Genomic DNA, 120,656 nt, shown 5'->3' with positions numbered 1-120,656 from the left:
GATCACAGAACTCAACTGTGTACACTTTTATTATCTCTCTTCTTTTTAGGGAGCTGTGTTGAACAATTTTAATCTTGACTGTTGCATCCTGAGGAAAAGAGGGTCTTTTTCCTGTCCCTGCTGGCTTCTCAGCTTTCCTTCTCCCTGGCTCTGATGTTTGAGCACTTCTCCCAAGTCAGCCCTGGGAATACTGACAGCCCTGTGCATTGGATTTCAACAACTTTCTGCTTTCAGTTAGTTGCTATGATGGTTAATTTTATATCAACTTGGCTGGGCCACAGGGTGCCCAGATATTTGGTCAAATATTATTTTTTTTAAATGTTTTTATTTATTTTTGAGACAGAGAGAGACAGAGCATGAGCAGGGGAGGGGCAGAGAGAGAGGGAGACACAGGATCTGAAGCAGGCTCCAGGCTCTGAGCTGTCAGCACAGAGCCTGATGTGGGGCTCAAACTCACGGACCACGAGATCACGACCTGAGCTGAAGTCGGATGCTTAACCAACTGAGCCACCCAGGCACCCCTGGTTAAATATTATTTTGAGTGTTTCTGTGAGGGTGTTTTTGGGTGAGGTTGACAGTTAAATTGGCAGACTCTGAGTAAAGCAGATTGCCCTTCATAATGTGGTGGGCCTCGTCTAATCCGCTGAAGGCCTGGACACAATAAAAGTCTGACTCTCCCCATTCCCAGCAAGAAAACTTCTGCAACAGATGGCCTTCAGATTCAAACTGGAACATCTGCTCTTTTTAGTTCTCCAAATTGATGGCCATGATGGCCTTTGGACTTGTACTGTACCTTTAGTTCTCCTGAGTCTCCAGCCTGCCTGCCCTTACTGTAGATTTTGGACATGCCAGCGTCCATAACCATATGCATTAATTCTTTATTCCATCTCTTTCTCTGGAGAACTCTGACTAATACAGATGCCCTGTTCTCATTCTTGGATGAACTACCAGGCAGGTACTCTGGCCTACTCCATTCTTATCTCTTAACATGTCTGAGACACATGACATTTCTCCTTGCTCCAGCCTAGAAAGAGAAAACCCTTGTACAGGTGTCTATCCCAGCAGCTGTCATGTGTCAGGCACATTTGTTTACTGTGAAGTGTATGCCCCTCAAGGGTGGGGTAGAATGCATACCTTGTTTTCATGTCCATACTACCCAGCATTTTGATCATTGCAAAATCCAGGAGAAACTGCACAATTCCACACCAGACTAGGACACTTAGCTTACATGATGCCACTTTTAATAGGAGAAAAGGCAAAAAGATATAAATAATCTAACGGTAAAAAATCAGGAAATGACAGTAAATGGTTACAGGTAATGATGGCATATTACCATGTTTAAAATGTCAAATAGGAGTGCCTGGGTGGCTCAGTCATTTGAGCATCCAACTCTTGATTTTGGCTCGGGTCATGATCCCAGGATTGCTCCACACTCAGTGTGGATTCTTTCTCTCTCCCTCTGCCCCTCTCCCTTGCTTGCATGCTCTTTCTCTCTAAAATGAAAATAAAAAATAAAATGTCAATGTTTAGTGCTTTGGGATACAGTCATGATATAAAATGAAAAGTATGAAAAGACAGAAGAAAAGAGTCATAGACCAGAACATACACAGAATTTTAGAACATGATATCGGTGGTGACTTAATTCAGTGGAGAAAAGATGGTTTCTGTATGTTGGAAAGAGTCTTACCTTTCTTATAAAAACTCTGCTACAGATCAGTGACTCCATGATTAGGAGAAATGCAGAGCCATGGGAAAAGAGAGGGAGTCTTTCCTCCACCCCTCGGTCACATGGGCTGGCATGCAGCTTTGGGACTTGAAGGACAGACCAGGGTAAGGCAAGTAAGTGCCCTCACATGCATGGCCTGACTTCACTCTCCTTGCTGTAGTCCTGGACTGTTGATTTTGCCTTTAAAATTAATATTTTGCTTATCATAGATTTTTTTGAATTCATCTTGTTAAAAAAAAACACATTGCTTTACTACACCCAAATAAAAAGCTTTTGGACAGCAAAGGATAGCATCAACAACACAAAAAAGCAACCTACTGAATGGGAGAAGTTATTTGCAAATGATACATCTGATAAGGGGTTAATATCCAAAATATATAAAGACCTTATACAACTGAACCCCCTCAAAAACAAATAAGCCAACTAAAATGGGCAGGGGACCCAAATAGACATTTTTCCAAAGAAGATATACAGATGGCCAACACACACATGAAAAGACATTCAACATCACTAACCATTGGGAAAATGCAAACTAAAACCACAATGAGATGTCACCTTACACCTTTCAGAATGGCTACATTCAAAATGACAAGAAATAACATGGTGAGGATGTGGAGAAAAAGGAACCCTCATGCACTTTGGTGGGAGTGCAAATTCATGCAGCCACTGTGGAAAACAGTATGGAGGTTCATCAAAAAACTAAAAATAGAACTACCTTATGACCCAGTAACTCCACCACTGGGTATTTACCCAAAGAAAGTGAAAACGCTAATTCAAAAAGATATCTGCATCTCTATGTCTATTGCAGTATTGATTATAATAGCCAAGGTATGGAGGCAGCCCAACTGTCCATCGATAGACCAATGGATAAAGAGGTGGTATATATATACAAGGAGTATTACTCAGCCATAAAAAGGATGAGATCTTACCATTTGTGGCAACATGGATGGATATAGAAGGCATGACGCTAAGTGACATAAGTCAGACAGAGAAAGACAAATACCACATGGTTTCACCCATATGTGGAATCTAGAAAACAAAATAAGTGAATACACAAAAAGCAGAAAGAGGCCCATAAATACAGAGAACAAGTTGATGGTTGCCAGAGGGGAAGGGGATGGGAGGAAGGGCAAAATGGGTGAGGGGATGGAATGAATAGGTCATGGGGATACCACGTACAGCATGGGGAATATAGTTAATTAAGAAAAAAGAATTAAAAAAAAAAACACCAAACATTTCTTTAACATATCATTTTTCTCGATTACTGAATTTTTTTGGCACCTCCTCAAGTTTTGCACCTGTGAGGAGTGTCTCCCTCCCCTCGCCCGAGTGCCAGGCCTACCCAGCTTGGGAGAAATCGGCGGCTTCTCTTGCCAGCAGCACTGGAAAGGAGTTGAACAGTGCCTGACACATAGCGGGTATTTAATGAGTAGTTTTTCAATAGTGGTTTAATGAGTGAGTAGGTTGAAGTCAGAGAAGCCTGTCTTTAAATAGCTCCAAAGAGATGTTCTCAACTTCCTGACCTACTTGCCTATGGTTCCCTGGGAAAAACCACCTGTCAGTCCTTGCCATGTGAGATCCCAGTAGGGTGCCTTGCATAGGCACCGGGAGATCTCACAGATATAGAAAAGCAAAAGTGATCATAAGACGCTTAAGGAAACAGCAGCTTTAAGAAGGAACAAGATGAATTAGAATAGGAGGCTACTGTGGAGTGTGAATTCAGGGATGTCATAGGAGAAAATGTTATTAAAAATGCGGTGAGAATTCTGTGTAGATATAATCAGAACATTCTAGTGTTTCTGGAACTAAAAAATATTTGAGAACTTCAAAAAGTCCCAATTAAAAAATTCAACAGAAGAATTGGAAAAATGAGTGGTCACTGTTAACACAAATTTAGCCCCAAAATATATAGAAATGAACATGATAGGGTGAAAGGTAGGGGTCATGGGAAACAGCTACGATGGACCTAAAACACACAAGTAATCAAAGGTCCTAAAGGGGCAAAAAAGAACACATAGACCAGAAGTAATAATCAAAGAAATAACAGAGGAACACTTTCCTGAAGGGGACAGAAACTTGAGCCTTCAAATTTAAAAGGACCATCATCTCACAGGCAGGACAATGGAGAAGGATACAGGCCCACAATCTCTGACCTGGTGAAATTTCTGGACCTCAGGGGTAATGAGAAACTCTTAAACAGGTTCCAGATAGAACGGATCACTTACAGAGAACGAAGTAATCTAGTACCGGGCTTGCTTATACTTCGTTGCCTCTTTCAAGCCATGGTGTGGCAAAACCACATGCCAAATCAAATCCACGTCTTTCCTACTCTCCCATTAGGTTTTGCCCCTGAATGGGGCTGGAGTAGTGCTCCTCTGGCTTCACTCTGCGTGTTAGCAAACTTCGAGCAGGCCAGGCAATCATAGTATCCTTAGGTATGCGCTCATACCTCCTCACGCCTCTCCCCCCTCTTCCAGTCTTGCTTCCTCCTCCGAGAAAATCAGTCCAGGGAATTTTTGCAGACTCCCACCGCAAAATCTCCCCGCCTCACATACCCTGCTCTCCTCTGATGATAGAAACGTCTCTGACCCTCTCTTGTGCCTTCTCATCTTCTCAAGGACATCACCCAAGCACATCCCCCTCTCTCACCGCCTACCAGTGCTTTGCCTTCAATCACTGCTCTCAGCATTCAGACATACGATTATTTTTTTCTACCTGGAAAACAAATTAACAAACAATCCAAACTTCTCAGCCTCACTCCGCCTTCCTGTTACCAACCCATTTCTTTGCTCTCCTTTGCAGCAAAGTCCTCAAAGGAGTGGTCTCTATTCCCTATCTACAATTCCTCTCCTCTTTTTCTCATTTAAGACCGCTCCATTAGGACTTGTTCTTCCGCCCCTCCATTGCACTCACTCTTGTCAAGGCCACCAATAACTCCACCAATAAGTCAAAGCAGTGAGGAATCCTCACTCCCATGGTCTTGACCCATGAGCAGATTTTTACACAGGCTCTTTCCTTCTCCTTAACAGTCTGTCTTTATTTGGCTTCCAGGACACCACGCTCTCCTGGTTGAATTCCTACCTCACCAGCAGCTCCTTCTCCATCTGCTTTTCTGTGCCTCTTCTTCTCCTGGCCAGTTTAATTTGGTCTAAATTAATAATCCTATCCTCTTAAGTGGAGGCTGTCCAACTTCATATGGTGTTAGCCATTCTTCAGGACAAGGATTTTCTTTCGATTAAAAGGCATTGAGAAATAGCCTCATCAGTAATGAAAAATAAGAGAATAAAATCACTATCAAGTAGCAAACATAACAAAAGTGATAACATCTAATATAGACAGAGCTACTTAGCCTGGGAAAAAGACCAATTTGCTGGTGGCACTGCATCCTGGTTAAATAAGTACCCAATATGTAGCAAGCTAAAATTTGTGCAAACTCTTTAAAGCAATAATTCTATTTTGGAAAGACACGCTAAGAAAATAATCCTAAAAGCCCAAAAATATATCAATTGTAGCACTACAAATAATGCAAAGTGTATAAATAAAAGGAAAGGGGTAGCAACAGAAGCCCTGCAGGTGGGAGCTGCCAGGGTTTGTGGGTACCAACGCACAGATAAATTATGGAAGATGTACACATTAAAATATCGTCTAGAGTAAACTCATGATACTGAAAATGTTTAAATGAAAATGATTTTTTTTTAAAGCAGGCTCCACTCCAGTGTGGGACTTGAACTCACCACCCTGAGATCAAGAGTCACATGCTCTACCAACGGAGTTAGCCAGGCACCCCTAAATGAAAATGGTTTTAATGGGGAAAAAGGAGGGGGGCGGGGACCAAGGTAGTACTTCCATACTGATTGCAGCTGTGTAGAGAACAGTTCAGGCCATAAATCTTCATTTGGAAAGAAAAGTTCCAGTATTATTTACAGCCTTTTACGAACGTGACAACATGCTGGGCAGTGACAAGAAAACGGCACAAATACAAGGGATAATGCACAATAAGGAAGTCCAAGCTGCGTCCTGGCCTCCCTTGAAGTCCCTTGCAAGCTCCGGGTTTGTGCCCGAACTGGACAAAGGATGGGGTGGACGACCCCGCCGGGCCACCGGCCGACTGACCGCCAGGGGGCGCTCTCTGCACGACCCCAGGTTTCCCGGGCACGCTCCCTCCCTGCCCGCCTCCGCCCCGCCCGCCGCCAGGGGGCGCCGCAGGCTATTCAGCGCTGGGCTCGCGTCCCCGGAGCGCCGGCGCGGGCGAGCGGCGGAGGCCGGCCTGCCGGCGGCCATGGACCGCTTCGTGTGGACCAGCGGCCTCCTGGAGATCAACGAGACGCTGGTGATCCAGCAGCGCGGCGTGCGCATCTACGACGGCGAGGAGAAGGTAGAGGCGGCCTCGGGGACGGGTGCGCGGTCTGGCCAGCCTGAGGGGCCTCCGCCCGGGTGCCGGGTCCGCACGCCACGGCGCTTGGGCGGCCGCGCTCAGGGAGCGGCGGGGACGGCAGACGGCTTGGCCGGGTGCCTGCTCCTCGGGCCCGGATCCGGCGCGGTGACGGCGGGCCGCGCCGGGCCGGTGCCTCCTTTGTCCGGCTCGCTGGCCGGGGTGCCTCGCCGAGCCGGGTGCGGCCGGTGGGCGTGCGGTCTGCCCCAGCGAGCGGCGGACAGTGCCCCGCAGGGGTTTCTGAGAAGCGTGTCCGGGTCTCACTGATCGCCTTTCCGCCCCCCCCCCTTTTTTTTTTCCTGGAATGACTTAAGGAAGGAGTCTTGAGCGTTTGTTTAGTGAAGTGATGTGGTAGGCCATGCCTTGTCACCCGGGCGCAAACCTTGGGAGAGGCGCTTGCGAATGGAGACAAGTGTTACTAGCCCGGCGTGAGCGTCTGGTGGAGACTTCCGTCCGACTGTTACCTCCCGGGGAACCGGCTCGGCCCGGGCGGCGCCCCGCGGGAAGATCCGTACTCCAGACACGAGCGCTGGGGGACAGGCTGCTTTACTCAGGAGGCAGGCGGCCTGGGAAGACGGTAGACTCACATCCCGAAGCCTATCCTCCCCGTCCCGGCGAAACCAGAAGGATTTAAAGGGGCGGGGGTGGGGGGCAAGTAGGGGGAGAGGGAGGGGTGCTCCGTGCAGGAGAAGCAGGTGCCCTGGCTTTGTCCCAGGTGGACGTGACCCTGAACAGATTTGCTGGCCTCAGCCGCAGCTGTTTGCCAATGCAGTCAGGCCGTATCTTCTGGGGAAGTTTGGTCCTGATCAGAAAAATGTTCGAAACCCGCTTATTCTAACCAGGATTTTTAGTTTCCAGAAGTTTTCACCTGCTCTCTGATCTTCTTTGTGGTGTTATTGATGAAACTTCCTTCCGTACTTTTGCATTTGTTCCTTGACCCATAGCTTTTCCTGGTCGGTGCTTGCAGAAGCTCGAGGCTTCCTTCCTCCTAGGTCATGGAGGGCAGGGGTTACCCAGCTGTCTACAGGCGCAGCTGACGTTGACACCGGACCCAGGTGCTCTGCCTCCCTGAGGGCATTTTCCACGTACTGTTTCCTCTCTTATCAAGGCAGGGTCTTTTTCTTAAATAACTTGCTTGGTTTTACTCCATTTCCTGCCTCAGCACTTTGGTTAACTTGATCGCAATTGGGTTTGCATCTCTTGGTCCGAGTGACAAGCTAAATGGTTTTTGAATGAAGGTTACACCCTTGGAACTGTTTTAAATAGGAAGCATGATCAACTTCAGCATTCAGAACTGAATGCTGACAATGATAGATTGGTCTTCAGAAACTCCCCTAAAGACAGTCCATGCTGGAAGTCACACTTTTGCAGAACACCACCCTCTGTTGTTGTATGTAACTCCAGTATGCAAATTAGGAGCATCTTGGCTGGCACATAATACAACTACGTCCGTTTAAGACCATAACAAGTCAAAACCATTAGGACCTGTATATGCAAAACCATTGCTCACTCAGTGAATTCTAGTGTTTCCTTTAAGGTTTTTTTTTTTGTTTTTTTGTTTTTGGTTTTGGTTTTGGTTTTGTTTTTTTTGCCTATTTTAATGGACAAGTAGATATAGTTATCAGAGGATTAACAAAAAAAGTACTGGGAAGAATTTAGTTAAGATCCTTTGATCTCGTCGAGAATTCTTAACTGTTCTAAAGGCTGAGGGTAGTGAGGGAGGAATGTAGGTGTCCTGAAATGGAAGCAGAGCTCTAAGACAAGCTTGCTCACTGCTGTGGTCCCTGAGCTGCATCTAATGAGTCACTTGCTGAGCTGTCCCCGGTGTGACTGAGGGCTAGACTGATTCCTAGGGGGAAGTCCCATGTCCTGGCTTCCTCCATCTGCTGGAAAGCTTCCAGACCTCATGCAGTCTGAAGACTCTAGGAAGCTCCTTATCAGCCTCCAGATCTGGTCAAGTTCCCTTTCAGTGTCTTTCCCTGGCTCCCTTGGTCTAGGACACTCCAGTCCAGACTGCTTAGCCTTCATAGCTTTGCGTCCCAACACGTTCCTCAGGCAGGCATGCACGTGGCTGTCTCATAGGCCAGGTGGACGCTCCTGGAGGGCAGAAAGTGTGCCTTACTCATCCTTGTATCTTTTGGCTCATCGTGGGTGTGAAATACGTGAAAAAAAAGAGACCTAAATAATAGGAGTACCTACTATGTGCCAGGAGCTTTACGTACAATCTCATTTAATCCTATTACTGGGCATATGAGGTGAGTATTTTATGGATGAGAAAATAACTCTTAGAAAGTGACTTGCCCACAAAGTTGGTTATCAGGAGAGACAGGAGTTAAATCTCTGTTGATCAGACTCCCAAAGGCTCTGCTTAATTGACTGTGCTACAATACTTTCACAAATGTAGCAGTCACCAGTGCCAGACTCTTTATGTAATGCTTAATATAGTGAATCCTCCCAAAGATGAGGACACTCAGTTGACAGTTGAGAAAACTGTGACCCATCTGAGGTGACACATTTAGAGTAGACTGGGCTCTTCCCACCGCCCAAGCGTCTCTTGTGAATAAATGAGCACCTGCTTGTTTCTACAGGCACAGTTTTCATGGACCCGTTATGACCACACAGTATGTTTTCTTAAGTAGCGTAGACAGGTCATTTGTTTAAATTCACAAAAGCTTCTATAGCCTCAGCTAATTTAAATAATAATGAAAGCAGGTTAGTAGTGTATAAAGTGGCAAGTTGGCAGCATGTACCGGGAGACTTAGAAAATGTTTATTTTCTTCCAGCTAGCTGTTTGACTTTTAGGGATTTACCCTTGGGAAGTAATCAGAGATGCATAAACATTTAATGAATGAGGATGCTCATCTCAGCACTATTATATATATTATATATTATTACATATAGGGAAAATTGGAAGCAATCTCAGTGACCACCGTAGGGTTTTGTTAATTAAATGGGATATGCCTTAATCAGCATGAGGAATTACTAATGAGAGGCTGCTAACTGAAAAAAGCTACTTATAAAACTACAAATATAATGGCTTCATTTTATTTAAAGATTATTTACACATGCACACACATATACACACACACATACACTCTGGCTGGTATGATTATGAGTGATTTCATTTTCTTTTTTAGACTTCCATTTTTTTTTTCAAATTTTCTACACTGTATTACTTTTATAAAAGAAAAATGTTAACTAAAAACAAAACAAAACAGGGTAAGAGCTTGTCCAGCAAAAGCCTAAGTTACATCAACTTTGAAGTAGTTAAAATTGTTCTAGCTCTGAGTGGCTGGAGCAAACCAGCCTAAACTTGTCTATCAGGTTTAGCTCATAATCCCTTGGAATCCCTGAAGGGAAGGAACTATTACACAATATCTTCACTTGGAGCATCAGCATTACATGCGCACATTGTTAATTGACACAGTAATGGAATATACTCTGCCTTCAGCTTTAACTTACATCCTTATGCTTGAATTTCAGTGCGAGAAAGTGCATCTGCTTAATCAGAACTGTTGTGCTGTAACGTAGCACCAGGTACTCAAGTTGATAAAGTACTTGCTTTTGGAAAAGGGAAATCTTACTCATTGACAAAAAAGAAGTTTTAAAAATCTCTTTTTTATGTGTATTTATTTTTGAGTGAGCGAGCGAGAGAGAGAGGAGAGGCAGAGGGTCCGAAGTGGGCTCTGCCCTGACAGCAGCAAGCCCGACTCGGGGCTCGAACTCAGTAATAGCTCATGCATGACCTGAGCCAAAATCATGAGTCAGATGCTTAACTGACTGAGCCACCCAGGTGCCCCTGTATTACAGTTTTTAAAAACATTTTTTACATTTATATTTTCGGTAGGTGATACAATCCCATGACAAAAATTCAAAAACCACAAAAAGTATAAAGTTAAAAGTCTCCCTTTCACCTTTGTCTCTTTGTGACTCAGTTCCCCCTCAGAGGCTAACCAGTGCATCATTCTGGAGAGCTGTGCATATGTATCATGCATAGGTATTTGTATAAATTGTGTTTCCTTTTTTAAGATGTAAATTTGTAATATGCTATGCATACAGAGTGTTGCATCTCGCTTTTTTCACTTCATCTGTGTGGAGAATTTACCATATTTCATCAATTCTAAATGTCCATTTCCCCGCCCCCCCCACACACACATTTTAACAACCAGAATCAGGATGCATTTCATAATCAGTGGCATCTTAGATTTTATCAAATACTTTACTATGATAGAGCCTCCTGATTTCTTTGTAATCACTGAGTAGTAGTTCATTGTGTGGATGTATATTTCTCTGTTGATGGGCATTTAACTTATTTCCTATATTTTGCTTTTCACAAACAGCAATGAATAACATAGTAGTGTATGATTATGCACATGTGTGGATTCATCTGTAGATAAATTGGATCAAAGGATATGTGTATTTGTATTTTTGATAGATTAATCTATTGTCCTCAGTGGAGGTTGTCCCTCCCAACAAGGTGTGCAAGTGCTTATTTCGCTAACATTTCACTTGCACGGTGTTACCAAGCTTTTGGACCTCTGCCAATCTCCTGGATGGACTGCCCTCATGTTCTCTTAATTGGCTTTTTTCTTGTTATCTGCAAGGTTGGGCATCTATTAATGTGCTTAAGAGTCATTGTAGTTCCTTTTATGTGAACTTTCTGTTAATAGTCTTTGCCCATTTCTCTGATGGATTACAGGCTATTTTTTAAAAGTGATTTGTAAGAGTACTTTATACGTTACAGAAATTAGCCCTTTGTCTCTGATGTGAGTTTCAGTTATTTTCCCCAGTCTGCCATCTTCGCCTTGGTGTTTTTTTGGTACAAGGAATTTGTGTGCATGTGTGTGTGGAGTTCACTTTATAAATCTTTGCCTCTAATGCTAATGGGCTTAGTGTTTTTCTTAGAAAAACCTTCTCTTACATTATGTAAAAAATTCTCGGGGCGCCTGGGTGGCTCAGTCGGTTGAGCACCTGACTTCGGCTTAGGTCATGATATTGCAGTTCGTGAGTTTGAGCCCTGTGTCGGGCTCTGTGCTGACAGCTCAGAGCCTGGAGCCTGTTTTGGATTCTGTGTCTCCCTTTCTCTCTGCCCCTTCCCCGCTCATTCTCTGTCTCTCAAAAGTGAATAAACGTTAAAAAAAATTTTTTTTTAATTCTCTCATTTTTTCTAGTGCTTTTATAATTTTTTTTAATTCTAATATTTGATCTAGAATTTAATTTGGTAAAGTATATTAGGTATAAATCCAACATTGTCATTATTATTATTATTATTTTTCTCTACTGGAGAACCCAGTTGTCCCAGTGTCATTGATTGAATCTCTAGCCACACTTATTTTTGTAGGTTTATGTCTATTTTCTTATTATTTAAAAATTATTTTAAAAAATTATATGAGTATTATATAACAAATTCAATCTCATGATAAAAAATTCAATCAGTAGTGAAATGGATAGTTTAAAAAAGGGGGCCTTTGCTTCTCTTCTTCCCATTTCCTCACACTTTTTTGAGATAATCATTGTTAACAGATCACTGAGTATTCCATTTATATCTTTTTATACTACGTGTGTGTGTGGGGGGGCGGTGTGTATGTGTGTGTAGACACATGCATATATCTCACATGAAGTTTGAGATACGGAGATTATCTCTATTTCTGTCTGATTACATTATGTGTAATAGGCTGTAAATTGCTTTCTTTCCCCACTAACTCTGTTGTATAGTTCTGTGACAGTCCATAGAGCTATATCTCATTCTTCCTAACCTCTGCTTGGATTCCACAGTATGAGTGTATTGTACTTGATTTAACTACTACCCTATTGTTACTCATTTGGTTGTTTGCAATTTTTTCCTAATTTTATCAGGGCTGTGTATATACAAAAATATACATATATGTATATATACATACTGTATATATATACATACTGTATATATACATATATGTATATATACATATATGTATATATATATACATACTGTATATATATATGTATATATACAGCTTATGAAGCATATAGCATTGCTTCTCTTTAATTTGTGGTAAGCCTAATTCTCAAATGTGTATTTATATGATTAACTTTTTTTGTGTGTAATTTATGAGGAAGAAAATCTGGACTGCATTAAGTGATACATCATTAATATTTTGTGATGATCTTGTCTTTCTAGATAAAATTTGATGCTGGGACCCTCCTTCTTAGTACACACCGACTAATTTGGAGAGATCAGAAAAATCATGTAAGATAAAGGTTTTTTGGGTTTTTTTAATCTGTTGTAGGTTTTAAATCCCTGAAGTCTCTTTCTGTCTGTCTGTCTGTATGTCTGTCAGAATTAAACAGATGCAATAAATTTCCATTTTCACGGGGTGCCTGGGTGGCTCAGTTGGTTAAGTGTCCGACTTTGGCTCAGGTCATGATCTCACGGCTCATGAGTTGCAGCCCTGCATCAGGCTCTCTGCTGACATCTCAGAGCCTGGAGTCTGCTTCGGATTCTGTGTCTCCCACTCTCTCTGCCCCTCCCCTGCTTGCTCTCTCTCTCTTTTTCTCTAAAATAAATAATAAAACATTAAAATTTTTTTTTAAATTTCTATTTTCACGATGTCAAGAAGTGTATCATATGATCTCTGAATGGAGTGCAGATAGAGGAGTTAGAGGCTGTCCTTCATTCAGCTCAGAAAAGTCTATAGTTGCTAAACAGAGAGAGACTCATGGTCACTCCATTTTTAAACACCAGTCAGCCTACTGCATACCTGAATGTTCCGTGTGTAACGGCAGTATTTCTCCCACCTGTTGTCAGAGGTCCTCCAAACAAACTTCCTGACTGAGAATCTGGAGTATGGGTCTGCTGGGAAGTAGATACTTTAACCTAGATACTGGGAAGAATGGCCTCAAAGTCATTCAGCAAGAGGAGAAACCTCCCTGTTTTTTCATTTCTAGGAAGAGAAAACAAGTTCCATGTATAAAGCTATTTTTATTCCAAAGAGCTTTAACTTGAAAGTGTGTGTGTGTGTGTATGTGCAAATTTCAGTGTTGCCAGTAAATAAGCAATCTGTGTTATTTTCATAATTGCTGCCCCCCCACCATGACATTTTTATTTTATACGCAAAGTATATACTGTACTGAGGCTCTTTAAAGGCCACTAACTATTGTAAAATCTGACTCTTTTTAGCCCCAAGAATCAATCTCCTTTCATGGGGATATTGACCTTTTTGGTAAGGCACAACCTAGAACTGTTAATGTTGTCTAATTCTTTTACTTTTTATTCATTTATTAAAAAAAATTTTTTTTAATGTTTATTTTTGAGAGAGAGACAGAGCATGAGTGGGGAGGGAGAGAGAGAGGGAGACACAGAACAGGTGTCTCACCCATATAGAATCACCCATATAGAACCACAGAATCACCCATATAGAACACTCCAGGTTTTGATTTACCTGTTCTGGGTTTTTTTTGTCTTCCCTATAAGAATATATATAAAAAGTTTTCATATAAGTAGTGCTTTTAAAAAGATGTACCTACTGTAAAAACAAAGGTAGATATAGTTTCTTTAAAAAAAAAACTTTTTTATGTTTATTTATTTTTGACACAGAGACAGACAGAGTGTGAGTAGGGGAAGGGCAGAGAGAGAGGGAGACACAGGATCTGAAGCAGGCTCCAGGCTCTGAGCCCTCAGCACAGAGCCCGATGCGGGGCTCAAACCCACAAGCTGTGAGATCATGACCTGAGCCGAAGTTGGATGTTTAACCAACTGAGCCACCCAGGCGCCCCATTTAAAAAAAATTTTTTTTAATGTTTATTTATTTTTGAGACAGAGAGAGACAGAGCGTGAGTCAGGGAAGGGCAGAGAGAGAGGGAAAACAGTTTCTCTTCAACCTCTTGTGTTCTTCTATGCAGCAAAATGCCACCACAGTACTGTTTCATTCAGTTTTTCTTCAGTTTACTTAAGGACTAAATTCATACTATAATTTTTAAAATTGTTTTTATTATTAAGTACCTTAAAGGTATATGATGCTGTATTAAATGCTATAAAACAAGGATTTCTGATGAGTCTTTTTTTTTGTAATGTTTATTCTTGAGAGAAAGAGAGAGAGAGAGAGAGAGAGTGCAAGTGAAGGAGGGACAGGGAGAGAGAGGGAGACACAGAATCCGAAGCAGGCTCTAGGCTCTGAACTGTCAGCAGAGAGCCTGACCCGGTGCTCAAACTCACAAATGTGAGATCATGACCTGAGCCAAAGTTGGACGCTTAACCGACTGAGCCATCCAGGTACCCCCTCTGATGAGTCTGAAGAGTCATATTTTCTGATGATTTCCTCCTAGGAGTGCTGCATGGCCATTCCTCTTTCCCAGATTGTGTTCATTGAAGAACAGGCAGCTGGAATTGGGAAAAGGTGAGGTGTTATATACTGCAGTCTTTTTCACAAAAAACATTCCAGTCAAGCTATTATTATTAGCCTGGTAGATATATTGCTGTGCCATGACTTCATATGTGGGAGTGAACCTAATGATTGTGGTTTGGGGCTTTGTAAATAGTGGTCATTGGTCAGGAGCTCCCCTAAGAAGGTGTTTTCCTACATTAAACTCATGGGTAAATGGAAGTCATTCTTAAAGCACAAATCAAGTACCAAGGTTTGCTATATAATATCCTTGGATCAAAATAAATCAATGTCAGCCAGCTGTCACTGCATGTATTTCCACAAACATTTGCTTTTGCACCTCTGTGTATGTAGTACTTAAAATCAGAAAGGACTCATCTGAGAAAAATGACTTCACTTTCTTTTAAAAAAATTTTTTTTAATGTTTATTGATTTTTGAGAGAGACAGAGAGCCAGAGTGGGGGAGGGGCAGAGAGAGAAAGAGAGGGAGACATAGAATCCAAAACAGGCTCCAGGCTCTGAGCTGTCAGTACAGAGCCCCATGCGGGGCTCAAACTCGGGAGCAGCGAGATCATGACCTAGGCCAGAGTTGGACACTTAACCAACTGAGCCACCCAAGCGCCCCTTACTCCCATTGCTAGTTGATCATTAAGTTTCTCCACTTTGACTTTTTCACATATAGAAAGTATCATAGAAGTATCATAATAGTATCACAGAATAGAAGTATCATAATAGTTATTGTCAAAAATGGGACATTTAAAAGTAATAAGGGGTGCTGTTTATAATTGGACCAAGGAAGCATAAAATGGGTACTGTTTTAGGCAAACCAGGACATGTGATCACCCTGGTTTAAAGTCACACGTTCAAATGTTTCTGTTTAATCAAGTACATAAAAAATTCTGGGTTTATTTTTTCAGTACATGTAATTGAGGGCAGTTATGAACAAATATTGCTGATAACTTTTTTTTTCCATGTGGGCCCATCTTGAGCATTAGTATAGTTAACTTCAGTAGAGGTTAAATGGATGTTGAACTCCACTAGAAATGCAATGTGTCCCTTAATTATAATGTAGCTAGCATGAAAGATTGCTTATTTGACATAAAAGAAATTGACCAACATTTCAAAAAGATTAATAAAGGCATAGATTTTTAGAGTAGGCTATTTCTCTAATTTCTGTTTTTCCCCTCGTCATTTGTCTCCATCTCTTTAAGTTCTTTTTTTTTCAAATGGAGGTATAATTACATATAGCATTGTATGACTTTTAGGTGTACAACATAATGATTCAATATTTGTATGTATTACTTTTCTTAAGTTCTACAAAGTAAAACTTTAAGGTGTTCCAGATCATTTGAATTTTCCTCTGCTGTCTTCCAAGGGAATCTAAACTGTAACAAAAATATTTAAAATATTTACTTTCCCATTAGTGTCTTATTTTTAACCATGTCCAGTGAGTAAGAATTTAATAATATGCCAGGTTAACTTTTCTCAAACATTCTCTTTAGTTCTCATCTCTTCCCTCCCAAGCAATTACCATATTTCATTGATTCAAAGATAAACACACACACACACACACACACACACACACATATTTATCGTTTCACCTTTTTAAAAAAAAAAATTTTTTTTTTCAACGTTTATTTATTTTTGGGACAGAGAGAGAGCATGAACGGGGGAGGGGCAGAGAGAGAGGGAGACACAGAATCGGAAACAGGCTCCAGGCTCTGAGCCATCAGCCCAGAGCCTGACGCGGGGCTCGAACTCACGGACCGCGAGATCGTGACCTGGCTGAAGTCGGACGCTTAACCGACTGCGCCACCCAGGCGCCCCTCGTTTCACCTTTTAACATCTCATAACCTGGGGCATGTAGGTGGCTTAGTCAGTTGAGCGTCCGATTCTTGATTTCAGCTCAGGTCATGATCCCACGGTAGTGGGATTGAGCCTTGTGTCAGGCTCCGTGCTAAGCATGGAGTCTGCTTAAGATTCATTCTCCTCTGTCTCTGTCTCTTCTCTCTCCCTCTGACCCTCCCACACACATGGTGCTATCTCTTAAAAAAAAAAAAACACACCAAAACACCAAACATCTCATAACCCAAGATGCTTCTTTGATTTGGTGACTTGAAATATGGCAACTGAATGACCTGTGAAATGAATATACTTAAAAACTGGCCTAATATTTTATGCTGACTTTGGGATTTTTAACCTTCATTTGACAAAAGGCTCTAAGCTAGGTATCCAAGATACTTTGACTGAGTGCTTTGGTTTTGTTAATTTTCGGAAGAAGATTGTTTATTGAGCGGGCTGGGGGAAAAAGAGGAAAAAAGGCTTATAAAATTGAACAAATATAGTGATATTTTTATTAGCATAGAACATAATGGTAGTCATAAAGATTATGGTAGTTTGTGTTTCTAGAGCAGCAACATTTTGAGAATTGTTTTTGCTCTTGGATTATCTTCTAGATCATGCTGTTGATTGAGTGGCATTTTCCAAAAATTATACTGTAGAATGTTAGTTTTGGACAGAGTTTTAACAAAATGTCAGCTGGCCGGTTTTATACAGATAAGTTTTCACATTTTGTTTTCAAGTGAGTAAGGTAGTATGCTTTGGCAGAAATTAGAGGCCCCCCTGGTAACCTCTGGGGATGATTCTGTCCATGGAAAACCCTAATCATAAGCCAACGTAATGAACTATCCCAAATTTACAAACTTATTTTGAACTTATTTTTGAAACCACCTTCTGAATTAATCTATAGAACTAGTAACTTGAATGTCTTGGTTCGTAGCTTATAAATTATAAGTAGAGGTATTTTTGAAAGGTTCATTAATACTGATGTAATAAAAAATATAGAAGAATTCCTTTCAAGATGTCCCTTGTTTCTACATGAATTTTAAAAGTGAACTGAAATATATTAAAAGTTATGAAAATAGAATTAGTGATGCTTAAAGGTGATTAAATTCATTACATTTATTCCTTAGTGCCAAAATAGTGGTTCATCTTCACCCTGCTCCACCTAACAAAGAACCTGGTCCTTTCCAGAGTAGTAAGAACTCCTACATCAAACTCTCCTTCAAGGAACATGGCCAGATTGAGGTGAGCTTTTTTATGCATAAAATTGGACTAGAAATGTGTACTTGTGTGTATTTTTATTGTTTGTTAATACGATGGAAATCCGTATTGTACAACATACCAGGTTTCACCATATTTTTACAACAAAATTTTTCTAATAGATTAAGCCTTATCAGTAGAAAAATGAAGTTTAGGTTCCAGTGAGAACAGGAAGCAGGAGGGTGTGGTCACAAGGAAAACCCAGAAGCTGGCAATATGCTAAGTCATGCTATTAGGCCACTAGTAAACTTTTCAGTGGTTTGGTTAAGGAGGCAGAGTATAATGCAGTGAAATGTTAAACTATCTTGGTATCTGATAGCTCATCAGCCTTAAATCAGGCAGTCTTTTTTTACTGACTCCATATAGATCTAATCACTTACCTACTTACTCCATGATATGATAGTTTACAGGTTCTGATTAGTAAGTGACTATATAAGTATTCCTCAGACATTTACAAGGGTATGTTTATCTCCCCCATTGATATCCTAAATTATTTATGTTTTTTTTTTTCTATAACCCCTCACCGAGTGCTCCTCACACAGTAGGCACTAAGCAAATATAAGTGACTAATTGCAGTCATGCTCACTGTCGGTAAAAAATATAGTTGATTTTCTGTGAGTGTAGTGATGTTTTGGCTCTCATTTCTGGCTTCACATTTTAACTAGACAAATTATTCTCCGCTTCCTTCATGGATAATGGTTGTATATTTTTCTTGGCACTCTGTCTGTTTCACTATAGATTGAAAACAATCCACATAGGCAGGATTGTTTAAAGTAAGTCTATTTATTCACTGTCACTCATCTCTTTGTTGAGAATAGCTCACTTAAATAGAAGGTCAGTTTCTTTCTTTTTTTTTTTTTTTCCTTTGTGCTTTCTGAAGCTGATCCAAGAAGAGAACTTCCTTTGGTTTCTTTTGATGTCTCTGAGAATTCTAGGCTTTTTGCAATGACTGAACAGACCTTTCAACTAAAGAAATGTTAGGTAATAATTTGTATAAGGATACTATAACCTGACTGACTCATTTAAAGTGTATGTATGTGCGCAACAGTTTTATAGGCGTTTGTCTGAGGAAATGACACAGAGAAGATGGGAGAATATGCCAGTTTCCCAAGCTTTACCGACAAATAGAGGACCCCAGGTATTGTTGAAACTATTTCTTAACCCAATGTTTTCAATTCTGTACTTGCATCTTCATTAAGGGAAAATATTTCTATGATTATAGAACTTGTGAGAAACAAAATGGTACTCTGATAAAACCTTTTTTTCAGAGAACCTAGTTTAGTGCTCTGCATACGGTAGATACTTAGCAAAAACAAATGACTACTTACCAGAATAACTCTTGGGGTGGTCACAGTTAGATTCCATTCACTACATTCTGTTCTTCGTAATCAGTCTGGCATCAGAGAACAGACAGTGCCTCTAGGTGATGTTTTTCAGACCAGTCTAAATTAACCACCAACTGTGGACAGACACTCAAATGTGTGAAAGTACTTTGTGTAATAACTGTCAAATACCATAATTTTTAACCATAATTTCTTGCATGTTTGAGACCCTATTAAATATGATACGTATATAATAGTTTACCAAAGAACAAAAATGAATTTAATTTCTATCTAAAATACAGAGTAAAATATGCCAGTTATTGTATATACAGTTTTTTTTTAATATTGATTTGAAGATCACTATGTATGACAAGAAACTGACAAATATTTTGAAAGGAAACTAGATGTAATTGTATGCTGTTTTTCTTTGGTTCTTTGTGGGTCCTTTTCCACCATTGAAAACACATTGTGGTGGGTTGCAAAAGATTGTGTCCTTCCTATTTTGTATGTTTTATTTTCTACTTTTGTTTCTCAGCCAGGAAGAATAAGGGCTGTGGGAATTGTAGGCATTGAAAGGAAGTTGGAAGAAAAAAGGAAAGAAACTGACAAAAACATTTCTGAGGTAACTCTTAACATAAGTTCCGGTCAGCTGTCTTTTTCAGCCATTTGTGTTTATTCTTTTGGATGTAGCTGGTGACTAATTCCGTTCTGTATATTGGAATATATTTAGTTTGCCTGAAGCCACAGTCTCTTATTCCAGGTCTTCTTCTGGTTGGCATAATTTAGCCAAACCATGTTTTAAAAAGCCTTTTCCAAAAAGAAATAAAAACAGTGCAAATTTGTTTTCTCTGATGTTAGAAAACATGGTGTGTTGTTGTGTAAGTTTTAAAGTATAGATGGAATTGATTGGATAATACTGCTAATGAATTCAGGGTCCTCTGTATAATTATTTTGGCTGTTTGGTTAACTTAGTTGAGGGAAAAATGCTGTTCTGTGGCTGTTAGCCTGGTTAGATACCACACAGCTTTATGCTGATGACCACTCGGGGACCAGACACAGAGATAGTAAGAATGGCTGAAACCAGTCCGTTATTTCCACTAGGAGAACAACGCTGAGCATGTGCCTAACAGTGTTTTTGAACCTTCATCATATATGAGGAAGTTCAAGTGAAAGGGGAAGAATTCTAATTAAGGAAACCAGTTATGCATATTAGACTCTGTGGTTAGTTAATACATCTGAACATACCATTTGTTTTCCTGTGTTTATATAAAGATGGCCTTGGATTTTTATGAAATTACTCTATGAAGTAATTCTTTAGTTTTTAATAATAGTTTATAAGTTAAATCCCATTGACTAGTGCTGTTCATAGAATTTCAAGGATGTGTATCAGTCACATAAAGTCTAAACTGCAAATAGTTATTGAATACCTGTATTAATCAAGATTCTCCAGAGAGAGAGGATCTCTTTTGCACTGCTGGTGGGAATGCAAACTGGTGCAGCCACTCTGGAAAACAGTATGGAGGTTCCTCAAAAAATTAAAAATAGAACTACCCTGTGACCCAGCAATGGCACTACTAGGTATTTATCCAAGGGATACAGGTGTGCTGTTTCGAAGGGGCACATGCACCCCCATGTTTATAGCAGCACTATCAACAATAGCCAAAGTATGGAAAGAGCCCAAATGTCCATCGATGGATGAATGGCTAAAGAAGATGTGTGTGTGTGTGTGTGTGTGTATACACACACACACAATGGAGTATTAGTCAGCAATCAAAAAGAATGAAATCTTGCTATTTGCAACTATGTGGATGGAACTAGAGGGTATTATGCTAAGCGAAATTAGAGAAAGACAGGAATCATATGACTTCACTCATATGAGGACTTCAAGACACAGAACAGATGAACACAAGGGAAGGGAAGCAAAAATAATATAAAAACAGGGAGGGGGACAAAACATAAGAGACTCTTAAATACGGAGAACAAACAGAGGGTTATGGGAAGGGTTGTGGGAGGGGGGGATGGGCTAAATGGGTAAGGAGCATTAAGGAATCTACTGAAATCATTGTTGCACTATTCGCTAACTAACTTGGATGTAAATTAAAAAAATAAAAAAAATAAAAGATTCTCCAGAGGGAAAAAAACAATAGGAGATATATAGATGTAGATATCAATATATAGCTTTATATACATCTATCTTTCCATACACAGACACACAGACGTTTAAATTTTCTTTTAATGTTTATTTACTTTTGAGAGGGAGGGTAGGAGCAGAGAGAGAAGGAGACATAGAATCGGAAGCAGGCTGCAGGCTCTGAGCTGTCAGCACAGAGCTGGAACTCATGGACTGTGAGATCATGACGTGAGCTGAAGTTGGACATTTAACTGACTGAGCTACCCAGGTGCCCCCAAAGACATTTTTTTTTTTTCAACGTTTATTTATTTTTGGGACAGAGAGAGACAGAGCATGAACGGGGGAGGGGCAGAGAGAGAGGGAGACACAGAATTGGAAGCAGGCTCCAGGCTCTGAGCCATCAGCCCAGAGCCCGACGCGGGGCTCGAACTCACGGACCGCGAGATCGTGACCTGGCTGAAGTCCGACGCTTAACTGACTACGCCACCCAGGCGCCCCAAAGACATTTAATATAAGGAATTGGCTTGTTTGATTGTGGGATTGAGAAATCCCACAATCTGCCAACTGCAAGCTGGTGACCCAGGAAAGTTGGTGATATAAATTCTAATCTGAATCCAAAGGCCTGCGAACCAGGAGCACTGACGGTTTAGGTCTAGTCCAAGGGCAGGGTAAGACTGCTGTCTTGGCTTAAGCAGTCAGGCAGAGAAAGAAAACGTGAGTTCTCCTTTCGACCTTTTGTTCCTTCAGACTCTCAGTGGATTGGGTGATGCCCGCCCACAGTGAGGAGGGCAGTTGTGCTTAAGTCTACCATATCAAATGCTGACCTCATCTAGAAACATCCTCACAGACACATCAATAACATCAAAACCTGGGAACCTCATCATCTGATCAAGTCGGCATGTAAAATTAATCATCATAGTACCAATTCTTGGCCCACTAAATTGAAAATATAGATTATCATTGAGAAACCAAGGTCATTTGGCCTAGTAAGTGCCCGTGGTCTAGGTTTTGCTGATCTCACATTTATGGTAAAGTTGTACGTGTTCCTCCGCTCTATGTATTTCCTGCAAATTGGCAGCTGGATCCAGAGGCTTCATCCGACTTCTCCTTGATCCCTTTGATAAGATTAGTGGTGATACTGTATTCTTTCCTCAGGAGGCACATCATGTCTTTGTTGATGTTGTCAGCAGCTGTTCATGTTCGGTGCATAGATCTTTTGGTTCTTTGGTGGTTACAAATGGCAATATTTTAGGATTTATTTTTTATTTATTAGTTGAAATCCTTTTTGAAGAGCTGCTTCCCTTCATCTATTTGACTACTCATACGGGGCAAGATAAATGACTTTTTCTTTATCATCAGCATAATGAATTGGTTCCTTATCCTCCAATGGCAACTCATTGGAGTTTTTTACATATTATTGTGAACTCATAAATTGTAACATATTTGGTGGGTTTCAATCAATTACAATTATTATCCTGTTTAAAGCCCACGTTGTCCCATCTTTGGTCAGTGGGAGCCTCTTCAGGTTGGCCCCTTAGTATTTTTGATGTGACCTGGTGGACTTTGATAGCTTCCTTACTATTTGGTGTGACAAAAGTTCCAGAACCATCTTGTATGTTTCTTGCCCCAGATCTGGAATCAATCATTACCTAAGAATCTGTTTGTTTTGTTTTGTTTAGTGGTAAATTATATTTTAAAACACAATCTGCCTGCTAGGACTCTATCTCTGCTGGGCTGATCTTTATTTATTTCTAGTCCTTTTTAATGGAAAGAGCTAGGTGTTTGTTTATTTGTTTGAGTACAAGTGCCTCATAAGGTCATAGTGATACTTCCTGTTCAAAGTCAGGATACCACTACCAAATAATTACTAAAACAGTTAAAAAGATTGTGTGTGTGTGTGTGTGTGTGTGTGTGTGTGTGTGTGTGTGTGAACTCCCCATTATTCCCAATTTTAAACATAGATGTGCAGTATCTGAAGATTCAGCCACTGGGTGCACTCTCTCCGCTCTGGCTCTCAGTGAGTCCTAGTTGTACAGGTAACTATGTGTGACACCACCAGTCCTGATGTGGACCTCCCTCCAGTAGATTTTTCAGAAGTGCTCACGGGAACAGTATTCCCTGAGTTCTGGCATGTTTGTATCCCTTGTACATGAAGTCATTTGGTGGATTTAAAATCCTTGGCTCACGTGTTCTTTCCTTGAGTGCCTTTAATCGGTTGCTTTCAGTTTTGTCTCTGGCATGAAGTGTTGCTGTCGAAGAGGGAGGCTAATCTAATTCTTCCCCACCTTAAAAGTCAGTATTTTTCCTAGATGCCCAAAGGCTTTTTTCCCCCTTTTTTTAGAAAGCCCAGTAATTTTAGCAGAATGTGTCAATGTGTTAGTCATTCTGGGTTGTTATTTTCAGGTACACGGGACGCTTTCAGAATTCGGTTCCAGAAACTGTTTCTTTTAATTTCAGGGAGTTTTGGGGCGCCTGGGTGGCGCAGTCGGTTAAGCGTCCGACTTCAGCCAGGTCACGATCTCGCGGTCCGTGAGTTCGAGCCCCGCGTCGGGCTCTGGGCTGATGGCTCAGAGCCTGGAGCCTGTTTCCGATTCTGTGTCTCCCTCTCTCTCTGCCCCTCCCCCGTTCATGCTTTGTCTCTCTGTGTCCCAAAAATAAATAAAAATGTTGAAAAAAAAAATTTTAATTTCAGGGAGTTTTTTTTCAATTTTATAGTTTTTAACAATTGCTTTTAATTTTTCTTTGGTGGCTCCTGTTAGCTGTATGCTGGAGCTCTACTGCCTAGCTTTACTGCTCGCAACTTTCTTTCAGACCCTTTTTATCTCTTTCATTTGTTTCATTTAGAAGATTTCCCTCTTTCTAAACTTTTGTTTCTCTTAATATACTATGTTGTGTTTATTCACTTTTGTGTTCTGTCTAATATAGTCATTATTTCTGAATTGATTTTTTAAAAATTCTTTCATGAATCCTGTCACCTCATTTCTGACTTATTTTGTCTACTCATGGCTTGTGTCATTTTATTAACGTCTTTTAGCTCATGTTGAAATAAAAGGTTATTTGATCCGATCTATGAGCATGTCAGTCTGGCTTGCTTTTATTGTCTGTAATGTTACTCTCCTTATTTTCTTTTTTCTCATAATAACTTTGTGTGGCATTTGACCTTGATGCTTGGCTGTTGCTATTTTTCTTTTCTTTTCTTTTTTTTGAAACGGCTCTTTTTATTTTTAAAGCTTATTACTCATTTAGAGAGAGTGTGAGCAGGGAAGGGGCAGAGAGAGAGGGAGAGAGAATCCCAAGCAGGCTCCGCACTGTCAGCGCAGAGCCTGATACGGGGCTTGATTCAGAAACCATGAGATCACAACCTGAGCCGAAGTCAGATGCTTAACTGACTGAGCCATCCAGGCGCCCCTGCTGTACTATTTTTTACGTTAAATTAGTTTTGCTGCCCTTTCAGAGGAAGGCCTAGTGTAGGGTAGCTGGTCTTATTCCACAGGGCCCACTTTTCTTCTGTGTTGATGCATTATTAAAAACGGTGGTGGCCTACTTTCTGGTTTCCTGGCCCTATTCCCTTCCTCTGTTTTTTATCTGGACCTTTCTCCCCCCTTCCTCTCTCTCTTTTTTTTTTTTTTTAAGTTTATTTATTTATTTTGAGAAAGAGAGCATGCAAGAGCAAGGGTGGGGCAGAGAGAAAGGGAGAGAGAGAATCCTAAGTAGGCTCTGTGCCGACAGCACAGAGCCCCACTTGGGGCTCCATCCCACACACTGTGAGACCATGACCTGAGCTGAAATCGAGTCAGTCCCTTAACCGACTAAGCCACCCAGGCACCCCTACCTTGAGGTTATTATAGCTATTTTGTCATTTAGTTTTATAGTATATGCTGCCTATGGGTTTTTGGTTTTGAGATCTAGTTGCGCTGTCTTGTTTCATGTTAAGATTTAGAGAGATTAAAAAACTATGCTGCCATAGCCACCATCTTTCCAGAATCTTTAAATTCATAAAATTCCAGCATTTTGGCATTAAAGGGGTTTTTTCTATCCAGAGAAGTAATCATCTCAGAGCTAGTGACTAGATTCAGAACCAGGGTTATGAGAACTCAGTCTTCTGATTTGCAGACAAGTGTAGTCGACTGCATCATAGCTACTCTATCGTTCAGAAGGTACTATCACTGCCCTCTTTCAGTGACATTTACTGTCATCCTTTTGTGTGACACTTTTGGAGATGGCACGGAGCAGTGAACTAATTTTGAATTAGTATTTTTCTGAATTGTGCCATACTAATTTGGTATTCAAAATAATGTTTTTCTTGGGGCGCCTGGGTGGCTTAGTCGGTTAAGCATCGAATTTCCGCTCAGGTCATGATCTCACGGTTTTGTGAGTTCGAGCCCCATGTCGGGCTCTGCGCGGATGGTGCAGAGCCTGCTTGGGATTCTCTGTCTCTGTCCCTGCCCCACTCATTCTGTCTCTCTCTAAATAAATAAACTTAAAAAATTTTTTTAAATTAAAAAAACCCAAAATAATGTTTTTCTTAATTTATGAAATGCTGCTGTGTTTCAATCTAATTTCCGTGGAGTTGCATAGCTCAAAGGATTCAATACAGTCATCGTGCTCGTTCATGCAGGTCAGTGATTTATTCAGCAGGTGGTCCTTGCTCTCCACTTTGTGCAAGCCCTGCATCAGGTTGATGTTTTAGATATTGTGATGATGCACCAGACAGGCAAGCAAACAGGCATTCTCTACAGCAGGAGAAATGCTGCGTTAGAGAAAATGGCGGCTGCAGCAGGAACACATTATATGGCCTCTGACTTCCTTGGGGTTCAGGGAAGTCTTGTTAGCAAAAGTAATGGAAGTCAAGGCCTGAAAGTTTAGCAGGCACTAACAGAAGACTAGTAGAGATAAGAGGATCCAGGTAGAGGGAACAGAATATGTAAAGGTACAAAATCAAGAAAACCAAAACAGAATATTCAAGAATATATTAATAGTTACTAAAGCTGATAACCAAATTAATGACTGGAAACAAGAAATAATGCTATAAATCAGCATACGAGGGTACTTTTAAAGCAGATGTCATTGTTTTCTTTAATTGGAGTAGAAATTTGACTGTGGACTTGGTAGAGGGTTAGAAAGTTCTATAAACTGGCAGATAAAATAGCAGAATGGGCAAATGCATCTGTTTTGCATTTGCACATGTGTTGCTTTTATTGTAGGTAGTTTCTCTACCTCTTTTTTTGGATAATTGGCTAATTCCTTATTTTAGAATAATAATATGGATAGATGTGAGGAAGCTTTCATTTGTGTTTTATGATTACTTAAAATATAGATAATTCTTCTAAGACACTAAAATATTTGTATTTGTCTTTTACAGACTGTAAGCAAGAGGGCTAATTGATGTATTCTGTGTGGACTCACTATTACTTTTAGCATATTTTTTCTATGGAAATGTAACCTAGTAAATAAAGTGATTTACCATATAAAATTTTTAAAGTGTTGTCTTACTAGTGTTCCCTACCCCGGTAAAAGAAATCTGTAAATATTTTGTATATTCAAAGTAAAAATCTAAGTGTGTAAAGTGTTTGTGTCTTTTATTTTTGAAAACTAGGTTGGTTTGTGATTTGCCCTCCATTTAAATGTTAGAGTTGACTTAGTTTCAGAGCTGGTGCCCCGAGTTTCCCACAAAAGGTTTCCTGCATCTGCTGGCTGTTGCTGATAAGAATCCAGTGTTTAAGCCTTTTGTTTATCTGAGGAAATTCCTGTTAGGTGTGTGCACATTCCCCTTTGTTCTCAGTATTAGCCTTAGTAAGTCTGGCCATAAGAATCTTACACAACACTCTATTCTTTTAGCAAAATCCTTTTGCAGATGGGGGATACTTTTCTGTATGTGATTAAGATGGGCATGGGCTTATCAGAATCTGCTGACCATTATTCTGTATCGACCAAAACGTTCTTCAGTTAATGCGAAGTTGCTTAATTGGCTTAAAAAATAACATTTGTGCACATCATTTGGCAGATGTTCTTCATTGGAAGTATGTTTTTGGCGATATGAAATAAATTTACTATAAATATGTCTGATTAAAGTTTGAAGAGGCCTTTGAAGTGGATACTCATTGTAGTAAATCAAACAATTAATGGGTTTTATTTAGGTATATTTTGGTGGTATTTGAATGTTTTTCTTTTGTGATATCCACTACATCCCAAGCCACAAGTATAAACTCTTCAATATTTAGAGGCTGAGGTTTACAGTTTCAGTTAAGTCACACCTGCTATTAAAGCCAAAATTGTTGTGCCCAAAGAAGTATTCTGGCAGCTGCACATTGCCATTTTCAACCAGGAAAGCTTTACAATGCCTTTGATTCTTGACCTCCCATCGGGAAATGGTTTTGGCAAGAACCAGTGACAAATTCTCTTACTTATGTGAAAGAACAGTAAACAATATTTTCTGAACGATTTATTACTTATGTCACCTTTTGTTTGTTTAATCAATCATAACCTTTTTCTTTGAAAACTTGAAAAGTTGTTTTTTGCAGTTTGTGTTGGAAAATTTATGGTTTCTTAGCTAAACTGAATCCTTAGAATAAGATAGGCTTATTACTTATGTAAATATTTATATAAATAGATATTTGTAAGAAGTTTTCATAAATTTTTGTCAAAGGGAAGAAAATAGAGTGCTTCATTACTTAAAAACATCTTCAATCTTTAGATTCCAACAAAAACTCATTTCTCATTTCAGGCCTTTGAAGACCTCAGCAAGCTAATGGTCAAGGTATATGTAATTTATACCTATTAAATTCTTACCAATTATGATGTAAGTTTTGAACTTGTGTTTTGTTAGCAAGGCACTTTGGGGACTTTTTTTTTTTCAGTCTTTTGCTGTTCTCTTCACAGGCTAAGGAAATGGTGGAGTTATCAAAATCAATTGCTAATAAGATTAAAGACAAGCAAGGTGACATCACAGAAGATGAGGTAAATAGATTGCTTTTTTAAGGCATTAGAAACCAGGTTACACAAATAACAGTGATGTTTCAGTGGTTTAGCAGTTTCTTTCTTAATGTAGTGTTTTCTTTTAGGACTTGCGAGTATATGAAAGTGCTAACGAAAAAGTCAACCATAAAAACTTTGCTGGTTCTAGTAGGATTAAAGGATACTTCTGTACATTCTCTTAGAATGTGGAAAAGAGAGATATTGAAATGTGGAAGGAGTGGTTGTTTTATACATATCCATAAATTTGATACTTGTTTCAGTAAATTTCAGTACAATCTGGTCACAGCCATTTTCCTTTCTAAGTTTTTGGCTCTATCATTTGGTTGGCATTAAATACGGCATAGTTGCTCCCTAGCCGCTTCTCACACCAAACTCATGAGTTCAGTGGAGTATGAGATATCAAGATAGAAAAAAGAAGAATTAGCTTCACACAGGGAACTACTGGAAATCCACTTTCTTAGAATTCACACTATCAAAACACAGTAGAAGAAATGGGTAGATACAGATATAATTGAGTAGAATTGAATTTATGATAGAAAGATTTTCAATGTTGGGGTGGAAAGACTAATTCTGCTTTTTAGTCTTTTTGTGCATTTTCTCCTCTTATTATAGACCATCAGGTTTAAATCCTATTTGCTGAGCATGGGAATAGCTAACCCAGTTACCAGGGAGACCTGCGGCTCGGGCACACAGTACCACATGCAGCTGGCCAAACAGCTGGCTGGGATACTGCAGGCGCCGCTGGAGGTAAAAACAAAACCTGAGTGGTCTCTTTCGATTGTGTTAAATTATCTCCGTGTCATCAGAAATCTTAACAAGAGTTTAACTCCTTTCACAGTATGGTTACTATTTAACCAACACGTTATTTTTTGTTCAGGAATATTAAATTAGTGGGTTTTTTTTTTTTTGTCAAAATCTAAGTTGTTTTCAATTCCCATTTCAGATATCTGTAACTTCCTAAATCTATTTGATATAAAGTTTTTCTTCTCTCCTGTTTTCAAAAGGAAACATATGATCTCTAGATGTTTACATATATTTCTATATATCTAGTCTGAATATATAGTGTACTGTTATAATTTGATAACAGATATATCTTCTAACATGACTCAGGCAATCAAAACTTTACTTATTAAAGCACTCATATTAAGAAGTATTTCCAACATGACAAAATAAGAAAAATATAATGAATCCCTGCATGCCCATCATCCAGGTTTATCTGTAAACATTGTCCACTCGAAATTATTTTAAAGCAGGGGCACCTAGGTGGTTTAGTTGGTAAGTGTCCTGACTCTTGATTTCAGTTCAGGTGATGATCTCACAGTTGGTGTGTTTGAGCCCCGTGTAGGGCTCTACACTGACAGTGCAGAGCCTGCTTGGATTGTCTCTCTTCCTCTCTGCCCCTCCCCGACTCGCAGGCCCACACTCACGCACTCTCTCAAAGCGAATAAATAAACATTTAAAAAATATTTTAAAGCAAATCTAAGACATCACATTACTTTATCTGTAAATTTTTCAGTATGTAATTACAATGATAAAGATGCCTATAATGTAATTGTAATCCCATTTCACAAATTAAAAATTACTTTCAATATAATCAAATACCTACTTAGTGTTCACATTTTTTCTTATAGTTAGTTTGTTCAAATCAGGATACTTTGCAATTGGTTGATTTGCCACCCAGGTGTTTTTTTGTTTTTGTTTTTGTTTTTTAATTCTGTGGGTTTCCCTCTCCTCTTTTTTTCTCTCCTATAAAATTTATTTATTGAAGAAACTAGTGGTTTTTCTTATAGAGTGTCTCAGAGTCTGGATTTTGCTGACTTGTATGTTAACATACTTCCCTGCCTTATGTATTCCCTGTAGACTGGTAGTTATATCTAGAAGTTCTTTTTTTTTTTTTTTTTTTTTCCTGCTGGATATTTCATAGAGGGTGCTGTGCATTTCCGTCAGCAGGTACAGAATGTCTTTTTTTTGTGTGATGTTAGCAGCTACTAACACTCAAGGTCTAGATCTGTTACTTCATTAAAGATTACAATGGTGATATTGCCATTTAATTCTATAATTTTTTCATTTATTAGTTGTAATAACTCAAAACATTTAAATACACTTGTTGAAACTTGGTGTAGAGGCCCTCTTTTCATTTATGGAAATGTTGAAACAGTAATAATGATGTTAAAGTCCAAATATTGAATTTGAAATGCTTCACGTATCTGGCTAGGTTTTCCTGTGTGCAAATTTAGTTTTTAAAAGGCTTCTTAGGAAATTTTATGAATCCTGATTTCACTCTGCTTATGATTTCTGTTAAGGAATGCTAACTTATGTGAACTATAACATAATACTTTTTCAATTTCGTATTTTAACAGGAACGAGGGGGAATAATGTCACTTACGGAGGTATACTGTTTAGTAAACCGAGCTCGAGGAATGGAGGTAAGAATAGAACATTTAGATATTCTTTTAACTAAATATAGACTTTCTTAACATAATACAAGTTCCCCTACAGTGAATACAATTTGAGGAAGGGTTGAGAATATCAAAACCATCTGAGAAGCAGTGTGGTGCAGTGACAAGAATGCTGTCCTGCCCTGGGGATCTAGGAGGTAGACGCTCTTCCTGGTTTTACCAGTGACATGCTGATTGACCTTGAGTAGCTTACTTAACTTCACTGAGACTTGGTTGTCCTACGTCTAAAACAAGGATTTGGACTGATTGATACCTTCTGGCTTTAATATTCTGTGTGTGTATTGTGATTAGTAAGGTTGTGTATGAGGCCTTTTCCCTGTGACAGTTCAGTGTTTGGACTAACTGGGTTGGACACAGATGGCCTGGAGAGAAACAGAGGGAAAGCTGCCCTCTGCCTTTGGCCGTGAATCAGCAGTGGCTGCTCTTCAGCTCTCATTGCCCCTTCACACCCACATGTGTATGGTCCGTGCACTCTTTGTGCCCTTCAGTCAAACAGTTTTGCGGTGTCAGCAGTCACCTCTGTGCAGAGAACTCCTACATCTTTCAAGCGCCCACCCCAGGTTCACGAGCAAAGCCTCTGCTCTGTTTTCATTTGAATAGTCCTCAAGACTGCCGTCAGTGAGTACCTCCTACTGACCAGGCCTCCCAGCACCTCAGTGAGGCAGCTACTTTTACTGTCCCCGTCTTGGGGATAATATGAGGATGAGGAACTCGAGGCTTCCAGAGATTAAATTATTTGACCAAAGCTGCACCTGGAAATAGAGGTTTGACAGGCATTTGGACCCAGGCTGGGCCTATGACTCAAAGCTGTATTTGTCAAATGCCACAGTGGGCTGATTCTTTAAGGTTGCATGGGTCTGGAAGGGTGGCCACTAGCTAGCTACATGTGACAACTGTGAACTTGAAATACACCTAATCCAAACTGAGATATGCTGTAAGTGTAAATTACACACCAGATTTAGAAGACTCGGTACAGAAGAAAGAAATGTTAAATATCTCATTGATAATTTTTATATTGATTATATGTTGATGTTTTAGATTTATTGGCTTAAATAAAATACATGTTTTAAAATTAATTTCACCTGTTTCTTTTTATTTTATTAATATGACTACTAGAAAACTTAGAGTTACATATACGGCTTGCATTGCTTTCTGTCGGATAGCACTGCTTTGCTTCTTTGTTAATCCTTTTTTCCTTGTGGTGATTAAGGCAACATGAAAGCCTTGCTAAATGATTATTTATTTATTTATTTATTTTAAATAAAAAAAAAAAAATAGACTCCACACCCACCATGGGCCTTGAACACACGAGCATCACTCTATTAATTTGTAGTATAAACTGGGTTTTCTTTCCTATTAGTTGCTCTCACCAGAAGATCTAGTGAACGCATGCAAGATGCTGGAAGCACTACAGTTACCTCTCAGGTAAAAGAACTCTGCAGGAAGCGTGCCAACTTGAGCCGCTGTTCCTCACACAGTAGACAGGAAAACCCTGCCAGGTCTGCCCACACAGGTCTGTGCGTGGCGAACCAACACATCGCCCCTCTGGGAATTATACCGTGTGAGCAGAATTCACTTGTTCTCCTAGCTTCCCTCCTTATCCGGGCTGTACATGGCCTGAGGGGCTAGTGGGCCAACTCTTGTTGATTTGGGGCAATGAAAGAAGAATGTGGGCTCTCCTATGAGGTCAGAATAACCAGCCCCTCTGCTAGAGGTTTCGTGCTTGTTTCTGGAGATTTAAAGCTACAGATGTTCAGCTGTGAATTGTATTTTCCTCCCTTCAGATTAAAAAAAAAAAAAAAAAAGTGCCAGACATATTTTATTTAGCCTGTGGATTATAGTTCATAATGTTATTAACTGTATTTATTCGTGAGTTCCTAGTTATGCTGTAATTGCCTGTGGTTGTTATGTTTTAGATGCTGTTTTGTGTTAATATTGCCCTCATGCCCAGCATAAAAGAAAGTACAGGATATTTGTACCTCCTTAGTGTTTGAAGATCCTAGATACTCACAGCTTGGTTTTCCCATCTGCGGTTTTCAGGCTCCGAGTTTTTGACAGTGGCGTCATGGTAATTGAGCTTCAGTCCCACAAGGAAGAGGAAATGGTGGCCTCAGCCTTGGAGACCGTATGTGAACCAGTTTCCTCATTAGTCTGCCCACCAAGACGTGACTCCATAGCAACTTGAGAAACAGGCTTTCCTTTTGAATTTAATTTTTCTAAAAAGTAATGTTTGTAGACCCAATTAAAAACACCTATTAACATGAGTGAATACTAATCAAAATGATACTTTTAAAGCTTTTTGAGACTTGCCAAGGAGAATTAGAATTCCTGAGGTGTTATCTTTTTGTTTGAAACTCAGTCTTGTGGACAGGTTTTTAACTTTGTTCATCAGAATGTTACCCTTGACTGAACTTTTTCTTTCAGTACCACCTACATAAACAGTCTTATAAAACATCACAAGTTGTTTTATGAAATAATTGCTTCAAAAAAACACGAAAAGGAACTGTAGTTTAAATGGATTTTACCAGCCAAACTGCTGCTGTTACTCATTAGGAGACTTGAAACATTACTGCCTTCATAGCCTCTGTGGCGAGCCTGCCTAATTTAAATATTTATTACATTTATTATAAATTAGAGGAAAACCTCAAGACTATAGATATTTCTACCATATATTTTAAGCTAAACCTATATATAAGGACCCTATATGTGGGATATGCAGTATGTACTCCATTAGAATTTATTATATGTTCCTTTTCAGAATATCAAGGGTTATTTTGGGGGTTTAGTACAGTGCCTTTGTAACTTTGTAGAGGGCTTTGTGATGTTTTAGGCTCTGCTATATTCATTCTGGGCCCTTCCGCATTTGTAGAATTGAGCATTAGTGAAGAAGATTTAGTTCAATATTGAATATTCTTGAGTTTTATTAGGAAATTCAATATATTATTTCCTGAGCATAATGGTAGACATTCTCCCTAGGTTAGTACCTAGGTGGCCAAATTATCATATTTTTTTCCTGCTGTGTTTCTGTTAGGTTTCAGAAAAGGGATCCCTGACATCAGAAGAGTTTGCTAAGCTGGTGGGAATGTCTGTTCTCCTGGCTAAGGAAAGGTAAGCGAGTCCTTGGTCTTCATTACAACTGTGTTTGTGTTTCTGAATGGACAGATGATTGTAGTTTTCCCCTTGACTCCTAGGTTGCTTCTGGCAGAGAAGATGGGCCATCTTTGCCGAGATGATTCAGTGGAAGGCTTGCGGTTTTACCCAAATTTATTTATGACACAGAGCTAAGGGTTTTGGATTTAAAATACTTCTTGTCCATACACTTGTATCATGTAGAGGTTGTATGACATTGAGCTCAGAGTAAACCTTGATGAACTGAGAATTTCTGGAACTTTACACTATAATATAAAACCCTTTTAATTTCTCCCTAAATATCACGGTCCAGGAAGTTTACTTAGGATAAATATAGGAAAATACAGAAAACTGAATGCCACAGTGAGTTGGAAATCATGCTACAGTTGTATAGAGCCCTCAGGGTTTAACTTGAAATATGGTGAATTTTAACTTGATCCTCAAATCTGTTTTTTTAAAGAAGGGAATTTAGTTACTAATGGGGGAAGAAGTTGAGTGTTTGGACAGGTTAGATCATTTTTCTGGTGTGACTAAAATTCACTGAATTATAAACAAAGTTTTTCCTCTGCATCTAATGTGCGCATTATGGGAGAGGGTTCATGAAGCAAGTCATACGTACAGTGTAGCTTAACTGACAACACTGAACAGGACGTGAAACCACAGAACGCCACATGAGGCTTCTCCTAAGTAAGGGCTTTTCTTTAGAAGCACTTATAAGCATGTCTTCAACAGACACCTTAAAAAAGGAGAGAGCTGTATTTGACTTACGTATGTATAGTCTGACTAGTTTTTTTTTTTTCCAAGTAATGATTTCATAGCTGGCATTTAAAGAATGCAACTATGTCATTTTGTTTTAAAAATGCTGTGGATTTTGAAACTGAATTAATGAGCTGTATAGACACGCCCAGAGATGTGATTACAAATTTGGAACTTAGAGGGTTCAGGAATTCCCTAGGGTTGTGTGGGGGAGGGGCCGGGAGAACCTTTAGGTCGCTTAAACAGGAACCTTGGTGCTCTTTGACCTGGAAAGCCAAGGACAGGAACATTGAAAGGGGACAAGTAATTGGTCTCCTTTTCCTACTCTTAAGGAGTTTCAACACTGCACTTTAAAAAAATATTTCATATCCCAGCAATATTTTTTTTCTTTACCCCATATATTAGAAGCTGTGTTGAGAAACTATGTCACTAACAAGTATTACCAAGATAACAAAAACTGGCTACTCTTGAATTTCGATTGTGTGAGTTCTAAAATGGACCGCCTGACTTCATATGTCGGTGTGTTGGCATTACCTCAAACTCAGGGACCCCACAGGGACGCAAAGAGCTCCCCTTCTAAGACTGCGTCGAAAGTGGGAAGCAGGGATGGTTTTCGGCCAAGCCTCCAGAAGGGATAGTGTCTGCACTGAGAGACCCATGGTGACCAGCAGGTGGGGATACCCAGGCTGAAGCTCTGGGATCCCTAAGGTGTCACTGAGTGAGGTGGAGGGCCCCCTGCAGATGCCCTTTGGGGAGTTGCAGGGATCCTCAGCTGTAGACCCAGGGAATCCCTCCCACTGCAGCCAGAGTCAGTCTCTGATCCCCGCCTGCAAAAGTGGCTGTTGCTGCTTCACATCCTCCAGCGTTACGGGAATGTCTTCATTTTCCAAACTTGTCGCTCATTCTGTCTTGTGATGACAGATAGCCCCTAATGTCTTCATTGTTCAGCCTCAGGTTTGTTTTGGGGGAATTCAGTGTCTAGCCAAACAATGGCCCCATGTCTTTCAGGCCATCGTGTAGACTTGTTTGTGTGGCACTCCTGTTTCTGGGTCACACTCACACTGCTCTGGCAGACTTGTACACGCATGTTCATATGCACTTGCACACACACTTACACACATGATGTCTCATCTGGCTAAGGTTTTTCAGAAATTGCAAAGGTAAATAATAATCTGTTTCAGCAGTTGGAATGAATTGCAATTGAGATTGTTTGAGCTACTGGATCTAGCTCTTATGATTTGGATTCATTACAGCAAACTCCCACGGTTCAACATATTTATTTACATTAGTGTGACAACACATTAACAGAAATGGAGCAGTCTAAATTGTATAAAGTGAACTAGGAGGAAGAAAAGTGACGTGACTATATTTTGCACATGTCACTTCAATTAGAAAACAAGTATGATTGATTTTACTGTTAAAGTGGGCATTCTTCACTGTTTCTAGACTTATATACGTATATTTTTGATTCCACCCACCCACCCATTCCCTCCCCCTCCTTTTTTTTTTTTTTTTTGCCAAATAAGATGTTATTTTGGTCTTCTATTGGTAGAAGTTATGTTTAAATACAACCAATCAGGCCCTAAATGCAAAAAAATTCATCTCGGTGCTTATCACTGGTATAATTATTATTTTTGCTTTACTAACTTTGCTCTCAGGAGCATAAATTTGTAGCTTTATGATAATGGGATTTTTCTAGTCACTATCAAAGATTTTTTTACACTGTACAAGTGAAGGTTGTTTTCAGGATTAAATGATTGGAATTAATGTATATAGAGTAAAATTACTGGAAAACTTGTAAATGATTTTTCTTACCTTGGTGTTCTTTTTAAAATACTCTTTGAAAAACATATGAAAATGATAAACTTTTAATCAGAATAAGCCAGTACGTTAAACATTTTTTCTTTATTTTTGACCTCAAGATCTTACTGTTTTAGTTGTTCTAAAAGAATGGGAAATGGCTCATGAACTTTTTTTTTTTTAATTTTTGATGTGAATTTCATGGTTGACTAACCTTGTGCATTCGCGTGAATGTACTGTCTCTCCAAGTATTGGTTCCCTATAACCAGACTCGCCTGGCCAGACGTGGATTCATCAGGTGGTCATTCTCATGTTCTGCCCAACAATATCAGCGTTTTCATTTTGGTACAGTAGAGTCACACCTATAAGCTGGTTAGATTTTTAAAGACTGTGCCTTGGAATGAAATCAAGCATGCTTAAAATGATCCCTGAAACTCTTAAATTGCCAGTGAAGTTCTTTATATTGTCTTACAGGTAGAATCCCTATAGAGTGACACATGGGTATGAATATATTATGAATATAGTAAGTACAATATACAATAAAAACTACATAGCAACAGTAGACATTTATAACACCAATAATTAAACTATTTAAATGTGTGTCTTGTTTTTGTTTTTTGGCCAAGAGTTATGGTTGAATTTCTGTGAATTTATTTGCTAATCCCATCCCTTATTAAGACAGATCTAGAGTGTAAGCTCCGTAAGGGGAGAGCTTTTTGTGTGGTGTGTTTGTGGATCTATCCTCAGAGCCTAGAACAGAACCTGGCACATAATAAGCATTCAATAAATATTAACTGAATGAATGAACTCTCATGTATATACCTATTTATAACCTGGCTCCATTTATCCTACTTTATCTCCCATTCAATTCAATAAAAAAATTTTTTGTTAAAAATCCATATTGACTGTGTGAGGAATTACGTGGGCCGCCGGTGGGGGGTGGAAACAAAATGAATAAGATACAGTCCCTGCCTTTAAAAGGGTGGCGCCGTTAGGGAAATAGACATGTAAACAACCTTACCTGAAGATCGAATGAAGTACGTGTCATGGAAGGGGCACAGGTACATGCTGTGCAAGACAGAAGGAGGATCCTTTAGTTCTTGTGGGAGAGGAAGAGCCTCATAAACTAGGCTCACAAGGACCAAAAGATCGTCAGTAAGTGGAGGCTGTTGGGTTAGAGGAACAGCATGAGGTATGCCCCTTCCCATTCCTGGGGCATACTTCCTTTGACTCTGCAGACTTCCCTTTCTTAACTGTTTCCCCATTCACTTCTCCATCTCCACCCCAATTATCATACTGTGCTCATTCCTACCTGCTTTAGAAAAATGTGTTTTCAGTATATGACTCTATTTCTAAATTCCATAATAGTTATTATCTGTCCTGTGTACATGACTATATTTTGTCTTGGAGCCATAAAAAAATAGAGGAATTGGGTTTCTTTAAAGTTCAAAGATTCAAGGGGCGCCTCGGTGGCTCAGTCGGTTAAACAGCCGACTTCAGCTCAGGTCATATCTCACAGTTCATGAGTTCGAGCCCCGCATCGGGCTTTGTGCTGACAGCTCAGAGCCTGGAGCCTGCTTTGGATTCTGTGTCTCCTTCTCTCTCTGCTCTTCCCCCGCTCATGCTCTCTCTCTCCTTCAAAAATAAATAAGAACATTAAAAATAAATAAAGCTCAAAGATTCATATAATTGAATCTTTTAAATCTTTTCTGGCTTAGGTCAGTGATTGTACATGGTAGGTTCCTAGTTAAGTATTAGCTGAATACTTGAATGATTTTTGGATTATGATGTGTCATGAATTTACTCGCAAACCTAAGTCTGTGTCCTTTACCATATCCCCAAGAGGTTTCTCAACCAGACTTGTCAGGACTCAGCCCGTCTGAGATACTGTGTCTTACATGACATGGGGCATATCCATGATGTGGGAAGCACGCCAGAAATCAGGTTAACACACGTGTAAGATCTTGTTATTACAGTGTGAAAATTGGGTCATTTGTGTTCTTCCTTGAGTCCTGATAATCATGAGTCAGTTAAAGCTTTTCTCTCAGAGCATTATCTGAGGAAGTAAAAGATCTCTCCATGTGTATAAAGGACACTGTTGAGATTGTGAATGCGTTTTACACAATTTGCACAAAATTACTAGACCAGTCACTGACACTGAAAGAGAATTAAAGGTACCTTGACAGCAGCTTGTTTTAATTAATCCCAGCAAGACCATATCACTGTTCTTTTGGAAGCTTTTTTTCCCTACATGCCTATGCCGCATTCCTTTACCAAAAATTACACCCTTACATGTGCAACAAAGAGAAATACAGTCTGGCAAGAATTCTGATTAAGACAAAAGTGACCAAGCATCTCAATACAGCTGTCACTTAAAAAGTGTCCAAGTGCACTGATCCAGTCACTTGTACCTGGATTTAGGTCCTCCTAAATTCCAAGGGTGGATTTGTAGGGAGAGTGTGTGTCTGCAAGATTAATGCAGAGCAAGTTGCTTTCTATATATATATTCCACTTCGTCACCACACCACGTCAGTACACCTATGCCTTTTATGCTGGGGGAGAGGAGGGATTAAGTGTTTGCCAAGGTTATTGAGGTAGGGCTGGAACGAAGCTTTCTATAACTCCAAAGCCCATTCTTTATGTTGAGCTTTTACTTTCAAAAACGCCAAGGACTGTGGCATGTATTTGAAAAAACATCCCAACTTGAGCTGATGAATGGATGTTGGACTAGATGATTCTGTCAGTGAAAGCTTGGATGGATTGAGTTGGTACTGATAGGATTAATTATTGGACAAGATAAGTACTTAGCAAATTTGGTACCTCGGACAACCTCTGATAACTCTGATAATCAAGGAATTGTGCTATCTTTTCAAAGATTAAGTGACGGATTCAAGCACCTGAAAATGCTGTATTTTTGTTTTAAAAATTGAGGTAAAATTTCAGTGAAATGCACAGATCTTAAGATGGACGCATTTTAACAAATGCGTAACAGATCATGTAACTCACACCCCAGCCAACAGAACATATCTGACATCCCCAAAGTTCCCTGGTGCCTCTTTCCAGTCACCTGCTCCCTAGAGGCCACCACTATGTTCTGATTTCTATTACCACACACTACTTTTGTCTGTAAATGGTATGTTTTGCGTAAAAGAAAAGCAAATGGGAAACTATTCACATTTTTTTGCCGTGTACTGAAAACCAAGCACAGCTGTTAAGGTGCAACTCTATCCTCTAGCATTCTTTTCAAAAGACAACTTTAACACTTGAGAATTAAGAGTTTATTAAATGTCACTTTTTATGTTTTTAATTGAACCAACTCTGGCTCCTGAGAGAGAAAAATCGAAACTGAGATGCACTTGACCTGATTCTCTTTTGACAATCCCCAAGAACACTTGGGAAGCCAAAGTTTACTGCCCACCAGTTAGGCCACTTGGATGACCTACTTTTGTGGTCCCCCAGAAGAAAATGACACCGGGGGAGAAGTGACTGAATCGGAACGAGGGGAGACCGCGGCTCGCCCTTGGCCCCGGCCGTGGGCCGTGGGCCGCGGGCCGCGGGCGAGGGCGCGTCGGGGCTCTGCCCAGCTCCCCGAGGCTCCGCCGGCCGCGCGCGCTTGGGAGGATGCGCAGCCCAGAGCGGGCGGGGTTGACTTCGCCCGCTGCCCGGCCCCCCGCCCTCCGGTGCCGCCCTCCCTGCGCCGTCCGTCGGGGGCGGGCCTGGGCGGGGCAGCGGAGCCGAGCGCCAGCGGGCTCAGGCGGGCAGTCCCGGGACGCGGGATGCTCTGCGCGTTTCCTCGCGGCCCCTGAGGCCACCAGCCCGCCGCCCGCCGCCCGCCTCGCTCGCCCCAGCTCTGGCCGCTGCGCCCGCCGGTCCCGAGAGGTAGGAAGACCCTGCTGTCCCCCAGCCCCCGTGGGCGCTGCTGTGCTGCCGGAGTCCCCGGCGGCTCCGGGGGGTGGGGGTGGGGGGTCGGGCAATACCCCTTGGACCCTGCCCGCCCCGCCCTCCCCGCCCGCTCGGAGCGCAGGTGGAGGTGCTGTGGAAGCTCCCTCCGCCGCTGGGTGCTCAGCCTCCGCCCCAGGGGATACTCTGTAGAAAGTCGGCACGTCTCGGAGTCCCGGCTCTCTTGGCACAGGTGTTGGCGAGAGACCCAGGCTGGCTGCAGACTGGTGTTGAGTCCGATGGGTTGGGACCCTTGAGAGATAGCGTCTTGGGGGGTGCTCCGCGTTTCGGAACAAGTTTGCCTATTTCCAGAAAGAAATCTTTTCTGGGGTACACACTGTATGAGATTTCAGCATTTCAGAACGGTCCTCATTTTAATGGAGCTCTGTGCTGACAACTTGGGCAGGGCTAGATTTCCAGGCATGAACTTGACTTGCGGGCCTTTGGGAAACTGTAGGTGTGGGGAGCGCATAGCCTCCTAGGGAAGCTGCGTCCAGTCCGTGGGACCAGGGCAGAGCCCGCTGCACTGAGTGTATAAATAATGCCTGTTTACACAGGCTGCTAGTGATTTCCGGTTAATAAATATTATTAGATGGATGCACACGAGCGTGTGCCTGTTTGTCAGAAGGGATAGAGTCACTTTGCTTCATTTTCTTTTCCCTTTAATTCTTTGATAAATCACTGGTCCTAGTAGAGTTTAGGTTAATTCCTTTTCTTTTTCCGCAGCAATGAAGACACCGTAGGAATCAATCTTAACTGGTTTCAGCAAAAACAGGGGATCTGAGCTTGGCGTGATGCCATTAGCCACTGAAAATATTCACTACTTCTCCCTACCCTCTAGCTGATGCATTTGGAAGTTTTCTGTAAATGTTTATGTCTGAATGCTATATAGAAGTGTTTTTAAATGTGTGTAAAATAGACGTAAGTTTTTATTTTCTCAAAATGATTCTCAAGCCAAACATTGTAAAAGTAGACAGTCTTGGTATTGGGAACAACATGTTGGAAGACAATAAGCAAACAAAGTAAAAAGAGAGAGAGGAAGGAAAGAATCCTATTTAAAAGAAAAAAAGTGCTTTTTACCCAGAGTTCCATTCCATTGTGGGGTGCTCTCTTAAGGTCTCCAAATTAGTGAATGGGCTAGTAAAACTTAAGCATTTATTTTCAAAAGCTTAAGAACATTTTAAAAATCCTTATGATTTTTAGGTAGGCTTATTTTTCCATTTCCATTCAGTTCTAAATACAGATTATCACACTATTCTGTGTTTTACTCATCATTTTTATAAGAAGGAAAATGTGTTACAATCACAACATCAGTTGCGATTAGGAGCTTCTTTAAAAAATGGTTATCATGGGGCGCCTGGGTGGCGCAGTCGGTTAAGTGTCCTACTTCAGCCAGGTCACGATCTCGCGGTCCGTGAGTTCGAGCCCCGCGTCAGGCTCTGGGCTGATGGCTCGGAGCCTGGAGCCTGTTTCCGATTCTGTGTCTCCCTCTCTCTCTGCCCCTCCCCCGTTCATGCTCTGTCTCTCTCTGTCCCAAAAATAAATAAACGTTGAAAAAAAAATTTAAAAAAAAATGGTTATCATGGAAAATCAAGCAATTTGGGAGGAGCCCATTCAACTTTTGGGAGCCAGGGATCCTTGCCCCTCCTTACTCTGGTTACTTGAGTATCAGTAATTCAAAAGGAAGCGTTTTATTGCAGTAAGTGCCCAAACTTGCCTGGGGGATACGGTGATGTTCACCTGCTGTCTTCGACCATGTTTCCCAGTCCAGGTTCAAGGAAAAGATTGGGTCAAATCTATGCCTAATTCCAGCAAAGTGGAATTTTCTTTTTATGTTGGGGAGGGGAGTGACCCTTAATCATCTGCCTAATTACACTTCAAATCTCTGCTTCCCTTTGAGGAAGTACAGTGTTTCCTTTGTTCAACCAACTCCTACTGAAAGAAAGCTAATAGAGACAAATCAGTCCCCCCCCCCCCCGTTGATTTTTTTTTTTTATTATTTCAACAGGCCTTTTAATTCCATTAATTTCTGTCTTTTCTGAAGAGATGTACATATATATTTGGAATATAGTATATTATTAAAATAGACTAACTGTGGATAATGGGGAAATGTAAACATTAAGAAAAGACCTGGTTGATTATGCTTACTAGCCCATAGTTTAGTAGATTTCAATTGAAAAAAATTGACAAGGGCCCTGAATCTTATTCTACAGTCTAGTCTATTTATAGACTAGTCTATTTATAGACAAAGTAAGTGCCCCCTCCCACAAATCGTTCTGAAGCACAGGCCAGCAAGGTATTTCCTACCCTCCTAGGTGGTCTGGCAAGACTGCTGCATGAAATCATCTGCCTCCTGATGCATTACTGACAGCAACAAGTATTGGGAAACTGACAGAAGTTGATAATTGTTATTTATCTGTTTTCTCTTGAGAGTACCCTAAACAATGGAAGTCAGTGTCACAGGGAGTTCACATTTAAATGCAACACTCTGAGTATCTTTTTAAAAGGCTTGATAGTTTTGATATAGCTCCTAGGCATTAAGAAATGAAGCAATCCAAATAACATGCAGGAAAGACAGTGGTTGTAAGTCCATTTGTAGAAGAAGCGAGCCCGGTCCATGCAGCACAGTGCAAAATGAAAATTTGGCAAAATTTTAGCAGATTGATTGGCGTGAAATGCCAAACAGATAAATAGGTGAAAGTGTATTATCCAGACTGGCTCTTAACTTTGATGAAATTCAGCACATAAACTCTCCACTTAAGCACGCGTTACAAAGGTGAGAGACTTGGTGTTTTGCAAAAATAAGCTTGGTGTTGGACACACCTGAATGTGCTTAACAGGTGAGCTGTAATGGAACCAAAGGGATGTACAAGCACAAATCATTTCCCCGGGGAAAGTTAATGTCCTCCCTATTTTCAGTGGCACCCATGAAGTTTGACTTCTCAGAATGGTTTTGGCATTTCATGATTACAATTTTGTGAATCACGTTGAACAGAGGCATCATTTTTTGAGATTCTAATTTCAGGTGTTTTTGAAAAAAAAACAACACAAAAAAAACACAGTTTGGATGTGAGAAAGGACATGAGGAGACCAAAGACCTGGGATTTTGCTGATCAGAATGAAACAAATGTTGAAAGACTTTTCAAATCTACTCTTGGTGGTACTTTGTGACTATGGTGAGTATTATTAAGTATACATCACGCTGTCAGTGTCAATGAAGAAACATAAACGTGGGGTTTATAAATGCATGGATGTTGATGACCCTGCATGAAGGAGGCAGGGCACGTCTATAGTGCAGTACCTTTTAAACTGGAATCCTTGCAACCCTGGGTTCTCTTAAGGTTCTATATATATTGATGCAAAATTCCCTTCAAATATATTTTTAAGCCTTTAAAAAGAGAATTTTAAAAAAGGCATTTCATTTATTAATTTTTTGAAAAATTTTAATGTTTATTTATTTCTGAGAGAGACAGACAGATAGACAGAGCATGCATGGGGATACAGGCAGAGAAAGAGAGAGACACAGAATCCGAAGCAGGCTCCAGGCTCTGAGCTGTCAGCACAGAGCCTGATGTGGGGCTTGAACCCATGAACCATGAGATCATAACCTGAGCCACCCAAGTGCCCCTCATTTTCATTTAAGCAAACTGGAGACAAGCATGTTATGTTGAATTTTCTTTGACTGATGTCCTAGTAATTCAGTATTATACATTGAAACTCTCAGACACACATGAATGTTTGTTTGTTTGTTTGTTTGTTTGTTTAAAATTGGGATTCTCCGTTTGATTTCACTTTACAGGAGAGTTTTGCTGTTAAAATATCTTTGGAACCAGTCCAAATTTCTGTCCTTGCCAGTTGTTTGCCTTGGACAAGTTTCTTGTTGACATCACAGCGCTGTTGTGATGATAAAATAGGAAAGGGAAAACACCTTGTCTGAGCCTAGAGTAGGTGATTACTGTTACTTTTCTTTATTCACTTTGTTTCAACTGAAAATTGAGTTCGTTACTCAGAGAGTTTTATGCAACTACTGAACCTTAACAGATTCAACAATATACTACTTTTCTTTTGATGATTTCCAAATATTTCATAGACATCTAAGCAGTTCATGGTATAAGAGTGGAAATTGTTTTCAAATTGAAGAAACATGATCCAAGGGATCATGGCTTGTGTGATATCAGTGACACATCCACATAACTGGACCAGAGTGTGGACTGTTCATTTTGTCCATTGAATCGCCTTCCTCAGCCTTTTCGTTTGAAGAACTTTATTTAAACAAGAAGATGCTTGGGGCGCCTGGGTGGCTCAGTCGGTTGGGCGGCCGACTTCGGCTCAGGTCATGATCTCGCGGTCCATGAGTTCGAGCCCCCCGTCGGGCTCTGTGCTGACAGCTCAGAGCCTGGAGCCTGTTTCGGATTCTGTGTCTCCCTCTCTCTGACCCTCCCCCATTCATGCTCTGTCTCTCTCTATCTCAAAAATAAATAAACGTTAAAAAAAATTAAAAAAAAATAAAATAAACAAGAAGATGCTTGATTTGTTGAAAATGAGCCTGGGATTCAATTATCTTCATGTTATTCATCCCTACTTAAAATCCCTATCACTCCATGTGTAACAACAGCCTCATACAAAAAATTACAAAAGTGTCCTTGGTTTTGTAATGATAAAGACATCAGAATTTTCCATTTGTACACAGTGTGCAAGGATGTTTGTCGTTGAGAGTAAATATCTTACTGGAATATGAGAATAAAAGTTCAATGAGCATAAAATAACATAGAAGTTGAGTGCACATGCTGCTAATGGAAAAGGAAGTATTTTCCTAGACGTGGGTTTTTTCCCTCTCCATTTGATATTGATCAAAATATACCATTAACAGTTGTTGTTTTTAATGCAACATGCTTATATTGAGACACCAATTACTTTAAATATAATAAAGGAATGGGGAGAGGCGAACTAAAAGAATGGAGAAAACTACACTGTGGTAGCCAGAATGTGGTACAATTCAATTGTAGTTTTCTAAATGAGGATGTATTCTTGTCTATGAAAATAAGTGTTCTATAGTAAAGCAAGTTCTCTCCTCAGTACTCCTCAGTACACCTGCTCTCTGGGCTGCTGGAACCCATCAACTGTATCTTTTTTCTCCATTACTGACTGGGCCTGTGTGTCTTTTCAATTTATTGGATGCCCATCAAATCAGAGTCTTATTTGCCTGGTTGACAATCTCTATCATGTTTGTTAGTTATCCTAAGTTGTATGTGGTCTCAATCTTAAAATGCATTAAAAACTGTCCTGCCCCATGAGATTCAAGTCAATCTGATCTTTGTTCTCAGTCTTAACTCCTTCCTCTGTCTTAACTCCTCTTTAGGCACCTGTTTACAAATAGGTGCTGGGTGGCCTCTGAACCAGGCACAACTGTGTCAGAATCAGCACCCTTCCTCAACTTTGACTTCTCTCTCTCCAAAAGAGAGTATCTCTCAACTTCCATTTTAACTGAAGGAAAAAGAAAAAAAAAACAACAAAACTTTCATTCTATTATGGTTTTCAAGCAAGTGTTGATCAAGCATTCCAGTCTATCCAAGTTTTATATATTTGATTTCGTCTCATTTCAGATAAGAAATGTGTAAAGCACTGAGCTGTTTAAAAAGGAAAAACAGGGGCATGTGGGGGGCTCAGTCGTTAAGCGTCCGACATTGATTCAGGTCCCGATCTCACGGCTCATGTTCGTGAGATGCGGTTTGAGACTCACATCCAGTCTCTGTGCTGACAGCTCAGAGCCTGGAGCCTGCTTAGATTCTGTGTCTCCCTCTCTCTGTGCCAGTACCCTGCTCATGCTCTGTCTCTGTCTCTCTCTTTCACAAAAATAAATAAATAAACGTTCAAAAAAACACAAAAAACAAAAAAACCTCTATGTGCCAATATATTCACGTACTGATTCTAATGATCATTAACCGAATACACGTAAGGGTATATTTAAAGACCACCAGCCCAGATAACACTTTGATGGCCTTTGGACATATATGACATGTATGCCATGATATGTGTATATTATGTATGTATAAGATAATCACAAAAAGAATAATAAATTCATGCTCACACATGTTATTTTTCAAGCCAAAAGAACCCTGGAGTGCCTTAAATCTAGAATTGTTTCTTACCCTAGCCATGGACCCGCTGATTGTTGCCCTGCCAAATGCTGTCTCCTTTGATATGTATTTGGATAGGATTCAAAATAGAAACAAGGATTCCTGTGTGTCTGTGTTTTTTCCACTCTCTACTTGAGCTGCTCTGATGGGTTTCTTTTTTAAAAAGATATGATTGATCTTAACTGAGTGATAGTTGTGGGCTAGCAGTCATCTATCACATCGAGGCTAGCAATGGTTACTGTGATGTCACTAAAATTGCCGAGAAGCCTGGCTATTTCATAAACATTCACTCTATCCCTTGGATGACCTGTGCAGAAGAAAGTGTCAGCAATTCTTATTCATCTAAAAATTTCTGTTTCATACGAACCAAGGGCACTGGTTCCTTTACTGGTAGAAATGCTTAAGTACTTGGCTTGAATATCAGAAAATAACTTGGAAGCATATTTATGTCTTCCATTTTAAGTCATCTACAGCCGTCTGTATTGCATCATGTAAATCAAGTTTTCTCACTTTACTGTTTATCCATTTCCCCCAAATACCTAGACACCAGACTATGATTTATCAAAACAAAACACAACAAAACTCAACTGAGTGAATTTGAAGATCTAATTGGCTTTATGAAGCAATTCCTGAATCAGGCAGCGTCCCATCTAGCAAGTAGTGATGGTCCTAAAAGTTGCACAAAATGGAAGGTTTTTATGGGAAGGAGGGTGGGGAAAGAAGTTATTAGCAAAAGAACAGAAGGGATTATTTTCAGGCCAAGATGTCTTTTTTGCCGGGGGGGGGGGGGGGGGGGGGGGGGGCGGGGGGTGGAGTTGGGTGTCTTTAGCAGGTATTTTTTATCATGGAGATAACCTCTCTAGTGCAAGAAATTTCAGATTGTGAAAATATCTTATTCCCAGGTAGGTTGAAACTATGAAGTCTGGGTTTGCCGTCCTGGGGGGCAAATGTCTCCATGTAGGGCTTTTTCCCCCCCTTTTCTTTTTAACAGATTAAAATGAGAAAAGTAAGGTATTGGATTTACATCTTGAGAATGATCAATTGTTACTCTCGCTTTATAGCTTTTCATTGCAGATGTGTTGCTTTGCTGAATGCGGTGAATTCAGGGTATTTATCTCTAATTCCTTGTTTTAAGCATAACCATGAAAGAGGATGAACGTGCAGAGCCACTTTAGAATGAAAACAGTGCAGGTGCCCAACTAACAGAATCCGCACTCAGCATCACTCACGCACCCTTTGGCTGAGTTTCACGCTTCTCTTATGTTTAAAGTGCTGCTTTCTTTGATGTCTCCAACAGTGCTGCTCAGAGATCCCTTTGTAAAACCAATTCTCACCATTTCATTTCAGTTCTTGCAGAAGCTGAATACCTCCTCTTGGGAAAGCCCGGCCATGTAGCACTAAGCAACAATACAGTATCGGTGGGTTTCCAGTATGTCAGTGGGGCTAATGGGACGCTGAGGAATGTATCTATCCTGTTGTTGGAGGCCAACACCAATCAGACTGTTACCACCAAATACCTCCTGACCAACCAGTCCCGGGGAACACTGGAGTTCGAATGCTTCTACTTCAAGGAGGCGGGGGACTACTGGTTCACCATGACTCCAGAAGCGGCAGACAACAGCACTCCAGTCCACCTGTGGGAGCAAAGTGCCTTTCTCAAGGTGGAATGGCCTGTCTTTCATGTTGACCTGAATAGGACATCCAGGGCAGCAGAAGGCACCTTCCAGGTGGGCCTTTTTACCAGTCAACCACTGTGCTCATTCCCTGCGGACCAACCTGACATCTTGGTGGATGTCATCTTTACCAACAGTCTTCCCGAGGCAAGAACGAGTCCAGGACAGCCGCTGGAGATAAGAACCAGCAAGAGGACACAACTCTCTCAAGGTCAGTGGGTTGAGTTTGGCTGTGCACCCGTGGGGCCGGAAGCCTACGTCACTGTGGTGCTGAAGCTGCTCGGCCAAGACTCGGTCATTACCTCCACGGGACCCATTGACCTGGCCCAGAAATTTGGATACAAACTGGTGACGGTGCCGGAACTCACGTGTGAGTCGGCAGTGGAGGTGATGGTGCTGCCTCCCCCGTGCGTCTTCGTCCAAGGAGTGATCGGGGTCTTCAAGGAGGCCCCCAGACGCCCTGGGGAAGGGACCATTCGGCTGGCTGAAAACAGCCTGACCTTGGGAGAGAGGAGAACAGTATTCAACTGCACTTTGTTTGACATGGGGAGGAATAAATACTGCTTTGACTTTGGCGTTTCAAGCAGAAGCCATTTTTCCACAAAGGAGAGGGAGTGCATGCTAATCCAGAGAAACATAGGTTCGTATTGAGATTTTGTTTTTAAGTTTATTTATTTATTTTGAGAGAGAGCACGCGCATGCAAGGTGCGGAGGGGCAGGGGGACAGAGAGAGAGAGAGAGACAGAGAGTTCCAAGCAGGCTCTGCACTGTCAGCACGGAGCCTGATGTGGGGCTTGAACTCACAAACCACAAGATCATGACCTGAGCTGAAGTCCGTTGCTTAACCGAAAGGGCCGCCTAGACCCCCGGGTTGGTATTGAGATTTCAAAAAATTTTTAACCAAACTGGTGCATTCATGCAGTGAAAATTATTATTTTGAATTTAGGTGAGCTGTACCATTGTTGTTATGGTTCCCTTCTCATAATGTCGCAAATGGCATTGTCCATCCTTATCTGAAAAACTAGGAGTAATGATAAGCAGACCCAGCTGCCTGCTTACCTCTCTAGGTCTCAGTTTCCCCATTAGTAAAACGGGGATAATAATGGTTTCTGCCTCAGAGTTGTGAGAATTCAGTGAAATACATGTGCACGGTTGTCCGCATTGTGTCTGGCATATAGGGACCAGGTGCTTCCAATAAACCTTAGCTGCTGTGCATTATAGTTAAAAAAGTTCTATTATTACATCATATGGCAAATCCATGGCAGGTAAGAGCAGACTTCAAAGCTAAATCTCAAATTGTATGTAGTTAACTTCTGGCTTCCTCTAGCGGATCATGTCTCTTTCCTGTTACATCTTTCATTTACAGGAATGAGTTTCTTTAGAAGTGAGATTTCAAAGCAAGATTTCCCAAAAGTTCAGATTCGAAATTCTTTGCATAATGCCCTACCTAATCACAAAGAAGTGGGGTTATTACCATTCCATCCATGCCCCATGCTCCTCTTTGCATTTCTTTTCCTTTTCCTGGGTGCAGGCCTGGTCTTGGCAAGAGAATCACGCGGCAGGGATTGTCCCGTTTGCTTACGTCTTCATCCCCACTAAGCTCCATGCACCCTGAGGGCCCAAGCGTCTGGCTTTGGAACCCCAAGTGTTTCTTGCTCCAAATTCACCCACTTTCTCTCCTTGGAAGCTCATTTCCTTTGACTTTCTCTGCACCCTGTGGTCACTTCTCTGCTTGCACTTACCTCTCTGTCCAGCCTAGATTCTATGGCCCGTTTCATCTCTCTCCTACCAATACCCTAAACTCCTGTGCCCTGTTATCCTTCTGATGCACGAATCCAGCTGCCTGCGCACTGCATGGAGGCTGGACGAGAAGGTCACACCCGGGAGACAGGGGCACTGGGAGTGGGTTGCACCTCCCTCCTCAGCCGGGCCCACCATGCTACCCTGGCCAGCGCTGCTCCCGTTCTCTAGAACACCGCCCCCTCAGACCTCAACCCCTGCCCCATGGCTGACTCTCAGAGCTGAGTTTGTCTCCTGCCACACAGGGCAGCTGGCAGCCATCTGGTACGAGCCACCTCACCCTCCCACTAAAATATCTGTGCACCTGCAGCCATCGGTCCTCCTTTGTCACCACCATGGAAGAAGTGTCACTCCTCCAGTGCGAGGTCAACCTTGCCCTCTGCTGTGGACCCCAGTGTCTTTGCTCATATCAGGAATCCTCTGTTGATCCTGATCCCCTCTCCCTCTTCTGTCTCTAACTGTCCCTTGATGGGCTTCTCCCCAACAGCTTTGAAATATGCTTAATTCTCTTATCTAAAAATACAGCCAACACCACCCCTCATCCCCTGGTTCTCCCCCACATAATACCGTCTTTCTCTCTCCTTCCTTTTATAGCCCAGGTTCTTGAAAAAGTCACCTATACACTGCGGTGTATTTCCTCACCTCACGTGCACTTTTCAGCCCACGTCTAAGCCACATTCCTCCCCTGAAAATGCTCTCACTAAAGCAGCCAGTGCATGACTTCCAAGGTCCCAAAACCCAGGGGCGCTTTGCAGCCTGTGTCTTCATTGACCTTGGTTCCGTGACCTCACACTCGCCTCGCTTACCTCCCACCTGCCTGGCTGTTCCTTCATGGTCTCCTTCGCCTGCCAGTTCTGCCACCTGGTCTCATCCGTTAACTATTGGACTTCCTCGCCTTTTTTTTTTTTTTTTAATGTTTATTTTTGAGAGACAGAGCGTGAGTGGGGGAGGGGCAGAGAGAGAGACACACAGAATCCGAAGGAGGCTCCACTCTGAGCTGTCAGGAGAGAATCTGATGGGGGGCTCGAACTCACAAACCATGAGATCATGACCCGAGCCAAAGTCGGACACTTAACCGACTGAGCCACCCAGGCGCCCCTGGACTTCTGCGCCTTATACTATTTACACACCCACTAGGTGATTACCATCCTGATGCCAGTGACTCCAGACTGGCATCCCTGCCCTGCATCTAAGTGCTGCTGCACAGCTGTCACCCCTCACGGGTCTCCCATCTCTCTCAAAAGCCACATACCTAGAATTCGACTCATCATCTTACCCCCTAAACCTGCTCCTCGGTAAGGCCTCCGCCACCCCTTTCATTGTTCAGACCGGAAGCCCAGGAGTCTTCCGCTTCTCCTTCACCTCCTATAAGTAATAAATCACCAAGTCCTATGAGTTTTGTCTCCTCGGTGTCTGAATCTCTCCACGTCTCCCCAATTCTGCGGATACCACTTGGTTTAAACCTCTGTCATCCCTTAGCTAACCTATTGCAACAGATTCCTAATCGATTCCAGCTCCCTCCACTGTCCACTTCGTTCTCTCACTGCAGCCAGAGAGATTATGTAAAACTCAGGTCTGCTGAGGTTGTTCCCCCGCTTAAAATCAAACTGTCAGTTACCTCACTGGATATGAGGATGAGAATCCGCAGGGCCCTCTGTAGCCGGGCTGCCCAACCCACAGTCACCATCCCTGGGCGGGAGCCTCCTCCCACCTTCACCTGGTTGACGTTAACCTGTCTCCCAAGTCCTCACTTGGGTCACTCTTCCTTGACCCTAAACTCGCTAAATTCCCTTGCCGTAAGCTGGCACGGCATCCTTCATTCCTCTTTCATGGCATTGATCATTTCTGTCGTGGTTTGTTCAGTGTCTTTCTCCCCCCGCCCACAGCCTTATGCCCACCCTCACTCTCATGGGGGAAGCTCATTTGGTGGGAAAAGCCAACTTGCGCTGCCATGAAGCTATTTATGATATTTATTTGGCCCACTTAGTAGGTCTGGCACTTTAATAGCTGTTCAATACATGTTTTATTCAAGTGAAAATTGAATGCAAATGTGGCCGGTCCAGATATTAGCAAAGAAAAATTATATTAAGCTAATTTAATCATTCAAGCTACGCTTGCCTTTTCAAAAGAAGTTAAGAGAAAAAAAAGTCTAATTGAATTTAGTGGAAACAAACCAAGGGATATAAAGACATTTGAGCCATTTGATTAAAAACACTGGGAGCAGGAGGTCTACCTTGTGGTTCTCCCAGCTGTTGGGGTTCCCGCTGATTCTTCTGCTCGTTTAAAGACTGAGTTTTCCCCACAGAAGCAGGGAGAAGACACTGGAGAGGGGCAGAAGGAAGGAGACTCCGGCTAATCACTTACATTTATGCTAGTAATGGGGACCTCAGTGCCTTCCCTGGTTTTAGTGTAAAAAATGTATGACTGAATCGAGTTCTCTTCTTTTCATTTTCCACTTAAATTGGCAGCTGACTTTTTTTTTTCTTTTGGTAAATGGTATCATTTAGGGACCCCATTGAACCCACCATGACTTGTGTGAGCTGCTGCCTCCACTGAATTTCTTACTAGTTCCTTTGGACAATGGAGTAATGTGTTTGACATGTCTGTCTCTTTTTCCAAATATATCTTCAGACCTGAAGATAGTAAGTAAATAACAGTTTACAGGAAATGCAAAATAGATGTGCTGCATTTAACCAAAAATTATTCATGATCTTCATTAATCCTACTTGATGTGAATGTTCATATTTTTCTCTGCAGAAATGTTAATGTGTTTGGCTATGGGATGCTGCCTGAGATCCTGGTAGGGGAGTGTTAGTAATCTTGGCATAGCACTGTAATAACTTACAAAAATAAGTTGAGAAATCCTAAATTCTGAGCACATCTGCCCAACATCCCGTTTCAGACGGGAGTATATAAATTTAGGGTAAAAGTTGATAATGAATGATAGAGGATATGAAGTCATAGTCACATAACTTTTTTTAACTTAGTTTTTTTTTTGGTAAATAAAAAGTGTATATATTTATAGTTTCCTTGATAATTTAATTTTTAGGTCATCTTCTTGTTTCTGTGATTAAATGGTATAGTTTTTCTTTCATAATGACTGAACAAGAGCTTTTTACCAAGGACAGAACTATCAACCCTGTCAGTTCCTTCCTGTTTGCACGTTGTGCATTATCTTTAATTCTCCGCCAGAATCTTCTTTAAGCTACTTGTCCACTTTGGGAGTTAGTTTACCTAAAGCTAGAAAATACAGTTGTAAAAATTCATGTAAGTAGACCCCTAGATGCTGCACTACTCCATATTCTTTGAAAGTGAATGAATATGTAAATCCTTCCAAGAATAAACTCTTCTTTTGGGATTCCTTAGGAATATCCTGTAGGATATCTGACATCCTGTGTGCGATCATCTGACATAATAAAGCTAATGTTTATATAGTGATTACTTTGTAACCAGGCACTGTTCTGAGTGATTTATAAATGTTAACCTGTTTAATCTTCATAACAACCCTATTAGTTAGGCTTATAATTTTGTCAATTTTATAGATGAAGAAATAGAAGCACAAAATAAGTAACTTGCCTGAGCTCAATTGGTGGTTAAGTGTCTTAACCACTACTAATGGTTGACTGGCTTTTACCATTATTCTTCACTGCCTCCCATATAATCAACTGTCAATTCATGTATTAAATAATGTAAAATGTTTAAATTGAAAAAAGTTATACTATTTTCTCATCTCACTGGTTTGTCTTGTGCTGTCCACCCCTCTTGAAACACACATAACCCACTTTGGAACCCACAAGCATGATTTGGCCAATATAAATGAGCCTTGTTCTGTGCACAGAAAGTCTGAACTGCTTATCCAGGTGCCTTTGCTCCATCTGTTGCTTTTAGTTACTCTTGTCTAGAGAACTTTCTTTTCTTTCTTTCTTTCTTTCTTTCTTTCTTTCTTTCTTTCTTTCTTTCTTCTTAAAGCTAATGTCTTTTTTTTAATGTTTATTTTTTAAATTTATCAAAGAGAGAGAGAGAGCACAAGTGGGAGAGGGGCAGAGAAAGAGGGAGAAAGAAAATCCCAAGAAGGCTTTGCACTGTCATCGCAGAGCCTGATGTGAGCCCATTGTGGGGCTTGAGCCCACAAACTGTGAGATCATGACCTGAGCTGAAACCAAGAGTCAGACGCTCAACTGACTGAGCCACCCAGGCGCCCCTAAAGAACTTTTTTTGTAAGCGTGTTTTGTTTAGTTGCTTTAGTTTCTTGAGCAAAATGTCTTCCAGTTGTGAATATTTCATGGGCTGTATTCTTTCAGATAGTCTTGAGGGGTGGAAACAAATTTCCCTTTTCCTATTCCAGACAAATTTTGCTCATTCAGAATTAATATCCTCTGTAGTAGCCTGAAAGGTATTTATGCTAGCCAAACAGGTTTGTTATGTAGTGTGAGTGCATGTATGGACATCTAACCAGGACAAAACAAAACAGCTTTCATTCATGAAAAGTATTCGAAATATTGATCATCTTGCTCTTTATTTCTAAAACACGAACTACATTTATCTAATGACTTTTCATTTAGCCTAGTATTTCCCTCAAAGTTATTGGTAGAAATCTTCAGGGAACAGACAGAATTACTTAAAGCATTAAAAATTTTTGCCTGATTAAATTTGTTAATTGCTTTGATTGATTTCCTATGTTCCTGTTTGATTACTGTGGCTTAAAATTAAAGGACATAAGATGTAGCCTAAATGTTTACTTTTTGTTGATTGTCCTACAAACCATGATTTTACTTCCAAGGGAAAAAGACACAACATTTCAAAATGAAGATTGTTTTTATATAATTTATTGTCAAATTGGTTTCCATACAACACCCAGTGCTCATCCCAACAAGTGCCTTCCTCAATGCCCATCACCCACTTTCCCCTCTCCCCCACCCCCATCATCCCTCAGTTCTCAGTATCCAAGAGTCTCTTGTGGTTCGCCTCCCTCCCTCTCTTGTGATTTGCCTTTTTTTTTCCCTCTTCCCCTCCCCCATGGTCTTCCATTAAGTTTCTCAAGATCCACAGATGAGTGAAGTGAAAACATATGGTATTTGTCTTTCTCTGTCTGGCTTATTTCACTTAACATAATACCCTCCAGTTCCATCCATGTTGCTGCAAATGGCCAGATTTCATTCTTTCTCATTGCCAAGTAGTATTCCATTGTATATATAAACCACATGTTCTTTATCCATTTGTCAATTGATGGAGAGACATTTAGGCTCTTTCCATAATTTGGCTATTGTTGAAAGTGCTTCTATAAACATGAAATTTTTGACAATAATATTCATGCTTTTATTAAAACTTTGATTTTTTTTTTCCTGGCCACTACTAGTGGAATTTTTGTTTTTAGTTTGACAAATAACTTTATATATTAAATAAATTATATTCATGTAAAGTAAATGAGAGTTTACAAAAGATTATTAGCATTTGTAATTCTACCTTTTGTGGTCTTAAATATGAGCATAAGAGAAGGATAAACTATGCACTGACTTAGTTTTCAGTTTAGATTTCTCAGTAGTGGAATTCCCAGTTGATTTTTCAAAAATAAATCACCATACTTTAATTCAAGAGATTTTAATATGAGAGTCCCAAAGCTTTGCAGGCACGAGGGGCTTAGTGTCTGAATAGCTCTGTAGCTTAAGGACAAAGCTGGCTTATTGTTCTTCCATTTGAGGAGCTGCAGTGTAATCTGGAGACACAGAACCAATATTGTGTTCAGTTGGACCTCTGGATGGAACATAATTACCACACCTCAGTTGATGTTGGTCCAGGGTTGTGGTTTGTAATGCTCCCACTCTTGTGAAAATCCCAGAGACTTTTAATTGCTTTAAAGAGCTCATACTCCATGACTCATTTCAAAGATTGCACCACTTGGATTACCTGAGAATGTATCTGCCCTATGTGTTCTTATGTTTTCCTAGTGCTTTATATACCTGTGAATGTATTGAACTTTTGTCCATAAATGATGAAGAAAGACTTTTATACAGAGGGTGTTTTGGTGCCCAGGGTTGGTATGACCTGGGTCTTGAGGTTGGATGGGTACTGATAGAGAAGGGTCTTAGAACAATTTTTTGTGGGAGACTACTTAATTATTCTATCTGGCAGTGATTACATAGATGCTTGGAAGAGATGCTTGCATGTGTCAGTCATTAAACTGTTCTGGGAATATTTGGTATGAATTTGAAGCTCTGGTGGTAGGTGCACCCCCATTTAAGATTGTTAAGACTCCTTTCTAGATTAACCCTTTTATCATTATGTAATAATGTCCCTCTTATTCCTGGTAGTATCCCTTGTTCTGCAGTCTACCTTGTCTGATGCTAATATCGTTACTCCAGTTTTCTGTTAATGAATGTTCATGGGTTTAACTTCTCCCAACTGTTAATATTTAACCTATTTATGTATTTAATATTTAAAGTAAGTTTTTTAGTGAAAAAATTTTTAACTGAGTATAGTTGACACACAATGTTACCTAGTTTCAGGTGTACAACATAGTGATTCAACTTCTCTATATGTTATGCTTAGCTCAACACAAGTGTGACTACCATTTGTCACCATATGATGCTATTACAATGTCTTTGACTATTTTCTCTGTGTTGTGCCTTTTATTCCTATGACTTACTCATTTCTTCACTGGAAGCCTGTATTTCTCACTTCCCTTCATCCATTTTTCCCATCTCATCACCCCCTTCCTTCTGGCAACCATCAGGTTGTTTCTGTATTTATACATCTAGTTCTGCTTTTTGTTTGTTTATTCATTTGTTTTTTAGATTCCACATATGAGTGAAATCATATAGTGTTTATTTTTCCCAGTCTGACTTATTTCACTTAGCATAATGCCCTATAGGTCCATCCTTTTTTGCCCTATAGATCTCATCCTTTTTTGTGGATGAGTATTATTCCTGTGTGTGTGTGTGTGTGTGTGTGTGTGTGTGTGTGTACCTACCTTACATCTTTTTTATCCATTCATCTATCAATGGACACTTTGGTTACTTCCATATCTTGGGTATTGTAAATAATGCTGCAGTAAACATTGGAATGCATATATCTTTTTGAATTAGTGTTTTAAGTGAGTTTCTTTTAAGTAACATATAATTAGGTCATGCTTTTTTACCCAATCTCACAATCTCTATCTTTTAAGAGGTGTGTTTAGATTATTTATATTTAGTGTAACCATTATTTGGTTAGATTAAGATCTGTCATCTTGGTAGTTTTCTGTTTCTTCTGTTCTTTGTTTCTTTTTCCTCATTTCTGCCTTCTTTTGTGTTAATTGAATATTTTTTATGAGTTAGTTTAACCACACTGTTGGTTTATTGTTTATACCTTAAAATGTTTTTTGTGGTTGTCCTGGAGTTTACAATATATATCTTTAATTATTCTTGATCTACCTTTGAGTAATAATGTTTTGCTTCACATGTAGTATAAGGACCTTATTAATAGTACACTCCCAATTCATTACTCCCATTCTTTGTGTGATTATTGTCATACATTTTACTTTATATATGCTCTGAATACATAGTACTAGTATTCTTTAGCAGTTATAGTTTAGAGCATTTAAAAATAAGAAAAAATGAGTTTTATTTTTACCTTTATAAATGCCATTTCCAGCACTTTTCAGTTCTTTGTACAGACACAGTTTTTTTTCTGGTATCATATTCCTTCTGCCTGAAGGATTTTCTATTAACATTTCTTATAGTGAGGGTCTGCTGGTAATTAATTTTGTTGATTTTTGTTTGTCTAAATCTTTATTTCTCCTTAATTTTTGGAAGAATTTTGGATTGGTCTTTTTTTTTTTTCTTTCATTACTTTAGAGATACTACTCCACTATCCTTGGATTACACGACAAGAAGTCTGCTCAATTTCTCATCTTTATTCTTCCATATACAATGTGTTTGCTCCTTCCACCTTCCCTCCTCCCACAGCCTTAAAAGTTTTTTTTGTTTGTTTGTTTGTTTTTATCAGTTTAAATATAGTGTGTCTAACTTCTTTTTGTTTATTTGCTTTTTTGTGTTTATTCTGCCTGATGTTTTCTGAGCATCTTGGATAGAGCTTAGTATATTTCATTAATTTTGGAAAATTCTTGGTCATTTTTTGATTCTCTTTTTCTCTTCTGGGATTCTAATAACATGAGCAAGAGATTATTTGATATTGTCCCCCAGATCTTGGATATTCCATTCTGTTTTATTCACTCTCTCTTTTTATTTTTTATTTTTTTAATTTAATTTTTTTATTTTTTAAAAATGTTTTATTTTCAAGAGAGACAGAGACAGAGTGCAAGCAGGGGAGGGCAGAGACAGAGGGAGACACAGAATCTGAAGCAGGCTGAGCATGTCTGCACACAGCCTGACATGGGGCTCAAACCCACGAACCATGAGATCATGACCTGAGCCAAGGTCAGACACTCAAGCAACTGAGCCACCCGGGCACCCCCACTCTCTCTTTTTAATCTTTGTGTCTCAGTTTGAGTGATTTCTATTGACCTATATTAAATTTACTGTTTCTTTCCTCAGTAAGTCTACTTATGAGCATTCTAGAAGGCATTCTTCATCTTTGTTCTGTGTTTTTCATTTCTAGCATTCCATTCACCTCTTCTTAGTTTATAACTCTCTAATGAAAATTTTTATCTATTCATCTTGTTTACCTTTCCACTAAAGTCTTTCATGTTAATCATAGTATTTTAACTTCTCTCTCTGATAGTTCTAATACCTGGATCACATTTGGGTCTGGTTCTCTTGATTACTTTATTTATTGGTAGTTTTTTTCTTGCTGCTTGTGTGTCTCATAATTTTTGGTTGAAAGTTGCACATCTTATTTAGAACTGTAGACAACAATAAATAGTACTTATGTGGGGAAATGGGCATACCCTATTTTTGCTAGGCCATTAGTGTGGGGATTGGGTCAGTGCACTAAGGAATTAAGCTGTGTTTGGGTTTGTGCTGTTGCTATGGCCATCCTCAGTACATGATAGAGTTCAGAATTTTCTAATGTTACTTTGCAGTTAGGGTAGGAGTTGGCTTGCCAGGCTTCTCCACCCTCAGCTTTAGGCTTGAGCCTGCACACAAGAGAGGTTGTCATCTGTCGCTCTTGCCCCTGCTCTAGCAGTGGGTTGTTATTAGTGATACTTGGAAATTGCTAGCATGGTGCAGGGTAGGGCTTGGGTGATGGGAGCTGGAGAGCTTTTTCTTGTTCCATTTCATCCTCAGTCTTAGATAAATGCTGTGCCCCTGAGTCTCAGGGATGGGGCCTTCTTGATCTTGCCTCTCTTCAGTGGTGGAAGCTCTCTAATAGTCTGGACTCAGTATATTTTCTGCTCCTCTTCAGGGGTGAAGGATTTCCTTCTTTTTGCATTCCTTAGCAGTATTGTGTCTCAACTGGTGCCCTTAAAGTGACAGGGCTGCTGCTTTCCCCCCAGTGGTTGAGGCTTTTGTTGGTAGAGCAGATGGGGAGGAGAATCCACATGAGGTTTGTCTTTCCCACAGTGCCACTCCTTCTATCCTCAGGCCTGAACTAAAAGGAAGGCCCTCTCTGGCCTTGCACTTACCCTCAGTCCTTCTTGTGAGCATTTGATGAGATCCATGAAGAACCTGCAAGTGGGTACAAATTCCCATTGGATATGTGGCTCCCAGGGATTCTATATTCTCATGCTAGCCCACACTAGGCTTCTAGCAGTTCATATGTTTTCAGATGACTTCTTTCCACTAGCTTTTATGAGGCCTGGTATCTATCTCAGGAAGCAAGGTTTGCATCCTGTCTTGCCTTAGAGGAGGCTGTGTTTCCTTCAGGCCATTTGGTTGTCCTGTGACCTTTGCTCTCTGATGAGTTCCAAAAAGGTTAATATTTTGTAAATTATACAGCTTTCCTTTGTTTTAAGGGTGGTTACACACTCTTTCCAGCTTTCCGCATCTTTGGGGATATTTTTATTTACTGACTTTTCAAGGCCTGAGATTTGAGTTTGCTGCTTCATTTGGGTACAGTTAAATTCTGATTCTCAAATGAACTAGCATTAAAAGCATGGCTAATGTCCTTGCAGAAACTTGGGGACTGTGGCAGCCGTGGAGCCAGTGTAGTGCCACGTGTGGGGATGGTGTCAGAGAGCGACGCCGCGTGTGCCTGACTTCCTTCCCCTCCAGACCTGGCTGCCCTGGAATGTCCTCGGAGACCTCCCTGTGTTCCCTGGAGGAGTGTGCTGGTAGGTATTCTTCTTTCTTCGGGAATCTCTCCACAGAGGGACTGTTGAACCTAGACCTGCCTGAAAATCACCAACCTGAGTTCAGAGGTGGACTCATTGACACTCTGTTATTGCTGCTGGCTTTACTAAGGCTATACTCAGTAGTTTTTCTATGACTGGCAGTAGCTGGCCAGTGAGATGGCGGGGGATTTCACACTATGGAAGACAGGGAAATGACAAGGAAATCATTTTTAAAAATACAAAAATAGGAGGGATGATCTTTTCTTCCTGAGGTATTTTTGGTTGTGCTTTTGTTTTCTTATCTATCCTTTACTTCTTCCTGCTAAAATTGTGGAAGAACATGTAAAAAATGCTTTTTCTCATCATCTCAGAGAAGCTCAAGGGGACCATATAGACGGTTATTTGTCAAAATGGGTCAAGTCACCCTGTCTTATCCCTGAATGGCCTTACATTTCCTCTTTATTACCCCTATTCAGGAGGAGAAGGTGGGGAGATTTCTTCTTGTCATCACCTAGAGACTGGCCTTTCTGTCATCCTCTCAGCATCTTGAAGGCACTCGTGGGTGTTCAGTGAGTTTTGATATGAATGGTTTATAGATGTAATGCTGACAAGCTCGGTTAGGTGTGCTTCAGCTTATGGAGTTGAATTCCATTCATTTGCTACAGGTTACAGTAATACTAATCCTTGTTCTTTCCACACACCATCTCACCTACTGATCTACAAACAGCCCCCCCATTTAATTTGACAGCCTTTGCTTTGGTCCTGACCCTTAGATAAAGTCCTTCTGTCAAGTCCTGACTTCTTCCACTCTCCAATTCCAGGTTAGAAAACCATCCCTAGTTCTTTGTCCCTTAAGATCTGGGGGAGTTAGATTTTTTTCTGTGTTTGGATCTCAGAGCATCTTTAAGCAAAAACCACAGGCACGTGGCAACACCTTGGCCAGTGTCCCCCACATGTGATCTTACAAATTCATTTTTGCTGTCTCATTTTTCCAGCCAGACTTGTTCCCTTTATTCCAGCATCCTGAGGATGTTCTTTCTTCTGATTTTCCTCAGACTTAAGCTCTTCTGCTAGCCCTTAGCCTGCCCCTCTTCTTTCATAAGCCCTTGACCCCACTCTGAATCTGTTCTATCTCCAGTTATAATTTGTATTATTTTCTAGGCTCTATTCTCTGTCTACTCTTTCTTTATAAGTCCCCTTCACTTTCACAGCTCCTTTCTCACAGCTCACAGCTTCAAATATATCTGTTCCTCTCAATTCTGGGATGGCATGTTGTGTTAAGATATTCTATCTAGAGTTCCATAATGAAGGAATAAATGAGTGAATGAATGGATGAACTCAATTGAATTTCAAATCAATTGTCACTGGCTTCTGTACCTTAGAAGTGACAAGATATAAATGGTTTGTTGACCATTTGCTATGTGCCAGCACTTTAAATATATTATCACACTTAATTGGGACTCTGTAGCATAGAGAGGATAACTGACCTGCCCAAGACCATAAAGCTAGAAAGCAGAGGATTAGATCTGACCCTTCTAAGCTACCTATCTTGAATACCTTGCCTTTCTGCACCAGTCTAGCTTTCTGGAAGCATCAACAACCTGGAATTAGCAATTAATTTTGAGGATATATGGAATTATTTCATGTTCTTTTGTCTTAACTCTTTAATATTGGGTGGGAACTAGAAATTTGTACTAGATTTTTGGAAAATTTGGGAACTAGAAATTATAAATTAGCAAAAAGGTCCTCAGATACATGCTTATGTGGATACAGATGATAATTTCTTCCAAGTGTTCATCTTCATATTCAATCTATTTCACACTCCTTGGAAATGTAAAGATCTGTCCGTAGGCTGCTTAGCATCTGGAAATCTTCACTTCAAGTGAAAGAGGGAAGTAGATGAGGCAGAGAGGAGTGAGGTCAGCAGCTCTTGGGCTTTTCTCCAGCCATGGTTTTGAAGGGAGCCAGCACAGTCAAAGATAACAGCTAAATAAAGCGACCATGATGTGCAATTGAATTGCTGCTCCCCATGGAGGTAAGCAGCCACTGTACTTGAATGAAGTGATATCAGGAAACAAGTCTTTCATCATTCAGCCAGGTTCACTTCGTTAAGAGTTTAGTTTTATTTGGCTTTGAAGGATGTTTTTTGGTCAAGTTCTATGTTAATTTGACCATCTCGTTCAAACTTGAGAATGGGAGGATCCACTGCCATATGTCCACATTCTGTCAGGTGGGATATTGATCATTTTGCTATTACCTTTTTAATAATGAATTAATCAAACATTTATTGGATACCAGCTATGTGTAAGTTACTATGACTGGGGTTGGGAATATAGTAAAATCTTAGATTGCGAGTAACTCGTCTATGAGTGTTCCACAAGATGAGCAAACATTTCTAATAAATTTTAACTTGATAAACAAGCAATGTCTTGCAGTACGAGTAGTACATGATGCCAAATGCCACATGATCACAATTGAGCCAATGGTCCTTGAAATTTGCCTTGATATACAAGTGCCTTGGATTACCAGCATGTTTCTGGAATGAATTATGCTCACAAACCAAGGTTTTACTGTATGAAGATAAGGCATTGTTCCTATCTGGAAGGCACTTAGGATATAGTAGCTCAGCAGACACACAGGAATAATATACAGCACAGTGTAGAGCCTACAATGAAAAAAGTATCCACAGCTTACTATGGAAGCTTTCCGGGGTGAAAATCCATGCTGGGAATAACTTCTTTGTTGGAGGTGGTGATATCTAAGCTAAAGTTTGAGAGTTGAGTAGGTGTCACTGAGGTGAACCAAGTGAGAAAGGGAATTTAGCAAGGGGAACAATGGATGAAAACATGAAAGAAGATGGCACATTAAAAGAGCCAAAGAACTGAAAATAGTTTAATGTATCTAGAGCATAGTGTACCAGACGGAGTGGTAAAAATGAACCCAGACAGGTAGGTAGGAGCCAGATTCTAAGGGACTTTCAAGGTTTGGCCTGTATTTCAGAGGGATCTCTTAGCTATAGTATGGAGAATACATTGGAAGGGGTAGGAATGGCATCAGCAAGGCCTGTTAAGTGTTTTTCAGGTGAAAACTCAGGTGAAAAATGAAATGATGACAGTGGAGAGGCAGAGGAGGGAAGGGGTCAAAGACTCTGGATGTGGAGAGTGATGGAGAGGGAAGTATCAAGGATTAAAACCAGGATTCTAGTACTGGCAACTTCATGGACAGCCATTTCCTTGAGATTGGATATATTGGATGAGACCCAGGTTCTGGGGGAAAGAGGATGAGTCTTGGGCATGTGAAAGTGAAGGTGTTGATGGGGCATTGGTGGAGAGAGTAGAGCTAATGGAGCTAGGATAGGATCTAGATCTCCTTGCTTCAAAGTCGATGTTCTTTGCTCCAAATTAAGTGAGTACTATCGTTGAAGCCAAGAAGAGAAAAAGTTTCAGGAAGTGTTGGGAAGTAGCCAATACTGCAGTCAAGGAATATCAGGACTAAATTTTTTTGAATTTAGCTACTAAATCATTAATGACCTCAGCAGAAACTATTTCACTGAAACTAATTCTGGAGGCAGGTTGCAAGACTCAGAGGTGATGATGTGGAAGGAGTAAGTCAGCAAATATAGACTCTTCTTTATTTAAGCTTTGCTGGGAGGACAAGGAATAAGATATGGTTGTGGCAGTAGTGAGAGGGTTCTAGAAAGGTCTTTTTAAAGTGAGAGCTTAAGCATGTTTGCACGGAGCTGCATAGGGGAGAAGCTGGAGAGAACTGGTACAGAGGGTTGATCCCCCTGGAGAAGGGTGACCGAGCGCACGTGGTGGACCCACCTTTCTAGGAAGATACTTCTTCCACTCCATAGAGAAAGAAGTAAATAGAAGTGTGGCTGCTCCCAAGTCTGCATGGGAGAAGAAAATGGCAAAAGAAGCTGGGGGTGTACTTTCCAGATAGCTTCTATTTTTGTGTGAATCAGTGGCATTCTGAGGAGGAGGGTTGGTAGGGGACTTGAGAAAAGTGGTGAAACTTGTAGGCAATGAAAGAATTGAGTTGCTTAGGAGCCCATGCTGCCCATGCTGTGGGCAGCTGAGGTTGGGGGCTGTCGGTATGCAGAGGCACTGACCCACACAGGTGCGTTATTTTCTCCACCAGTGCTCCGCACCTTGGTGCAGCAGCTGGTAATTCACGTTTTGGTTTACCTAGGGATGGACTTTTGCTGTAGATCGGGGAAAGGAGTATGGCTCAGTACTAAAGGTCAGAGAGAGGTTATTGGTAAGAGAATGGTTTATGTAATGGGTCATAAGTGTAGGGAGAGAAGTGAGGCCAGGAGTTGGCTGGCATATGGGGAGAAAATAAATGGATGAGTTGGGGAATCAGAAATTGCAGTGAGGTTGAGAAACCAGTGTAATAATATTGGCCGAGTGAGAGGAGAAGAAAATAGGCTATGAAATTGAATATTCATAAAATAGCTTGAAAATAGGCTATGAAATTGAGTATTTCAGAAGAGGAGCAGCTGCAAACAATGGTAAGGCTTTATATGTTGGATGGGCACTGACATTGCCCAGTTGGGCCTACCTGTAGGATGGTAAGGAAGACTGAGACCCAGGTGCTAGGGACTGATGGCTGCCACAAGGTTGGAGGATGGCAATGTTGAGGGGGCATTAGGCAGATGGTCTGGGTAGATGGCATGGGCATCAGAAGAGTAGAAGACACCTTGGATATCACCCTTAGTAACGTATTTATGGATATTTATCCTCAGACAAGGGAAACAAAAGCAAAAATAAACAATTGGGACTACAAATAAAAAGCTTTTGCTGCACAACAGAGGAAACCATCAACAACACAAAAGGGCAACCTACTGAATAGAAGATATTTGCATATATCTGATAAGGGGTGAATATCCAAAAAATATAAAGAACTGACAAAACTCAACACCAAAAAAAAAAAAAAGAAAAGACAAAAACAAAAAACAACAACAAAGAATCCAATTCAAAAAGGGCAGAGGACATGAATAGACAGTTTTACAAAGAAGACGTACAGATGGCCAACAGACCCATGAGGAGATGGTCAAGATCACTCATCATCAGGGAAATACAAATAAAAACCACAATGAGATATCACCTCACAGCAGACAGAATGGCTAGTATGAAAAAGACAAGAAATAGTAAGTGTTGGTGAGGATATGGAGAAAAGAGAGCATCTTGTGCACTGTTGGTAGGAATGTAAATTGATGCAGCTACTGCAGAAATACTATGAAGGATCTTCAAAAATTTAAAAAATAGAAATATGATCTGGTAGTTCCACTACTGAGTATTTACCCAAAGAAAATTAACACTAATTCTAAAAGATACATGCACCCTATGTTTATTGCAGCAGCATTTACAATAGCCAAAATATGGAAGCAACCCAAGTGCTCATCAGTAGATGGAATGGATAAAGGAGAGGTATTAAGATAAGTGAGACAAATACCACCTGATATCATTTATTTGTAGAATCTAAAAAAAAAAAATTAATTCTTAAACAGAGAACAGACTGCTTGTTGCCTAAAGGAGGTGAGTGGGGCAGATGGGCAAAATAAAGAAGATTAAGAGGTACAGACTTTACAGTTATAAAATAAATAAGTCATGGAAGTGAAAAGTACAGCATAGAGAATTTTTTTTTTTTAAGTAGAATTTTGATCCAGAGGTGAAACAGTTGAAAATGGCAATCAGGAAGGAGAAGAGTGAGGAACACTCCGTGCTGCTGGTCTTGTTTGCTTATAAACAAGTGTGCATCACAGCTTCCACACAAGAGGGTGGGCAGGGGAAGCCGTGCCCCGCAGGAGATCCAGTCCCCTCAAGTAAGGCAAGGAAGGAGGCAAAGGGAAAGCTTCTGGATGCCGAGGAGTTTGGTTATCCCATTGGTGGGGGGGAGCAGAAAAGACAGGGAAGCAGTGGGAAAGTGGTTCATGGACATGACACACATAGCTGGTAGTGGTAAGACTTAGGGGGGCAATGGGACAGGATAGGTGACTGGAGGCCCCTGAAGGGTGGTCAGTGACAAAGAGGTAAGAGAGGGGAGGCCTGGTGGCATTAGGTGGTCTCAGTTTCCTGGGTATTTCAGTGGCAGTACAGGCTGAGGCCCCAGCTGGTGTCTGAAGCTTGGTGAAACATTTTGATGACCATGGGACAAAGCAGTTGGAGACAGCAGGGAAGAAAAAGACAAATCAACACCCCACAGAAGGAGGCAAGAGGAGAGGACAGCTGGAAAGAGAAGAGTGAGCAGAAGAGGCTTCAACCAGGAAAGCAAGTTGTTTGACATTAGAAGGGAAATTTGAGTTGCATTACATTACCTAAAGACTTGTGCTTGTCTCTGCAGCACATGTACTAAAATTGGAACCATACAGAGATTAGCATGGCCCCTGGGCAAGGATGACACACATTCGTGGAGCGTTCGCTATTGCCTAAAGACTTATTTTCACCTATTAATTTCTTCAGATATGCGAACTGAGATACAACCTACCTGAATCATTTTGCATGTCAGGTTTTAATACTTGATAGGAATTTTCTGATATGCATCTCAAAGGTACATTTAACTATAGATATCCCGCGTTCACCGTATCTTGATCTTACCCTGACACTTTCTTTATGCTGCTGCTTTCTATGTGGAACATTTGAGACATGTGTTAGCAGGAGCCAGTGAGCCCCGAAGTCACCCCTGATTGTGGTTTATCTGCTCACCTCATTTCCGTGTGCCTTGGTGTTTTTTGTTTGTTTTGTTGTCGTTGTTGTCGTTGTTGTTTCTGTTTTTGGGTTTTTTTGTTTTGTTTTGTTTAAGCTGCCAGCAGAGATACGTGTGTTAAGACCCGAAATCCCAGAACTGCTAGATAATCAGAACCTTAAAACCACGCAGAGAATCAATACCAGAGAATACATTTGCTCTCCCTTGTCTTGTAGCTTTCCAGCCATCCAGTGCATCCCCTCTTCAGCCCCAGGGTCCGGTGAAGTCCAACAACATCGTGACCGTCACTGGGATTTCCCTGTGCTTGTTCATCATCCTCGCCACCGTCCTCATCACGCTGTGGCGGAAGTTCGGCCGCACCCCGAAGTGCCGCACGCCGGCTCGACACAACTCCATCCACTCCCCCAGCTTCCGGAAGAACTCGGACGAGGAGAACATCTGCGAGCTGAGCGAGCAGCGCGGCAGCTTCTCGGACGGGGGCGACGGGCCCGCGGGGGGCCCGGGGGACGCGGGCATCCCCCTGACCTACAGGCGCAGTGTGCCCGCGGCTCCCGAGGACGACGCCTCTGGCAGCGAGAGCGTGCAGTCCAACGCCCAGAAGATCATCCCCCCGCTGTTCAGCTACCGCCTGGCCCAGCAGCAGCTGAAGGAGATGAAGAAGAAGGGCCTGACGGAAACCACCAAGGTGTACCACGTGTCTCAGAGTCCCCTGACAGACACGGCCATCGACGCCGCCGCCGTGCCCCCCTTAGACGTGGAAAGCCCAGACGAAGCCGCGGCAAACAAGTTCAGGATCAAATCCCCGTTTCTGGAGCAGCCGGCGGGCGGAGCCGCGGCCAGGCCCCCCTCCAGGCCCGACCACCCGGCGTGTCAGGCCAGTTGCGCCGTCAGCCCCAGCCAGACGGTGATCCGCAAGTCAGCCACGAGGCACGTGGGCGGCAGAGGGGCGCTGCCGGAGAGGAGCCACCCCAGGGGCTCCCACTTCAGGAGGACCGCTAGTTTTCACGAAGCCAAGCAGGCCCGGCCGTTCCGGGAGAGGAGCATGTCCACCCTGACTCCACGCCAGGCCCCGGCCTACAGTTCTAGGACGCGGACCTGGGACCAGGCGGAAGACAGATTTCGGCCTCACAGTCGAGGCGCCGCCCCGTTTCCCGAGAAACCGGAAGGGGCGGGTGCAACCAGAGGTCCATTGAGCCCTGCCCCTAAGTCCTACACCCTGGGGCAGCCCGTGAGGAAACCAGACCTGGGGGACAGCCAGGCAAGCTTCGTGGTAGGAGGTGAGAGAACAGAGCCTCACAGATCTCGGAGGGGACCGTCCCCCAGTCACAGGAGTGTCTCAAGGAAGCAGCCTTCCCCCACTGCCCCCAAAGACAGCTACCAGAGGGTCAGCCCCCTGAGCCCTTCTCAGGGTAGAAAAGACAAGTGTCAGAGTTTCCCAGCCCACCCTGAGTTTGCCTTCTATGATAATACGTCATTTGGCCTCACTGAGGCTGAGCAGAGGATGCTGGACCTCCCGGGCTATTTTGGGTCAAATGAAGAGGATGAAACCACAAGTACTCTCAGTGTGGAGAAGTTAGTCATCTAGACCCACATCAGCCTGAGACTTCATACAGCTGGGGTCCTTTGCCCAGCTCCTGGTAGCAGCTGCTCACAGAGCTCTATGGACTGTTTTGTATAGCTGTCTGTACATCAGGATTGGGTGGGGAGGGAGTAACTCAAGTGTGTGCATGTGTTTTAATTCATAAGGAAGAAGTTACTTATCTTGAACGTTTCCCTTTGTTATCCTAGTTCTATTGGTTTATTACTAATAACCACAATAATAAAATTTAAACAAGAGTGAAATAGGGTTTGGTCTCTCATGTGGATGTGAAAGGACAAGATGTGACTTGTAAGTATTAAGTGCTTTGAACACTTTGTTGGCAGTGTCGGACATGAAGTAAATTTGGAAGTCTCAACTATAATAAGGGCTGGAACAAAGCTAACTTTGTTTATTAAGTTGTAAATAAGAATTTGACTCCTACAGGGGCAGTACTGAATGAGTTTCATGTTTGGCAGATCAAGTCAATTTTGACTGGTATGTACTAGACTACCTAGAAAATGCTGATGCCACAAGAGATTTCAGAAGAACCTTTCATGCTAGAGTTGGGTGATATCTTAATGTTTTTTATGCAACAAAGAGTCCTGGTGACTTGACACAAATTAGGTGAGTTGATTCTGCTCTGGATAAATAATATAAGAAGCTGATTGTTCAGGTAGTCAAATGAAGACCTATTCATATACTCATTGTTCGGAGCAAAGAGTATACATTTTAGAAAGGAAAGTATTGTCTCCTGAGAGAGTATCATCTAGAACATGGGTAGTGAATGCTGATAAGGATGCTGACTGGCATTAAGGTTCTGACCGTGTGTGCCTGGACCAGACTGGCAGCCAAGACCCCAGAGGGTGTTGTTCTGAAACCAGTGTGTGTATGTTTCTAAAGATGACTTTATCATGTTACTCAGAAAGTATGTGAATTAATCTCAGGTATATGGAAAGCAGGTAGACTAGACTGTTTTTAGTGCTTAAGTTTTTTTTTTTTTTTTTAATTTTTTTTTTCAATGTTTATTTATTTTTGGGACAGAGAGAGACAGAGCATGAACGGGGGAGGGGCAGAGAGAGAGGGAGACACAGAATCGGAAACAGGCTCCAGGCTCTGAGCCATCAGCCCAGAGCCCGACGCGGGGCTCGAACTCACGGACCGCGAGATCGTGACCTGGCTGAAGTCGGACGCTTAACCGACTGCGCCACCCAGGCGCCCCTTAGTGCTTAAGTTTTTTAATTGGAAGAACGAAGTAAAGGAAGTAGAAAAAATAAGTCTTTTAGAAATAAATCTTTTGTTTTCTGGTTCAATCTGCCTACCACCCTTTTCAGGTGAAGAATGGGAGGCTCAGGGAAGGGAATTAACTCTTGCAGGATTAGATGGACAGAGACTCCTATTTTTATTCTAATGGCCATTATGCACGATGCCATCACAGCCTTTGCAACTCTTCTCCGACAGCAGGGACCTCAGGAGAAAGCTGGACCTTTCGGCAAGAAGAGGGAATAGAGAGATGCTTTTACTAGCTTTTCCCAAAGGAAGGAAAACTTTCTACTGCTTGATGTTACGACTGGTCTTGCAGCTTGCTTTGTTTGGAAGCGAGGGCTAAGCAGAAAAACCTAAAGGTTGGGCTCTTTCCCTGGAAGTCTGTCATCAGGTATCATGTGGGCAGTCTTCAATCTGGTGTACTTCCTTTCAGCCCTAGAACCTAATGCCTTATCTGCATACATTTGAGTAGCTGCACTTCTGGTTCACCATGACCTCTTTCGCGGCCACACCCACCTTGCCTTTTACATTGTTTTACTTCTTCCTTGTAGAGTTTATCAGGATATCAGCCTGCTGGTGAAGGTTCAAGGACCACCGGAGAGAATGGAATGAGGTGGGACAAAAAAAAAAAAATCACAAATGCAAATACTGTACTTTTTAAATTTTCTCTTTTATTGTTGCATTACCACTTCATTTGTGCCATTGTCCCAAATTAAAACATACTTCCTTTTGGAAATGCTTTCATAATGACATCTACCTTTCAGGAACAGGAGGAGTAGATTATTCAGTGGTATCTGACAGCTGTTATGTGCTGATGCAAAGAAGAGGAAACCAGGCTTCTTAATCTACATTTTCTTGGTTTACCATATTAGAAAGCTTTGTTCTCTTTCCAGGTTCACAGGCTTGCATGCCAACTTTTGAGGGCAGAGGGCACATGCTCACTTGTTCCTTACTTCACGGTGAATTTCCCTACAGTGTCAGACTAAAACCGAAACAGACAAAAAGAAGGTGAAAATTAGAGAAAAACGCTATGAACAGAAAGATTTGCGTTCCAGTGATGTTCTTTCCCAATATATCATGCATCTAAATTAATGTAACAGTGAAATAATATCAGTGTGTAACCTGTTCACCATCTACCTAGCACAGTTTTCTGTGGCTTTAGTCAAAAGCCAACTTTACCATTCAAAGTTAAGCTAATTTGGCCCTTGTCTCGGAGAAAGAGAAAAGTAGATATTTGTCTTTGGCGGGTAAGTGATAAACTTCATCAGAAATAATCTCCTATAGAAGAATATGTTCCAAGTGAAAGAATAAGATAAAACCTCAGAAAAAGACCTTAATGAAATGGGTATAAGTAGTTACGTGATAAAGAGTTCAAAGTAATAGTCATAAAGGTGCTAACTGAAAATGGAACAAAAATGGAGCGAACTTAAGTAGATAGAACTTAAGTAGATAGAAACAGTGAGAACTTAAGTAGATAGAAAACATAAGAAAATACCAACCAGACTTCTGGGCAGATGGTGTAGAAGGAGGAGTATGAGGATTCTGAGTTTACCTCATCCCACAGGCACACCTAGGTAACAGCCCCATCAGTGCAACTAACCCTGAAAACAACCCAAAGTCTGGCAGAACAGACTTTCCACAGTTAATCATAGGGAGGAGACCACACTGAAAAGAGTGGGAGAGGTGGAGATGTGGTCAAGAACCACACTCCCAGTGAGACTTACCACAAATGGGAGGAAGAAGAGAGAGGAGCAGACCCCACAACAGGCACCACAGGCACAGCAGACCTGCACTGGGAAGATGAATCCCCATAACATTTGGCTTTGAAAACCAGCTGGGCTTAACTTACTGACCTTTTAAACTGTGGAGCTTAATTCCAAGTTCTTCAAAAACCAGCAGGCTTAGCTCTTCGAGAGCAAGAGGACAATCAGAAACTGAGTCCCTACCCTTGAAGAAACAGAATGACAATCCCACCAAGATAAGCATAGAAGCAGCCGTTCAAAAGTGTCTGGGATTTTTCTGAAGGAGATTTATTTACTAATCTCAGAGTGTGTGCTGGAGAGCAGGGATCTTTAGGCAACTTCTCCAAGAACAAATATCTAGTAGAGAACCATTTCTCTCCTCTGCCCTCCCAGCGTAGATACCTGGACACCTGCGGATTCCAGCATGGACACTCCACCTACCTTGCTAACACCACGTGCCCCATCCCCACCTTCTCCTGAGGATCCCTCTAACCTGCCCCACTCAGCAGAGGTTCCTCCAAAGTTCCTCCTGCCTCCTCTCATCCTGCAAGCAGCTCTGGCAGGAATTGGTGCCACTCTAAAGTGGCTCCTGCCTTGGGGAGAGGGAAAGATAAACACACACACCACTACACTTGCAGTGCCAGCAGCCAAACGCTATAACTGGCAGTGCAGAGAGAGTGCCCTGCCAATCAGTGTGTCTGTAGCCCCAGCAGGTGGACTGGGGACAGGCGTCTGATCTGACTGCTGGCCCCACCCACCAGCAAAAACCTCTCAAGGTGCAGTACACAGGGAAAGCCCTGCAGTTTGGGAGGCTGCAGCCCTGGTAGATTGGGGACAGGCATCTGGTCTAACTGCTGGCCCCATCCACCAACAAAATCCTCTTGGGGAAGAGACAGAACACCCCACAGGTTGGCGCTACCGTAACCCCAAAAGACAGACAGCGGACAGGCATCCGGTTTGACTGCAGGCCCCATCACCAATGAAAGCTTCTCAGGGGACAAGGTGGGGAGAATGCCCTGCAGTTTGGAGTGACAGCAGGGACAGCAAATGGGCTGAAGGCAGGCATCTGGTGTGGCTACTGACACCGCCTAACTAGAAGCCCATAGCAACTCCAAACTGGCTCCTTAACAGTACAGGGTCCAAACCCTGCCTACAACAAAATGGGCCATTGCAGATGACTAGACTGAAGGTAAACCAGGCTCAGCCACGAAAGTAAGGTGCACACAACCCATACGGGAAACCAGAAGTGCCTGGTTCTGGTAAACGGGACATTGCACTACAGGGCACCACAGGACTTCTCTTTCATAAAGTTACTACTTTGAAGATAAAGAGACATAGCTGACTTTTCTAATACATAGACACAATGAGTTAGACAAAATGAGACTGAGAACTGTGTCCCAAATGAAAGACTAGGACAAAACCACAACAAAAGAGCTAAATGAAAGACAAGCAATATTCCTGATACAGAATTCAAAATAATGGCCATAAATATACTTACTGGACTTGAGAAAAGAGTGGAGGACCTCAGGGGGACCTTCAAGAAAGAGATATAAAATATTAAAAAGAACCAATCAGAGATGAAGAAATGAATAACTGACATGAAAAATACACTAAGGGAATCAATCGCAGATTACAGAAGGCAGAAGAATGGATCAGTGAGCTGAAAGAGTAATAGAAAACAACCAAACTGAACAGCAACAGGTAAAAAGAATAATAAAAAAAGAATAGGTTACGGGAATTCTGTGACATCATCATGCAAAATAACATTTGCATTACAGGAATCCCAGAAGGACAAGAGAGAGAAAAGGGGGCAGAAAACTTACTTGAAAAAATAATAGCTGAAAACTTCCTGAAACTGGAGATGGAAACAGACATCCAGATCCAGAAAGCACAAAAGGCCCCAACAAAATCAACCCAAGAAGGTCCATACCAAGACACATAGTAACTAAAATTACAAAATGTAGTCATAAAGGCAAAAATTTAAAAGCAGCAAAAGAAAACAGTTATGTACAAGGGAAACCCCATAAGGCTTTCAGCTGATTTTTCAGAAGAAACTCTTCAGGCAGAAGGGAGTAGAATGATATATTCTAAGTGCTGAAATTACTAAGCCTGCAATTGAGAATATTCTACTCACCAAGGCTGTCATTCAAAAAAGGAGACATCAAGAGTCTCCCAGACAAACAAAAGTGAACCAGACTTACAAGAAACATTAAGAGAGTTCTTTAAGTAAAAATAAAAGGCCATTATCAAGAATAAGAGAATTATGAAAGGAAAAAAATTCCACAGGCAAATACAAACATAATAAAAGTAGTAGATTGACACTTATAAAGCCAGTACAGAGGTTAAAGCACAAAAGCAGTAAAGTCAATTAAATCTATAAAAATTAGTCAAGGATTTCACAAAATAAAAGGATATAAAGTATGACATCATATACATAAAATGGTGGGAGTTGAAAAAAGAGTAGTGTTTCTAGAAAGGGTTCAAATTTAAGTGACCATCAACTTAATATGTAGACTGCTGTATACATAAAATGTTATACATGAACATACTGGTAACCACAAATCAAAAACCTGTAATAGATATGCAAAAAATAAGGAAAAAAGAATCTAAGCATACCGTTAGATAGGCCACCAAACCACAGGGGAAGAGAGAAAGAGAAGAAATGAACAGAGAAAAACTATAAAAACAACCATGAATCCAATAACAAAATAGCAGTAAGTACATCCCTATCATTAATTACTTTGGATGTAAATGAATTAAACACTTGATTCAAAATATATAGAATGATGGAATGGAAAAAAAGCAAGACCAATCTCTATGCTGCCTACAAGAGACTACTGCCAGGCCTAAATACACACCAAAAGTGAAGAGAGAAAAAAACATTTACCATGCAAATGGAAGTGAAAAGGTTAACAGGGGTAGCAATACTCATATTGGAGAAAATAGACTTTTTTTTAAAAGACTATAATAAGACAATGGATGCTACATAGTGATAAAGAGAACAATCCAACAAGAAGATATAACAATTGTAAATATTTATGAACCCAACCTGGAAACAACCTAAATACATAAAGCAGCTATTAACAGATATAAGGGAAGAAATTGACACCAATACAATAATAGTAGGGGACTTTAGCACCCACTTACATCAATAGATAGATCATCTGGATAGAGAATCAACAACAAAATAGTGGCTTTGAATAACACATTAGACCAGATGGACCTAAGAGATATCTTCAGAACATTCCATCAAAAAACAGCAGAATACATAATCTTCTCAAGGGCACATGAAAAATTCTCCAGAATAGTTCATATGTTAGGCCACAAAACAAGACTCAATAAATTTAAAAAATTTGAATCATATCATGTGTCTTTTCTGACCACAATGGTTTGAAACTAGTTATCAATCACAAGAAAAGATCTGGAAACACACAAATACATGGAGGTTAAATAACATGCTACTAGAAAATGAATGGATCAGCCAAGAAATCAAAGAGGAAATTTTAAAAAATGGAGACAAATGAAAATGTGAACACAAGGGTCCAACATCTTTGGGATGCAGCAAAACTGTTGTAAGAGGAAAGATTATACCAACAAGGGCCTACTTCAAGATGCAAGAAAAATTGCAAATAAACAACCTAACCTCATATCTAAAGGCGCTAGAAAAGAAAAACAAAGGCCAAAGCCAGAAGAAGGAAGGAAATAACAAAGAGCAAAAATAAATGAAATAGAGACTAACAACCAAAACAAAATAAAACAGAAATGAACAAACAAAAACAATAGAACAGATCAATGAGACCAGCAGCTGCTTCTTGGAAAAGATCAATAGAATTCATAAACCTTTAGGCAAACACATCAAAAAAAGAAGAGTGAGAAATAAATAAAATCAGAAATGAAGGAGGAGAAATAACAGATACCACAGAAATACAAAGGTTTTTAAAGAATATTATGAAAAATTATATGCCAACAAGTTGGACAACCTAGAAAAATGGATAAACACCTGGAAACAACCTCCCAAAACCGAATTAGGAAAAAATGGGAAATTTGAACAGATTGATTACTAGCAGCAAAATTCAATCAGTAATGAAAAAAATTCCAAAAATACAGAAGTCTAGGACCCGAAGGATTCACAGGTGAATTCTCCCAAACATTTAAAGAAGAGTTAATCCCTATTCTTCTCAATCTATTCCAAAAAAAAAAAAAAAATAGAAAAAAGGAAGCATCCAAATTCATTCTACAAGACCACCATTACCCTGATACCAAAACTAGATAAAGACACTGCATAAAAGAGAACTATAGCCAATAGCTCTGATAAACTCAGATGCAAAAAGCCTCAACAAAATATTCGTAAGTCAAATCCAATAATACATTAAAAAATTCACTAACGATGATCAAGTGGGATTTATTCCAGGGATGCAAGGATAGTTCAATATTCATAAATCCATCAGTATGGTATATCACCTTAATAAGAGAAAGGATAAAAACTATATGACCATCTCAATAGATGCAGAAAAAACATTTGACAAAGTAAAACATTCATTCATGATAAAAACTCTCAACAAAGTAGGTTTAGAGGGAACATACCTCATATAATGGCCATATATGATCATAATGGCCATATATGATCCATTTATGGATAAATCCACAACTAACTTCTTACTCATTGGTGAAAAAATGAGAGGTTTTCCTCTAAGATCAGGAACAAAACAAAGATGTCTACTCTGACACATTTATACAAAATAATATTGAAAGTCCTAGCCACAGCACTCAGGCAAGAAAAAGAAATACAAGACATCTTGTATTTCTTTTCTTCTTTTTATTAATAATTGATTGTCAATTTAGCTAACATACAGTGTATACAGCATAGTCTTGGTTTGGGAGTGGATTCCCATGATTCATCACTTACATACAACACCCAGTGCTCATCCCAACAAGTACCCTCCTCAATGTCCATCACCCATTTTCTCCACCCTCCCATCCCCCCACCTCCATCAACCCTCAGTTTGTTCTCTGTATTTAAGGGTCTCTTATGGTTTGCCTCCCTCTCTGTTTATAACATTTTTCCTTCCCTTTCCCTATGGTATTCTGTTAAGTTTTTCAAATTCCGCATATGAATGAAAACATATGGTATCTGTCTTTTTTTCTGACTGATTTATTTCACTTAGCATAATACCCTCCAGTTCCATCCACGTTGTTGCAAATGGTAAGATTTCATTCGTTTTCATCACTGAGCAGTATACTATTGTGTGTGTGTGTGTGTGTATACAAGGTACACACACACACACACACACACACACACACTATATCTTCTTTATCCATTCATCAGTTGATGGGCATTTGGGCTTTTTCCATAATTTGGATATTGTTGATAACACTGCTATAAACATTGTGGTACGTGTGCCCCTATGATTCAGTACTCCTATATCCTTTGGATAAATTCCTAGTAGTGAAATTGCTGGGTCATAAGGTAGTTCAATTTTTAATTTTTTGAGGAACCTCCATACTGTTTTCCAGAGTGGCTGCACTTGTTTGCATTCCCACCAACAGTGCAAGAGGGTTCCCCTTTGTCCACATCCTTGCCAACATCTGTTGTTTCCTGAGTTGTTCATTTTAGCCATTCTGACTGGTGTCAGGTGATATCTCAATGTGGTTTCAATTTGTATTTCCCTGATGGTGAATGATGTTGAGCATCTTTTCAGGTGTCTGTTGGCCATCTAGATGTCTTCTTTGGAAAAGTGTCTAATCATGCCTTCTGCCTATTTATTCACTGGATTATTTGTTTTTCAGGTGTTCGGTTTGGTAAATTCTTTATATTTTGGATACTAACACTTTATCCAATATGTCATTTACAAATATCTTTTCCCATTCTGTTGGTTGCCTTTTAGTTTTGTTGATTATTCCCTTTGCTGTGCAGAATCTTTTTATCTTGATGAGGTCCCAATAGTTCACTTTTGCCTTTATTTCCCTTCCTTTTAGAGACATGTCAAGTAAGAAGTTGCTGCAGAAGGGGTGCCGGGGTGGCTCAGTTGGTTAAGTGTCCAACTTCGGCTCAGCTCATGATCTCATGGTTCATGAGTTCTAGCCCCACGTTGGGCTCTGTGCTGACAGCTCAGAGCCTGGAGCTTGTTTCAGATTCCGTGTCTTCCTCTGTCTCTGTCTCTGTCTCTCTTTGCCCCTTCCCAGGTTGTGCTCTTTCTTTCAAAAATAAATAAATTTTTAAAATTTATTATTTTATATTAAATAAAAATTTTATATTTTTATTATATAATAAATATATTTATATTTATTATACATTTATATATATAATAAACAATTATATAATAAAATATAATTTTATATTTTATATTAAATAAAAATAAATTTTTAAAAAAATTTAAAAAAAAAAGAAGTTGCTGAGGCTGAGGTCAAAGAGGTTTTCTCCTCTAGGATTTTGATGGTTTCCTGTCTCACATTCAGGTCTTTTATCCATTTTGAATTTATTTTTGTGTTTGGTGTAAGAAAGTGGTCCAGTTTGATTCTTCTGCATGTTGCTGTTCAGTTCTCCAAGAACCATTTGCTAAAAAGACTTTTTTTTCCCCCATTGGATACTGTTTCCTGCTTTGTCAAAGATCAGTTGGACATGTATTTGTGGGTCCATTTCTGGGTTCTCTATTCTATTCCATTGGTCTATGTGTCTGTTTTTGTGCCAGTACCATACTGTCTTGATGATTACAGTTTTGTAATACAGCTTGAAGTCTGGGATTATGATGCCTCCAGCTGTGGTTTTCTTTTTCAACATTACTTTGGCTATTTGGGTTTTTTTGTGGTTCAATACAAATTTTAGGATTGTTTGTTCTAGCTCTGTGAAGAGTATATCGGTGCTATTTTGATTGGGACTGCATTGAATGTGTAGATTGCTTTGGGTAATAATTGACATTTTAACAATATTTGTTCTTCCAATCCATGAGCATGGAATGTTTTACCATTTCTTTGTGTCTTCTTCAATTTCTTTCATCAGCTTTCTATAGTTTTCAGTGTACAGATCTTTCACCTCTTTGATTAGGTTTATTCCTAGGTATTTTATGGTTCTTGGTGGAACTATAAATGGGATCTATTCCTTTATTTCTTTTTCTGTTGCTTCATTATTGGTGTATAGAAATGCAACCGATTTCTGTACATTGATTTTATATCCTGCAACTTTGCTGAATTCATGTATCAGTTCTAGCAGTCTTTTGGTGGAGTCTTTTGGGTTTTCCATCTACAGTATAATGTCATCCATGAAAAGTGAAAGTTTGACTACTTCTTTGCCAATTTGGATGCCTTTTGTTTTATTGTCTGATTGCTGAGGCTAGGACTTCCAATACTATATTAAACAACAGTGGAGAAAGTAGACATCCCTGTCATGTTCCTGATCTCAGAGGGAAAACTCAGTTTTTTCCCATTGAGGATGATATTAGTTGTGGGCCTTTCATATATGGCTTTTATGATATTAAAGTATGTTCCTTCTATCCCGACTTTCTTGAGGGTTTTTATTAAGAAACAATGTTGTATTTTGTCAAATGCTTTCTCTGCATCCATTGACAAGATCATATGGTTCTTATCTTTTCTTCTATTAATGTGATGATCACATTGATTGATTTGAAGAAATATTGAACCAGCCCTGCAGCCCAGGAATGAATCTCACTTGATCATGGTGAATAATTATTTTAATATACTGTTGAATTTGATTTGCTAGTATCTTGTTGAGAATTTTTGCATCTATATTCATCAGGGATATTGGCCTGCTTTTTAGTGGGGTCTCTGGTTTGGGAATCAAGGTAATGCTGGCTTCATAGAATTAGTCTGGAAGCTTTCCTTCCATTTCTATTTTTTTTGGAACAGCTTGAGAAGGATAGGTATTAACTCTGCTTTAAATATCTGATAGAATCCTCCTGGGAAGCTATCTGACCCAGGACTCTTATTTGTTGGGAGATTTTTGATAACTGATTCCATTTCTTTGCTGGTTATTGGTCTGTTCAAATTTTATACTTCTTCCCATTTGGGTTGGTAGTGTGTGGGTATATAAGAATTTGTCCATTTCTTCTAGATTGTCCAGTTTGTTGGAGTATAATTTTTCAATGTATTCTCTGATAATTGTTTGTATTTCTGTGGTATTGGTTGTGATCTCTCCTCTTTCATTCATGATTTTGTCTATTTGGGTCCTCTCTCTTTTCTTTTTAAGAAGTCTGGCTAGGGGGTTATTAATTTTGTGTATTCTTTTTTTTTTTTTAATTTTTTTTTCAACGTTTTTTATTTATTTTTGGGACAGAGAGAGACAGAGCATGAACGGGGGAGGGGCAGAGAGAGAGGGAGACACAGAATCGGAAACAGGCTCCAGGCTCTGAGCCATCAGCCCAGAGCCTGACGCGGGGCTCGAACTCACGGACCGCGAGATCGTGACCTGGCTGAAGTCGGACGCCTAACCGACTGCGCCACCCAGGTGCCCCTATTCTTTCAAGAAACCAGCTCTTAGATTCATTGATCGGTTCGCTGTTTTTTGGTCATTCTATATTGTTTATTTCTGTTCTAATTTTTATTATTTCTCATCTTCTGCTGGCTTTGGGCTTTCTTTGCTGCTCTGTTTCTAGTTCCTTTAGGTGTGAGATTAGGTTCTGTTGTTGGGATCTTTCTTGTTTCATGAGATAGGCTGGGATTGCAATGTATTTTCCTCTTAGGACTGCCTTTGCTGCATCCCAAAGGGTTTGGACTGCCATGTTTTCATTTTCATTTGCTTCCATATATTTTTTTATTTCTTCTTTAATTTCCTGGTTGACCCATTTATTCTTTAGTAGAATGTTCTTTAACCTCCATGTATTTAGAGGCTTTCTAAATTTTTTCTTTTGGTTGATTTCAAGTTTTATAACATTGTGATCTGAAAATATGCATGGTATGACCTCAATTCTTTTATATTTTTTGAGGGCTGCTGTGTGACCCCATATGTGATCTATTTTGGAGAAAGTTCGATGTGCACTCGAGAAGAATGTGTATTCTGCTGCTTTGGGATGAAAAGTTTTGAATATACCTGTCAAGTCCATCTGGTCCAGTGTATCATTCAAGGCCATTGTTTCCTTATTGATTTTCTGTGTAGATGATCTTTCCATTGCAATACGTGGAGTATTAAAGTCACTTACAATTACAGTAGAATTATACAGTATAATTATCAATAAGTTTGCTTATGTTTGTGATTAATTGATTTATATATTTGGGTTTCTCACATTTGGGGCATAAATATTTACAATTATTACCTCTTCTTGATGGATCGACCCCTTAATTTTGATATAATGCCCTTCTTCATCTCTTGTTACAGTTTTGGTTTAAAATCTAGTCTGTCTGATATAAGTATGGCTGCTCCAGCTTTCTTTTGACATCTAGTAGCATGATAGATGGTTCTCCATTCCCTCACTTTCAACCTGCAGATGTTTTTAGGTCTAAAATGAGTCTCTTGTAGGCAGCATATGTATGGCTCTTGTTTGGTTTTTTTGTTTTTTTTTTTTTTTAATCCAACCTGATATCCTGTGTCTTTTGATTGGGGCATTTAGTCCATTTACATTCAGAGTTATTATTGAAAGATATGAATTTAGTGTCATTGTGTTATCTGTAGGTTTCATGGTTGTGGTGATGTCTCTGGTACTTTTTAGTTTTTGCTGCTTTCCACTCACAGAGTCCCCTTTAGGATCTCTTGCTGGGTTGGTTTAGTAGTCATGAACTCCTTTAGTTTTTTGTTTGTCTGGGAAAGACTTTATTCTGAATGACAGTCTTGCTGGATAGATTCTTGGCTGCGTATTTTTCCTATTCAGCACATTAAATATTTCCTTCTGGCCTGCCAAGTTTCAGTGGACAGGTCTGCTACCACCCTTCTGTATTTACCCTTGTAGGTTAAGGCCCATTTGTCCTGAGCTGCTTTCAGAATTCTCTCTTTATCTTTGTATTTTGCCAGTTTCACTATGATATGTCTTGGTGTTACCTGTTTTTGTTGATTTTGAAGAGAGTTCTCTGTGCTTCCTGGACTTGGATGTCTGCTTCCTTCCCCAGATCAGGGAAGTTCTCAGCTGTAAATTGTTCAAATAAGCCTTCTGGTCCTTTCTCTCTCTCTTCTTCTTCTGGAACTCCTATGATATGGACATTACTTCATTTTGTTGAATCACATAGGTCTCTAATTCTCCCCTTGTGGTCTAGTAATTTGCTATCCCTCTTTTTCTCAGTTTCATCATTTTCCATAATTTTATCTTCTATTTCACCTATTCTCACCTCTGCTTCTTCCATCCTTGCTGTCACTGCATCTAGCTTATTGTGCATTTGCATCTCAATTACAGCATTTCTTAATTTGTCGTGACTATTTCTTAGGTCCTTGATCTATGCAGCAATAGATTCGCTGCTGTATTCTATGCTTTTTTCAAGCCCAGCTATTAGTCTTATGACTATTATTCTAAATTCATGATCAGATATATTGTTTATATCTGTTTTTGAGCAATTTGCTGGCTGTTATTTCTTCCTAGAATTTCTTTTGAGCAGAATTCTTCCTTTTGAACACTTTGGCTAGTTTTCTGTCTTTTATGTATTTTAATAGCTTGTTATGTGTCCTGACCCTGAGAGTACTACTATATTAAAAGGGGATCATACACTGTCCAGGACCTGGCAATTCAAGAAGTGTTTTTGGAGTGTGTTGGTACACTCTGTTGTGTCTTTGGTTGCTTTATCTCACTGGTTGTAGTGTTGGATTGGACCAGGTGTGTTTTGATTTGTTCGTTGAAGTAACCCTGGGAAAAAAGGGGTGAGGGGAGGGAAGAAGTCTTATCCTATACAAAGACAGAAATGACAGGGGCAGGAAAAAATGAGACCAGGCAGAGAATCAAAGAAACTATAAGGCTTAATCCAGAGAGAGGGAGAGAAAGGAAAATAAAGGAGATACAGGAAAGGTATAAAAAGAATAGAGTAAAAATGCTTGATTAAACAAAGAAACATCCAGAACAGGGAAAGAAAGACAAGAAGAAACAAACAAACAAAAAACCCCAGACTAACATGCAAAACTGCAGGACAGTTGTCTCTTGGTGCTTGGGACCCGTGGCTGTGCTGTTCTGGAGGAGAGGCCGGCTGGTTCAGTCAGTGTCGATCTCACTCTCATACATAAGCATTTACAAGGCATGGGAGGGGCTGGGTTTGGTGTAAGCAGTCCTGCCTCCACTGGGGACCTCTGTCCTGTTCCCTGAAGTCCCACCGTGCTGGTGATGGGGAGAACAATGGTGACACCCCAATCTCTCCTCTCCCCACCCGGTGTCTCGAATCATGCAGTCCAGGCAGCCCTCACTGAGTAACACTGGCCGGCTGACTTGTCCTGTTCCAGTCTCCCACACCTCCTAGGTGCTCAGCTGGGATTTAAAACCCGATGTCTTAAAGAATCCTGTTCCCTATGGACCCGATTCTGGAATAGTGCCACTCTGCCCAGGTGACAAAGGGCCTCTGGCTGGCGCCTGCAAGTCTTTTGTCCTTGGAGGGGCAATATATCCTCTTCCCACAGTATTCAAGGGAGGGGACTGCTGTTTCCCAGTGCACCGCAGGAAATTGATTCTGAGCCCCGGGCTGGCTCCCCTTCCGCCAGGGGCATGCACACGGCCAGCTGCTCTGGTGGGAGAAAGTTGTGCAACCCTGAAAACTCTGATCTTCACTCCTAAGGCTATTTGCAAAGTAGGAACTGGCTCTGTCCATATTTTTTTCCCCCAATCCATAGTCTAGAGAGGTTTTTCTCTCGTCCAACTACAATCCCACACTTCCACAGCCTCTCTTTTCCCTTTGCTTCTCCACCAAAAAAGATCCCCCTCCAGTGCCTATGCCACCCGTTTTATTTCTCCCAATTTGCAAACACACACACCTCTGTCCCGCCAAATTTTTTCCATCGGTGGATATTTTTCTGTCACCCTGTATCTGGGATTCCTGGTATTCCAAGTGTTCTGACCTCAATACTGCTGCATTTGAGGGAGGAGGGAACTTCTGATCCCCCTACTTCTCTGCCACCTTGACTCACCCTTGGCATCCAAATTTTCAAGGCAGAAGTAAAACTTTCAAGGCCATAATATTATATATATAAATCCCCTAGGACCCCTCCAAAAAATTACTAGAACTGGGGAGGCCTGGCTGGCTCATTTGATAGAGCATGCAAACTCTTAATCTCAGGGTTGTGAGTTCAAACCCCATGCTGGGAATGAAGCCTACTTAAAAAAATTACTAGAACTGATAAATAAATTCAGCAATGTTGCAGGCTACAAAGTTAATATACAGAAATCTGTCTTACTTCTGCACAATAATAAAAACTAATAAATAAAAACATTTTAATAAAAACATTTATTTTTAATAAATAATTTTTAATAGTTAAATATTTTAATATGTATTTTAATAAAAATATTTATTTTGTTTAATAAAAATACATAAAAATGATGAAGTATCAGAGAAATTAAGAAAATAGTCCCATTTACAATTGTACCAAAAATAAAAACTACAAAAGACTAAACTTATCCAAAGAGGTGAAAGACTTCTACTCAAAGACTATAAAACACTGATCAGAAATTGAAGATCACACAGATGGGAAGATATAACATGCTCATGAATTGGAAGAACTAATCTTGTGAAAAAGTCCATAGTATCCCAAACAATCAACAGATTAAATGCAATACCCAACAGCAGTTTTCACAGAACTAGAACAGATATTCCTAAAATTTGTATGGAACCACAAAAGACTTCAAACAGCCAAAGCAATCTGGAGAAAGAAGAATAAAGCTGGAGTTATCACTATCCCAGAATTTGAGACATACCTCAAAGTCGCACTAATCAAAATTGTATGGTATAGGAACAAAAATGAACACATAGATCAGTGGAACAAAACAAAGAGTTCAGGAATAAACCTATACTTGTATGGTCAATTAGTCTACAATAAAGGAGGCATGAATATCCAATGGGAAAAAGATAGTCTTTTCAACAAATGCTGGGAAAAATGGACAGCTACATGCAAAAGAATGGTACTAGACCACTTTCTTACCTTACACACAAATAAAATCACAATGGACTGAAGACCTAATGTGAGACCTGAAACCATAAAATTCCTAGATGAAAACACAGGCAGTAATTTCTTTGACGTTGGTTGGAGAAACATTTTACTAGATACATCTCTGGCAAGGGAAACAAAAGCAAAATTAAACTCTTGGGAGTACACCGAAACATTTTGCACAGTGAAGGAAACCATCAACAAAACAAAAAGGCAACCTACTAAATTAGAGAAGATATCTGCAAATGACATATCTGATAGGGGGTTAATATTCCAAATATATAAAGAACTTCTACAAATCAACACTAACCCTTCTCCACCCATAATAATCCAATGAAAAATGGGAAGAGGACCTGAATAGACATTTTCCCAAAGAATACATACAGATGGCCAACAGACACACAAAAAGATACTCTTCATCACTAATTGTGAGGGAAATGTAATGAAAGCAATGAGATATTACTTTACACTTGTCAGAATGTCTAAAATCAAGAAGACAAGAAATAACAAGTGTTGGTGAGGATGTGGAGGGAAAAAAAAAACCTTCATGCACTGCTAGTCATAATGCAAATTGGTGAAGCCACTGTGGAAAACAGTCTGGAGGTCTCTCAAAAAATTAAAAATAGTTTTACCATATGATCCAGTAATTCCACAACTGGGTACTTACCCAAAGAAAACACAAACACTAATTTTAAAAGATATCTGCACCCCTATGTTTATTGTAGCATTATTTACAATACTGAAATATGGAAACAACCCACGTATCCATTAAAGATGAATGGCTAAAGAATAGGTGGCATATATATACAATGGAATATTATTCAGCTATTTAAAAAATGAAATCTTGTCATTTGCAGCTATATGGATGGACCTGGAGATTATAATGCTAAGTGAATTGAGTCAGTCAGAGAAAAACAAATAACCATATGATTTCACTCATATGTGGAATTTAAGAAAAAATAAATGAGCAAAGAGAAAAAGAGACAAACAGAAAAGCATATTATTAAATACAGAGAGCAAACTGATGGTTGCCAGAGAGAGGTGGGTGGGGAAACTGGTGAAATAATAAAGGGCATTAAAGTACACTTATCCTGATGAGCATTGAGCAATGTACAGAATTGTTGAATCATCAAATTGAATGTACACCTGAAAGTACTATAACACTGTAAGTTAATTATACTTGATTTTTTTTAAGTGAAGATACTAGACAATTCATAGAGCTAAAAAGTACAATAACTGAACTGAAAAATGCACTAGAGGGGTTTAACAGCAGACTAATGAAGTAGAACAAATCAGTGACTGGAAGATAGGTCAGTGGAACATCCAAAAAAGAGCAACAAAAAGAAAAAGGAAATTTAAAATGTGAATATAACTTAAGGGAAATGTGAGACAACATCAAGCAGAATAGCATTTGCAATATAGGATCTTAGAGGGAGAAGGGAGGAAGAAAGGAGCAGAAAATTTACTTGAAGAAATAGTGGTTGAAATGTTCCCTAACTTGTGGAAGGAAACAGATATTCATGTGCAAGATGTACAAAATTCCAAATAAGACGAACCCAAAGAGATCCACACCAGGCACATTATAATTAAAATATCAAATTTAAAGAAATAATTTTTTAAATGGCAAGAGAATAACAACTTATTATGTATAAGATAACCAGCTGATATTTCATCAGAAGTTTCTCAGGCCAGAATAGAGTGACACAATATATTCAAAGTGCTAAAAGCAAAAAAAATTTACAACCAAGAATACTTTACCTGGCAAGGTTATTGTTCAGAATTGAATATGAGATAAAGAGTTTTGCAGACAAGTGAAAGCAAAAAGTCATCACCACTAAACTGGTCTTACAAAAAATGTTAAAGTGTCTTCTTTAGCAGAAAATAAAGTGCACTAAGTAACAAGAAAACATATGAAAGTAGAAATCTCACTGGTAAATGCAAAAATATAGCAAGGTTAGTGAATTAACCACTTATAAAGCTAGTATAAAAATTAAAAGACAAGAGCAGTAAAACTACCTATAACTACAATAATTACTTAAGGGATACACAAAATAAAAAGATGTAAAATGTGACATCAAAACATAAAATAGGAAGAAATGTAGAGTTTTCAGAATGTGAAAAGATTTCATTCTTTTTGATGGCTTGAGTAATATTCCATTGTATGGATATGTGTGTGTATATATCTATATGTAGATATATACCACATCTTTTTTATCCATTCATCAGTCAATAGACACTTGGGATCTTTCCATAATTTGACTATTGTTGATAGTGCTGCTATAAACATTGGGGTGCATGTGCCCTGTTCGAATCAGTATTTTTTATCCTTTGGATAAATATGTAGTGGCACAAATAATGGATCGTAGGTATTTCTATCTTTAACTTTTTTTTTTAAGTTCAATTATTTATTTTGAGAGAGACAGAGATGGCATGAGCAGGAGAAGGGCAGAGAGAGGGAGAGAAAGAGAATCCCAAGCAGGTGCTGCACTGTCAGCATAGAGCCTGAGTGGGGGCTCAAACTCAGAAACTGTGAGATCATCACCTGGGCTGAAACCAAGAATCCTACATTTAACTGACTGAGCCACCCAGGAGCCCCTCCATCTTTAAGTTTTTGAGGAACCTCCACACTGTTTTCCAGAGTGACTGCACCAGTTTGCATTCCTGCCAACTGTGTAAGAGGGTTCCCCTTTCTCCACATCCTTGCCAATATCTGTTGTTTCCTGAGTTGTTAATTGTATCCATTCTGACAGGTGTGAGGTGGCATCTCATTGTGGTTTTGATTTGTATTTCTCTGATGATGAGTGATGTTGAGCATCTTTTCATGAATCTGTTTGCCATCTGGATGTCTTCTTTGGAAAAGTATCTATTCATGTCTTCTGCCCATTTCTTAACTGGATTGTTTGTTTTTTGGGTGTTGAGTTTCATGAGTGTTTTATAGATTTTGGATACTAGCCTTTTATCAGATATGCCATTTGTAAATATCTTCTTTCATTCTGTAGGCTACCTTTTAGTTTTGTTGATTGTTTCCTTTGCTGTGGAGAAGCTTTTTATCTTGATGAGGTCCCAATAGTTCATTTTTGCTTTTATTTCCCTTGCATCTGGAGATGTGTCTAGTAAGAGGTTAGTGTGGCTGCGCTCAAAGAGGTTGCTGCCTGTGTTGTTCTCTAGGACTTTGAAGCTTTCCTGTCTCACATTTAGGTCTTTCATCCATTTTGAATTTATTTTTGTGTATGGTGTACGAAAGGGGTCTGGTTTCATTCTTCTGCATGTTGCTGTCCAGTTTTCCCAACACCATTTGTTGAAGAAACTGTCTTTTTTCCATTGGATAGTCTTTCATGCTTTGTCAAAATTGAGTTCACCATACAGTTGTGGGTCCATTTCTGGGTTCTCTATTCTGTTCTATTGATCTCTGTGTCTGTTTCTGTGGTAGTACCATCTTGTCTTGATTATTATAGCTTCCTAATACAGCTCAAAGTGTGCAGTTGTGATGCCTTCCACTTTGTTTTTCGTTTTCAACATTACTTTGGCTATTCGGGGTCTTTTCTGGTTCCATACACATTTTGGGAGTATTTGTTCTATCTCTGTGAAAAAGTTCTGGTAGTATTTTAATAGGGATTGCATTGAATGTGTAGATTGCTTTGGGTAGTATAGACAGTTTAACAATGTTTGTTCTTCCAATCCATGAGCATGGAATGTTTTACCATTTCTTTGTGTCTTCTTCTTCAATTTCTTTCATAAGTATTTATAGTTTTTGGAGTACAGATCTTTTACCTCTTTGGTTAGGTTTATTCCTAGATATGTTTTTGGTGCAATTGTAAATAGGATTGATTCCTTGATTCTCTTTCTGCTGCTTCATTATTGGCATATAGAAATGCAACAGATGTCTGTATGTTGATTTTACATCTTGCAACTTTGCTGAATTCATGTATCAGTTCTAGCACATTTTTGGTGGAGCCTTCAAGGTTTTCCATGTAGAGTATCATCCATGAAGAATGAAAGTTTGACTTCTTCCTTGCCGATTTGGATGTCTTTTATTTTTTATTTTTTGTTTTTGTCTGATTGCCAAGGTCAGGACTTCCAGTACTATGTTGAACAACAGTGATGACAGTGGACATCTCTGTTGTTCCTAACCTTTGGGGAAAAGCTCTCAGTTTTTCCCCATTGAGGATGATATTAGCTGTGGGTCTTTCATACATGGCCTTTATGATATTGAGATATGTTCCTTCCATCTCTACTTTCTTAAGGGTTTTTATCAAGAAAGGATGCCGTATTTTGTTAAATGCCTTTTCTGCATCTATTGAGAGAAGCATATGGTTCTTATCCTTTCTTTTATTAATGTGGTATATCACATTGATTGATTTGTGGATATTGAACCACCTGTATAGCACAGGAATGAATCTCACTTGATCGTGGCGAATACTTCTTTTAATGTACTGTTGGATTCAATTTGCTAGTATCTTGTTGAGAATTTTTGCATCAATGTTCATCAGAGGTATTGGTCAGTAATTCTCCTTTTTAGTGGGGTCTTTGTCTGGTTTTGGAATCAAGGTAGTGCTGGCCTCATAGAATGAATTTGGAAGTTTTCCTTCCATTTCTATTTTTTTGGAACAGTTTCAGAATAGGTATTAATTCTTCTTTAAACATTTGTAGAATTCCCCTGGGAAGCCATAAGTCATTTAGAGAAAGAAAAATACCATGTGATTTCACTCATATGTGGAATTTAAGAAACAAAACAAATGAACATAGGGGAAGGGAAGGAAAGATAAAACAAGATACAAACAGAGAGGGAGGCAAACCATAAGAGACTCTTAAATACAGAGAACTAACTGAGGGTTGATGGAGGTGGGGGGTTGGGAGGGCGGGGAAAATGGGTGATGGACATTGAGGAGGGCACTTGTTGGGATGAGCACTGGGTGTTATATGTAAGCAATGAATCACTAGGTTCTACTCCTGAAACCAATACTACACTATATATTAACCAATTTGAACTTAAATAAAATCTCAGAAGAAAATAAAGGCTCAAGTCAGAGAATAAAGAGGAGTTACAATTGATACCACAGAAATACAACAGATAATGAGACACTACTTGAACAGTTATATGCCAACAAACTGGACAACTTAGAAGAATTGAATAAATGCCTAGAAACATACAATCTTCCAAGACTGAATCATGAAGAAATAAAAAATATGAATAGGCTAATTACTAGTAAAGGGATTGAATCAATAAACAAAAACCTCCCAACAAACAACAGCTCAGGAATAGATAGCTTCACTGATGAATACTATCAAACATTCAGAAACATTTAATAGCTATCTTCAAAATTTTCCAAAAAATTGAAGAGGATGGAATGGTTCTATACTCATTTTATGAGACCAGCATTACCATGATACCCAAACAAGGACACTACAAGAAAATAAAATTACAGTTCAATATTCCTGATGAATATAGATGTAAACATCCTCAACAAACTATTAGCATACCTAATTCCCCAATACATTAAAAGAATCATACATCATGGTCAAGTGAGATTTACTCTAGGAATGCAGAGATGGTTCACCATTTGCAAATCAATCAATGTGATACACTACATTAACAAAATGAAGGATAAAAAGCATATGATCATCTCAATGTATGCAAAAATTTTTTTGACAAAATTTAACATTATAATAAAAACTCTCAACAAGGTGAATATAGAGGGAACATACCTCAGCATAATAGAGGTCGTATATGACAAACCCACAGCAAACGTCATACCCAACAGTGAAAAGCTGAAAGTTTTTCCTCTAAGATGAGGAAGAAGACATGGATGCTCATTCTCACCACTTTTATTCAACATAGCTTTGGAAATCCTAGCCAGAGAATTAGGCAAGAAGAAATAAAAGGCATCCAAATAGGAAAGGAAGAAGTAAAGCTGCCACTGTTTGCAGATGACAAATTCTAAAAACTTCACCAAAAATTTGTTAGAATAATAAATGAATTCAGTAGAAGTTGCAGGACACAAAATAAATATACAAAAATTGGTTGTTTCTATACACTAATAATAAACTATCAGGAAGAGAAGTTAAGAAAACAATCTTGCTTCCAGTAGCATCAGAAAGAATAAGCACTTAGATACAATTAGACAGAGAAGTAAAAGACCTGTACACTGAAAACTCTAAGACGTCGATGAAAGAAATTGAAGAAGGCACAAATAAATGGAAAGATATTCCATGCTCATAGGTTGAAAGAATTAATACTGTTAAAAGGTCCATACTACCCAATGCAAACCCTGTAAAAATTCCAATGGCATTTTTTTTTTATAGAAGTAGAACAAATAAGTCTAAAATTTGCATGGGACCTCAATAGCCAAAACAATCTTGGGAAATAAGAATAAAGCTGGACATATCATGCTCCCTGATTTCAAACTATACTACAAAGCTGTAGTGTTCAAAACGATATAGTATTGGCATGAAAACAGACACATAGACCATTAGAATGGAATACAGCCCAGAAATAAACCCATGCGTATATGGTCAATTAATTTATGGCAAAAAAGGCAAGAATATGCAATGGAGAAAGGGCAATTTCTTCAATTAATGGTGTTGGGAAAACTGGACAGCTACATGCAAAAGAATGAAACTAAATGGCTATCTCACATTACACATAAAAATTAACTCAAAATTGATTAAAGACTTAAAATAAGAACATAAACTACAAAACTCCTTGAAGAAAACAAAGACATTAAGCTCTTTGACATTGGTCTTGGCAACATTTTTTTTTTTTTTTTGCATCTGACTCCAAAGGCAGTGGCAACAAAAACAAAAATAAATAAGTGTGACTACATCAAACTAAAAAGCTTCTACACAGTGAGGGATATCATTAAAAAATAAATAAATAAATAAAAAGAGAACCTACTGAATGGGAGAAAATATATCTGACAAAGAGCTAATATCCAAAATATATGAAGAATTTATGCAAATTAATAACAAAACAATCTGATTAAAAAGTGGGAAGATGATCTGAATAGATTTTTTTCAAAGAAGACATATAAATGGATAAGAGGCACATGAAAAGATGCTCAACGTCACTAATCATCAGGGAAATGCAGATCAAAACCACAATGAGATATCATTTCATACCTGTCAGAATAGCTATTAACAAAAAGACAAGAAATAACAAGTGTTGGAGAGGTTGTGGAGAGGAGAGAACCCTCCTACATTGTTGGCGGGATTGTGAATTAGTGCAGCCAGAATGTAAAGCTACATGGAGGGTCCTCAAAAAATTAAAAATAGAAATACCATATGATCCAACAATTCCAATTCTGGGTATTTATCTGCAGAATAGGAACACACTAATTTGAAAAGATATATGCACTCCATATGTTCACTGCAACATTATTTATAATAGCAAAGCCATAGACACAACCTAAGTGCTCATCGATGGATGAATGGATAAAGGTGTGGCATATATACACACAGAATACTACTCAGCCACAAAAAAGAAGGAAATCTTATCATTTGTGACAACATGGATGGCCTAAAGGGTACTGTGCTAAGTAAAATAAGTTAAACAGATAAAGACAAATACTTTATGATTTCACTTACATGTGTAACCTAAAAAACAAAACAAAAGAACAAACAAGACAAAACTCACAGATACAGAGAACAGATTGGTGGTTATCAGAAGGGAAAGGGGTTGGAATGTGGACAAAAGGTGTGAAGGGGTCAGTCTTATGGTGGTGAATGATAACCAGACTTATTGTGGTGATCACCTTGTAGTTTATACAAATATCAAATTATTATGTTGTATACCTGAAACTAATATGTCAATTTTACCTCAATTAAACAAACAGACAAAGTGGATTTTATGGATGTCAGATAGCCTGAGTGTGCTATGCCTTTGCCATAACTACCCAAGTATTAATTAATCCTGCCCTACCTACCAATTTTGTCTCCTCAAGCTGTATTCTGCTCCAAGCTCACCCCCAAAATACAAAACTGTTTTATGATTTTAATGATTTCCCATTTTATTCTAGACATGTAACTTATAAAATGATATTTCACAGTTTTTAGTCTGGACAGTTTCTGAATTACTTTTATACATAAATAACATTGTATTTAAAACTCATAGTATGATGTAAAGGCCTTATTCTCCAGGTCATACCAGCTGAATCATGGTTTGGACAAAAAGAAGTAGTTTGACATAGTCAAAAGCATGTAAGTTTAATTCTGGCCCTTTCTGTGTGATCTGAGGCCAGTCACTTAATCACATGAGCCTCTGTTTTCCAACTGTAAAATGGGAATAATCCCTACCTTTTCTAACTGGCTCAAGATGGGGACTTGAGCACACATATTTATTCCCTCTTCCTCTTAGGACTCAATTATAATTATACAAGGGAATATAAAAGTTACAATACCAAAAATGGTTTGGAGAACAAAGGATAAGTACTATCCGTGAATTTCTGGAAGACAAAGTACATGGGACAAGACTGAGTGCAAGAAGCTGTAGCCCAGGATATGCTTGGAGGGTCTTGCAGAAGACGAGGAAGCCTCTGTGTGTGCTAGGACCTGGCAGAGGTTGGGGACTCGGAGAAGTTAGTAGAGTGCAGAGAAGACAGAGGACAGTGAAAATCTGTATGTGAAAGTCATCCTCCACTCTACTCAAGTCTGGTGCCAAGAACGCCCAGGAACTCGGTGCCCAACTACACACAGAAACCAACCAATAAATAACCAGAGGGGACCTTCCGAAAGACACTGAAGGATCTGTCTGAGAAAACGTGGGCAGTGGAGTCGTGGTTGGTGTCTAGCACAAAGCCATCTACATTCTGGCCTTTGAGAGACCTCAGCATAAGGATCAGGCCTCTAACTAGTTACCCTATATTGATGCCTGCCACTCAGCAAGGTCCACAGGAGGCCTTACCCCTGTCTCATCTTTAGGAACAGCCTGATAACTGAGAATCAGCTGAGAAAAGCCTACAATATGATGAAAAAAAAAATAAACATAGAAAAACCAACCCCAGAGGAAAACAGAATTCAGGGAATATAACAAAAGTCAAATAAAAACCCTATAAAATTAACTATTTGTCCCTAAGGAGATGTGAAATGATATTCTATTAAACAAAACTATAATGCCATAAAAAGGAAAAATCAGAAAATGGGATAGATGGGGTGCCTGGCTGACTTTGTTGGTGGAGCATGCAACCCTTGATCTTGGGGTTGTGAGTTCAAGCACCACATTGGGGGTGGAGATCACTTAAAAATAAAATCTTAAAAAAAAAAAAAAAGAAAAAAAGAAAATGGGACAGAACCCTTGGAAATGAAAATTCAAGAGAGGATTGTAAGATAGATGAAAGGAAATCTCTCAAAACCTGGAGCAAAAAATATGTAAAATATGACAGCATGAACACACAAAAACACAAAGGGTAGATCCAGAGGGGATCCAATAAGAGACTAAAAGGAATTCCAGAAAGAACAGAGAAACTGAGAGGGAAAAGATCCTAAAGAAGTAATACAATGAAAATTCCACTACTAAAGATATGACCTTTAGGGGCGCCTGGGTGGCGCAGTCGGTTAAGCGTCCGACTTCAGCCAGGTCACGATCTCACGGTCCGTGGGTTCGAGCCCCGCGTCGGGCTCTGGGCTGATGGCTCAGAGCCTGGAGCCTGTTTCCGATTCTGTGTCTCCCTCTCTCTCTGCCCCTCCCCCGTTCATGCTCTGTCTCGCTCTGTCCCAAAAATAAATAAAAAACGTTGAAAAGATATGACCTTTCAATCAAAGATAACTGCCTGAGGGGCGCCTGCGTGACTCAGTCAGCTAAGCCGCTGACTCTTGATTTTGGCTCTGGTCATGATCTCACAGTTTGTGAGTTCAAGCCCCACATTGGGCTTCTCTTTTTCTCCCTTTCTCTCTGTTCCTCGCCCACTTGTGCTCTCTCTCTCTCTCTCTCAAAATAAATACACTTAAAAAACAATGTTTGAAAAAAAAGGGCCTCCTGAGTTTTGATTAGGGGGAGTGGAAAAGGCCACACATCATTTGGAAGTTTTAGAACAAGCTATACAGAGAAGATCCCAAGAATTCTCCTGGGGTGAGGGAACTGCAGCTCCTACAAGAAACAAGAATCATAGTGGCATTAGATTTCTCAGTAGCCCCACTAGAAACAGTGGCATAATAGCCTCAACATTTAGGGGAATAATGATTTTCAACTTTGGAAACCTATACCCAGTCAAATTAGTTGTGAGGGCAAAATAAAAACTTTGTTAGGCATGCAGGGGCACCTGGGTAGCTCAGTGGGTTAAGCATCCGACTTTAGCTCAGGTCATGATCTCAAGGTTCATGAGATGGAGTCCCACATCAGGCTCTGTGCTGACAGCTCAGAGCCTGGAGCCTGCTTCAGATTCTGTGTCTCCCTCTTTCTCTCTCTGCCCCTCCCCTGCTCACCATGTCTCTGTCTCTGTCTTTCTCTCAAAACTAAATAAACATTAAAACACACACACACACACACACACACACACACGTCGTTAGGCACGTAGAAACTCAGAAAGCTTACTGGCCATACACTTTTCTTAGGAAGTTATTTGAGCCTGTCATCTAGTAAATAGCCAAGTAAAGGCTCATGGGATCAGGAAATACATGTTACCAAGAATATTAGCTGTGTGGTGTCTCATATTTGAAGAATAGGGCTCTAGGAAATAAAGGAATTTCATAGAGCATAGAGCTGGAGGATTCCAAGTATAGCATGGGCAAGATGGCACAGATTTTCTCTTTGATTAAAAAAACACTAGGAAAAGAAAAAGAAGGAAACTAAGCAACTTTGAACAGTTGAGTAGTACAGGGTTGTGACACTGAGTACAGCCAAGGAGTCACATTTCTTGGCTCTGCTGTGAAGGAAAGTTTTCATAAATATAATTGTGTTAATGCCATTTATTACAGTAAGTCTATTAGACTATAGTCTATAGACTGCTCTGACTCTACCCTAAGCACAAACTTTAGAAGACAATAATGGTTACAGAATGGAATGTAAATGTTCTCAGTCGTGGAAATCTAAGGCTCAGAGCACAGCTTTACGAAATGTTTGGAGATGGAAGCGGAGATGGGGGGCGCTTGGCTGGGTCAATCAGAAGAACATGTGACTCCTGATCTTGGGTTGTAAGTTTGAGCCCCACCTGGGCATAGAGATTACTTACATAAACAAACTTAAAAAAAGATAGAAGTGGAGGTGGGAGTTGTTAAGAGTCACCGAGCTCGAATATCCTCTCACAAAAATCCTCCTCCACAGCACCAGAGATGCTGTTTCTATTTAAAAGAACTGAAAGCAAAAGTTTAAGGAAATTAAAGTTGCAAAAATAAAAAATAGAACTGAAAATAGTGATGAAACGTGTGTGTGTGTGTGTGTGTGTGTGTGTGTGTGTGGAGAGGGGGTGATATTAAATGAGCTGCATCTTTACCTGTCATTCATTGCAAGAGTCCATAAGTAATGTCTGAAAAGTGTGGCTCGGTCATATTTGCATGGTTGGAGAGCACCAGCAAGAGAATTTGAAGCCAGGGAGTTAAAAGAGGTTTGCACGTACAAAGTAAGACAGAGGCTGGAACTAACAAGCAAGGAACTTTTTGTTGTAAATCTTCCTGTACTATTTTCCCCTCCCCACTTGTTAACACAAAACCCAAACATAACAATCCTACCTTACAGGGTTATGGTGAGGGTCAGGATAACCTATTACTAATGCCTGGAAATCTAATCCGTGAGCCATCTTGTGACTGTCATTAGCACAATTAGCTCCTGGTGTTGTTGCTGGACCTCGGCCCTCCCCACCCTGTTTTTTGTTTTTTGTTTTGTTTTGGGTTTTTTTGTTGTTGTTGTTTGTGTGTTTTGTTGTTGTTGTTGTTGCTTTCCCTTCTTTGGGGAACCTGGATGGCTTCTACCTCCAGCCGCCCTGTCCTGTTTACTCTTTCTCCCAGCATCAGCTGTGAGACTTGTCTCTCACTGCCCACCTCTGCCCCGGATGCCACCCCCGCAGGATCCTGCCTGAAGTTACTGCTGTTGTCAGTTTCTCCCTCAGCTGTTGCCAAAACAATCAAGCAGCATTTTATTTTTCTTAATTGATGGACATAAATTTAGAAGTTCAAATGCATGCACTGAAAATTTAATATTTAGGTCACAATCATATAACTAACTACTCAATTAAAAAAACAGCTCAAAATATACAAAACCTTGTATCTGTTTTTTGGTGTTTCTGAGCTTTACACTGCAGAACTGCTTTATTTTTTTTTTAATTTTTTTTTTCAACGTTTATTTATTTTTGGGACAGAGAGAGACAGAGCATGAACGGGGGAGAGGCAGAGAGAGAGAGAGACACAGAATCGGAAACAGGCTCCAGGCTCTGAGCCATCAGCCCAGAGCCTGACGCGGGGCTCGAACTCCCGGACCGCGAGACCGTGACCTGGCTGAAGTCGGAGGCTTAACCGACTGTGCCACCCAGGCGCCCCTGCAGAACTGCTTTAAAAACAAAGTTCATTTTGTATGCTCGTTATAGAAGATTTGAAAAATAGATGTACTTGTTCCATTCATCGTCATCAGCTTGGGGCACAAAAAGAAATCCCATTGTGTTAAAATTAGGTAACCCTGAGCCCTCGTACCACTTCTGAAGAAGAGCCTCTTTTTCCTCCTTGAATCCTTTGGCCTGAAATCCTTCCCAAACCCCCAGGGAGGCTTACATCTCCTCTTTCTGAGGTGTCACTCTGGCCAGAAATCTGGAAGTCATCCTAAACTTCTCCCTCCTCTTCATTCTTCAGATCTACTCAGTATTAAGGCCTTGGGGAAATTAAATACCCTGCCCAGGTCACATAGCTTCTTGTGGGTGGGCCCTAGGGGTCAAAATCTAGTATTTAGGAGTCTTAGGTTAAAGCACACTGCTCTTTGGTAGGCTTGTGCTTAATGGGGCGGTGTGGGTGGGGGCCCCACAGAAGATGTGAATGTAATAAAGCCTCTCCCAATTCCCCTCCACTTCCGTTTCCAAGAACCTTCTCTTGGCATCATTGCCCTCCTACCACTACTAAGTGGCAAAGACAGGATTCACTGCCTTGGTGCATTTTCATGTCAAACTCTCATCTTTTTTCTTATTTTTTTCCCAAAATTTTATGAATAAAATGTTCAAGTAATCAGAAGAGTTGAAGGCATGTACAGTCACACTCATCTATCCACCACCAGACTTCAATAACTGTTAACATTTGGTATATTTGTTTCATTGATCTGTTAGGTTGAACCTTATGAAATTGTAATAGGAAACAGTTGAATAGAAACAATTTCCTAGAGTTCAATCTTGTGTGTGTGTGTTGCTGAACAATTTGAAAATATGTTGCAGGTTTACGTGACCCTCAAAATGTATCTTCCAAGAATGACATTCTACAAAACCCATATTATTATCACCCCTAAGAAAACGATTCTCTAAAATAATCTGATATCCAATCCATATTCAATTTTCTTCAATTGCCCCCAGGGAGTCTATTTCTGATTCAGGATGCAATCAAGATTTACGCATTGCATTTGCTTATGTCTTCTTTTACACTAGATCATCCCTCCACATACTCTTTTTATAAAATGATATTGAGGAGCACCTGGGTTGCTCAGTCGGTTAAGTGCCCTACTCTTAATTTTGGCTCAGGTCATGATCTCACGGTTCATGACACCAAGCCCCATGTCAGGCTCCATACTAGCAGTGGGGAGCCTGCTTGGGATTTTCTCTCTCCCTCTTCTGCCTCTCTCTCTCTCTTAAAATAAATAAATAAATTTTTAAAAGAATTTAAAAACTAAAAAATGACATTGGCTTTTTAAATTGGGTCACTTGTCCAGTGCAGATTTGTCTGACTGCTTCCTGGTGGTGGTCACTTGTTCCTCTATTCCCTGTATTTTTTGTAACTTGGAAATCATGTCTAAAGACTTAACCAAATTCAACTGAAGATTCGTAGGAGTTTCTGTATTTTGGGTTGCATCACATCAGGAGGCACAAGTATTCTATTATTAATGATGCTAGGTTTGAACTCTCGATTAAGGAGGCAGTGGCCAGATCTCTCCACTGTAAATATGAATGGGGAAACAACTCTCCATGGTCTCTCACTTTTCTGTACAACTTATAAGCAAGCACTGACTGCCTCCTCCCACAACTCCTCCCCCCTCCCCACTTCTTTTCAAGGAAGTTTGAATAGCAAGCAGCCTTGGAAGATACAGATCCTTTCTCCATCTACAGCCAAGGGAAGGCATGCTTACTGTCTGGTATAAAAAGTTAGGGTTCCTTAAGCTCAGGGTTCTTTTATTGTTATACAGTTTACTGTGTGCCAGTATCATCTGGCCCTCTTCACTTTGCCCCGTGGATTTGGGGAAACCAGCACAAAAATACTGATACATTTTAAGGAATGAACGCTCACTAAGGTATCCAAAAACTGGCAGACTAATTTGTCTATTTGCAAGTAGGGTTTTCTCAGACCCTTCACAATTATTGATGTTTCCCTTGGCAATTACTTAAGTAATCTGTGGGTGATAGGGTGTACATGGGCACTGTGTCCACATCCTGTTCCCCCAAAACATTTTACCTAATGATTTTAGATTCCATTTATAATTGCTTAAATGAACCAATTTGTTGGAGATAGCAAAATAGTGATTTTGTGTTTCTATTATTCTTTCCACATTTATTAACTGTGTTTTTGGTTGAGTTTCCCTTCATCCACGGGCAATGAACTACAGTTCCTTACAAAAAGGTAGGATAAAAACCTACTTTCCCCCCATGAATTATCAATCTGTTTGAGAAGGAGAGACAGAGAGAGAGAGAGAGAGAGAGAGAATACAAGTGGGGAGGGGCAGAGAAAGAGGGAGAGAGAGAGAATCACCAGCAGGCTCCGCACTGCCAGCACAGAGCCCGATGTCGGGCTCAAACCCATAAACCCTGAGATCATGACCTGAGCCAAAGTTGAATGCTCAACCAACTGAGTCACCCTAATTATTATTATTTTTAAATATAATTTATTGTCCAATTGGCTAACGTACAGTGTGTAAAGTGTGCCCTTGGTTTTTGGGGTAGATTCCTGTGGTTCATCGCTTCCATACAACACCCAGTGCTCATCCCAATAAGTGCCCTCCTCAATGCCATCACCCGTTTTCCCTCTTCCCCATCTCCCATCCACCCTCAGTTTGTTCTCTGTATTTAAGTCTCTTATGGTTTGCCTCCCTCCCCCTCTGTTTGTAACTATTTTTTCCCCTTCCCCTCTCCCATGGTTTTCTGTTGAGTGTCTCAAGGTCCACATATGAGTGAAAACATATGATATCTGTCTTTGACTGACTTATTTCACTCAGCATAATACTTTCCAGTTCCATCCACGTTGCTGCAAATGGCCAGATTTCATTCTCTCTCATTGCCAAGTAGTATTCCATTGTATATACAAACCACATCTTCTTTCTCCATTTGTCAGTTGATGGACATTTAGGCTCTTTCCATAATTTGGCTGTTGTTGAAAGTGCTGCTATAAACATTGGGGTACAAGTGCCTCTATGCATCAGCACTCCTGTGTCCTTTGGATAAATTCCTAGCAGGGTTATTGCTGGGTTGTAGGGTAGTTCTAATTTTAATTTTTTGAGGAACCTCCACCCTGTTTTCCAGAGCAGCTGCACCGGTTTGCATTCCCACTGCCAGCCAGGCACCCTAATTATTAAATTTTAAAGTAAGTCACTAGTATAATCATTTCTGTATACATGAACTAACTCATGGAGTTTTAAAACAAAGTAATAGTTTATAATCAGTTATTCCTTTTGATGTCCAAACTGTTTGAATCTATCCAGTGGGGCTTCTTCAGACTGGCGACTGTGTCCTCTTGGCAGATCCCTGTTAGTCTTTCTAACTTAGAGCTTTCTTGCTTTTTGGCACATTAAGATGTCCTGGGTTCAACTTGCGTTTCTCTGCCCAGGGCTGAAATCAGCCATGTCTTTAAAGAGTTCTGCTTTCTTTTGGTAGGAAATAGTGTTTAGAAACCAAGATCAAGGGTGCCTTTGCTTCTGGCCTTTTCAAAGGATAGTACTGGGAAACATATTTTTAAAAATCATGAGGTCATAATGCTATTTTGATTCAGACTTGTAAAAATTGTGGTAAAATACTTATAAAATTTACCATCTTGTTAACTGTGCAGTTCAATACTGTTAAGTATATTCACATTATTATACTTAATCCCCAGAACTTTTTCATCTTGTAAAACTGAAACTCTATACCTGTTAAACAACTCCTTGTCCCTCCTGTTTCCCCACAGGCATTAGCAACTACCATTCTATTTCCTGTCTTTACGAATTTACCTACTCTTGTACCTCATTTAAGGGGAATCATACGGTATTTGTCCTTTTGTAACTGGCTTATTTTACTTACATAATGTCTTCAAGGTTCATCCGTGTTGCAGCCTGTGTCAGAATTATCCTTCTTTTTAAGGCTGAATAATATTCCATTGTATGCATACACCACATTTTGTTTATCCATTCATCAACTGATGGTCATTTAAATTGTCTGACTATTCAGAGTGGCCAAAATGAACAAATCAGGAGACTATAGATGCTGGAGAGGATGTGGAGAAATGGGAACCCTCTTGCACTGTTGGTGGGAGGGCAAACTGGTACAGCCAATATGGAAAACAATGTGGAGGTTCCTCAAAAAATTAAAAATAGACCTACCCTATGACCCAGCAATAGCACTGCTAGGAATTTACCCAAGGGATACAGGAGTACTGATGCATAGGGGCACTTGTACCCCAATGTTTATAGCAGCACTCTCAACAATAGCCAAATTGTGGAAAGAGCCTAAATGTCCATCAACTGATGAATGGATAAAGAAATTGTGGTTTATATACACAATGGAGTACTACATGGCAATGAGAAAGAACGAAATATGGCCCTTTGTAGCAACGTGGATGGAACTGGAGAGTGTGATGCTAAGTGAAATAAGCCATACAGAAAAAGACAGATACCATATGGTTTCACTCTTATGAGGATCCTGAGAAACTTAACAGAAACCCATGGGGGAGGGGAAGGAAAAAAAAAAAGAGGTTAGAGTGGGAGAGAGCCAAGGCATCAGAGACTCTTAAAAACTGAGGACAAACTGAGGGTTGATGGGGGGTAGGAGGGAGGGTAGGGTGGGTGATGGGTATTGAGGAGGGCACCTTTTGGGATGAGCACTGGGTGTTGTATGGAAACCAATTTCACAATACATTTCATATATTGAAAAAATAAAAATAAAAAAATAAAAAATAAAATAAAAATAAATAAATTGTCTGACTATTGTGAATAATACTGCTATGAACAAGGATGTGCAAATATCCCTTCAAGATCCTGCTTTTTATTCCTCTGAGTATATACCCAGAGGCAGAATTGCTGGATTATATGATAATTTTGTGTTTAACTTTCTGCGGAACCACCATACTGTTTTTCATAGTGGCTGCACTATTTCACGTGTCTGTGGATAGTGTGCACAAAGGTTCCATTTTCTTTACATCTTCACCAACACTTGTTATTTTCTTTCTCTTTTTTTAAACAGTAGCCATCCTAATGGGTGTGAGGTGATACCTCAGTGTAGTTTTGATTTGCATTCCCCTAATGACTAGTGATGTTGAACCAATATACTTATCGGTCATTTGTATATCTTCTTTAGAGACACATCTATTCAAGAACTTTGCCCATTTTTAAGTAAGATTATCTTGCTTTTTTGTTGTTAAGTTGTAGGAGTTCTTTGTATATTCTGTATATCAATCCCTTATCAGAGACAAAATTTATAAATATTTTCTTCCATTCTATAGGTTGCCTTTTGACCTCTGATCGTGTCCTTTGATGCATAAATCAATTGAGATTTTAACATTATTACATTTTTTAAAACTCTTAGACTTTTTTACACCATTTTCTCTTGCTAAACCTCTTGGTTCCTAAAAATATCAAAATATTAATTTGCTTTATCCCGAATATACACAAAACAGTCTCAAAAAGTGCTATAATTATAACTCAAAGTATAGGATGAAGTTTAGGATATCTTCAAAATTTCTTTTGCCCTTAGACTATATTGTAATAAGGTATATAATTAGAGCATTGTGTTCAAAAATTCATTCAGGGGCACCTGGGTGGTTCAGTCAGTTAAGCATCCGACTTTGACTCAGGTCATGATCTCACGGTTCTTGAGTTTGAGCCCTGCGTTGGGCTCTGTGCTGACAGCTCAGAGCCTGGAGCCTGCTTTGATTTCTGTGTGTCTCTCTCTACCCCTCCCCTACTTGTGCTAGCTCTCTCTCTCTCTCTCAAAAATAAACATTCAAAAAAACATTCAAAATTCTTATCTCTGTGTGGTTATCTTATCAGTTTGATACACAGTTTGGTTGGTTTGTTTCACTCTGTTTTTAATTTTACAACCTTCTTGTTTCTTTTTTAAATAAATAAAGCATTTATATGGATCATAAATAAAAACTATAAAAATATATACTCAGAAAAGTCTCACTTCCATCCCTATACCTTCTAACCCATTCCCCATACACCTACCTGAGAGGTTTCTGATTTGTCCTTGCAATGTTTCTTCATGCAGAAGTAAGATCTATGTTCATATCTAAGCATTTATGTTCTTATTTCCCTCATTCTTTACACAGAATATGAAGGTTTTGATATATTGAAGAAGTTCACTTTCCAAGTATGCATCTTAACCTGTCTGTTTTTAAAATCTGCATATAAGGCTCATAGTAACCAACCACATATAACCTTAAGAAATTGCTGATTTTAAATGATAAATGTTGGATACACATTGTAAAAAGAAAGTGGCATTGAAGGATACTCACTGTGTCATCATGAGAATTTATTCATATTTTCCCTCTGTCATTCCTGTTCTCCCTCCTGGCTGACCACAAACACACAACTGCCTGGGAGAATTTACAAGCCTGTATTCCCACAGCACGTTGCTCATAAACCAGTTTTGCATTCATCTCATTGTTCTATAGTTGTTTATATGTTTTTATTCCCAATAGAGTGTAAGAGCTGAGAGCAGGGATTGTATCCCATTCCTGTTTGTATCTCAAGCAGCGTGTTGTAGGGGAAAGCTCACTCTGTCTGGAATCTTGGCATTGCTACCTCCCAGCTGCATGAACTCGTGCACGGTGCCTCAGCACCGTGGGCTTGTGTTTTCTTACCATCAAGTAAGAATAGTCTCTTCTTGCCAGACTGGTGATAACATTAAGCGAGATGGTGGGAGTGAAAGGCCCAGTGTGTGGCCCAACTGTCCTCCAAGCTCTCAGTGCCACTTGGCCACCTAGATTCAACTTCCATTTCCATATCTGACTTCAGCTCTTTTGATACATTTTACATATTTATTTCTTTATAGCCCATGTCCCAGCCAGTTGAAACCTTCCAGGACATCCCTGTGCTCTGTCTTTTGAAAACAGATGTTCTTCCTGGGGCGCCTGGGTGGCTCAGTTGGTTGAGCGGCTCAGATCATGATCTCGTGGTTCGTGAGTTCGAGCCCGGCATCGGGCTCTGTGCTGACAGCTCGGAGCCTGGAGCCTGTTTCAGATTCTGTGTCTCCCTCTCTCTCTGCCCCTCCCCCACTCATGCTCTGTCTCTCTCTGTTAAAAATAAACATTAAGAAAAAGAAAATAGATGTTCTTCCTAATTCTATGAATTAACGTAGAATCTACGTAGAACATTGGAATTAACGGAGGGAATGAGTTGGAACACCCCGTTTTACAACACCAGGGAGCAACAGTCCCACAGACAGTCCCACAAAGTGAAGTTGTACAACTTTGCAGCCCCGCTTCCTCGCCTCCACCCTACAACACCCTCCATTTCCAGGCCTTTCTTTGTCTACCTTTCCCCTCTTCCTTGTACCTGTGCTTAGCCTCTCATCCCTGCCTTGTAGCAGCAGGAAGGAGCTGTTTATTCTACTTCCTTCTCTTGCATCACCTCCTTCCTTCTTTTCTTCCCATTCACTCTTCAGTTCATCACAATCCAGCTTTTACTTTCATGAGATTGAAACCAATTGCAACGAAAAGCACTCTCCCATCAAGGACTTTGCACTTGCTCACAAAACCATTCCAACCTCCTTATTCACACTGCACCCACACCTCTCCCACACCCAACTCCAGACCTCCTTACCTGTTTTACTTCTCTGCAGAGTACTTATACAACATATTAAAATTTCACATATTTCCATGTTTATTGTCTGTGTCCCTCACTAGAAATAAGACTAGAGGCAGGGATTTTTATTTTCTAATTCTTTCACGGATTTATCCTCAGTGCCTTGAATAGTGTGTTTTCCTAATACGTGCTTAACGCATATTCGCTGACTTGAACAAATACATGACTTTCTTGTTTCCAAACTCATTGTCTCCTTTTCAGACTGTGACCTACTTGGCCTCCCGGTGACATTTGACACTTGCCACCCTGTGTTTCCATGACCACAGTCTCTCCTGGGTGTCCTCCTATTTTCAGACCACTTCTTACTTCCATTTGTCAGCTTCTTCTCTTCTTCTTACTCTTAAATATTGGTCCTCCTGGTATCATCCTTGTTATTTTTCTCCTTTCACTCTCCATACTTTTCCAGACAGGCTTATCTGCACTCAGGGCTCTAACCACCATCCATGAAAATTCTCAAACATGTATTTATAGCTCTTGGCTGTGCTCCTTCACCTCCAATCCGATGATTTGATGAAGGTCATCAAAACTGTATCAATGTTACCCCTGCTTGTTTCAGCCCTATTGCACTGCCTTATAGTTTCTTGCTTGTACTGTTTCATTAATTTTCCAAAATTCCTCTGCCTCTGTCTTGCCCTCCTCTAATTCATGTGACCCATGGCAGCCAGAGCATTCTTTTTAAAGTGCACATCTGACCGTGACAGTCCCCTTAGGGAAACCTCTGTAGTGATTTCCAACTGCCTGCAGAAATCATCCAAACTTCTTGGCATGCTTTGGAAGACCCTTCAAGATCTGGCACAGATTTCCTACGTTGACACAAATATCCTATACATTATGTGCAGTTCCTTAAAGAAGCCACACTCTCATTTCCTAGGCTTTGCAATGCTATTCCTGAAGTACGGGTGCCCTTCCATGCTTTGTCCATCTGGTGAACTCCTACTTAGGGCCTCCCTGATATTTCTGAGCAGAGATGAGGAGCTTCCTCTGTGTCCCCTCCCACCTTTAAGTACCTCCCTTACAGCGATGATTACATAGTCGCATTTGTTTTTCACATGTTTGCCTTCCTTAAGAAAATCAACTTTGTTAATAGTGGCCGGCACACAGGTTTCACTCAAATTTATTAGACTGAACAAAAAGAATACTCATCACCGTCTCACGCTTAACATAGATTCCTAAAACACTCTCTGGATGGCCCAGAGTTAGGCGGTTGTTATTATATGCAGAAAGAAGGAAGCCATCCATGCACACTGCAGAGAACAGCCTATCAGTCAAGAGCCTGAGTTCTCTCTTGGCTCTGTGTGGACTTTGCAGAGCATTTAACTGGGTAGGCTTCAGTTGCCTCACCTCCAAAATGAGGAAAGGAACAAGGGGTTCGAACAAAAAATGTAAGTGGAACTAAAGTAACAGTCACAACTCTGTTGTGACAACCAATTTACCATTCCAAATTCAGTTCCGTGTATTTCATGTGTTTGTGTCGCAATTACAATTCTCTTATCTCTTGTATGTCTACCAGAGTCACAGGTGGTCATTTTAGATTGCAAACTCCATAAGGAAGAAAAGCCTTATAATCCTCTGCCTAGGGCGGAACAGGGTATCTGGGCCTTCGTATACACTGGCCAAGGCTACTTGAACAGAGTTCAGAACAACTTTAGAGAGCAGGCTTGGAAATGGCAAGATTAGACTCAGATTTGCTGTGATTGTAAATAACAAGGAAAAAATGTGCTTCTGCTAAATGGGAAGGCAGCAGTGTATCTAAAGAAATAAGAAAGGAAAGTGATGGCATCATTTGCTAAATCCAAACCCTTTTAGTAAAATAGGGGCTGAAAAACAGAAAAACCTGCCTGGCTGCCCTTGTGATGTTTGGTAACGCGCAGGGTAGGCACTCCTTGAACGAATGTTGTTACTCCACTGGGTAGATCTTCCGTGAGCTCCTAGGAGGTGCTAGCCACATCGCTGAATAGGGCCTTATTGCCGGCAGCTGCAAGATATGTGGTGTTAGCTCGTTGTTAGATGGTGCAGGAGGAGGAAGGCCAATCCTGAATGCACATCTTGGGGACTTCTGGGAGGATGGAGTTAGGAGTGTTACTGGTGGGAGAGTCTGTGCTGTATGAATGGAGATTTTGGCCCTTGGAATCCCCATGAGATTTCCATGAGGCTCCGTGCTCGAATAAAGAGAGGGGCAGAAGGAAAGTAGCAAGCAAAAAGTTTCTTAAAGCGAAAGTACACTCTCAAGGTGGGAGAGCAGACAGGTTCCTCAAGGTGGAACCGGCCCTAGGTCGTTTTGGGATTGGATATTTGTTGCAAGTCTCTGGGCTGGGAGGAGCTGTGACGCATAGCTGGGTGGTCTCTAATGGAGGCTGATTCCAAACCTATGGGGGACTCCTCCCACAGGTTGGGAGGGGGGGAGCTTTTGACCCTAGTATCGAGATAGTACCAGAACCAGCAGAGCAGACTTGCGTCAGCGTCAGCGGGCAGGGCTGTCCCGCTATGCAAATGTATTATAATGAGTGTAGGGGTTACCCTGGGGCAGCGGTGGAAGAGGAGAGCGCATGCTCCACACCTGTGGCGCTTGAACTTTCAGCCCCAAGGTCAGGCTGTCGTGCCCCAGGCTTCTCATGTGAAGCTTATTTCTTACCATCCTTGCTAGGTCTACCAGCTCAGGTCTGTCATTCCCCTTCAAAAATTTGGGACTCTGCCTCCTGTCGTTCCTTCCACTGCTCATATCTAGCTTCTACCTAACAGAAGGATCCTGAGCTCACCGTGTCCCACCGACACAAGGAGATAACAGCCACATCAGAGCCGCTAACTCTGAAAGCAACCCGAAGACTGGCGGAACAGACTTTCCACAGTTCTTTGTAGAGAGGAGGCCACGTTGAAAAGGGTAGGTGGAGAGGAGATTCAGTGGGGAGCAAAACTCCTGGCAAGACTAACCACAAACAGGAGGGGCCCCCCACAAGCGACGAGAAGGGAGAGGAGAGGACCCCACAGGGGGTACCCCAGACAAAGGGGGGGCTGCACTGGGAAGATGAGTCTCCATAAGATTTGGCTTTGAAAACCAGTGGGGCTTAATTTCTTGAGTTTTTACAACCAGTGGGACGTAACCCTGGGTACTGAATAATTCTGTGTATTGCATATAGAATTTAGTAATAGTTTAACAAAGAACTAACGTAAACCTCATTCTGTGGTAGAGCCCCTTCCTAAGGAATGTGATGGAGGCTTTCTCAGAACAAAGGAAGGCAACCTGCAACGTGGCCCAGTCAACTCCTATACACGTAAGCATAACCCTGACACAATTCTGTGACTTGGACTGTGTCCAATCAGACTATATGTGTCACCAGAAACAGGAGACAAAGAAGTAGAAATTGGATAAAAGGCTACATCCCGCTGCACTCGGAGCTCAGTTGTTTTGGGGTCTTAGCTGGCTGAGCCCGTGCTGGCACGGATAAAGCTGTTTCCTGGAAAGAAGAGCCTCAGTGTCCCGTCTGTGTAAGAACCCTGCTACATTTCTTGGGGTCTTGCGTCCAGGATTCGGAGACGGTGCGTTTCCTCCTCCTTTGTCACTGGGGTGCGAACCTCAGAGCGCTGGGAGAAGCCACCTTTCCTGGTGCCAGCAGACGGCTTGATCTGTAGAAGACTAGCCCCTCCGGGTGTGCCAGGGCGAGGACCTGGGACGCACAATGGAACCGGTGAGGCCCAGCAACCAGCTCAGGGAGCGCCACATGTCAGACTGGTAGGACCCCGGGTTCCTTTTGGTAGACCTGCCCCTAAGAGGCAGAACGGGGGGCCTGATCACCTCCCAGAGTTGCCTGAGTAGTCCCATAAGGAATAAGGAACAAAACCACAACTCTAAGGCGCCGGGCGTTCGGCGATGGGTTGGAGTTGCTGTGTGACTGTGTGTGAATGAGAAGGAGAGCAGAAAGTTTCCAACCTGATCAAGGGGCCAAAGCTGGTGTTGAGTGCTGATTTGCGGTTCCCTGGCGACCTCATATGGCTTAAGGCGGTGTCAGACCTTCCTCGGGTGTCTGACCCGGGTCAGGGCTTGATACTGAACCTGCCAATGCTAAGACGCTCCTGAAGTTATCTCCTGGAGGATGGAGAGTACTGGCCTCCCGAGGGAAGTATTCAGTGTAGTGCTATGTTACAGTTAGATCCATATTGTAGAAGAGAGGGTAAATGGTCAGAAGTTCCTTATGTTGCACGTCTTCTTTGCCTTAAAGGGGCCAAGAAAGGCAAGTACTTGCAGACTCACCCCCTGAGGCCTCTCCTCAGGAAAAGCCACTTGTTAGACCCTCATGACCTCCTTATCCAGGATTGCCAGGGATAAAAAGTCTCCCCCTAAAATCAAGGCATGTTCAATGCATCTATTGACTACAATGCGTTATGGTGGATTTGGCCCCATAAAGGTTCCATTTCCCTTGCAAGATTCTAAGCAAATAAAAAGCACCTGGGCAAATTTTCAGACAACCCTTATCAATATATAGAAGTGTTCCAACACCTAACCCAGGTTGCTAAAAAAACAAAACAAAACAAAACAAAACACAGGCCATCCCTAACAAAGGAGACTGACACTCTCTCTCACTGTTTCCCCTCATACATTCCCGTGACTCTAACCGTAGGTGGGGGCTTCTCCCTCATTCGTTTCCTGGGTCAATGACTAGGATAATTAGAGCCAACTGACTCTTGTTAGTCTACCTCAGGATGGAGACATTAAGGAATATTCCCAAGCAGCTGCCAAAACTCCTTTTGTTTCGGGGAAATTCCCTGTCTTCTCTAGATCTATGTGGACTGCCTAATTCCCCTTGGCAGTGGAAAAAATCTGCATCCGCTTTTCTGTCTGAGCTGACAGGCTTTAGGACCAGGAGACCTCTTTCTCTGCCCTCTGGCCTTTTATCTGCCTCCAGGCCTCTTGGTGGCACCTACCTCCTCTGCCTTCCTCTCCCCATCCTGTTTCTGTCCCACCTTGGGCGCAGCTTCCATATCTGGCTTCTAGACCATCTGGGTGCCTCCCTCCCTTGCTGTCAAAGAGCAAAGAACATCCCCTTAGACTTACACCACCCACCTCAGATTTCCTCACTGGTACCCTAAGTATAAATTGACAATGGTGGACTTTTAAGTAAACACAGGTGAAACAATTAAGATACCTCTGTTACAATTTGTCAACCAAAAAAACCATGGCTTAAATTGATGGTTCATTTTGTCTGGCTCATAGTTTTCATGGGTAATTATTAAGATAACTTTCAGGGTCTTTGGTAACCTAAAGCCTTAAAGGTTTGCTTATATAATAAACTAAATTAAATCCATTGGACATTTAGGCCTTTTCCAAATCGAATGGAATGCTAAAGCTTATGGCCAAAAAAAAAAAAAAAAAAAAAATGCTGATGTAACAGTTCACAACTGGTTACTACTTAGTTTTCACTGGAGACTAAGGTTTCTAAGAGTTAAAATTCTGCTAAATGTAATTAAGACTGAGAAAAATAAGAAAAGTAACTCCGTATGTAGAAAAGTAGGAGATATGTAAGAAAGGTATAAGAAATGGGAACACATTTTTGTTGAAGGTAAAAGAAGGTAATTTTGTCCTAAATGAGACTGGTTGTTTGGAGAAAAAGGGCTTAGGTCAAAATCTGAAAGCAAAGAAGAGTTGTAGAAGGTTTGTGAAGGGAATTCTTTGGAAAGAAATTTTATATGTGGTCAGGATGGACTAAGGTTAAAATAAATGGGTTTTAAAAGTACGCTGGTATAAGACGAAAATTCTGCTTTACTCTTTGTTAAAAAGGCAAAGTTTTCTTAGATGGTTGGTATGCTTTTAATTAAAAAAAAAAGAGGTAAACAAAGTTTTCCCTTTTTGTCTGCCCCAAAAGATGGAAAAAAATGTGATTTTTAACCAGAAGGGCAGGACAGCATGTCCTTTTGAGTTGTTTTATTCAAGGCTTGATTGAAATTGCCCCTCCTTTGATCCAAAGGCTGGGGAGAAGGTGACGACGTCCTTGCTGCCAGCCTCCAAATGCTCCACATTTGTGTTGTTTCTGTCTAGCAAAGAAAGGGATGCCTGTGCCATATAAGAGATAGATGACTATAATATATAAAGGGCTTTTACTGGAATACATAGTCATTTTGCTACATTTAGCCCAGGGTGTGCCAATTTGTAAACCTAGATACTCTAAAGTGGATATCCATGTGGCTAGAACATATTTATGTGGGCACTGCTGAAAAAGGCAAGGAAATAGACCTCGATTTTGGCCCTTTTAGCCCCCTTGATGACCAATTTTATCCTTACAAAAATGGTTTTCCCCAGCCTTTTAAAATGTATTTGTAAAGAGGATTACTGTTGGGCCAAGATAAAATTAGTGCATCTTCTACAACCAGGGAAGTCTTGCTTGGCCACAGTCGATATCCCCAAATTCCCGCAGGCAGAAAACAAAGGGATAGGAGAAAGCTGAGGTCAATTCTGGGAGGTAGGGTCAAGCCTGGATTAAGAGCGACTGCTCCCAGCACCTCATGAGACTGACAAAGCGTTTGGCTGCCAGTCGAATAGCTAGCCAAAACGCAGGGCCAGGAGATGAGGCTCCTCCTGGCCAACTATGAAAATTAAGCGATGCCTCTTCCTCCTTCTTCCTATAGATGGGCAATTCCCCAACCAAGGCCAATACTCCTTTGGGATGCATTCTGAAAAACTGGGATGATTTTGATACATAAACTCTAAGAAAACAAAACCAAGCAAACACAAACAAACAATAAAAAAACATCTCATTAATCATCATGGGACTGGAGGTACTATAGGGAACTTGCAGTTTTCCACCAGGGCCCAGGTAGTTCCATCCCAAGATTCTAACTGGGACTATGACCATCCCATTAAGAAATGGTATTGCTACCACTTCCAAACTTGTGCTGTAGAGAAATTAAGGAGGTCTAAGGTTAAGCCCTTAAATATGCTAAATTAGCCACTATTTTACACAGAATGAGAGCCCAATGGCCTCCTGGAGAGGTTGAGGGAGGCTCTCATTAAATATATGGCTATTCCCCTGACACCCTTAAGGCTGAGATGATTTTAAAGGACAAATTTGTCACTCAATCAACCCTAGATAGAGAAAATGCAAAAATTGGCTGTTGGCCTTGAAGGGACCCTGGAGGAGCTTTTACAAGTGGGTTATTACAAGTGAGATCAAAACAAACAAACAAACAAACAACAGCAACAACAACAAAAGAAAAAAAACAGGAAAAGGGCTTAAGAAAAATCTGAGACCTTAATTGTGGCCTTATGCATTATGCATTAAGAGCAGACTTCCCGAGGTCTGGGGACCAAACGCCGCTTACGTGGCCAGTCAGGGCACTGGAAACTGAGGCTGCCCTCTGAAGGGACCACAGAAGTCAAAGGCCTCCTAGCCATACCCCTTATCTGGAGACAGTCACTGGAAGTCTAAATGCCCTCAGGGACCTCTCTCTGTAAGGGCTCAGATAACCAGTGTCCCTGAAAAGGACTGATGGGGGCTGGGGCTCTTTGATGTGGCTCCTGGGAACCAACAGTCTTTTGGAAGCCCGAGGAGCCTCAGAGCCTGGGGGAACTCTGGAAAACTCAGGTGACTAAAAGGCTGGTTCATTTCCTTCTAGATACCGGAGCCACCTTTTCTGCCCTCCTTTCCACTCCGGGGCAACTATCCAAATGTAGGATAATGATCAGAGGCATCTCCGGAAAACTTTTAACCAAATTTTTCTTTCAGCCCCTGGGATGCATACGGGGAAAACTAATTTTTTCTGCTTCTTTCTTGATACTACCAGAGAGCGTTACTAGGAAGGGACATTATAACAAAATCAGAGACTATAGTGCTGCTAATTCCAGGACCGATCAACAATTGTGTGAGTTTCTGGGAATTACTGGATTTGGTAGGCTGTCGATCCTGAGTTCAGAAAATAGCTTGCCTGCTGTATCAGTTTTTAAAGGGGACTCAATCCCACCTACTCTCCCAAGGAAATAAACTGGGGTCTGACTCATGGACCCTGTCTCTAGCCCTCGGGATGGTTACAAACAGAGCAGGGGCAGTAACTCTTAATGAGCTCACAGAGCTAAAAGATCATTAAAGCACTGCATCAGGCCTTTCATTTAGGGAGGAATAAAACTTATCAAATGGCCCAAAGGATGTGTACTGGGAAAAATTTGTCAAGGACAGTTCAGCAAGTAGTATCAGCCTGTGAAGTATGCCTTAGAAACCATCCTCTCGGCTACAAACTGGCTCTCGCAGGCCATCAAGGAACTGGAGGCTTAGGGAAGACTGACAATTAGGTTTCACTCATATGCCAAGGTTGAAGGAATGCCAACATCTGTTGGGATGGGTTGATACCTTTACTAATTGGGTAGAGGCCTTCCTCTAAAAAACAAAACAAAACAAAAAAACTGAAAAGGCACAAGAGGTAATAAAAGCTCTGCCTTATGAAATAATACCTGGGTTCAGCTTACCTAAATGTTTGTGAATTAGTAATGGTAAATGGCTACCTTGACTCTTTCTCTGGTAGGACCCCCAGCTCTTGAAAAAGTCTTATACCTCAAAATAAAGCAAACTATCTGCTTATACTCAGCCAAACTCTAAATAACACCTTACAAGCTTTAGATGCTTTAAATAAAAAAAAATTAAATCAAGTTAGAGCCCCACACTTGGAGAATAGAGCCACCGTTAATTACTGCTTCTCCATCACCTGGGTTATGAGAGATTCCCTGACATGTGTTGTTTCAATATAACTGATAATTCTCACATAGTCTTAGAACTGATAGATGACATTTGGCCATAATTGGTCAAAGTCAGGGTCTCTCCTGGATTCTTTGATTTGGGAACTGGGGACAGTATCTTAAGATGCCGTCTTGTTGGTCAGTATAATCTTTACTTTGTGTTTTTCTCTTTGTGTCCGCCAATGTTTGTGCCGCCTCGTGCCTGTCAGCCTTTCTGCAGAACCCTACGATGGGCCACTTGACGGACCCTTGGGTAGGCTCTAACTGCTGTACCCTGACACAGTCCCTTATCAGCTTGAAGAAGCCAGAATGGTCATCATCCCTGTTCCCTAAAGGCAGTTCGGGGCCCTATTCCAGGGGGAGGAATGAATAGGGGAAGGGTTAACATTAGGCAGGGAGAGATAAGTGACCTTCAGGAGGCAGACTATAGCTGCAAGTGAAAGGCTGAAGAAGCAGATGGGGTTCTCCACTTATAAAATCCTTTACGGGTGCCCCCCCCCATTATCAAGGGCATAAGGGGGGGGGGAATCTAAACGAGATAGGCAATCTAACCCTGAGGCAACAGATGTGGGCCCTTGTCTTCACCTTAACCACCTTACACCACTGGGTTAGGGAGCGATTACCTGTGTCTGACCACAGACGCTCACCCCTTTATTTTATTTTATTTTTACTTATTTTTAATTTTTTTTCAACCTTTGTTTATTTTTGAGACAGAGAGAGACAGAGCATGAATGGGGGAGGGTCAGAGAGAGGGAGACACAGAATCTGAAACAGGCTCCAGGCTCTGAGCTGTCAGCACAGAGCCTGACGTGGGGCTCGAACTCACGGACCGCGAGATCATGACCTGAGCCGAAGTCGGCCGCTTAACCGACTGAGCCACCCAGGCGCCCCTAGACGCTCACCCCTTTAAACCAGGAGATGCTGTGTGGGTAAAGGAATGGAATGTCCAACCCCTAAAGCCTCTCTGGAGAGACCCATTCGTTGTCCCCTTGTCCAGCCTTACTACAGTAAAGGTAGCGGAGGTGCGTTCCTGATTCGTCAACACCACGCAAGCTGATCATACGAAAGAAGCAATCTGCAACTCCAGGGGCTCCGGGAGACTGCAGCCCTGCTTTAGTCACTCTGGAAGCTGACCACGCACGGCAGAAGCTTGAGGAGTCCACAGTCTGGTGGAACAAATAGACCGTCCTTATCTTCTATATGTTTCCTTACTGTGATGCGCTGTCACCCCTTGTGTCTCGCTGTTATTGTGATCCTTGCTCCACTTTTCACCATAGGATTGGCAGAAGCCACCCAGACCAGCTGGGAGTGTGGTGAGAGGTTTCTATTAGCACTCACCTTCCTTTTGTGGATAGGATGCTTCGTTGGTACTGTTGCTTCTAATCTGGACCCCTTCTGTAGACCTAGATTCCTCATCATGTGACCCACGTATTTGCATAACCAGGTCAGGCCAAGGAGTCACTTGGACCTTACTATACCATACCCACTTCTCATGCCAGGGAAAGATCCTGGGGACCTGCAAACGCGATAAGACCACCCATTCTATCTACCAACGGGAGAGTCAATACACTTGTTTTGACCCACAGTGCTCCCCAAAGGAGGAATGGCTAGAGGTCTGGAGTCACCCCAAGACAGGCACCACCAGTGTGGGCCGACTAATGAACAAAGCTCAAATTCCCAATGCAAGCCAGCCGGTGTCTATATGCTTTGACGCATGCACAGCCTAGGTGACATATTGCCATGTGGTGTGCCACGTGGAGGTCTGGCATGGGATCGAGACTACCAGCACAATGATGAGCACATGTGCGAGGAGTCTGGTTTATGTGGTCACTGACCCCATCCACCTCAGTCTTTCTGTCCTTATGGAAGCTGTGTCACCTGGGCCACCTGGCAGACTGAAGACAAAACAGCCCTCCAGAAGTGTGTGGCTGAGTCAAATTGCCAGTCAGGATCCTGTAACCCCGTTAATTTTGCCATCCTTAACCCAGGAGACTCAAAATGGAAGACGGCCGTACGTGTGATGATGTTATGGAAATAGAAACCTCTAAACCAAGATGATGCTCTTTGACTCAAAATGCGAGGTCTGAGCATCAAAGGGGGGAATGTGGTAGAGCCCCTCCCTAAGGAACGTGATGGAGGCTTTCTCAGAACAAAGGAAGGCAACCTGCAACGTGGCCCAATCAACTTCTATACACGTAAGCATAACCCTGACACGACTCTGTAACTTGGAGTGTGTCCAATCAGACTATGTGTGTCACCAGATACAGGAGACAAAGAAGTAGAAATTGGATAAAAGGCTACACCCCCTTGCACTCGGGGCTCAGCCTTTTTGGGGTCTTAGCCGGCTGAGCCCATGCTGCCATGGATAAAGCTGCTTTCTGGAAAGAAGAGCCTCAGTGTCCCGTCTCTCTGTGTGAGAATCTTGCTACAATTTGGCTAGCTATACAAATTCAAAAACAACCACAAAAGTTGATGTCTGGTTGCCTGAGGATTAACTTTGGCCTACAGATAATTTTTAGACACAAAGTTTTAAATAGAATGCTTTCATTGGTGCCTCTACAATCCACGTTTTCACAGTTCCTAACACTCTCTTTTATCTTGCTTCACTCATGTACATAACTGGTGAGACTCCCTCCAGGCAGGAACCCCTGGTTTACAGGAAGCAGAAACCAGAGGGAGACATCCTTTGGGCGCCAAACTTGCCTACTGTGAATTTAGTGTTCAAAATTGGTTTAACCAAGCTTTCAGAACCATTGGGTACTGTTTCTTTATCTAATTTATCTGAAGAGCTTTCTTGATGGCGGTAACTTGTGGGAACTTAGAAAAGAAGGGCTTGCTATGAGTAATTTCCAGAGGATCTCACAGATATGCATCTTTCCAGTCAAGAACTGCTTACTGTGTGAGCTCTGTGTAGCAGCCTGGGTGCATAGGTGTAAGGCAACTCATTGAATTTGCATGGCCGTGGGAGACTCCCGGAGAAAAGACTTGCTCAAGGTCACACAACCATCACTATGGCTGAGGAAGATTCACTGTTGGCCAGTCCATTCCACAGGTCCCTGAGGCAGCACATGATTTCCCATCACACTGGGCACTGACAAGGATAGGAATTTCATAATCTAGAAATCATCAGCATCAAGAAAGGTCTGTGTAAGGTCTTAAACTAAAGACAGCTAACATTTAGTGAGTGCCTACTATGTGCTGACACGGTGTGTAGGTGCTTACATTTATTATTTAATTCATACATCGACCCTAGAAGGCATTCTTCTCAGTTTACAGATGAAGAGAGTGAGGTACAAAGAAGTTAAATAACTTGTTTGCCCAAGAGCACAATTAGTGAGTGGCTGAGTCAGGATTTGAACCCAGGCTGTCAAGCTCCAAAGTTCACATACGCACAATAAACTATGTTGTAGCTATTTGCCTTTTATCTAAGGTGGGGTAAGGGTGGTTGGATGTAGCAAATTAAGCACTAGCCTGCATTCAAAATTTAACAAAATATTCATAGGATAAAGACGAGAACATGATCTTTATTGATATTTTGATTGACATTCAATGCTTTATTACTATGACACCCCGTGATACAAATGTACAATTTCTTTGGAGAGTTCTAGAACAAGAAAATATTTTTGAAGCTAATTAGATGGAGACATTTAAAACAATATCCTTGTTTTCCTAATTATTTATTATTTCCTGTTAGATTAGGAGAACAAGGGGGAAAAAATGTGGAGTGAGCAGCTCTGGGCTGTCAAAGTGCCACAGCTCTCCTTCTGCACAGTCATCATCTGTTTCTACTCTGCCACTGTGAGTCCAGATGTCCTTCTAGCACAGTCTTTATAGTGAATGCTTTCCAACGAGAACTTCTTGTTCAAGAAGATCAAGGCAGAGCAATGTTTTATGTAGGTTGGACTTTGACTGTTTTGAGCCATTTGTTATTAGGAGACAGTTCTATTGCTTCTGTGTTGTGTTGTCAGTCAGTAACTTGTCACCCTTATTCATTAGATTAAACTTTGGTTATTGCGAGTCAGGAAAAAGATTTAAATTTCAAGTCTGACATTTTACAGGAAAAATTCGTTCCAAAATACAAGAGGTAGCAGAACTTGCTATGGGTTCCTTGATCACAGTTGTAAAATGTAACATTATGAAAAGGAAGTTTGCTTGACCGAACTGTAAAGACCAATTGATTCTGAGGCTCCGTGAGGCGATATTCAAAAGTGATAAATAATAATTGTTTGAAAGTTATTTGAGTTAAAAGAGGAAATTTGTTAATGAGGAATTTTAACTTAATTTCCATATATTTCAAATCTAGTTTAAGACTAAAGGCACTTTTGAAGAAGAAAAGGGCTGTCACAGATCCGTAACACCACTTTTCATTTTTCAACGTTCATTTCCAGCCTATGACATTGGTGAATAATCAATAGATACATATAACGCAGGATGTACTGATAGTGTTAGCAAAACCTATCCAAAGTCCTACTACTTAGTTTAAAATTTATGACCCACTCAATAAGACTCAACGCAAGTGAAAGAAGGTTTTTTTCAGTTAAGAACAATTTTAAAATACAAAGTTTGCTTTCAGGGAATTTGTTTTCTAGCGTTCAAGAGGGTGTGGTGACTATAAAAATCAACAGCTGTTTGTTGTCTCTGTGTTGAAGTAATAGAGGCTTTGGCAAAGCAAAATGTCGGGAAGCATTAAAGAAGCCAATCTTTGGTAAGAAACAGCAGCAGCAAAACTGGGGAATGATTGCGTTTTGGACGGGCTGGAAGCCATGCTGAGGCAGAGTCTGGAGTTGGCAGTGATGGGCCAAAGGCAGGAGATGAGAGTGGAACACAAGAGGGAGGGGCTGGATCCAGTTGGAATAAGCTAGGTCCTGAAATTAACATGTGGAATCACACATCTATGGAGAAGTAGCTGTGAGGCCATATATTATTTATACTTATTATAGTGTTCTAGAATGTTAAAGAAATAACTCGTCAATGTTTCTATGGCAAATAGGGACCACTGTTTGGATTTCCAAATACTAGAGCTAAATGTGTGTGATGTGGGCATTAAAAGGTTAAGTAAGTCCAAAGAGTAACTAGTCTGCTTGGCATTTGCTGTGAGGGCACCGGTGCATGTAATCCCAGCTAATATCTGTGGAGAGTTTGCTATGTGTGAGGCACAGGTCAAGGCACTTGACATGTATTAAATAATTTAATTTTATGCCAATTTTGTGAGCTACATGTCTCCAGACAAGGACACTGAGACCCGGTGAGGTTAAAGAGCTTGTGCAAGGTCACATTAAGAAAATGTGGAGTTGGGGCGCCTGGGTGGCTCAGTCGGTTAAGCGGCCGACTTAGGTTCAGGTCATGATTTCGCGGTCCGTGAGTTTGAGCCCCGCGTGGGGCTCTGTGCTGACAGCTCAGAGCCTGGAGCCTGTTTCAGATTCTGTGTCTCCCTCTCTCTGACCCTCCCCCGTTCATGCTCTCTCTCTCTCTCTCTCTCTCTCAAAAATAAATAAACGTTAAAAAAAAAATTAAAAAAAAAATGTGGAGTCAAGCTCATACCCCTGGCAATTTCCTCCACAGTTCACACTCTTAGCCACTGTGTTATACCTCCCTCCCTGATGTGTGACTTCTGGAGTGGTGTCTAAGGAGTCTTGCCCCCGGAAGGGCTCACAATATTCCCTTCTAAAAGACTCACATCTAACCGTAGTGTGGTGGATGATATGATTCATTCACTGAGCTGTCCTCTTCCACCTGACTTTATGTGGGGATACAGTTTGACTTTTACCTGCTAAGTTTTTAGGCTTTGTTTCCTGGCTCCCTGGGATGTTCCAGCCACCAGGATCAGCACAAACGTTAGCCTTTCCTTTGGATTTGTTTTCTAGTACTTTCTGGTCCTCTTACTAGTTGTTTCATTTTTATCCCAATGTAGCGTTTAAAAATATGCCTTTTGCGGTAGCATATTTAGATTTTTTTTTTTTTCAGTAGCATTTTTTAGATATTCTATGCTGGGAAAAGTGATTCTAAATGTTTGCTTCTGTCAATAGTTCCCTTCATTTATCTGAGATGCTCTTCTCCAATATTACTGTGTAAGAGTTTGGACTCATCAAGACCTACCTATATCCCACTCATCCAACAGCAAAAGGGATTCAGGCTAGTACGGAATGGTGGCTGTTACTGCTTTGGAGTAACATAAGCATAGAGCAGTACTTCTCAAAATGTCTGGAATCATAATCTTCTTGGGAATTAGCTTAAAATGCAAATCCCCATCCCTAGCCTCCTTGAGACTGAGATTCAATAGGTCTAGGGTAGAACCCGGGAATGCACGCTTAATAACCCCCAACTGCCTCTGATACAAGTGAACAGCTGACTGACTTTGAAAAATGCTTAACGACCGGAAGATTGGGAAACGCTTATTAATATGGAGAGAGGGCTTTTCATTTAGCTTTTCTCTTTAGTCTCATTTCTTTTAGCTGTCCTGGAAATACCTTTTAATGACTCACAGAAAATAAGCCCATACCAAAAAGGTGATAAATTTAAGATTTCAAAAGTAGTCCTTGGAAATCTGTTTAACTTTATTCTATTTTTTACTTGGAAATTCATTGGGTGGGTGCCATGAGCTCAAATTCTACCTCCAAATTATGTCTCACATATGCCCATATTTCTCCATCTATAGCTAATGAAGGCCATGCCCATCTCCCCAGAACTTTACTGCTGGAAATCTGTCTTCTTTTCCCTTTACACTTCCATCTCTTCCATGGAGAACAATGGACCATATTACTTGGCTTCCGAAAATCATTGGTTGGACGCACTTAAGATACGATCCAGCATGCTTAAATGCAGACTGCTAAACTGCATGATCTAACCCAAGTCATTCCTCATCAGCTTCATCTACCCCTGTTCCTTCCAACGTTAGGCCCCAGCCACATGCCCTTCAGTCAGATCCTCAAGTACATCAAATAGTTTCCTCCCTGGGGCCCTCACGTGTGCTGTTCCTTTTACCCACCTGCTCATTTCTCCACTCTTTTCTCTAGAACTATAGTTATGTTTCACTTGCTTTATCTGTAGGTTAATTCTAAAACTTAAAAGCCAAGCAATAACATTTAAGGGATGAACATGTATATATATAAACACAAAAATAAGTGGTAAGATTGGGCCTATTAAAAAAAGTCCACTCAATCTGGAGACACTTAACGGAAGTCCATGGGGGAAGGGAAGGGGGAAAATTAGTGACAGAGAGAGAGGGAGGCAAACCACAAGAGACTCTTAAATACAGAGAACAGACTGAGGGTGGATGGAGGAGTGGGGGAGAGGGGAAAAAATGGGTGATGGGCACTGAGGAGGGTACTTGTTGGGATGAGCACTGGGTGTTGTATGGAAGCCAATTTAACAATAAATTGTGTTGGGGAAAAAAAAACAACCCCCCCCAACAGCAAAAACAAAAACAAACCCTCCACTCTTAAGTATTTACCCAAGACAAATAGAAATATAAGCCTTCAAAAACACTTATAC

General features: G+C 40.7%; 2 protein-coding genes and 1 non-coding gene across 4 annotated transcripts; all 3 read left to right on the top strand.

Annotated features, from left to right (window-relative positions):
- Positions 1 to 5,969: 5,969 nt before the first annotated feature.
- VPS36 (vacuolar protein sorting 36 homolog) lies at positions 5,970 to 37,088 on the top strand. The gene is made up of 14 exons (XM_030309681.1): positions 5,970 to 6,101; positions 12,316 to 12,384; positions 14,460 to 14,530; positions 17,488 to 17,602; positions 18,666 to 18,755; positions 19,475 to 19,561; positions 27,795 to 27,827; positions 27,950 to 28,027; positions 28,658 to 28,792; positions 30,406 to 30,471; positions 31,865 to 31,929; positions 32,545 to 32,629; positions 33,536 to 33,612; positions 33,696 to 37,088. Exons 1-14 carry the CDS (start codon positions 6,006 to 6,008, stop codon positions 33,787 to 33,789), a joined length of 1,161 nt encoding a protein of 386 aa, XP_030165541.1. The 5' UTR covers positions 5,970 to 6,005; the 3' UTR covers positions 33,790 to 37,088.
- Positions 37,089 to 39,966: 2,878 nt separating this feature from the next.
- Positions 39,967 to 68,501, top strand: THSD1 (thrombospondin type 1 domain containing 1). 2 transcript variants are annotated; one of them, XM_030309659.1, is made up of 5 exons: positions 39,967 to 40,068; positions 43,154 to 43,304; positions 47,613 to 48,578; positions 59,790 to 59,948; positions 66,875 to 68,501. In XM_030309659.1, the coding sequence occupies exons 2-5, from the start codon at positions 43,247 to 43,249 to the stop codon at positions 68,242 to 68,244; spliced, it is 2,553 nt and encodes an 850-aa protein (XP_030165519.1). In that variant the 5' UTR covers positions 39,967 to 40,068; positions 43,154 to 43,246; the 3' UTR covers positions 68,245 to 68,501. The 2 variants fall into 2 exon arrangements, with proteins under 2 accessions (XP_030165519.1, XP_030165527.1); XM_030309667.1 differs by lacking the exons at positions 39,967 to 40,068; positions 59,790 to 59,948 and having other exon boundaries at positions 42,137 to 43,304.
- Positions 66,281 to 66,382, top strand: LOC115526465. The gene has a single exon (XR_003972607.1). It is a non-coding gene; the product is annotated as a U6 spliceosomal RNA (small nuclear RNA).
- Positions 68,502 to 120,656: the final 52,155 nt, after the last annotated feature.

This window comes from Lynx canadensis, chromosome A1 (assembly GCF_007474595.2).
Source record: "Lynx canadensis isolate LIC74 chromosome A1, mLynCan4.pri.v2, whole genome shotgun sequence".
Classification (NCBI taxonomy): domain Eukaryota; kingdom Metazoa; phylum Chordata; class Mammalia; order Carnivora; family Felidae; genus Lynx; species Lynx canadensis.
This window is presented reverse-complemented; position numbering and strand designations above follow the sequence as displayed.

Bases quoted from the DNA above. Each gene is read 5' to 3' on its own strand.
- VPS36 (XM_030309681.1), top strand. From the start codon at position 6,006: ATGGACCGCTTCGTGTGGACCAGCGGCCTCCTGGAGATCAACGAGACG. The intron at 28,028-28,657 runs GTAAATAGATTG...CTCTTATTATAG, and splicing joins GTGACATCACAGAAGATGAG to ACCATCAGGTTTAAATCCTA. The intron at 31,930-32,544 runs GTAAAAGAACTC...TGCGGTTTTCAG, and splicing joins GCACTACAGTTACCTCTCAG to GCTCCGAGTTTTTGACAGTG.
- THSD1 (XM_030309659.1), top strand. From the start codon at position 43,247: ATGAAACAAATGTTGAAAGACTTTTCAAATCTACTCTTGGTGGTACTT. The intron at 48,579-59,789 runs GTTCGTATTGAG...ATGTCCTTGCAG, and splicing joins GCTAATCCAGAGAAACATAG to AAACTTGGGGACTGTGGCAG. The intron at 59,949-66,874 runs GTAGGTATTCTT...CTTGTCTTGTAG, and splicing joins TTCCCTGGAGGAGTGTGCTG to CTTTCCAGCCATCCAGTGCA.